This window comes from Mauremys mutica, chromosome 5 (assembly GCF_020497125.1).
Source record: "Mauremys mutica isolate MM-2020 ecotype Southern chromosome 5, ASM2049712v1, whole genome shotgun sequence".
Classification (NCBI taxonomy): Eukaryota; Metazoa; Chordata; order Testudines; family Geoemydidae; genus Mauremys; species Mauremys mutica.
This window is the reverse complement of record NC_059076.1, coordinates 100257433-100401611: the sequence shown is the minus strand read 5'-3', so window position 1 is coordinate 100401611 and position 144179 is coordinate 100257433. Positions and strand designations below refer to the sequence as shown.

The 144179-nt window shown below is 42.6% G+C and overlaps 2 protein-coding genes and 1 long non-coding RNA gene across 6 annotated transcripts in view; 1 reads left to right on the top strand and 2 right to left on the bottom strand.

Moving 5' to 3' along the window:
• SMIM14 (small integral membrane protein 14) overlaps window positions 1-51137 on the bottom strand; it is a 62271-nt gene extending 11134 nt beyond the window's left edge. The window contains exons 1-4 of one of the 3 annotated variants that reach the window (XM_045017938.1): window positions 50769-51137; window positions 28642-28752; window positions 13098-13146; window positions 6472-7046 (exon numbers count right to left, since the gene is read on the bottom strand). In XM_045017938.1, coding sequence (XP_044873873.1) covers window positions 6841-7046; window positions 13098-13146; window positions 28642-28716 — 330 coding nt within the window. In that variant the 5' untranslated portion in view covers window positions 28717-28752; window positions 50769-51137 and the 3' untranslated portion in view covers window positions 6472-6840. Of the gene's footprint in view, window positions 1-6471; window positions 7047-7792; window positions 8816-13097; window positions 13147-28641; window positions 28753-50768 lie in introns of those variants that run through there. The other 2 variants (XM_045017939.1, XM_045017937.1) reach the window with 2 other exon arrangements.
• A 16168-nt stretch (window positions 51138-67305) lies between these two features.
• On the bottom strand, window positions 67306-72561 carry LOC123370955. The gene is made up of 3 exons (XR_006579655.1): window positions 72288-72561; window positions 71532-71692; window positions 67306-68278 (listed from the first exon to the last, which is right to left on the bottom strand). It is a non-coding gene; the product is annotated as an uncharacterized LOC123370955 (long non-coding RNA).
• UBE2K (ubiquitin conjugating enzyme E2 K) lies at window positions 72299-143388 on the top strand. 2 transcript variants are annotated; one of them, XM_045017936.1, is made up of 10 exons: window positions 72299-72772; window positions 79501-79507; window positions 92425-92462; window positions 100835-100848; window positions 107277-107370; window positions 116990-117048; window positions 120121-120203; window positions 131579-131678; window positions 137628-137756; window positions 138179-143388. In XM_045017936.1, the coding sequence occupies exons 1-10, from the start codon at window positions 72586-72588 to the stop codon at window positions 138251-138253; spliced, it is 786 nt and encodes a 261-aa protein (XP_044873871.1). In that variant the 5' UTR covers window positions 72299-72585; the 3' UTR covers window positions 138254-143388. The 2 variants fall into 2 exon arrangements, with proteins under 2 accessions (XP_044873871.1, XP_044873870.1); XM_045017935.1 differs by lacking the exons at window positions 79501-79507; window positions 92425-92462; window positions 100835-100848 and having other exon boundaries at window positions 72321-72757.
• The last annotated feature ends 791 nt before the right edge of the window (window positions 143389-144179 follow it).

The window sequence follows — 144179 nt, the reverse complement described above, 5'->3', positions numbered from 1 at the left end:
GCTTTATTACTGTAGTCCAGATGGATGGTGATAAAAGGCATATATATATATATAATTGAGACAGGTCACCATCTGCCAAGATGGGACAGAAGCTTCTAGATAACTGGAGATGGTAGAAAGCATTCTTGCAGATGCTGCCATGTAAGAGCTTTGTGTCAGCAAGGAATTAATGAGCACTCCTAAACTACAGACGGAAATGACCAATTTATGGGTGTGCACCTTCAATTAAAGCAGCCTCCACCATGCCTGGAAAGTCTGAGTGCTTTCCTTTGCCCACAAACATCATCCTTCTCTTGCTCAGGTTCCGCTTCAACCAGGTGTTCTGCATCCATGAGCTGATCCTATACAAACAGCGGGTCATCTTGTCAGTAGTAGTATGATCCTATCTGGTGAAAGACAGGTAATGCTATGTGCCATCTGCATACTGCAGGCACTTGAGTCCATGTCATCTTACCTTTCACCTAACAGCTGCAACTGCAACTGTTCTGTCGCTTGATCTGTGAATTGAGGCAAAAAGCTATGATTCTTCCACTCTATGTAAAGTGTGGCTTCTCCCCTTCCACTTAAGTTAAGAGATTCCCTGAGTAACAGATTCTGAAGAATCCTACACCCTCTCTAACTAAGGCACACAGGTAAAGGAAGCAAGTTCAACCTTAATCTCAGTTGTGATTGACCTGGGCTCTGAGATGCCGTGGGAATGGGGCCAAATAGTGTTAGGATAACTGGTGAATAGCCTAAGTTTGGCTAGAACCTGATTCTAACACACTTGGACCCATCCAAACTGTATTACAACCTAGTTCAGCTAAAACTTAGCTTAAGCACATTTGTTAAACTCAGTTCCCTGGTCACTGTACAGGATCCTGAGAGCAAAGGAGAGATAGCTAGGAGAGAGGAATAGGGCTTCTAATGTTTGTGTAGCACCTTATACAGTATTTTCAAAGTGCTAATGTACAATTACTAACTACCCTGAGCAGCACTCCCTTATTGTATCATGTACTTCCTTGCCTAAGTTATAAATTAGAATCCTTGTTACCCTAAAAGGATATATAAAAGGCTTTAAGGTGACCTCTTTAGTTTGTAGTTACACAACTCCCCAAGAAATCTTTCAGTTAAAATCCTCCACTATCAGGGGCGGCTCCAGGCCCCAGCACGCGGCAGGTCCGCCGAAGCCGCGGGACCAGCAGACCCTCCGCAGGCAAACTGCCGGAGGCAGCCTGCCTGCAGTGCTTGGGGCGGCAAAATCGCTAAAGCCACCCCTGTCCACTATGAAGAACAGGTCCAGTTTGCAATACAAGCTGAACTCTAATGATACCTACCCCTAAGGGATATAGTAAAAATAAACATCAGCCACATTGCTCTGCAAGAAACTGCATACTACAAAATTCTGTAGGTAACAAACCTACTGATGCATATAGCCAACCTACTGCTCGTATGAGTATGAGCTGAGGATCCCATTTCCAAGAGAAGCAAGGAGCAGGAGTCATGATCGGTGGGTGGTACCACCAGTGGCACAGTTGAGACAGAGCAGTGATGCTAACAGATAGGGTTCACTCCCTGAAGTTCAGACTATGCAGGCAGAAAAGGCCCCCAAAAGTACCCTACAGTACTGTAAACATTCTTCATGCTGAGTGGCAGATGTCACTTAAAGAAAATTAGAAGTTTATTTTATTTGAAAACTAAAGTTAAGGCCAGATCCTCACCAGCAATGAGCCTCCATTCTGCTTCCCCAGCTCTTGGACTGCTGGCAGTTACGATGGCCCTCAAAATAACTTAGGCTGCTCTAAGGGCTGCTCCAAAAATTGCTCCAGGAATAGTGCCCTACAGTTCTCTGGTGCTCTTGTTCCTATCCCTCCCACCCCCTTTGTAAGGTGAGATGGGGAAGTAGAGCAACATAGGGGCAGCTATATGCCACCTCAGGATTCCCTCTGTGGCTCTGTTAGGCTGTTAGCCCCTATCACAATTCTGAGTTTCATCAGGGCTGAACTAACATTACATACACCTCCCATGGCCTCCCACAGCAGTATGGCTGTTCTAACAGGTGGGGATTGCTGGAGCACAGAGAGGGGGAAAAAAATCAGGTCTCCTTTTCTTCATCCACATGCCTATGCCAGGTTTTATAAGGGGAGTTGGCCACTACAGCATCATCTGGGAATCCTCTCTATGCAGGAGGAACCACCAGAGGGGCTGATCTGCTGGGTTTCCAGCAACATGTCCCTAGTCTCATGTGTTTTTACCATAGCTCATTATAAGACACAAAGCATCATTCAGAAATATTACGCGCTAAAAGTGAACTACTGCTGCTGGAACAGATTTTAGAGAAACCTCCACTATCCTAAAAGCAGCACTGGGCAGCCTAATATCTTCTAACAGACAGGACTGCAAACAAATACGCTTTTCCTCTACATTTTGAGGACCGTTGCAAGAGCATTTTACCTGGAGAATCTAAGGAATCTCTGATGGAATATTCAGCTATTTGCACATTCAATACTTGTAGCATTCTTCCTTCATGACACCCTTTAAAATTAATCCCTCAAGCTGAGACAGGTACCTTCCAGCAGCAGTGGATAAATGCTTGTGAACGGGAGAATCAGCAGTGAAATGGCTACCAGTGGCAGATTCTACATAGTAGATTATAAGATCTTTGGAGCATTGCCCATATCTTCCTCTATGAGGTTGTACAGAGCCCCAATCCAGACTGGGTCCTGTGAGTACTACAGCAATATAAATTCTACATAATAGTGCAACAACAAAATCAATAAGAGTTCACAGTTATTAGCATACGGAAATGAACAACAGAACTTCACACTTCTGTTAATGCTGCTATTCCAATTTGGCTGGATGCAAGCTCCAAAAACTCTTAAATTTGGGGTTAAAGGATACATTTCACAGAAAGAATCATAATCCACAGTGTTTAGGGAGTTTACATGGATTTCTGTGGTTGCCTCTTCTTAGTTGGTAGCAACAGAAAAACATGATACACCTATGACATCACTGAGCCACAGCCCTGTTGTTTCCCAAACCAAAACGCACATAAATCTCAGCAGTTACTTCTATGATCTGTAGCCAGAGGATTTGTCTATAACAATATGAACAGCTGGCTTTCCAGAAGGAAACATGAACCAGCAGAATGAACTGTCAGGGGAGAATTAAAGCAAGAATTTTGGGATCTGGGCCCAGCAGTGAAGAACTATGAATCAGTAAATGGCAGGAGGTGTAGTACCGAGCTGATTGCTGCTAGCCAGCTAGTCACTTGCTGCTGGTGCAGGACTTAGGAAAAAGGAGCGGGATTCTAGATCCATCACAACCTGATTTAAGGGGAAGGAACAGGGAGGCAATGAATGGGAGTCATGCCTCATGCCTGTCTGTCTGAGAGTGAGGGTGAGGGTGGATGTGACGGTCTCATGGAGCAGGGCCCAGAATAGTCATAACCCACTCAGAAAACAACAGTTCCAGCAGATTCTCCAGGCTCAATCTGTTTATTCTGTTATTTGATTCTTGAGAGTTTTACAACACTTGTTGTTTACCCAATAAAAAGAAGTCAGTCAAAATGTCATCCTAAGCCATTAATAGAAAGCAACCCCCCCACTGGAACTAAACTGTGCACATTATAAAATAATTGAATAGAACTTGGCTCTTCTATACAATACCTGTCAGCCCAAGGATCTCAAAGTGCTTCACAAACATTAATGAACTAAGCCTCATGCCCCTCCTCAGGAATGAGGAAGTATTACCATCCTATTTTATAGATGGGTTAACTCAGGCACAGAGAGGTTACTTGTCACAAAGCAAGTCTGTGGCAGAGAGAGGAACAGAACTCCCAACACAGGTGAATACTGAAACTGCTAGACCACGCTATCACCATCCCCTGATATACATGCCCCTTTCTCCTTCTCAGAAGTGACTGGATGCTTGCAACTCATGGTAAAATTCACAATGACCTTCCCTGACTAAGGGCGTGTCTACACTACAAACTTTTGCTGCTATAAGTTACATTGGCATAAAGCTGTCGCAGTTAGCATATTGCTTATGAACATGCATACTTGGCTCCCTTTGTTGGTGCTGCATGTACTCACCCAGAGTGTTTCAATGCATAGTGCCATGCACCATGGATAGATATCCCAGTGTGCAACTCACCACTGTCCAGCATGCTGTCTTTTGGTGGGGCAGAAACAAGTAGCATAAGGTTGAATGGCACTGCAGGGTCAAGTTCCCATGATGCAACTTTCTCTGCCCTATAACATCACCTCTATCCCATAATTTTCAAGTTTATTTTTAAAAACCTATGAACTCACAGAGGACTTGTTGCTAATGCCATCTCTGACAGAAGCATGGGGTCTGCACAGCTCTGCATTCCTGTTCTGAGCATTGCAAGCACAGGACACATGATCATGAGGTAACTGCGGAGCCAGAAGAAGAATCACAGGAAACAAGATGATTTTGTGAAGGGCAGATTGCTGTGGGACATAGCAAGAACCAATTAAAGGTTGTTGTTGGCGTTCACAGAGCAGCTGCAAACAATGGAGTGCAGCTTCTGGATCCAAGAAATAAGCACGGACTGCTGGGATCCCATCATAATGCAGGCTTGGGATGATGGGCAGTGGCTGAAAAACTTTCAGATGCACAAGACCACATTCCTGGATCTGTGTGCTGAGCCTGCCCCAACCCGCCATCATAGAGACACCAAAATGACAATGGCCCTGCCAGTAGAGAAGTGAGTGGTGATCACCGTGTGGAAAACTTGCCGTGCCATATTTTGCTACCAGTCAGTGGGAAATTATTTTGGAGTTGGAAAATCAATTGTGGGGGGCATTGTCAGGCAAGTGGGCAGGGCCATTAAACATCTCCTGCTACAGAGGACTGTGACTCTCAGCAACATGCAGGACATAATGGATGGATTTGCAACAATGGGAATCCTGAACTGTGATGAAGTGACAGATAGCATGGATACCTCTGTTTTGGCACCAGACCACCTTGCCACAGAGTACATCAGCAGAATGGGCTACTTTTCTATGGAAGCACTGGTGGATCACCAGGGACGCTTCATTGATATCAGTGTTGGCTGGTCAGGGAAGGTGCGCAACACTCACATCTTTAAGAACACGGGCTGTTCAGAAAGCTATAAGCAGGCACTTTCTTTCCCAACTGGCAGATTATCATTGGTGATGTTGAAATGCCATTACTTATCCTGGGAGACCCAGCCTAGCCCTTAGTCCCCCTAACTCACGAAGCCACACACTGGATACTTTGACAGCAACAAAGAAAGATTAAACTATTGGCTCAGCAGCTTGAAAGAGGCTTTGGTAGACTGAGGGGGCACTATCATTGTTTACTTCACAAGATTGGATCTCAGTAAGAAAAATATCCCACAGGTTATAGTTAAGGCTAAGATTTAGTCACGGGTATTTTTGGTAAAAGTCATGGACAGATCATGGGCAATAAATAAAAATTCACAGTCCGTGACCTGCCCATGACTTTTACCAAAAATACACTTGACTAAAACTCTACTTCTGGAGTTCTCGTGCTCAAGGGGACCCCTGCTGGAGGGGCTCTGCTCCAGTGCTGGGAGTTGACTGCCCCCTGGCCGCTGCTGCCAGGGACCACTCTCCGGACAGCTTCTGGGCACCCTGGGACTGCCGCTGCTCGGGTGCTCCCTGGAGCCAGCTACCCAGGGCTGCTCAAGCAGTGTCCATTGTGGCTGGTCCTGGGGCAGCCCCTGGGACTGCTGCTCAGACACTCTCCGGGGCTGCCCCCAGGACCACTGCTCAGGGAGTCTGCAGGACCAGCTGCACTGGCCCCTGTTCAGGCGGCTCCCGGAGCCAGCTGCCTGGGACCTCCCAAGCGGTGGCTAGTACGGCTGGCCCCAGGTTGCTCCAGCAGCGGCAGGGGTGGCTGCCACTGTGGAAGTCATGGAGATTACAGAAAGTCACGGAATCCATGACTTCTGCCACCTCAGTGAAAGAATCACAGCCTTAGTTATAGTTGCTTGCTGTGTCCTGCATCTGTGAAGCAAAGAGGGAAAAGTTGCTGCTGGGGTGAAGGACAGAGGTGGAGCAGCTGTCTGCTGAGTTTGAACAGTAAACACAAGGGCTATCAGACAGCTCAATGTGGAGCTATACAGCTCAGGGAGTGCTTTAACAACAAGCCACAGTAATGCGTTTTGGTGTATGGTGCTCTACCTGGTCCTTCAGTTTGGCAGCCAGTTAAGAATTGTGCAGTATTTGGTATACATATATGAATATAACACTGACAATGCACCATGATTGTTGCGGGGCTTGCTGTACGCTTATGATTATTACTGTGTGCTCGTCACTGATCCTATGACTTATGTCACAGTATACAACAACACGTAAGTGGCTGCTTTCAGTACTGCCAGGCATTCTGCAGCATAAGTTGGGGACTAATAAAAATGAATTATTTTCCAAACAGTAGAATTTTATTGAATAATGACAACAATTCAAAAAAAATTCTGTGAAAATTAAAAGCAAATACAGTAAAACCTTAATAAATATATGGAACAGGGCTTAAAGAAGGGGAAGGAACTTTCATGTCAATTTTAGGTACATATACAACAACTGTGGCACTCACAGGTCAGTGTATGTGAAGCTGTGGTTGTGTCCCGCGATGTAGAGAGGTAGGCATAGTGATGTGGCCCTGATGCCAAATGGAATGTTGAGGATGGGTGGAGGGAGGTGCTATAGTGGAGCTCTCCATGGATGCAACGGGAGGTGAGCCAGTGATTGTTACACCTGTAGATTCACAAGTGTCTGCAGCATCAGTTTGCTGCCAGAAAAGCCCCATTATATCCTGGTGCATTTCCCTCTCCTTTTCCTGCTGGGTCTCCTAGGCCTCTCTCCTGACCACTCTTTTCTTCTCCATATAGTCTGCAGTATTCATCCTCCAGGCCCTCTGTCCATGGTCTGATGCAGTACTAGCTTGCAGGAACTCGCTGAACATGGCATCCCGAGTCGTCTTCTTTCTCTTCCGATCTGGATCAGACATTCCGTGGGGAGTGGAGGGAGAAACCCTCAAGGCTGCAGTGGCAGCAGCTACAGACAAAACACACAGAGGTACCACTGTCAGTGTAGTCACAAAGGAAAGTGAAAGTTAAGTTTCAGAACTCCCCTCCCTTGCTCCCCTGAAGTTTAAACAAGCCATGCTCATGGACACGTCTGCTTCAGAGTGCTTGTGCATGGCGTCACTCACTGCTCCAGCCATGGTGAATATGGCCCTCCAGAGGTGAGGGAAACAAGGAGGGAACTGTTCAGTTACATGAAACTATGAGTATAAGGCAATGGCATTGAATACTGGCACCATTTTGCATGGGCAATGGTGATTTTAGCTGATCCCACTTCTGAGGGTAACAAAGGCAGAGATTGCACAGCTGCTGCTGGTGTCCTGAAGCCACCAAGGCTTTTATGCAGCTAGCCTGTTTACTGCAATGGTGCTGCCCCAAGTTATTGCCAACGGGCATGGGAAAGCGTCCTGCAGTGGAAGAAGTAAGTCTGCCATCTCTAGAAACCTTCCAGAGAGCAGAGTGCCTCCATGAAAGTTTCATTGAGATCTCTCAGGAGGATTCAAGGGACACCCTGTGTACATAAACAAAACTGCTCTGCATGCCCTCCCCTTACCCCACTTAACTCTACATGGGAATGAAATGCAGATAATTCCAACTCTTTGTTGTATTGCTGCAGCTGCTTCTTCTAGTACAAGTAAATTACTGAAAAGTCGATAGCTGTGTCCTGCTAAGTTGGGAGCAACATCAATGTAACAGGAAATACATTTACAAACTCACCCAAGGTTTCTTCCCCTGCGTCGGGCTCGCCTGTGCTTGACTGCTGGGACTGAGTGTACTGGGGTGGAGTCAAAACCAGGTCCTGACTCATGGCATAAGTGGACCCCCCAGTCACATGCCCCCCATATTTCTCCTCCTCTTCCTTATCCATCTTCTCCTCCTCACCGTTCATGGCAGGAGTCTGTGACTTGAGCTCCTCAGAGGCATCCACGGTGGTCTGTGGGGTGGTGATGGGGTCTCTGCCAAGTATGGCATGCAGCTCTTTGTAAAAGTGGCAGAACTGCAGCTCGGCACTGGACTGACTGTTGGCCTCCTTGGCCTTCTGATATGCCTGCTGCAGTTCCTTCATTTTCACGTGGTACTGCTGCTGGTCCCTGTTATATCTTTCTGCATCCCCTGTGCAATCTGCTCACAGATGTCCATGTCTCTACAGCTGTGCTTGAACAGTTTCTTCTCCCCACTGGCCCAGGAGATCCAGTATCTCCTGTCTACTCCAAGCCTGAGCACATCTGGAGCATGTACCAGCATGGTCAGCTGGACAACTGCACACAACAATAGAGAGCTGCCAAGATGGACAATCAGGAAAAGGCATTCCAAAATTCTGTGGGGTGTTAAAGTGTGTGTGTGGGGCTTTTGGTCTCTGTGAACCTGGGCAGTAGAGCACACAATTGTGATCAACGCGGTCAGCGTCAGGCATTGTGGGACAGCTGTTGGAGGACTGTTAGGGTCGACATAGGTAATTGAGTATCTACCTTCACACTGAGTCGACCACAGTACATTGACCATGGCTCACCACCACTTGGGCAGGTGGGGTTACTACGTTGGCATAATGCCAGGGTTACAAATTTAAGTATAGACACATGCACAACTCGATCGATGCAAGGTGGCTTATGTCAATCTAACTTTGTAGTGCAGACCAGGCCTGAAGATTACAGAATGTGTCTCTCTCTAAAACTCATCAGCTCCACTCTGGGATGGGATCCACAAGAGTGAAATACAACCTGCCCTCTCTCCTACTACTTAAAACAATGTTTTTTCATAAGCAGAAAGAACCAAATTGCAAAGTTGAAAGCACAAATCAAAATAAATTGTACAGAGTATAAAAAATAGTAATGAGACCCAGACAAAAATATGCACTTAGAATCAAAGTATTCTCTGTGATAGTGGTGGAAATAAGTGTATAATGGCCAGCCCTGACCGAACATAGTCTGAGATGTATGGATAACTTGATTCTACATAGTTATCCACATTTAATTTATTTGGCTGTCTATTGATGCAGGCTGGTTCTAAATTGTTGTACCTTCTTATATGAATAATGATCATTGAAGTACAAGCTGTGATTCTTTTGCCTTCTCTCATTCCTTTTAATGGCAACTGGGAAAAATCTAATGGCACATCTGCACTATAAGCATAACTGAGTCAGAGATCCTGGTTACAACATAGCTGTGTCCTGACCCATTACAACACTGCACTGCATAGTTGTATCTATCTATGCGGACAGGACTCAACTGTGTTTTATCTGAATCCTGTAACTAAGATAAAGCCTTGGACATAACAATAAGCTTTAACAGTAAACATGAATGGAGTTCTAAGTAGGACAACACATTTTGAGGTGTATTTTCAGCAAGCTTCTACTCAGACATTTGTCTCCGCACTTTGCAGGCGCAAACCCATAACAATTCTTTATTATATTCAGATATTTGTCCTTGCCAGAGTGCAGACACATATATAGGAGCCCAGGTGTGGTGAGGTATGCCTGCCCTAGAGCATCTCCTGCTGACCAATGCAGCGCTGAAAGCACTTCCTGCCTCAGTTTCCTTTTTCTCAGGACTCCTTCAGAACTCCACAAAGTCCAAACAGACGTAAGACAAAATTCCCTTGCTAGGGTTCTACTTATTAAATACAAATACACTTCAAATATAATCTCTCCCCTTGGGCTCAGGTCTTACACTGCCCTTCTCCTTGGGTCATAGAATCATACAATATCAGGGCTGAAAGGGACCTCAGGAGGTCATCTAGTCCAACCCCCTGCTCAAAGCAGGACCAATCCCCAACTAAATCATCCCAGCCAGGGCTTCATCAAGCCTGACCTTAAAAACCTCTAAGGAAGAAGATTCCACCACCTCCCTAGGTAACCTATTCCAGTGCTTCACCAAGTTTTTCCTAATATCCAACCTAAACCTCCGCCACTGCAACTTGAGACCATTACTCCTTGCTCTGTCATCCTGTACCACTGAAAACAGTCTAGAACCATCCTCTTTGGAACCCCCTTTCAGGTAGCTGAAAGCAGCTATCAAATCCCCCCTCATTCTTCTCTTCTGCAGACTAAACAATCCCAGTTCCCTCAGCCTCTCCTCGTAGGTCATGTGCTCCATCCCCCTAATCATTTTTGTTGCCCTCCACTGGACTCTTTCCAATTTTTCCACATCCTTCTTGTAGTGTGGGGCCCAAAACTGGACACAGTACTCCAGATGAGGCCTCACCAATGTCAAATAGAGGGGAATGATCACGTCCCTCGATCTGCTGGCAATACCCCTACTTATACAGCCTAAAATGCCGTCAGCCTTCTTGGCAACAAGGGCACACTGTTGACTCATATCCAGCTTCTCGTCCACTGTAACCCCTAGGTCCTTTTCTGCAGAACTGCTGCCTAGTCACTCGGTCCCTAGTCTGTACCAGTGCATGGGATTCTTCCGTCCTAAGTGCATTCTGCACTTGTCCTTGTTGAACCTCATCAGATTTCTTTTGGCCCAATCCTCTAATTTGTCTAGGTCCCTCTGTATCCTATCCCTACCCTCCAGCGTATCTACTACTCCTCCCAGTTTAGCGTCAACTGCAAACTTGCTGAGGGTGCAGTCCTGTGGTTCTCAGTCCTGGCCTCTCTGGTCTGTAGCCTTTCCCCTTGGCCTCAGGGATGGCATAGCTCTCATCCTTGGGGCCTGTGGTCTCTGGAAGCTCCTCTCTCTCTTAGGCTACGTCTACACTACAGAGCTTACAGCTGTGCACCACTGTAGCGCTGCTAGTGCAGATTCTCTAAGTTGATGGGAGAGAGCTCTTCTGTCAACTTAATTACTCCAGCCCCAATGAGCGGTGGTAGCTATGTGGGCAGGAGAATTGTCTACATCAGTGGTTCTCAACCAGGGGTCTGGGGCCCACTGGGGGGGCCGCAATCAGGTTTCAGGGGTTCGCCAATCAGGGCTGGCATTAGACTTGCTGGTCACAGGGCAGAAAGCCGAAGCCCCACCGCCTGAGGTGGAAGCCAAAGCCTGAGCAACTTAGCTTCACAGGGCCCCCGGCAGTTGTGCTGCTTACTATCCCCTAATGCTGGCCCTGACTTTTATATGCAGAAAAACAGTTGTTGTGGTACAGACGGGCCATGGAATTTTTATAGAATGTGGCGGGGGGGGTTAAGAAAGAAAAAGGTTGAGAACCCCGGTCTACACCAGTGCTTAGGTCGGTATAACTTATGTCACTCAAGGGGGTAGTTTATTCAAATCCTTGAGCAACGTAAGTTACACCAACATAAGATGTAGTGTATCCATGGTCTTAGAAGGACTTGTGTCTCTCCCAGCACCTTCCTCCAACTGAGCCGTGATGGTCTTTTAGCAGGCCCACTAGGTGCTCATTATTCAATTAATGAGGATAGGCTTGTTCCTATAGCACCAGGGCAGGTATGCATGTGGAAACAATTGGCTAAAAATCCATCCCTCAGAAACAGCTGCTCATTCCCCCTCCAAATGCATTCACAGACAATAATGTTTGTATTACCTGACTACAAACTGTAGCTACATAATGCTCAGTTCTACCAGGCGGTGATTACTCTGCCACTCAAAACCCTCAATGGAATCTCCACACAGATACACTTCCATGTCTCAGTTGATCTCATTTGGCTAACATGATGATGTCCAGTCAGTGTGCGCTTATTATTTACAGGAAATTTACAGCATATTTAAGTGAACATACACCTCAACACTGCTGTATTAGTGAAATGGCCACTGAGTCAGGGAGAAATGCCATCATGCTGTACTTTGGTGCAGCATTTCTCAAATGCGGTCACCAGGGGCTTTTCTTGTCACCACAGCCTCCTGGGGTGTGATGGGGTGGGAGGGAACCAGTGGCCCCTCCCCTCCCTGGTGCTCCTGGATGCACAGCCTTGGTGTTGGTTGCTGGGGCTTCCAGCAAGAGTTGGGCAGCTGATGGGGGCGGTGGGGCTCAGAATTTGGGCTTCAGCCCAGGGGTGGCAAGGAGGAAGGCTCTGGTAGTGAGGCTTTGGGCTCTAGCCCTGGGCTCCGGCTGTGGGGCTTCAGGCTCTGGCCCCCCGCTGCTTTCCCCGGCCAACCTGCCCTCCCCAATTGCCCCTGCTGCCTACCTCAATCTCCCATCCACGGCTTCATCTGCCCCCAGACTTCCCAGGGCTGAGTAAATCTGCTGTAAAAAGTGATACTTGTATGTTGTTAATATCACTTTTCACAGCAGGCTTACTAACGAGCAAAAAATAAATTACAATGATTTGGACGTGTGTATGTACATATTTGTTTGTTTTTCCTAAAGGTAATTAAATGTTTTAGGAAGAAGTGTGAGAGCTGCCACCAGCAAGGGTTGGTGGCTGCACCCTGAGGCCACCAAATAATTTGTCCTGTGAACCCCTGCCATGTATATGGTGCATAATGGATCAGATTCCCTCACAGGCAGATGCTGGCAGAGGCCCTTCTGTGAAGGAAGCTCTTCTTGGAATGCAGGGGGGTCACAGTGGTTCAAAGAGACTGCACAATCCTACATGCGAATGGCACTAGCCATGGAGGGGGCATGACCCAGGCATTCAGGGGATGTATTGATTCCGCACAGTCCCACTGCAGTCTTCGCTGGCAGGGCTCCCATACTGCTACATGTGGACATTAAAACCACCCTCCCGTGGCACAACCTCTGTGTATTGGAAAAACCATGATTATCCTGCCTGGGGTGAATCCCACTTGGTACCATGGTCCTTGCAGGTGCAAGGAAGGTCAAGTTTGAACCATGAAAATTACTAGGCTAAATTTCATTAGACTTGGGGACAAATTGAGAAAGGTGCTGCACTCCTGCAACTCACATTGACACCAGTGGGTTTCAGGATTGCTCAGCCCAGGATGTGGCCCATAACATACATTAATTTAAATCTGATAAAGATTAATTCAAACCACAACTCTGCAAGGAAAAAAAAATCCAGGCCATACAACATCTCATTTTAGTTAAATTACTGCTGCTTATTTTGACTTTCACGGGAGTCCTAATCTCATACACTTCCAGTTAGAACACGGTTACTCACATTCTTGAAGGCATTCCGTGTCTGTGCAGTATGACTGGGATTGCCTCAACTGAAATGAATAAAAAGAAAGACCTCATGGTTAGGAACGGGACCTGATCAGCTGTTCAAAAATAGCAAGACAGATCGGAATTACTGCATAGTTTAAATTTATTCAACATAATGGATCTATACAGAGTTTAAAAAATATTAGGGAATACTAGTTTGAATTTTTGAACTGAAACCATCAGAGATCTTTGATAAGAAAGATTGTAACTGCTACATTGCTGCCTCACACCAGGTTTTTGGTATGTGAAGAATCTTAGTTATTTATGAGGTTTCTAAATAACCATTTATACAATGTACTTTAAGGTGACTGACTAAAATACTGTTGCTTCCATTATCAACATTCCTGGTATGTTACACAAGGTTTAAGTCTGAATACATTTTTTTAAGTTCAAGTTTATAAACCTGTATATACTTTGAGGTTCATAATGGATGGGTGCTGTTCTAATCAGATTAAAAAGCTACAATAAAATACTACGTAGTCGTCTACTAATATGTGATCATACTAAAATAATGCATATGCACATTAATTCTGGCATTTCCCATTTTTTGCATTCTTGATTTTTCAACTTAATAACTTTCTTTAAATAAAGTTTATTTTGCAGACAGTTTCCTAGTTTGTTAGGTTTAGAAAAAAACTGCAGAAACATTTTCTGTTATGTACAATTATATCACCAGCCCCATTAGCAGAGGTTGAACCTGTCCTTTCAATTCTGCAGAAAGATGTGGCAGGTTTGTTTTGAGAAGCAGCCTGGTTAAGAAAATGGGATTTGTGTCCGGCCTATTAGGGAGTTGGGCTCTATTCCTGCTTGTGCAACCTCTCAGTGGAAAATGAGATATTGATTAATTATAAAAGGTGGGAAGGGAAATATTAACATTAATGATAAATGAGTCTTTAACTCATATCCTCCTGGTTCCCCATTATTATTGGTGTTTGTTTCTGTTCCGGGGTTCATGTCACATTTGCAGACTATGACCGCAGAGGCAGGGATTGATCACTGGGCGTCTATTCTGCTGCCACATTATCTCTCTTCCCAGGCGTTGCGAGGGGCAGTGAGGACCTGGTCTTAGAACGTTCAGGGATTCTGACATACTACCAAAATTATATTTCGCAAAACACAGGCTGGAGATAGGAAATGGTGATTTTCAAGAAGCAATTTTTACTCGGGCAAATCTGCATAAAAATTCCTGGGATGAACAAAAGATCTCTGGCTTCAAAACAATCACCATGTTGAATTTCAAAGACTTGCTTTAATAGCAGTATTGGAGCTTCTCTCTCTTCTTGTCACAATGCTCACTATGACTTTGGTGTATTAATCAATACAGGCACACACACACACAAACACTAAATAGTACAAGTGTAATTGTTCATGATTAAACAAATCTAAGTAGCTTGTGCAGAAGTCTCACACTTTCCCCCAAGTTTTACCTTACATTGGTGTAGCAGGTATAATCACTCATTTTGTTATAAGCACATAACGTATTATACAAAGCACAACACTTCACAAAGGCCAAGACAGCAAAAGCTGAGCAACTGAGAAAGGAAGAGATTTTTAGTCAGAACAGTTAAAACAGTTTATACCTATTTAACTTCAATGACTAATTAACATTTTGGAGAAAGGAAACTTTTACTAAAGATTCATCACAACATTTCCTTCAATGAAGGTGTTACGAGCTCATAATAAACATGCTATGAGACTGTCAGGAAGGCCTCCAGCAAAACCAGGGAAAACCAAAATTAACTTTCCTGATGTTTCTATGGTTAATAAACAAGCAGAAAAAAAATTGAATAAAAGATACCCTGGCCCCCAGAAACAACACAGCAAATCAAACCTATTTCCAGGCCTTCTTTACATATCAAAGACGGGCACAAGACAAATTTTTATTACAAACCTTTGCAGATCATCCTTATAAGAGGAGGAACTTGTCTTACCAAATGATATTGACTTAGAATATTTTGTGACTGAAATATTCTGGACTGTAAGGATTGGACATTGGTGTACCTACAGTTTAAAGAGGTGAATTATGTGGATAAATTCCACTCATAAAAGGGCTTGATTTAGGGAGGGGCTAAACATTTACAATCCCTACTGGAGGCCATGGGGTTTGCAGGTGGTCAGCACTCGTGAGTCAATTTGTCAATTAAATGGACAAAAGATATACAATTTTACCTTTGAGACATAATATAGACTCACTAGCATGTATCATACATTCTTTAATATACACAAAACCCTTCCTATATAAACAACAACAAACAATTTCTTCATGTACTTGTAATAAAGATCTTTTTTTGATGGTTACGCAAAAAGAAATAGGTGAAATTTTCAAAAGGGCCTAGGTCACTTTTGCTCTTAAATCCCATTTAAATTCAACAGGATTATGCTCCTAGAGGACTTAGGCGCTTCTGAAAATTTTACCCAATGGTTATAAACATGGACCTGTAGTACCAATTACTTGCCACAGGAAGACAATGGTGTAAGCAAAATTCACAATTTTGATACAGGGCGCTGAAGAACAGAACCGATGGAGCTATGTAACTTGTTTGTTTAAAACAATGAAGTGATTTGCAAAAATTGTTCTCTTATGATAGAACATAGCAGATTATTTGAAATTAATTGGTATAAAGAAAAACAGGTTTTGCTCAGTTCAAACTGGAGGATTGGCTCTAATTCCATATAACCCTATACAAGTCTGATCCCTTGTGGTCATTAAATTAGTCTAAATGAAAGAAAAAGAGACTCCACTATATCTTACAGGAGGCATATGTAAGTTAAATAGTGGGGAAAGCTAAAAAAACTTCTCACTGGAACTAGAATGCCTCTTCTCTTACCAACTCTGCCTATTTCCTGCTAACTGCTTCCATAGGGGACACAGTAACTATTAGAAATTCTGAATATTGTATATTTCAAGTATCGTAAGTGAAAGAGGAGCAATTCTCAGAGTCTGTGTGAACAGTTTTTGTACTTAAGTTTTTCGGTCTGAAGGGGTGGGGAGTTGTGGGTGAAGGTTTATGGGATAACAATATTTAAAAGTGAAACTAATTTTTCTATTTTAAAATACAGATTTCACCAATGAATTCCACTCTTGAGTCAGAAAAGGAAGATAAAGTAGCTCAGCTGCAGTTCAACTGAAAGACAATCTCAATGATATGGTGCTGGGAGAGGTGTGGTTTTGATTTGAGGACAGTCAGATGTTAATTCTAAAATAGGATAACATGTTATGCTCAAAGCTATAAAAATATTAATGAATATTAGTGTTGTTTTTATTTGTTTTCCAATGGAGAGACTTCCTTGTTCTCAAAAACATAAATTCAGTTCAGGATTAGCATCTTAATCATAGGGCCAGATAGACTCCCATGGACTTCAGTGGGCTGTGTTTCTATTGATTTCAGCGGGCTTTGGATCAAGCCCCTAAAAAGGACACACTGTCAGATAGTTTCGGGTTTAAGCAATTAGGCTGGGTTTAAAAAGGAAGGAGCTGGGAGAGGGAGAACTTACAAAACCAAATATTAATATAAGTGCTTTTATTATTTTCTTTCATGTCAGTGTTTTGTGTTTGGATTTAGAGGTTTCCTGTTTAGTGTCTGCCACCCCAATGTTGCAGCATTGTACTAGTACATAAGAACCAGAAACATTTTATTGTCCAAACTGAGTTAAAGGCAAAATGGAAACAACCGAAAGGGTGAAGTTAGAGTTTCAAATTTTCAGTTTCAATAATCTAAAGCCTTACTGGTAATACAGGTAAAAAAATATATATTTTAAACCCAATAATGTCCTTTTTATCTCCTTCCAAGTACATTTTTTAAAATGTCCCTTTCCAGGGCAAAATGAGCTAAAACACCATCAAAACATACAAGTAGAGTTTCTGTGTCAGTTTTGGGGTTTGTTTTATTTTAAGCAGATTTTGGAATGTGAAGATACCAAAGATTTAAAAATGACTCCCTACCCCGTTGTTGAATTACAAGAGGTCATGACCCACCTATTGGGCATGGGGAGTGGGAAGAAGGGGCAGGTATTTCCAGATCAGGTGGGAAGATCCCACCCCTTCCCTCTGATTCAAGTGAATATTTTTGGCTTTGTAAAACCAACAAGTTCAGAAGACAAGAACCCCTCCGATTAATGTTTCAAGCAATTCCTGACATTTTTCCAAATGCACCTTTCTTAGTCCCAGTCCATGCTGCTAATGCAGCAGTATTAAAATCCAGCTGCCCCATGACACAGTTAAAGCATGGTTTCAACTTGTAGTGTAGACAGGTCCTTACCATGTTTTAACTGTGTCCAAGAAGCATGCTGAAAACCTGGATGTGTCCCACTACTCCTATTACAAGAGGTATTAAGTTTTGCACCTGAACAAGAAGATCCCTTGTGGACCAGCTCAGGAATTTCCATACAAATGGTTCTGATAAAAAAAGCCCAGAAAAGGGTGCGAGTGAGATATCAAGATGAGAGAGCAGAAAAGGAAGAGGATGACAAGGAAAAAAAAAAGAGACAAGAATAAATAAGTAGGGAGACAAGGACAAATAGTTTGAACTGGATATGGTGATGCTTTATTCATCCCATTAATCAAGTCCTGTTAATACAGAACCACGGCTAGTATTGGGTGAACATTTTCTGCAAAAAAGCAAAATCTCTGCACTGTGGTGAAAATTTTCTGTTGTCCCAATCATAAACTTCATGTTTTTTCCAATTATGCTAGAATATGAGAACGGCATGGCATGCTCTTGATTGCAATCTGATGCTTCAGGATAATGAAGTCACTACTTTAGTTTAGTTGGGCAGCCGCATCTGTTTTGTCAAAAGGATATTAATGATTTAGTAAACAACATGATAAATAAATTGCTGCCAATCTGACAGGCCAGCACAGAGTACAAGCCAGGTTGCAAACTGAATCCTAGTACTATCTATCAAGTTCATATTTAAAGATGCAGAAACTGGGCAAGATAAATGGGAAAGAGAGGGAGGGTGTATTGATGGAATTAAATTGTCCCTTAAATAAAATTAGCTTCCTTGGGAGAAATAGGCAAAGAGAAACTAAAACACCCCACACTCCCACATACACTTTAAGCAAGTGGAAAGATGATGATAGAATAATAGTTGGAGGTATGAGGACAGAGTAAAAAAAAATGGAGTCCAATCCTCTCTGTGACGTTGCACTCTATATGATTTTATGAAAATATGCTAATGAGTGTGAATATAATGTAACTGGAATATGCTTCATGCAAAAGGTCTCTTGTAAGGTATCATTACAAAGTTTATAATCTACTGAGTATGTATCTGAAACTAGAAATATGACATAACTCTGAGGGCCTATTGTAATTATGCAAAGTGTGGGCCATTAATGGTGGTTTGGAATCTTGATGCCTCCCATTAACCAGGACAATTGACTGCAAATGGCTCTGTTTTACCTGTAAGTCTTCCAGTATATGTGTGTGCTGACAAGTGGGTAATGAAGTCTTACAGTGACATATGATCATGTCACCTGAATTGGAATTCATCTTTAACCTGGTGCTTTTCCATTTAGAAAGGGGGGCGGGGGAAAGACGCAGAGAGACAAAAGATTCCCACCTTGTACCAAAGCTATATAAGGGGGTGGAACAGAACAAAGGGGGCTGTAATCATGAGAAATTCCCTAGCTACCCCCTGAGCTAGAACAAGGGCTGTACCAGGGGAAAGGATTGTGCCCAGACTAGGAAGGTATCCAGTCTGTGATAGAAGCTTATTGAAACATCTCTGAGGGTGAGATTTTCTCTGTATTCGGTTTTCTTACTGGGTTAGGTATAGGCTTGCGTGTTTTATTTTGCTTGGTAATTCACTTTGTTCTGTCTGGTATTACTTGGAACCACTTAAAATCCTACTTTTTGTATTTAATAAAATCACTTTTTACTTATTAATTAACCCAGAATATGTATTAATATCTGGGGGAGGGGGGGAAAAACAGCTGTGCAGCTCTCTCTGTCAGTGTTATAAAAGGCGAACAATTTATGAGTTTACCCTGCATAAGCTTTATACAGAGTAAAAACGGATTTATTTGGGGTTTGGACCCCATTGGGAGTTGGGCATCTGAGTGTTAAAGACAGGAACACTTCTTAAGTTGCTTTCAGTTAAGTCTGCAGCTTTGGGGCACGTGGTTCAGACCTGGGTTTGGGTTTGCAGCAGACTAGCGGGTTTGGCTCAAACCAGGCAGGGCACTGAAGTCCCAAGCTGCCAGGGCAGGAAAGCAGGGGCAGAAGTAGTCTTGACACATCAGTTGGAAGCCCAAAGGGGGTTTCTGTGATCCAACCCATCACACTCTCCCACTGACAACGAGAGAGGGGTGTGTTTGGCACCTTTCCGGACAGAATACTTGGATATAAACCATACCTCAGAATCTAGAACCATCATCATACCATCCAGGCGGGGGAGAGGGGGAGGGAGAAATGGTGGTGATCAGAGGAGGAAACTGTGACACTATGCCCCATATTATTTATAGAAATATTGTTATAATACAATAATGGCATAACTAAGATGTATTTTATGCACGATGGGGCATGTGAGATATCATTGGAAAGGTTATGATTTACTGAATATGATCATCATATTTGTATGCATGTATCATTTTTGTATATGAAGTTAGGAATATTGTCTATGCACCTATTACAAATGTGTTTATACCTGGGGAATACCAACTAGACAGACAGCAATTGGTCTAGATTGCTGGCTGGAAAGGGCCATTGGGAAAAACAATAGGTCTTTGAAGATGCTAATCTCCCACCTTCCTGGAAAGCCTTCCTTGGACGCTGCAAATAGACTGAGTTATGGCTGTAAGGTTCATGTGATCAAGTCACCTGACACTAGACTCCATGATAAAATTAGTACTTTTCCACTGGCTGGGGGTGGGAATCACACTGGAAGACAAAGGATTCCCCCCATATGTAAAACCTATTTAAGGCAGGGGAGTGACATAATCGAGGTTCATTCTTCACTGAATCCCCACCCAGGATGACTGCTGGAAACATCTAAGAAACAAAGACTGAGGGGAGGAGAATTGCTGAGCCCAGGCTGGAAGGGTGTCTAGTCTGTGGATGAAATATCTGAAGTTTTAAGCTGTAAGCCAGTGCAGCTGGTTTTTAAGAATCTCTGCAATCTGCCTAAAACAACATTTAGGGTGAAAATTTGCTACTTAGTTTCCTTAGTACCTTAAGCTTAGTTTGAGTATTTGTTTTATTTGCTCAGTAATCTGCTTTGATCTGTTTGCTATCACTTAAAAAAAATCTATCTTTTGTAGTTAATTAACTTGTTTTTGTTTTGTCTAAAACCAGTGTTTGGGCAGAAAGCTGTTGTATATCTCTCTCCACATTGAGGGAGAGGGCAAATTTTATGAGCTTATGCTGTACAGTTCTCTGTGCAGCACAAGATGGTATAATTTTGGGTTTACCCTCCAGAGGGGATGTGCACTTGAGTTCCTTAGCTGAGCCTTCCCTGGATCTCAGCATGTGTGTGGGTAGCTGCAGCTGGGGGTGTCCCTATCTGTATGTGTGCTGGTAAAGTGTAGTCTGAAGCCTGGGGAAGGGCTTGACAGGCTGCATAGCAGTACAGTGTGAAGGGAACCCAGGCTGGTGGGTCAGGCAGGCTCAGTGGTACCCCAGTTCCAAGTGGCACCCCAGGGGAAACCTGTGACAGAAACATTATGCTCATTTCATTATTGAAAGGTCAGAAATAATATGGAGGGGAATGCAGAAGAGAAACAGTTCAACAGAGAGGAGATAGTTGTTGTGTAAAGGGTGCTCCACTCCAGGCAAGGAATTGCTCTTCCCTTTATCTCTCCCCTCAGTCATACTGGTCCCTCTTTTCTCCTCCCCCCTGACCTCAACTTCATAGCCTATATTGTTTCCTATATTGTGTTGCTTTGCTGGAGATTAGGATGTCACCAATACCCTGCTGTTAGTGACCACAGGAGTGAAGCAGCAGAGCAAGGTATCAATACAAAAGTCAGGGGAAAGAGACCTTCACACCTCCCATCATTCAAGCTGAACCTAGCAGGGAGTCCCACAATGCCTCTGGCTGCATGGAATAATAGACAACAAATCGGAGAGACCAGAAATGATCATAATAATCAGACTGCCTCGGATAACAAACAACAAAAGCAGATCTTGAGAGGGAACTACCAGACTTATGTCTAACATCCAAAAAACATGCATGTTCTTTGTTTATACCAAATAATGGAAGGGCTCTATTCTGCAAAGTGACCCACATGGGGTGACACCTACAGAGGCATTTCCAGGCAGATGGTTTTGAGGGATCAAAACCTTAATGACCCATAGTTTAACTGACTGAGTAGTCACTTGGTGGCACTAGAGATACAGTATGATTTCTTTTTATCAGTAAAAGGAAAAAAGAGGCAGATATAAAGGTTCAGATGATCAAAAACAGTCCAGCCACCACATAACATACAGATTATAACTACTCCTAGGAAATAGAGTTACTGAAATTTTCCATGTATAATCAATAGTCTCTCTACTACTTTTAATAAAAAGGTCAAACAATGTAAACACATTTAAACTCAAGGTAGTCATGAGTGATCACAGAAAAATTACTATTATTACTAGTTAATCAGCATAGTGGAAGACTCAGAATTGGGAGATGGAAAGAATGACAGCTGTCTTGAACGTTCAAATTAATTCTCTTATGGGAAAAGTGGTCTCCCAAAACAGACACAGCTATACTTAACTTTTACCTGCTTAGAAATCTGCCTCCACTTGGACTGTTTGATCTAGAACTGGACTTGTTCACATGTATTCTGCTTGTTTTAGATATCACTTAGCTACCACTGTTTTCATTATACATTTTATGGGCTCACTCCTGCAAGGTGACAGAACCCTTAATCCAATTGAACTCAAGAGCGCTGGAAGTCAATGCAAACAGAGAGCACTCAGGAGGCACTCACTACCTTGTGGGTTCAGGCCCTCTATTGTTCCCTTGTGGCTCACACTACTGTAGGAGGCTCTCCAGGGCCCAACCCCGTAGTCAAAAGATGGCTAATGACATCCCCTGTGAATTTTAGGCCTGGTCTATACCTAAAATTTAGGTTGACCTGGCTACATTGCTCATGGCTGTGGATAATTTCACTCCTTGCCTGACTCAGTTAGGTTAACCTAACCCCCACCGTAGACACAGCTAGGTTGATGGAAGAATTCTTCCACCTACCTAGCTATTGCCTCTTCAGGAGATGGATTTACAAAATCTATGAAAAAATTACTTGCGTCACTGTAGCAAGTGTCTTCACTACAGCGTTGCAGTGGCACAGCTACAGTTGTGCTGCTGCAGCACTTGAAGTGTAGACAGAGCCTGAGATCGCTCATTAGCACTTGTGTGGTTATTCTGAGCCACCTACGGCTTAGAGGAGGATGTAGGTCCCTAATGAGTCTAAGGCTCAGTGAGAGTCAGGGGTGACCCCATAAGGTCTCCTAAGGTTTGTGAGGTGGTCTGACAAGTTCCTAAGCGTCACTGGAGCTTGTTGCTTCCTGCAGGCCCACAGGAAGGGAAAGGAAAACGCTTCCTTAATTTTTCTTCAGCTTCCCCCAACCTCTGGTCTCCTTCTAAGGAGTATAAATAGAAATATATCCTTTTTCAGATCTTGGCCTCTGCTCTGTCCCCTTTGCACCAATGGAAAGCCAACTTAAAGAGCGCTTGGATATGGTAATCCCTGAGTAGCATGAAGTCCACACAGATAACCCTATATTACCTGCTCTTAGCTCCGTTGGCACAGGTGGTGTGTTGGGAGCAAACCAGCATACAAGGGCAATGTGCTCTATCAGTCCTGCCAGAACAGCCCCATAGGGACCATATAGGCCAGCACAAGGTAGAATAACTCTGAGAATGCTCTAAAACTTACGCTGAAAGCCAAACAAGACCCGGGCTGCCCCCAGAATTTGGAGTCAGTAGAGAAGGGGCAGAAAGCCACCTGCCTTTTCCCTCTTCAAGCATGCAAAACCAGGTAAATAGACACACCTGAAGTGGGAAAGTCACTCCCCTCTCTGTGCCTCACTTTACCAAAAATTGAGATAATGATACTGACCTCTTTTGTAAAGCACTTTGAGATCTAGTGATAGAAAGCAGAGTCTAAAAGCTAGATATTATTTGGCCTTAGAATCTTCTACAACATCAGAAGAATCTATTCCAATATATATGTTGAATTAAAAACATTATCTATTTTGTTCTTGTCTGTATTTTTGCAAGGTTGTGTGTGTGTGTGTATATATATATATATATATACACACACACACACACACACACATATATACATACACATATACACACACAACCTTGCAAAAATACAGACAAGAACAAAATAGATAATGTTTTTAATTCAACAAAGGGGGGGATGAAAATGTAATTGTAGCCCTGTGTGTATGATAACATCCAATAATTGTAAACCCTGGTATTAGCTGCTTGGTTGACTGGCTTGATATTTAATCGCTTGATTCAATTCACTCTGTCTTAGTTAGAATGTCTACTAAAAACATGGTTCATGGTAGTCAAAAAAGAGCTGAACACAGTAATTATCTTCATAAGTTGCTACTGACTAATAAATGTATTTAGGCCAATGGGATTTTGAAGATGTTATTTTCCGTTAATTTTGTAGGGTTGATATTTGCTATAAAACAAGAAACACATAATATGGTAAGAAGTATTAATCCTTAAAGTTTACTGTGGCTGTGCTCCAAGGTATCCTTAGGCCTGGGCTACACTAGCGGGGGGTTCTAACTAAGATACGCAACTTCAGCTATGCTATTTGCGTAGCTGAAGTCAAAGTATCTTAGTTCAACTTACCTGGCCGTCCTCATTGCGGCGAGGCGACTGCCGCGGCTCCCCCGTCGACTCCGCTTACTCCTCCTGCCGAGGTGGAGTACGGGCATCGATTTGCGGATTGATTTATCGTGTCCAGATGAGACGTGATAAATCGATCCCCAATACATCGAACACTATCCGCCGATCCGGCGGGTAGTATAGACATACCCTTAGTCAGCAATACAGGAAGCAGGTACATTAACTGGAGCAGCAATACCTATTGATATCTAAATTATGGAACTAGCATAGGACTCCGCACTTCCTAAGTCTTAAAGCATTTAGTTATGCTTTTGAACCGAATGTAGAGAGCAATAACTAAGCACAAAAGACTGTCTTAGGTGGCAAGAGTGGAACTTGTATGCACTGACACCTTACTCACCCTCGTTTTCCCTGGACTCAGAAGTGATGTGTGGAAACATATCCATATTCTGCTAACAACTCTTTATTGGTTTTTTAAAGGTTTCTCTTAAATCAATTTTCATGCAGTGCAAAGATGCTGAAGGCAATCCAGGATTCAAAGCCAAAGCACTGGCTGGGAGTCCTGTGCATCCACAGATTTTTACGTGGAGAAGAGAGTGGGTCCAGATTTGTAAATGCAAGGGAGAAGGATGTGAGCAGAAGCATGAGTCAGCACTGCTACTGTCCCACGAGGCTGGCTGAGAAGTGTTCCAGGCTAGCAGAAATGAGAGGTGCTATCACAGAATCCACAGTGCAAGAAGTTATAATGAAACTTGTACAAGTTTCTGCATCTTAAGAGACCATCTCCAGGTATCGCAAGTGTGATGAATACAATTCTGATCCACTTTTAATTACAGGTAAGTAAGCAGTCTTTGTTGGCTGCCTGAGTGGTTGTTTAAATCAGGTTTAAGTACTGTGACATCTTTAAAAAAAATTAAAAGTATTTGCAACAAGGAGTGTAGTTCTATTTTAATCATCTTTTTTTAAATTTTGTGCTGTTTGCACCAGGCCTGTCTGCCAAGACTCATAGGTATGTTGGATACTATTTCAGACTACACGAATGTATATAAGAAGATTCTAAAATGGTCTGGGTTAAGAGTAAAGGGCAAATCTGAATGGCTAGAGGTGTCTGAAACATTCATAACTGAATGGTTTGGGATTTCACCACACGTACTCCCAATCTTAATTCCACTTTAATGTAGTGTTTGTCTGGGAATCTTTGTAATATCTCTGTAAAGACACCTATGGACGCTAACAAGGTATATTGCACATTTTCAAGAATTAAGACAAATGCCGTACAGCCAGACATTTTGTGACTACAACACAGAAAAACCAACAATAACTCAGCGAATTTGGGTATCTTTCCACGATAAAAAGCTTTCATATTGAAGGTCCAATCCTACAAGATACTGAATGTCTCCTGTAAAATACTGAATACCCTCAGCTCCCACTGGCTTCAATTAGTTGAGGGAGCTAACAACTGCATTAAATTAGGCCCTGATTTTCAGAGGCATTAGGCACCCAGAACTCCAAAGAAGCTGGGAGTGCTCAGCACCTCTGAAAAATTAGTCCCTTGGGCCTGCTCCTGGTCATTTTGAAGCTATTGGCAAAATTTCTATTTATTTAAATTATGCAGGACTTGGCCATAGAAGAGTAACTCACAGGGCTGTCCTTAGGATTTATGGGGCCCTATGTAGTATTATTAAACTGGTACCCCTATGCCCGACAGCAGCCTGGGCTTGCATGTGTATTTTAGATAAGGGTGGTCTTTTGAAGGATTTATTTAAAAAAACTGTATGTCTGAAGATCCAAACATTTGAGGCTAAAAGTGAATACTCAGATTGTGCATCTAAAAATCTGTGCAAGGATTTTTTAGAGATGTGATTTTATAATCTTCAGCAACACACTAATGAAATATTTTTAAAGCAAATTTTAATCTAAGGTCCTGTAGACTAACAGGTTCTGAGTAAATATTACAGTAATGCACAACTGTTTCGGGGCTTGTTTACACTGCCAATTTACAGTGCTGCAACTTTCTTGCTCAGGGGTGTGAAAAAACACCCGCCCTCCCCCCAAGCACAGCAAGTTTCGGCGTCGTAAAGCACCAGTGTAGACAGTGCAACAGCGCTGGGAGATGTGCTCCCACCACTGGTAGCTGTGCACCCAGCACTGGTAGCTACACCTCTCAGGGAGGTGGGTTTTTTAGTGTTGCCAGCAGGGCCGGCTCTAGTGTTTTTCCTGCCCCAAGCACAAAAAAAAAAAAAAAAAAAGCGCCGCGATAGGCACCAGGTCCTTCACTCAAAGGGAGTGACGGCCCCGCCGCCGAATTGCCGTGGAACGGCCAGATGTGCTGCCCCTCTCTTCATTGGCCACCCCAGGCACCTGCTTGCTACGCTGGTGCCTGGGGCCGGCCCTGGTTGTCAGTGTAGACTAAACCTTTGTCAGTAAATTCAGAAACTGACAGTATATACCTGGGGGTTGGCAAATGCCTGTTAAATGGCTTCATTACTACTTGAATGGCCCTTTAACAGTTTCAATGTTGTGCTAATAGGTCTGGCAGGCGTTTTCACTTTTAAGTACTAAATCCCCTCTGGAGGAGAAGACTCACCAGGCTGCAACAGCCAGCTGTGGTTGGAGCCTGCAGGAAGGGACAGAACAGGGATAGAAAGAGGCGGGAAGGTGAACACTAAGGCGTTGTCTACACTGGAACTTTACAGCGCTGAAACTTGCAACACTCCGAGGGGTGTTTTTTCACACCCCTGAGTGAGAAAGTTGCAGTGCTATAAAGTGCCTGTGTAGACAGTGCACGAGCATGGCTCCGAGCTACTCCCCTCATGGACGTGGGTTTTTTTATAGACCTGGGAGACCTCTCTCCCAGCGCTGGTGCCGCAACTACACAGTCACATTAAAGTGCTGCCACGACAGCATTTTAACGTTGCTAGTGAAGACATACCCTAAAACCCAGGAGTGCCCCACATTTTCGGGTGCCCTACGCAGCCGCGTATGCTGCATATGCCTAAGAACCGCCTTGGTAACTCATAAAAAAGGCTCTTATTGAAGCGATATGCTGGATGGGATTCCTGGGGCTAGACTGAGCATCCTGCTTAAATTCTGTTCCTGATCAAGTGTAGGAGATTTCCTGGCCTCTGACTCGCTCTCTTTCTGGATATTGCTGAACTATCTGTGCCAAGCATGACCCTTACAAATATTTAAGAGCAAATGTTTTGCCTTTTAAAATGGACCAGATTGCACCAAACATGTATTTTACCATGTGAGGTTACCCCTTCCTCCTTACAAAGTCTTCATCCCAAACTCCACTCCCCCTTCGGAAGTTGATCACTGAGCAACACCACCAATAGACTCAGTATACTTTCAGGAACAAAGTCTAAGGTATGAATACTCCTTTCAAAATGCAGTTTAATATAAGCTTGTTGCCTCCTTTCTTGGCTGTGGGTAGGAGAAAGTGGTTTTGTTTAAATGGGAAAACAAATTAATAGATTCCTCATTCCTAGCCATACATACCCCTAGAACACGGAGTTAGTCACAAGCTAAGGGGCAAAATATTTGTTGTGGGCCCTTGTTAAAATATTGAGAGTACAGCCCTGGAAAAAGGATCTGATCTTGCAAGGTGTCAAGTGCCCTCCACTCCCATTGGGTTCAATAGCAGTTGAGGGTGCTGACTACCTCAAAGAAGCATTAATTCCAGCCCTAAGGCAGGAATCGAAATAAAATAAACCTGCAAAAGTAAAAAAGGGGAAGTAGTCTACTCTAAAGGAAGAGGTTGTATGTGTGCGTATAAGTCTAATCTTAAAATATTTAAAATAACCAAATTATATTTGCAGCAAAGAATCCTGTGGCACCTTATAGACTAACAGACGTTTTGCAGCATGAGCTTTCATGGGTGAATACAAAGAAGTGGGTATTCACCCACGAAAGCTCATGCTGCAAAACGTCTGTTAGTCTATAAGGTGCCACAGGATTCTTTGCTGCTTCTACAGAACCAGACTAACACGGCTACCCCTCTGATACTTGACACAAATTATATTTAAACTTGTAACCATATTTATTTCCCTAGCTGGACACGGTTCACACCTGTCAATATTTAGAACAAATGTTTATGAAATTGTTTTCTTCCACAGATCTTCAAGTACATTACAAATACGGGTGAAAGAGTAATTATTCCCATTTTACAGTTCAGAAATTAAGTCACTGACAGGTAAAACAACTTGCCCAAGGTTACTCTGCAAGTCAGTGGCAGAGCTAGGAAAAACACAATTTCTAGGTTCTGCCTCTCAACTACTTCATTTTTTATTTTTACAGTCTTGGTCTTCCAAATTTAGACCTTAATCCTGCAAATGTTGTGCATGTGAGAAACTTTACATGTGTGTCATCCTATGAAGTCTAAGTGTTTGCAGAATTGGGGCCTTAGGTTTTATACTGACTGACACAAGTCAATGGGTACAGAAGGTAGCTGTGCAGATATAGTATATGCTGTTTAACTGCAACCCTTGTAAATATCGTAAACAGAAAGGTATCATCTGCATCTGCCATTTGTAAATATTTAAATTAAAACCATGCTAAAAATCCAGAAGATGTCATTCTAAATGCACACACAATAGAACATGTGGAGGCAGCAGCCTATTTAACTGTGATTATAAAATTGCTGCAGTCAGCTCTGGAAAAAAAAAAAAAAAGCAGCATCCTCATGTTAGCCTCACCAGATTGATCAGCCTTCTCATTGCATGTTCATGCGAGCAAATGCATTCACAGGGATCAAATCCACCTTCTGCCATGATTATGCGGAGAAATCTAAATTTGGCTGTGAACACCTAGAAAGAACAATAATAAAAAGGACAATCAACTCTTTGACCTTATTTTACAGAGACTAATGCATCAAATTTCACTTCATTTAGTCCAAGGGGAAAAAACAAAACAAAACATAGTAATCCAATTATTCCTTTTGGCAGGATGAATAGAGAAAACTGGCACATTTGATTACTTAATAAATCAAAAAGTAGAGTAGTGGGTTGTTGTTTTTTTCGAAGTGGTGTCTGGTAAACTCTTACTCAGAGGTCCAAATAATTTTTACTAAGTTTTGTGTGCAATCTGCATTTCCCACAGGCCATTATGAAAGATCCCTTCACAGACAAAACGACAAAGGTAAAATTGCTCTCTGAGCTACACAGTGAGTTGGTTAACTGCAAAATTTCTATTTATTAAATGTTCCATACTCATTCCACTACATCAGTGGGAGTTCCCTGCAAGAAAAAAAATGGTTTAAATTTGAAATGTGCTGAGTTCCCACAACTCCTACTGAAGGAGACTGGGGCAGAAATATGGGACAAAAAGAATTATGCAGATGATTAAGACAAAAAAGTCTATTTCCACATATGAACTGAAAAGCAAGAACAGAATACTTTTAATCTCCATCCAGGTTCTTATCCCATCACTGTAGTAGTTAAGTAGTTAAGTATATTAAAGTATATTAAATATATAAGTATAGTAAAGTAAGGTAAAGAAGCTCTCTCTGTTAAATTCAGTAGTGTCAGAAGTCAATCATAACCAAGGATTTGTTTCAGAAGATTGTCAAGCAAAATACTGAATCCCAAAAATGTCATGCCACATGTAGGTGCTCCAGAAGGGATCATGCCATGCATAGGGGTTCCAAAATAGGTTTGAGAACAATATGGTTCAAGTTAGAACTGGACAACTTTCAGTACTGTCATACCACTGAAAGAATTCGCTAGAGGGAAGATTTTAAAAGCCATCTAAGCGGGACTCCTAAGCCCTTTATTAGACACTTATAAAATTCTCCCCTAGGTCAACATTCTAGTAGGTGCAAGGAGTAAAAATTAAAACCCTGTAACTTATTTACTATCGGGAGACACAATGACCCTTGCCATCTAATGGAAACAGGCAGAGGGAGGGTAGAAAAGGATGTAGTTGGAGCTATTTTAAGAAAGGCACCTCACACACTAAATTTAGATCAAAGAAGGTCATTCAGCTAGTGATACTGATTCAGAGTTCAAAGAAATTATAATAGGAAACAGTGGGGAATCCATTCTAGTTTATTCACTTGTTAAAACCAGTTCTCCATCATACACTCCAGTGGTTCTACCAGTGTATTTTTATCATCGTTTATCAATAGTCTTCTCAGTGGTTTAATTAATGGCAAAAATGGGTGACAGATTGCCCGTAGTTTCCATTCCTGCAGTCAAATCAGAATTGCTTTCTCTCTCTACTAACACAATGTAAGAATCTTCAGATCAGTTCTGCAGAATACTTGTAGTCAAAACATCATTGCTAACCTGGTATTATCATGGCTAGATTCAGCTTGGGTTTGTGCTGGCCACGCAGCACCCCTGAGGTGGAACAATCATCAGGTTTGGAGGTTATAGAAGCAGCAAGCAGCTGCAACCTTTCCTATGGCAGTAGGGCATCATCACAGCCTCATATGAGTAGTGTTAGTCCGCAAGTTGGAAGCCATGTAATAAGGTTTCAGAGTAGAAGCCGTGTTAGTCTGTATCCGCAAAAAGAACGGGAGTACTTGTGGCACCTTAGAGACTAACACATTTATTTCAGCATAAGCTTTCGTGGGCTACAGCTCACTTCTTCGGATGCATAGCACGTAATAAGGGTAACCAGAAGATGTACTGAATCAAGCACATCTGCTCAGCAGTCTTTACCAGCTAGACTCATGGAAGCTTATAATCCAATAGTATATCTTGGCTCCAGTGTGTGTTCTTTGGCCATACTTGGTATCAAAATCCTGTTACAGAATTGCACAATGTATTTTCCATTTACCTCACACTAACCAGAATTTGCTTTCTCTTATGTCAGTTCTTACCCATCCCTACACCCAGTTCTGTCATATATCCTTCTCCACTATGAGTCACAGCAACTCTGCCTTTTGTAAATACGGCAGATCATCTATAAAGACGCTAAGGAATGAGAGGGAGAAGGGTTGTGCCCTTTTTTGCTTCCTTATGGAGTATAAAGAAGGCTTGTATTTTTTTTCCTCTCCAAAAACGTTTTTCCATCTGCATGCTTCCCTCTCCCCCTCCTACCATTAGATATCCAGTTCGTTGTCTTTTTTGTTTTTCCTAGATGACTCTTTGCACAATTTAAAACCTAAAAGAATTATGACAGAGATATCAAGCAAATAGAAACTAGTTAAATGACAGGAGAGTTATTTTTATTCGGTTTAAAATTCTTTGTTTTTCCTTGTTATTGTTACCCACTATTTAACTCAAAACCCCAATAAGCAATCGGTATGTTTGTTAAAGATCTCACATCCCCCTGCACTTTAATGACAGTATACAAATTGTAGATTTACTACAAGAACTCCAGCAGAATCAGTGGAAAAAAAAATCACACACACTTGACTGATATTTCTAAGGTAAAAACAAGCATGTTTAAAGAAGACTGAACATTTGTTTGTTTTTTTTAGGTAATTTAACAGAAAAAGGGGCACAGAAACCAACCTTTTTTCTTTTGCAACCTACCATAAGGAACATCAAATACAGAGTTCAAATTGGATTAATAAGAACTATTTTAAGTACTGCTTGCTAGAAAGGTAATAACTCTGTTTCAAACCCCCGGATAGAGAGGACCTAGCAGTGCATAGAACATTTAACAGAACAATGTGATTGCACAGTTTAAAGGTCTTTCTACACAGCAAATGTTATTTCATAGCAGGGTCTTGTTGTAACATACTATCTCTCAGCCATCTTATAACATTTGATATACACAACTGCATGTGTAGATGGGATTAAACAGTGTTACATACCATGTAACACAATCCTTTAATACTACAGTTCTGCAGTTTAGGCAGGACATTAGAAACAATCATAAAATAATTACTACTGAAATTGAAATGGATTGCTGTCACACAGCTGAGGTTATTATAGTCCTCGGGGCAAAATGGAGGTGGATCTTCCATTATTTTAGCCAGATGTGAAAAACCACCATTATCTCCAGACTTAAGCAACTATCTGAAATTACAGGAAGAAATAATATATTGGAGCATTTCTAGTTTTTTTAGGATTTAACAATTAGCATTCTCAGCTATCACATTAATTGTAAATTGTTATTGGATGAGATAATGAAAGGGAAAACATCAGTCCTGCAGCTGTGTATTATACTTGATATATCTCACTATCAATAAAAGAATCTGTGTGAACACAAATTGATTGATTCTCTCTACCTATGAAGTCTTCTCTTCCTTAAATTACTTCCCAGCTTCAGCAATGACTATATGTTCTTTGCCAGCTCAGCAACACCTCTCCTGAGTAAACAGTTTGCAGCTGGTGAGCAGTGGGAGACAAAATATACTGTTTCCATTTCATAAAAATCATCTTGTTTGTTACATGAGTGAACTCCTTCCTGTGCCAAGCAAGCAGGAAGCTTTGTACATTCTCCATATGCTAGGCGCTCTCAGGTGTGGCTCCACGATTCCAGTGATTAGTACTAATGGTAAAAGGTCATTATGTACATATTTATAGAGCCCTGTGTGGATACAAAATTTCTATCCGCAACCGATTCGCAATCCGCAAAAATGGTCTGTGGATATCAGAGGATATAAAGCGGGTATCTGTGGATTTGCAGAGCTCTACATATTTACTTGGGAAGAAAATGCAATTAAAAAAAATCTTTTAAAATTCAGGTTTTCAAAGAAACACCCATTGTGGCTAGAATACACAGTGGTTGCATATGTGCCTATACAGACAGAACAGATATTATAATGGATCAAACTCTGCACCTCCAGCACCAAAAAACACAAATCTCGATTCCCTGAGGTACCAAAATAATTCCACTAACTTTGAGTAAGTAGGAGGCTCTTCTCTTTCCTAGGGCCTGCCACTACAGGGAGATATGATCCGACATCCTCTAGGCCAGTGTATAACACTGATTTCATATTTCCACCACAGGGAACCACTCCGTTGCCTGTCCATGTGTGTTGCAATTTTACTGCTCCTTTCCTGCTAGAAGCTCTTTGGGTGGATGTAGCTCTAGACACAGCGCACTGGTAATGGTTGGGGTTTAGGCAGCTGGACCTGTAGTGTCCATTGGGCTGGGGCTGAAGGGCAGGAGTCGAGATTAGTTACCAAGCAGAGTCAGGAGATGGGTACCTAGGTCAAGCTAGGCCGGAGTCAAGAGCCGGAGTCAAGAGCAAGACGGGGCAAGTGACGATGTCTATAGAGTAACAAGCCAGAGTCTGTGTTGTTGCTCAGATGGCTCTCTGGGGTAACTTCCTTGTTTAAATCGTTGGTGTGCATCAGGCGGCTGCAGAGTCCTGTAGCTCTGGCCTCTTCTGGCAATACTTCCTGTGGTGTCTACCCCTCTAGTAATTGTTGGGTGCTGCTACATCTAGTTCCTTAGTGGTGACATAGATTTTAGTTGCCCAGGACCCTGCAACCCTAGGCTCCAGACCCATGGACCCTCATTCCACTACACTCAGTGGAGGAATGCTTGAGTTTTTCCACAGTGCTTTAAACCTTTCCGGTTTATCCAAATTTGTTGTCATTAGTGTTAACCTTAGATCACTGAGTCTTGTCTTTACACACAGATGCTACTGTGGAATTTTATAAGAAGATTGAAGACTGTCCGCCTAATCCTCTCCTTGCTATTTGGTTTCAGATAGCAGCAATATCTAAAAGCACCTGTCAAAATGCTATAACAAATCATTTCATTAATTTTGCTTTTGAAATCAGCTTCTATAAAAACCACTGTACAAATGAAGTTATTTAAAGACAAAGGAAACAATTTGTTATAGATGTTTTGGCACTGTTGAAAAGTGCTAACGGGCTAAAAATTACAAGCCATTACAAGTCTGAAGCATCAACAATATTCAGAGAGTTTACTTCTGTCCTGGGGTGAGCTTATAATCCAGTCGAGTGCATCAGCCAAGTTCCCAACTCCTCTGTGATTGCCCAGAAAATCCTTCTCCCCATAAACAGGGCATGTCTTTCCCCCACCCCCAACCACCACCACCTGCACTCAACCTGTCTTCACATCTAGATCTTCCCTTTAGGCACACAAGCCTTCCTGCAAACATTCCCTTCCCAGCATCTTACAAGTCTTAAAATCTCCCTTACTTCAAGTAATCTGAGCCTTCACCCAAATGGCTTCCATATATTCCCTTCCTACTGTCTAAAGTAACATACTAAGCTTGTATTGTGGAAGTAGCACATGTGTTGGTCTATCCAGCAACTTGAGTTGTAATCTGGAGAAACTACCAGATAGAGGGACTGACTATGACCACAGTACGAATACCAAGACTGAACTATGAGAGTGAATTACTGGTTCCATTGAGGTCAATGGAAAAACTCCCATTAACTTCATTGGAGCCATTATTTCACCCTTGGGAAACGAAGTTACTTTAAGAAGTATACTCTTTACTGGACACAATCATTAAAAAATTCTGTGTGTGTCACATCATTTAAAACTTCTATTCCACTAACAGAAGGAAAAAAATTACATATGAAGTGCACACTTTCCAGAGTAAAAAAAGATTGAACCTCTCTCCTATGCACCCCATCAGGTACCTGTTAAGTGTCCAGTTCAGGAAATTTCTTAAATGTGTGCCTACCCCATAGAAATCAAAGGAATTTTAAATTGAGCACAAGCTTATGTGCTGTGCTGAATCGTGAACTATATTTCTATTCAATTAAGTCATTCTACTGAGGTTATGTCAGTGAAGTCATAATGCTGTTTTGGTAACGTCCTGGCTGTTTCCAAAGAAACTAAAGTGATAACATAAATTCAGCATTAAGACTTTACTGCAAGATTAGGGTCTTGGGCAAAGCCTGCCTCTGAATAGAAATATTTTCTAGAAAAAGCACATGACAAAACAAAGTTAGGAAACATCAGCAAAAAGAAGAATGGCTTCCTAAGTCTAATATATTTGGAAGTCTCCATCTTCTCCCCTCCTTTCTTACAACATCCCTCATAACTGTGCAGAAATGTACTACATGTTCATAAATTCATTAGAATTGAGGCCAGACAAGAACATGATGATCATCTAGTCTGTCCTCCTGCATAATCCAGGCCATAGAATTTCACCAAGTGTTTCCTGAACATAACTTCTGGTTGAGCTAGAGCATAGTTAATAGTCAGAAAAATTACAAATGAATTTATTTTAAGTGTCTCTCTTTCTATGTGGCACTTTTATTCTTTTAAACGTAGCCTAAACCAAGAAATCAGATGAGGGTGTTAAACCACCACAGGGTGACTTCACCTGCAACAACCTCAATGAGAATCCTGGCCTCTGAATCACTATTCTCTGGTGTATCAGAAAGCTTTTAAATTTCCTACCAACAGATTAATTGTAAAAGAGCAGAGCTGTACCAGAGAGACAACATACACATTTAAAAAAAAAAAAAAAAGGTTAGTAAAGAAAGGAGTGACTAAGTGAGAGGGTAAGGTAACAAAAGGACGATCTGAGGATAGAAGAGAGTAGGCGTGAAGCATCACAAAAAGAAGGTGGATATAAATAATGCAGAAAGAAAAGATAAATAGACAGTGTGCTGAGGGGGGAGGCAGCATAGCTGAATGGAGCTAGAGAATACACATCCCTAAGGCAGTAGAGGGGTTCAAAACTATAGATCACAAGAGACATCATAATCCCCAATACATTTTAGAAATATGATCCAGAACAGTGGTGGTCAACCTGAGGCCCACATGCGGCCCATCAGGGTAATCTGATTGCGGGATGCGAGACATTTTGCTGACATTGACCGTCCGCAGGCAGAGTCCCCTACAGCTCCCAGTGGCCGTAGGTTGCCCACCACTGATCCAGAAGGTAGGGGCAGAGTCATGTCATCTCACAGGAACCAAGGAGAGATGGCATGGCCCTCCTTATTCAGGAGCTGGCGGAGATGGTTCGAGCACCAGAACAGGCAAGACCAGCCCTGAAGTCTTTATAAGGGCCGAAGTCGTTTACAAAGGGACATTCTTGGATTAAATTTGGTCCAGATTTAGGTTTTGTAAAAAGAAGCTTTGAACCTAAAACCAATTAAAATGTTTCCATGATTTGTTCCCCTTTATATTCTAGGGCAAACTTTAAGCAAATATTCCTCTGCACCATATGAAGCTCAGATATTGCATTTTTTCCCCATGGTATTTTTTAACCCCCTTTCTATTGGAAAGCAATTCTCTCTCTCGGCATCTCTCCCCACTTGCAGCTTGATTTTGGTTCCACTGAAGCAAGTGATAGAACTCCCAATGACCTTCAATGAACCAGGACTTAGTGCCCTACAGAGAGCCATAGGTTTCCAGAGCACTGTTCATGGCCATTCCTCATATGGCCTATTACCTGTGCAGTTTCAGTCTTTATTTTGAAATTCAACCGGTGACATTAACAATCTCCTGGCTGAGTTTTTAGGGCAAAAGAAAAACTGGCTGACGGGGCTACAAAGGAAGAGCAGTAGCACTGTTCTCAAATGTGAAAGTGGATGCTGCCATCATGAGTGCTGCCAGGGCTCAAATGTGGCTCCTGCTAGGGCTTTCTCCTGTTGCTCCTCCCAGATTCAAATTAGCCACTTAACTTAGTTGCCTACTGAAAAAACAACAACCCAGAAAGGGTTTACGTGGCTTCTACAGGACCCAGCGGGTATTCTCAGCCATAGCAACACTTTTACAAGTTTAAAATAATTCTTCCCCGCTTCTTTCTTCATTATTCCAAGGAGAAAAAGCTGTTTCTGTACTTGAAAGCAGCTACACATGTCCCCTGGAACTCCTTCTGCAGTTTGATGAGTTGGTGAATTTATTTTTGCACTGAAATTTTACTCAGGATAATTAAGCAGATCCCAGTTGAACTTTTCAATGCAAATTAAACTGAGATGTTCATTTATTTATGGAGAGTCTACTTAAACACACACACACACCATAAACACTGATCAAAGAGGCCAAGGATACAATAGGCTTGGGGAGTGAACTACTCCGAACTATGTCAGGCTTGAGGCATGCTAGAGTGGGGTCACTGAAGAGGAAGCTTGCACTGTTGCTGTCTGTGAAGCCCTTTATCTGTAAGTAAATTAGGACTTCATTTTCCAGGATTGTACATCTAGCACCTCTCACAAGCACCAAATTCACTTTAGATAACCATTTAAGAAGAAGAAACAAGAATAAGAACAGAAAGAAATACAAAAAAAGGGCTGATACAGCCAATGAAGGAGTACTGGAGGTACCTCAGGGATATGCATTGGCTAAGGAAGGGGATCCAGAGCAAGGACAGGTTGAGGAGCGGGAATACTAAGTGGAGAAAGAAGTTCTGAGCACAGAAGCTGTAACTACACTGAGGATTTTCTGATGCTCTCCCATGGTTTCTCTAGCACCAGTGCATCTCCAGTTATTCTAGCAATGGTGAATCGTGTCAGGCCACTAGGATTTTTACCACCATGTCATTTACAGTTGCTCTGAACAGCACATGGAGGGAAACCAGTCTACAGCAGCACTGCACCAGTGCAATGGAGCTGCAAATGATGGAAGAATTTCAAAAAGTCCACTGTAGACAAGGTCAGAAGGAGAGGGAGAAGAGTCCCGAGCAGAAGGAGAGGAAAAAAATCAAGAAGACACAAAGAGTGTGAAACATAATACAGGGTGTAGTGAGGCGGCCTGGCTCCCAGGCACAGCTGAGAGGGATAAGCCAAACCAGCTGCCTCAGTGGGCGGAGCCACCGCCGCCTGTCCCCGCCCCCCGGAAGTCAAGGGGCGGGACAGGAAGTACAAAAGCCCGGGCCCAGCGCTCAGTTGGAGCCTGACCACGGGAGGAGACAGACGCTGGTGCCTGAGCTCCTGCCGAACCAAGCCTGCCCCGAGGACGCCTGGTCGAGCCTACCCCAAGCCCGGTACCCAGAGGAGGACAGGCCGAGCCTGCCCCAAGCTCGGTACCCCGAGGAGGAGTCGAGCCCACCGGTACTCCCATCTCAGAAGGAGCCTATGCTGGTAGACCCCCCCCTGCTGAAGCCGTAACGACACAGGTACCAGTGAAGGGGGAGAGTGGAAGTGGCCCGGGGATAGCCGACCCCAGTCTGGCTGCCGCTGACCCTGAGCCTATGTCAGTGTGTTGCGGCCAGGATCCCCACTGACTACAGCGGATCCACGCCGCTGTTAGGGCCCCGGGCTGGGACACAGTGGAGTGGGTGGGCCTGTGTCCCCCCCTGCCACCCCACTCACGGGTGGCAGTCTCCCCCTCACCCCAGCGCTCAGGCTTAGGCTTACCTGAACTGCTGCTCAGCCCTGCCTAAGGGTCTGAGCCCTCTGTTTGTTGCTGCCCCGCCCTGAGCTAGGGCCTGGGCTTATAAACTGAACTACTGCTCAGCCCTGTCTAAGGGTCTGAGCCCTCTGTTTGTTGCTGCCCCGCCCTGAGCTAGGGCCTGGGCTTATAAACTGAACTACTGCTCAGCCCCACCTAAGGGTCTGAGCCCTCTGTTTGTTGCTGCCCCGCCCTGAGCTAGGGCCTGGGCTTATAAACTGAACTACTGCTCAGCCCCGCCTAAGGGTCTGAGCCCTCTGTTTGTTGCTGCCCTGCCCTGAGCTAGGGCCTGGGTTTATAAACTGAACTACTGCTCAGCCCCGCCTAAGGGTCTGAGCCCTCTGTTTGTTGCTGCCCCGCCCTGAGCTAGGGCCTGGGCTTATAAACTGAACTACTGCTCAGCCCCGCCTAAGGGTCTGAGCCCTCTGTTTGTTGCTGCCCCGCCCTGAGCTAGGGCTTGGGCTTTATAGGCTGCACTTCTACTCAAGCCTCCGGTAGTGAGGCGGCCTGGATCCCAGGCGCCCGAAGGCGAAGAGCGACCCCTCACCGGAAAAGGGGACCCGCAACCGGACCCTTACACAGGGTTACAAAATAGACTTTAAAATAAGGGGTGGTACAAGATTGCCTCAGAAAATTAATGAGATGGAATCTTCCACTTCTATGGTGGATCAGCTCATGTCCAGGTCACAATCTTCCTCCCATTCCAGTATCTGCAAAATTCACATTGATTTCAGTGTGGTCCCAAGATTGTAGTAATTGAAAGCTCTTCAATTTGTTGGCTGTCTGGCATCTTATACAAGATGTGGGACAGTCTTAAAGCTTATCTACCTGCCAAGTTGCATCTGTTTAACTCAAGGTGTTATTTAAGTGCAGTGTCAAAAGACTCTGTGGACACCTATTTTGGTTTGAGCAGGGCTAATTTCAGTTTAGAGTAAGTTGGTAGGAACAGATTTAAAATAAACTCAAACAAGCCGCTCATACTGAAAAAAAAGAGCGTCCCCACAGGAGTTTTTATCAGTATATCTAAATGGTACAAGTTTGTATGTAGACCAGATCTTAGTTCAGTCCCTAGAGCAGGGGTGGGCAAACTACAGCCCATGGGCTGGATCTGGCCTGTCAGGGCTTTGGATCTGGCCCGTGGGATTGCCACCCCCATGGCGCTGCAGACCCCGCACAACTGCTAGAAGTGGCAGGGAGGCAGAGGGCTAAGTGTGCTGCCCTCGCCTCCAGCCACAGCCCCCTGCAGCTCCCATTGGCTGGGAATGGGGAACCGCGGCCAATGGGAGCTTTGGGAGAGGTACCCGCAGAGGAGTGCAGAGCACAGAGCCCTCTGCCCCCTTCCCCCAGGGGCCGCAGGGACATTGTGCTGGCAGCTTCCAGGAGCGGCGTGGGGCTAGGGCAGGCAGGGAGCCTGCCCTGGCCCCAGTGTGCACCACTGCCACCCCGGAGCTGCTCCAGGTAAGCGGCGCCAGGCTTACCCCGAACCCCTCCTGAACCCTGCACCAACTCCCTGTCCTGATCCCCCTCCTGCACCCTGAACCCCTGCCCTAAGCTCCCTGCCGCACCCCACACCCCTCCTGCACCCAACCCCCTGCCCTGAGCCCCCTTGTACACCTGCACCCCTCCTGCACCCCAGCCCCCTGCCCTGAGTCCCCTCACACACTCTGCACCCCATCCTGCACCCCTCCCTCCCGCACCCCAACCCCCTGCCCCAGCCCTACATTCATGGGCCTGCATGCAATTTCCCAACCCAGATGTGGCCCTCAGGCCACAAAGTTTGCCCACCCCTGCCCTATAGGACAAGTGTCTGTATCAAACCATTGTTCCAGTTATCACTAATTGGTATACTTATTGGCAGTCCCCATTTTGTGGAGAGAGAATATTTCAGTTTCCAAGGCGAACAGTTTAGCATCTTTCATTAGCACTGAATTCACAGAGGAAACTAAGTCAGAACCACTTCTATATTTAAAATTTATTTACTTATTCACATGTAGGTGGCTTATTTCTTGTGGTCAAAATAGTTGAAAAGGAGCAAATTAGCCAGATCCAGTCATGATTCAGAAAGAAATCTAAACATTTTAAAGCCCATTTGATATAGAGTAATTTGCAAAAATCCAACTGTCAGCAGCTGGTCACCCTTCTGTTAAAAAGATGAATTCTTCTGTAAGAAATATCTCTTGATATAAAAGCTAATTAATGAAAGATGTCAATTGACTAGAACATTGTGCAAGGATAATATCCTCCTGCTGTTAGATAAATGTTTCAGCTTCACTTCAACAATTATTTCTAAAGTAGGAGACTGTGACAGAGTTCTAAGGACACTGATTTTATTTCTATTATATCAAATTACTAAAACAGATTTAATCATTTTGCCTGACGGATGTAAAAGCAGTACAGGGAGCTGTTCACTGTAAAGTTATTGACCTATTCTGTTCTGATTGGCTTAGAGAACAAATGTGGGGCCAAATTTCGCAGTTGTCATTTAGACGAGAACTCCCACGGAATTTAATGCCTAAGACAGTAAATTCAACACTAGCAATGTTGAAGCACTGCCGCGGCAGCGCTTTAATGTGGCTGTGTAGTCTGCTCTGGTCACAATTATTTGCTCCACTGCCTGGTGTCAGGCAGACCAGAAGCCCTGCCTTTAGAACTCCTGCAAATTTGGGAAATTCCTGGTTATCCAATTTGGTGAGCACACCTCTATCTGCTCTCTGCTGTTTTGTGCAACTGCAAAGCTGGTCGTGTTGGCTACATGTGTCAAACGCACTCCTGCCTTGAGCAGACTGGAGATATTGGATCTCCTGGACCTGTGGGAATAAGAGGCTGTGTAGGCAAAGCTCCAAACCAGCTGTAGAAACTTCAACATCTATAAGCAGATCCCAGGCCACTTAAATCGCCGACGGGGCCCCAGCGGCTCCTGGCTGCCGCCACTACCTCGGGGCTCAGGGCTCCAGCAGAGATTTAAAGGGCCCAGGGCTCTGCTATGGTAGCAGTGGCTGGGAGCCCCGGGCCCTTTAAATCATCGCCAGAGCCCCGTTGCCGCTACCCCAGGGCTCTGGCACCAGGGCTCAGGCGGCAATTTAAAGGGCCTGGGGCTCCCCGCAGTGGAATTTTTAAAATTTATTTCAGTTTTTTTTTGGAGTTGCTAAGTGAATAAAATGCTTTTGTTTTAAAAGTAATTCGTCTTTACTAGTTTACACAACAAGATGTAGAATGACTGCTGGCAGTGAAAGTAGTACTTTTGTACACTCAACCCTCAGATCAGTGCCAAACACTGTAGTCGTCAAAAATGTACAGCAATCCTCCCACAGTAACAGGTGCACTGTCACTGATAGATGTACAGATGTGCAAGCACCACACAATTCCTAAAGATCCCCAGACAGCCACCCCAGGTTGAGCAGAGTACACCACAGCACATTACTGTGGCTTGCTGTTAAAGTGCTTGTTCAAGCCTCTTTAAGACACACAGATCCTCACTGAGCTTGTCTGATTTAACGGTTAGACACAAGGGCTAACTCATTGAATAGCTGCTCCACCTCCGCTCTCCACCCTGTTACAAGTTTTCCCCCTTTGCTTCACAAATTCTATGCAGGACACAACAGACAGCTATAACCATTGGGATATTTTTTGCACTGAGGTCCAATCTGCTGAGTAAATAACACTGGTGCCCTTTCAATCTACCAAAAGCACATTCAACTGTCATTCTGCACTTACTGAGCCTGTAGTTGAATCTTTCCTTGCTGCTATTGATGTGGCCAGTGTATGGCTTCATGAGCCAGGGAAGTAAGGGGTTGGTTGGGTCCCCCAAGACCACTATTGGCATTTCAACATGCCCAATGGTAATCCAGCAGTTAGGAAAGAAGATCCCTGCTTGTAGCTTTCTGAAGAGTCCTGTGTTCTTAAAGATGTGAGCATCATGCACTTTCCCTGACCAGCCAACATTGACATCAGTGAAGCGTCCCCAATGATACACCAGCGCTTGCATAACCGTGGAAAAGTAGCCCTTTCTATTGATATAGTCTGTGTGGGAAGGTGGTCTGGGGCCAAAATGAGGATGTGTGCGCTGTCTCTCTCTCAACTGCATTTTGGTAACCTTATAGTTGCAAAGCCATTGATGATGTCCTGCACATTACCAAGAGTCACAGTCCTGCGTAGCAACAGACGATTAATGGCCCTGCACGCTTCCATGACAGTCCCCACGTGGATTTTCCCACTCCAAACTTCCCACTGATAGGTAACAATCCAATGTTGCAAATTCCACATGTGATCACTACTCACTCCTCCAATGTCAGTACAGCTCTCAGTTTGGTGTCCCTGTGTTGAATGGCTGGGATGAGCTTGGCACACAGATCCAGGAAAGTGGCCTTGTGCATGTGAAAGTTCTTCATCCTCTGCCTGTCACCCCAAACCTGCATTATGATTTGATCCAGTCAGTGCTTGTTTGTCAGGCCCAGAAGTGGTGCCCCACCTTCTGCAGCAAATCCGTGAATGATACCAACAACCCTGAATTGGTTTTTGCTATGTTCCACAACAAACTGACCATCAGGAAGAGAAGTGGGTTTTTTACCCATGAAAGCTTATGCCTGAATAAATCTGTTAGTCTTTAAGGTGCCACCAGAGTCCTCGTTGTTTTTTGTGGATACAGACTAACACGGCTACCCCGCTGATATTTGTGACTATCAGGAAATTGTCATCATGTTCCCTGTGTTTCTTCTTGAGGCTCTGCAAATACCGGAGGAAGGTGTGTCCTCTGCTTGCAATGGTCATGACAATAGTGCAGAGCTGTGCAGGCTCCATGCTTCTGTCATAGATGCACACAATGACAAGTCCTGGGCAGGTTCATGGGAAAGTCAAAATAGTGTGAAAATTATGGGATAGAGATGACATTATGGGATGGAGAACACTGTCTTATGGGAAGTTGACCCCTTGCTCCCAGTCATCACTGTGTGAGTTGTTTCTGCCTCACCATGTGTTGCCAAAACTACCCAAAAGACATTGCACTGAACAGTAGCGGGCTGCACCTGGGATACTTACCCATGGTGCACTTCACTGTGCATTGACACAAGCACTCCTTGTGAATACAAGTTGTGCTGAAGCCAGGAGCCAAAGTAGCCATGTGCACAAGTGATATACTAACTGTGGTGGCAGTAGGCCAACCTAACTTTTGTCTGCAAAACTTTGTAGTGCAGACATAGAATCTCAGGGTTGGAAGGGACCTCAGGAGGTCATCTAGTCCAACCCCCTGCTCAAAGCAGGACCAAACCCAACTAAATCATCCCAGCCAGGGCTTTGTCAAGCCTGACCTTAAAAACCTCTAAGGAAGGAGATTCCACCACCTCCCTAGGTAACCCATTCCAGTTCTTCACCACCCTACTAGTGAAAAAGTTTTTCCTAATATCCAACCTAAACCTCCCCCTCTGCAACTTGAGACCATTACTCCTTGTTCTGTCATCTTCTACCACTAAGAACAGTCTAGATCCATCCTCTTTGGAACCCCCTTTCAGGTAGTTGAAAGCAGCTATCAAATCCTCCCTCATTCTTCTCTTCTGCAGGTTAAACAATCCCAGTTCCCTCAGCCTCTCCTTATAAGTCATGTGTTCCAGCCCCCTAATCATTTTTGTTGCCCTCCGCTGGACTCTCTCCAATTTATCCACATCCTTCTTGTAGTGTGGGGCCCAAAACTGGACATAGTACTCCAGATGAGGCCTCACCAGTGCTGAATAGAGGGGAATGATCACATCCCTCGATCTGCTGGAAATGCCCCTACTTATACAACCCAAAATGCCATTAGCCTTCTTGGCAACAAGGGCACACTGACTCATATTCAGCTTTTCGTCCACCGTAACTCCTAGGTCCTTTACATGGCCTATGGGTAAAATTTTCAAAAATGCCTATATGATTTAGGAGCCTCAGTTCTATTTTCAAAGGAGATTTAGGCACTAAGGAGCTTAAGTGTCATTTTGAAATTTTTTCCTTATATCTAGTTTGCTCAAAGAACCAAGTGAAAAATACAGAAAAACCATACAAATGCCATTATTTACTCCTCCACTGAATAAATAGTTTTGAAATAAATAAAGTAAAGTTTTTCTTTTGTCTTGAATCAGCAACTCCAGATTCTGTAGTTCTAATGCCCTAAACAATATGCTATATAGCCTGCTAATAGAAAGAGATTTGTTCAATACTTGAACAATTATCTAGGTTAATAAAATACATAATAAATCCTCTAAACTGTGCAAACACACACTGACTCCTTAGCCCCACTCCAGCCCGTACAAGCACACAAGTATGCTGAAATTCTCTGGAATATTTTGATCTGGTTTTTTTCCTCCAGAGAAATAAGGATGTCAAGGAAGAGGAGGTAGTAAAACAAAAGTGTAAGATGTGACTTAAAGATAAAAGGATGAATGTGAATTAATGTGTGTGATGCAAATAAATAATTAGCAAATCAAAGGTGCCAGCCTAAGAGTTATAACTGTGATCTCCCATGGCCAAAGAATGCGTAGCACGGAGATAACCGGGTGACCCTGCAGGTCACCCAAGTGCCCCCCCCACCCCCCCCAAGACTCCGAAGAACAAGATAACACTCAGCTGTCAGGGATGTGCCACCTGCTGATAGATAATCACTTCAAACAAACATCAGCATGATGAAGCAATTCCCATAGACTTGTACAAAGACAAAATCCTATAAGAGCAGAACCAAAACCTCAGGGACTTCGAGTCTGGTTATGCAACCACCCTCCAGGAGCATCGGATGCTCGTCTGAGAAGGACTCAGCTCCACCCTTGTGTGCAGGCTACCTGGCCAATACTCTGCCACGAGCAACCTCTAGGCTGGTAACTATAACAACTCTGCAGAACTTCTATGAATGAGTGTGTGAATGAATAAGGAATGGTAGTGAAATAATATTGAATTGCATATCCTGATTTCTCGCTCTCTCTCTGTATTTAAAATAAACCTGGCATTTTGCCTCATCCCTCTTATAAGATCCTGTTGGTATTATTTTATTAGTGTAACAGGTGCCTAATTTCATATTTAGGCATCTAAATAAGTTGCCTGACTATTAAGGGTGCTGAGCGAACGCCAACAATTATAATGGGCTTCCATTGGGTAAGTAAGGCCTATTCATGTGAGCAAGGTTTGGCAGGTACAAGGATGCATGTTTTATTTAGTTTTTACTATTTAAACAGCTAACTGCTGTCTTTAGAGATATCACATCTTCATATGACTGGACTGTTCTTTTTCTAACTAGGCTTTCTAATATGAAATGCAGAGATCAAATATTTCAAGTTTTCTAAAAATACTGTCCTACTAAAAATAAAGCTTTTATGACAGACCAATAAGAAAGATGCAAATTGACTTGATGGATTATACCAAAAAGACTGTGTTTGTGCCAGAGAGGTCACCAGATGTTTGAGAGTAGTCAGTGGAAATTAATGGAGTTAAACCCGCTTATATCAAGACAGAAATTGGCCCTATATCTTTAAACGGATGCTTTATTCTTTTCTAGCATGGATTTTTCTCTTTTAAGATGTTAAATGCTTTGGATCAGACAATTGTGTCAGCTGTAGTAAGAATTAAACTGCATTTACTCTGATGCAAGACAGTCAGTTTTAATGAGTGTACATCTGTTGCAGCCCCAGAATCAAGACTGGACTCAGTACCAAGTTCATCCCTGGTGTAACTCCATTTACTTCAACCGAGTTATATGAATGTGTCTCATTACCTTTAAAATATAAGGTAGCTATTTTAACTGAAGTCTGTGCAGCATCCATGCAAATTTATAACACCCTAATCGTCTTGCTCAGGAACAACATTTGGAGGGGAAGCTGTGTGAGGATCTCTTAACTTACATGAAAGGCAAGATCATTAACCTCCAGAGCACCACTCTCTTTTGTCCCAGGTGGCCCCTCTGTACTGCTAAGGATCCTGAATGAATGGGTATGGTATAGACAGGGGGTTCAAACAACAGATTTTTGGTGGCCTCAAAGTGCTGCCACCAACTCTTGCTGGTGGCCAGTATGACAATTTTTCCAAAAAAAACTTAATTAACTTTAGGAAAAACAAAAATATGCACATATACCTGTCCAAATCATTGTAATTTATTGATGTAGAGGTTTTTTTGTGCAGACTCAATAATAACAACAATGTACAGTTGCCTCTATTCTTTACTGGACCTAAACAGATTAGAAACATAAATAAGGTGTTTTGCATGTTCTTGTCTTTTTTGTTGTTGTTCCTTTTGCTTTTTGGTTTCTGTTTGTTTTTTAATAGATTTGCTAGCTAGTAAGTCTGCTTCCCTGAAAAGTGATATTTGTATGTTAATATCACTTTTCCCAGCAGCAGACTTGTTAGCTAGCTGGGAGGAAGTGAAAAGTAATATTAACAAACATATAAATATCACTTTTCACAGCAGACTTACTCAGCCCTGGCAAGCTGGGGAACAAATTACGCCTTGGATTGGGAGGTGGGTAGGGAGGCATTGGGGGCCAGGGGTGATGGGGTAGATGGGTCATGGGCCGGGGGAGGCAGCAGGGGCCAGAGGCGATGGGCGGGGGGTGAGCCTGAAGCTGGGGAGGGTGAGCCTGCCACCACATGGCCAAAGCTTGCTGCCTGCCACCCCAGGGCTGAAGCCAGAAGCCTGAGCCCCACTGCCCATGGGAAGGTGGAGAACTGACACCAGCTGTCTGCTCCTCTGGTGTTTGTGGCTCCAGACGGGGCAGGTCCCAACCTGTACTTGCAGACTAATCACCACCCAGGTGGCTGTGGCTACAAGAAAAGCCTCTGGTGGCTGCATGTGACCATGGTGGCCTCATTTGAGAAATGTTAGTATAGAAGGACCAAGGCACAAAACATAAACCTGCCCTCTACCTCTATCAAATCCCATGGGGAATTCACTAAGGAGTTAATACAAGCTGAGGCTGTATAAGCTCCTGAGCGTGGATCCCTTACAGCAGGGGTAGCCAATAGGCGGCCCACGGGGCAAATCCAGACCACCAGTTACTTTTGAACGGACTCAGAAATTTTTATTTACTTGTTGTTATTGCCATTATTTTCTCTGGAGTCTGGAGCTTGACCAAGAAATTTGGACCTTAGCAAAACTAATTGATTACCCCTGCCTTACATTATGAGGAATCCCTTCCAGGGAAATTTCATGAGGCAGCTGCCAATGAAGGGAACCTAGACACTAGAGGTTGAAGGGAACCATGCTGCTGAAGTTAATCCAATTCTTACTTGAAAAGGGACTGGAGGAATTGACTCTACGAGCCAGATCCTGCAAGGTACTGAGTACCCTCAACTACTATTTGACCTGGGATTTGAGAGCACTCAGGACCTCCCAGGAGGCATACAGCACCTTACAAAATTGGGTTCTATATTAACAACTAGAATGCAAGAACTGTCCATGAAAGCAAAAAAAGCTTTATAAAGAAAATATTAAGAAATGGAATATGCAGACTACAAAGTTTGAATGAAATGCATTCTTTGGTTTATCTGAGAGTTAAGTGTATGCAAATCATGTTCAGTTTGCTCTGATTTGCTCTAGAATGTGGGTTGAAGATATATTTGGGATATACATTTCTCCATGTATAGTCTGTTAAAATATTTTTTGCATTTACTGTTAAGAATGATTAGATCAATGTAAAAAACACAGAAATAAGATTGTGATATTTTGTATTGCCAAACAAATATCAGTGTCCTCCATCAAATTCAGTCACATTCAGAGATATGGTCATGCCACTTTTTCTATTCTGGTTTGAGGCTCTACTGAGACTCTCAATGTACAAAATTAGCGATCAATTCTGCTGCCATGGACTTCAGCAGGAGCAAGACTGGACATTTAAGAAGGTAGTTTAGTACCTAAAATATCAGCTACAATATACTCTGACGCATGACTATCAGGTTTTTTTTTGACAAGTCAGTTATGCAAATAAATCCCACACATCAGTACTTCTCAAGTCTAAATATATGAAAGGAGGAAATGAGAAACCGCCAAACAAGAAGTGAAAAGATAACTTTCTCCAAACTCAGAACTCCACCTTATAAAGACATACCTTACCTCTCCAGTTATAAAATGATGAATAAATCCTAAACTGCACTGCATAATGCCATTTATGCTGACAACATCTTTAATAACAATGTATGCCATCAGTAATTCTTATCATGATGATTTTTGTTCAGATTCAGGATCTAATACCGGTCTCAGCACATATAGCAAATTACTGGGCTGTGTGCTGGGAACTCAGAGGAGATAAAGATGGGACAGGTGTTCTAAAACCATGGTGATGAGTGCAGTATAAGAAACTAGATAGAATCATGTTCATTATATTTATTTCTATGTGAATCAGGAATAGGAGAAATGAGCCACTTAGGCCACAGAAAAACACTACAGCCACTCAGTGGCTACTACTACTCTCAAATTTGTGGTAGGGTTTTGTCGTTCATGCTCCAAGAGAGGGCCAAAGAATGACCAGTGGATCTGTGAAGTGCACTAGCAATTAAGCAAAGCTGATCTGATCTGTAAGGAGACCAATAACAATTCTAGTATTTACTACTTTGCAATTCTGTAGCACCTTTCATACAAGGATCTTCAATCTCCTCAGAAATATCAATTGATCCACACACCACCACTTTGAAGTGGGCAAAGAATTGTTATTCCCATATATTGCCTAAGGAGAAAATAAAAACCAAAGCCTTTAACTGACTTTCCCAAGTCAGCAGTGGCATGGGAAGGAATGGCAATCAGGATTTAACTCATTGCTCTAACCATTAAAATGTATACACTCTCTCTGTTGTCATTTGCTTTCACTATTCAGAACACATTCTTAAGATTGTCATGAATATACAAGGTCAAACTTTAAATTGATGGTCAGTAATAATAATTAGGCAGATTTCTTGAACCTGAACAGGTCAGAAGAATATGGAGAATTCAGTGGGATTATCTAGGATTTATTTCCTGTAACTGTATGTAACAAGGAATCAAAATTAGTTTTGTTTTTTTATTTTGAGGTCTTTCAAATGAGATCTGCTTTTGGGAAGCACTGTTTATAGAAAAGATCAAGGTCAGTAAGGCCCCATTCTGGCAGAGAGCTCTTAGAAGGGGGCAACCCACCAGTGCTTGTTCCTCCTTGCAAGACTGGGACCTTCATCAGTGATCACAACATGCATTAAAGACAATATTTAAAAAAAAATGGCTGCCAATGTTCAGTAACTCAAATTAAATATCCAAAATCTGAGGCACTTAAAATCTGAGGCACAGAATCAAATCTAGACAGGGGTGCCCGAGGGAGGGGGGGCAAGTGGGGGCAATTTGCCCCAGGCCCTGGGCCCCACAAGCCCTGGCCCGGCAGCGGTTCGAGTCTTTGGCAGCATTTCAGCTGTGGGGGGCCCTTCAGTGCTGCCAAAAACACGGAGCGACTGAAGGGCCCCCCGCCGCCAAAATGCCGCCAAAGACCAGGACCGCCGCCAGGTGAGTACAAGCGCTGCAGCTCCCCCGCTTTGCCCCAGGCCCTCTGAATCTTCTGGGCGGCCCTGAATCTAGAGAGGTGCTGAGCACCTACTAAGCCCTCAGAACTCCTACTGAAGTCACTGGGCGAGTTTCAGGTCAGCACCTCGCTAAGAATTTGACCTCATAATGGTTATGAATATACAAATAATCATATATGGTACCCATGCATTCTGAAATAGGTTCCTACTTTAGTATAATATTCTATAAACACATGCCACTATAGCACTGTGAATAAGCACTGAGCAGAATCAAATATTCCAAACACCTATACAAACTGATTGACAATATAAACACTATATCTTTTTGCCAATATGGCTCGCAAAATATAGTCTAATTTCTCCCACTTAGTAGTGTGTGCTCTTTCAGAAAGTATAATAGCTCATACCTACATCTGTCCACCAATAACATATTTTTAAAAAAAAAAATCACCCAAAATTTCACTAGTTACATTGCCAAAGAGTGAATACAAAACTGATTTAGCTAACAAAACATTATTTGAACCCAGACTGTGTCATGCACTGCCTGAGAGATATTAACAACTTTGCATGTCAAAAAAATAATTAAATTACATTCCCAAATATAATGTGTAGACATGTTTCACTAGGTTTTTCTCCCCACAAAAAACAAGATCTCCCAGACAGTTAGCAGTGCATCTTTTCTTGACACCTATACATGTCTGTGTAAGAGAAGTCAAGAGATTTTTTGTACTTCAACAGGCTTTAAATCACAGATCAAATTTAAAGGAGAGCTCACAAAGCCTCACCGGATCCAACTAACCCATGGCCTTGGGGTCAGTGCAACGTTGCTATTGTAAGTGCAGTGTTGTTATTGTCCAGTCTAGTTTTCAGACTAGTTTTTACCCTTTCCCCCGAAAGGCTTTTCCAGTCTCTCAGATCTCAGAGTAAATAAGGGTTGAAGGGAGGGGTTCCTCTGAAACTTTTTTGATAGAATCTGGCTCTGCACAGCAACCCAGCTGGAAGGGGCAGTGTCCCTGCGCCCCTCTCCCCTCGTCCCCCCCAAACCCTACCGTGAATGTGGAAACAGATCAAACCTGCAGACACGGTGCAGGGGGAGGCAAACACTCACCTAGCCCTGGAGTCTGGTGCCGTGTCTGCTGCCGTCTTCTCGCTCCGGCTGCTCGACCAGCAGAAGCAGCCGCGGCTCAGCCCCAGGAACCTTTCCCCTTCTGTTTTGATTCGATTGACCACGTCAGTCTAGACCACGAGACCCGGATCTGCCGGCTCAGAGCTGGGAAGAGCTTTCCCGGCCTCCCTCTCTTTGCTCTCACGTCTCACTGGGCGGTGCGAAGCGCCTGGCACTGCCCACTGCTTGCGGACGGGGGGTGTCCCCAGCATGCAGGCAAAGCCAGGATGCAGCGGCGCCAGATACAGCATCCTTCACTGGTGTGGGGCTCGTGTCTCAGGCCATCGTGAGACCAGGGAGATTTCCACACGCACAAACAGACGGCTGGTGAGTGGGGCTATGAAGGTTTTATTTAAAACACACAGCTGGATCTCCTGAGAGGCACTAAACGACACTGGGGTAAGAAATCCCCCCACCCCAATCGTTTAATTCACCACAACGTGACACACAGCATCTAATTGTATTTACATTGCCAAAAACTGCCTACACCAATAATCTGAAATCATGGATTGTGAATGTTACCTGCCCAGTGTCAGGCATACCATGTAACATTTTTATATATGACCTATCAAAGGGCCATATATATATATATATAAATATATATATATATATATAATCCCCATTTAAATTTAACTGACCAATTAAACTGGGTTTATGCCTCATAGAATCATAGAACTGGAAGGGACCTCAAGAGATCATATAGTCCAGTCCCCTGCACTCAAGGCAGGACTAAGTATTATTTAGACCATCCCTGACAGGTGTTTGTCCAACTTGCTCTTAAAAATCCCCAATGATGGAGATTCCACAACCACCCTAGGCAATTTATTCCAGTGCTTAATTACTCTGACAGGAAGTTTTTCCTAATATCCAACCTAAACCGCCCTTGCTGGAATTGAAGCCCATTGCTTCTTGTCCTATCCTCAGAGATTAAGAAGAACAATTTTTCTCCCTCCTCCTTGTAACAACCTTTTATGTACTTGAAAACTGTTATGTCCCCTCTCAGTCTTCTCTTCTCCAGACTAAACAAACCCAATTTCTTCAATCTTCCCTCATATGTCATGTTTTCTACACCTTTAATCATTTTTGTTGCTCTTCTATGGACTTTCTCCAATTTGTCCACATCTTTCCTGAAATGTGGCATCCAGAACTGGTGATAGTACTCCAGTTGAGGCCTAATCAGTGCGGAGTAGAGCGGAAGAATTACTTCTCGTGTCTTGCTTACAATACTCCTGCTAATACATCCCAGAATGATGTTTGCTTTTTTTGCAACAGTGTTACACTGTTGACTCAGATTTAGCTTGTGATCCACTATGACCCCCAGATTCCTTTCCGCAGTACTCCTTCCTAGGCAGTCAATTCCCATTTTGTATGTGTGCAAATGATTGTTCCTTCCTACGTGGAGTACTTTGCATTTGTCCTTATTGAATTTCATCCTATTTTCTTCAGACCATTTCTCCAGTTTGTCCAGATCATTTTGAATTTTAATCCTATCTTCCAAAGCACTCGCAACCTCTCCCAGCTTGGTATCATCTGCAAACTTTATAAGTGTACTGTCTATGCCAGTATCTAAATTCTTTGCATCACTGGAGCTGCTTTGCATCACAGTGCATACTAGTGAATCTGGCTCAAAATATTTACATATCCCAGGGGTGCAAAGTGATATAATTTTCAAGCAGAGCACTGCCCTTAAATCCCCTGTATGTGTACAGTTAGAGATACACAGAAGGAAAGCATCTACTTTAGGGCCTCTCAATTTTCAGGATCTAGCATAGGCTAAGCAATTCATGGCTTGATGCCCCTTTTCATAAATGGAACCAGAGGAAGAGGCATACAGTAATTGATTACACAGAGCGACTCCCACACACACACTGAGAACTAGTGGAGAATTCATATTTCCATCCCAGCAACCTGTGTCTTCACTCTTGCTTGGGGTCTTATTAATCACAAAGCTTGTGCTGCATATAAAAGTGTATCTCCCCCCCAAATGTGTGAGTTTAGCAACACTGAAGTGAAAGAGGGTGGAGAAGCCACAGATGACCCACTCCTTTCAGCCCTCTGGAGACAATAGACTGCTGCCTGACAGACAGCCCAATCATTAACTAGTACTGCTGGGGGGATTACTGCACCAAAAATTAAAAATTCTGCAACAAAAATTAAAAATTCTGCACACAATATTTTAAAATTCTGCAAAATTCTGCATATTTTATTTGTCAAAATAACACAATATAATCACACCAGTTTCAATTATTGTTGGTAATTTATTTCAAAATACCTATCAACAAATATGTCTGGAAGAATACAGACAACAAAAAAGATTCGGAAAATGTTTTTTGACAAATAGATTCCTTAGTAGGCATGTTAATACAGCTCTCTGAGTAATAATTAATTTAAACTACAATACAGAAATGTATTTCCTGCACCCCCAGAAGCAGTGCAAAGGCTAGGGGGAGTTATGGGTAACGGAGGAGCTGAGGGAGAGGGAAATAATTGCTGGGAAGAAGCCTGAGTGTGAATTTGGAGGGTTGTTGGGTATGGGTGGGAAAAGTATGGAACAGGTTTTTTTGGGGGGGTGAGGAGGGACTGTTTGGGAGCTTCCCCCATGCAGACCCTGGCTGACCCCTAGCCTCTCCCATTCAGTCAGGCACAAGTATCCCTCCACCCCCACTCAGACACCCACTCCCCCTTCCTCTTGTGGCCCTGCACCCCCTCCCATCCCCATGTGTTTCTGTATCCCCACTCATCCACCCTGTCCATATGTGGCCCTACAACCCCTCTCCCATCACAATGTGGCCCTGCCCATCCACTCCTATTCAGTCCCTTCCCCAGTCTGTCCTCCCCCACTAGCCCTTATGAGCCCATCTTACCCCCCCCATCCCCAGCACCCCACACTGTCTGTCTCCTCATAGTCCTTGTCTCCTGACCTGGCCTGACAGTCACTGTGGAGAAGGCTTTTTCTCTTCCCTAGCTGGCTGGGAGCAGCTACTGTGTTCTATTGCCACAGCACCCTCTGGTGGGCACAAGGAAGAACTACAGAAGAGATTTTCTGCTGGGAGCTGCTGCTGTGGAACTCCTTACCTGAGGAGGTTGTGAAGGCTAGGACTATAACAGCGTTTAAAAGAGAACTGGATAAATTCATGGAGGTTAAGTCCATAAATGGCTATTAGCCAGGATGGGTAAGGAATGGTGTCCCTAGCCTCTGTTTGTCAGAGGATGGAGATGGATGGCAGGAGAGAGATCACTTGATCACTGCCTGTTAGGTTCACTCCCTCTGGGGCACCTGGCATTGCCCACTGTCGGTAGACAGGATACTGGGCTGGATGGACCTTTGGTCTGACTCCCTAGGCCGTTCTTATGTTGTGTTCTAGTGACACATCGCCCTCTGGTGGGCAAAAGACAGCACTGCAGCAACTTTTCAGCAGAAGCTTTTTCTGCACAAAAAATTAAAAGTATGCACAGCTCATTAATTATGCACACACACAGTGGCGCAAAATTCCCCCAGGAGTAACTAACATTGTGTACTGAATACGACAGACCTTTCCTCCCCACCACAGTGACACTGATACCAAGCTGAAGTAAATAAACTCAAAAATATGAGCTATCCAGTAAGTATAACAGGCCTGTTGCAACAATTGGGCCTACAAATTTACCATAATTTATAAGTTCCGTAAAAAGCTATGATTTAGTCTTGGGTATTTTTAGTAAAAGTCATGGACAGGTCACAGGCAATAAACAGAGACACTGCCTGTAACCTGTCCATGACTTTTACTAAAACCACCGTAACTAAATCGGGGGGTGGGGGAAACTGTGGAGCCTCTCCACTGCTGGGGGGATGCTCTGGGGCCCTGCCAATCCTGCTGCTGGGGGGTGGGCAGCCTGGGGTCCCGTTGCTGCTGCTCTTGCTCCAGACTGGGGCCCTGCAGCCGCTGCTGTTCTGGGCAGAGGGCAGCACCCCACCACCACTGCTGCTCCGGGTCGGGGGGAACGGCCTGGGACCCTGCCGCCACTGCTCCTCTGAGCAGGGGTGGCACCCCACCGCTGCTCCAGGCAGGGGGCAGCCTGGGGCCCCACCATTTCCGCTCCTTGGCTGTTGCTCCAGGGCGGCACCTGGGACCAGCTGCCTGGGGCTGTCCGAGCTCCGGTGGCCCTGGGGTCAGCCGCACCAGCTGCTGCAGAAGTCACAGAGGTCCCGGAATCCATGACCTCTGTGAAAGACTCACAGCCTTATTCATAAGATGTCACAATAACCTATAACAACAAATGTTGATGGAAAAAGGTACGAAAGGGAGACACAAAAACTGAATTAGTCCAAACAAAACGGCCTACTGATAAAACTCAAAGACTGTGTTAAGCTCATGCTTGGTAAACAAGAAAAATGTGGAACCAGAAATTACCAAACCAAAATTGGTGTCAGAAGCTAGGCCTAATTGGCAGACAAAATAATGAGGGGATGGACTATTCCAACCACCATTCCCTTCATGGGTCTGTGATGGGGTGACTACCCCACACTCACCCTGCAGGTTTGAATGCAGGCCAGATGAGCTAATTAACCCATTAGGTAGCTGATTAAGGAGGCTCAGCTAGACAGGAATAGGTGGGGCCTATAAAGCCCAGGAGTTGAAAGAGAAGAGGCTGCTGGGAAAAGGCAGACACTCCCAGGAGACAGGGGAGTGAGCAGAAATTGAAGTCACTTCCTGGGAAGAGGGTAGGGTTGCCAGCTTTCTAATAGAAGAAAATGGAACAATTTACTCTGCCCCACCCGTTCCCTGAGGTCCTGCCCTTCTCTGAGGCCCCACCCCCTAGCCTGCTCACTCCCTCCTTCCATTGCTTGCTCTCCCCCACCCTTGCTCATTTTCACTGGGCTGGAGCAGGGGGTTGGGGTATGAGGGTGGTGAGGGCTCCGGCTAGGGGTGTGGGCTTTGGGGTGGGGCTGGGGATTAGGAGTTTAGGGAGCAGGAGGGGTCTCTGGGCTGTGGCTGAGGGGTTTGGAATATAGGAGGGACACTCAGGGATAGGGCAGGGCGTTGGGGTGTGGGCTCTGGGAGGTAGTTTGGGTGTGGAAGGGGGTTCCAAGCTGGGGCATGAGCTTTGGAGTGTGGGAGGCAGTACGGGGCAGGGGGTTGGGATGTGGGGGGGCAGGGTGAAGGTTCGAGCTGGAAGGATGGACTTTGGGATGGGGCTGGGGATTAGGAGTTTGGGGAGCAGGAGGGGTCTCCGAGTTGAGGCCAAGGGGTTTGGAGTGTGGGAGGGAGCACCGGGCTAGGGTAGGGGGTGGGATGCAGAGGGGGTGAGGGCTCTGGCTGGGGGGGGGGGTGCAGGCTTTGGGATAGGGCCGGGGACGAGAGGTCTGGAGTTCAGGAGGGGTCTCCGGGCTGCGGCTGAGGGGTTTGGCGAAGGGGAGGGGGCCCAGGGCTGGGGTTTGGGGTGCGGGCTCTGGGAGGAAGTTTGGGTGCGAGAGAGGGTTCTGAGCTAGGTCAGGGGTTGGGGTTTAGGAGGGGGTTTGGGGTGCAGGCTCCGGGTGGCGCTGATCTCAGGAGGCCCTGGCATTTCTCGGGGATGGGGAAGGCCACACAGCTCTCAGGAAGTGGTGACATGTCCCTGTGGCTCATAGGCAGAGGGGCAGCTCCCATTGGCCATGGTTCCTGGCCAATAGGAGCTGCTGAATCGGTACTTGGAGCGGTGCCTGCAGGCAGGGGCAGCGCGCAGAACTGCCCTGGCTGCCCCTAAACCTAGCAACCAGAGGGACATGCCAGCTGCTTCCCGGGAGCCACACAGAGCTGGGCACAGAACCTGCTAGCTCTGCACTAGCTGGACTTTTAGTGGCCCGGTCAGCTGTGTTGTGCATTCCAGTTGAAAACTGGACACCTGGCAACCCTAAAAGAGAGAGGAGGCTTTGGAGAATTGGTAGGCCCAGGAAGAAAAAGGGACCTAGCAGTAGGAAGAAGCTCAGGCAGTGAGGCCAGAGAAAGAAGTCCCAGACTGCTGAGCTGAGGGTCTCTGGGCTAGAACCATGAGAATAGGGCAGGCCTGGGTTTCCCTACCAGGCAAGAGGCACTGAAGTAGTGAGCAAGAGGACTGCCTAGGACTATTGAGTAGCTAAACTCCTCACGAAGAGGGGAACACAGATAGTGACATGGCTGGAGGGCTGAGTCACGAAGAGGATGCTGTGATTTCTGAGGCTTCAGGAGAACAATGGAGACAGAGTGACAGTGTGAAAACTGTGGATTGGAAGGGAGGGGGTATCGGCCTTGAGCTAATCCTCAGAGTACCAGGAGGAGGCACCAATCCAGTGGTGGATGTTGAGCCCTGTAACAGGGTCATTAAAGAAAAAGACTTTGAGGAGAAAAATTGGCTATTGGACCAAACTTCACCATCATGGCTGTGGCTGCCACCCCACTGTCCCCTGAGAACCAGGGCCTTCATCATCCTGAGAGATGTCTGAGAGACTGGGCCTGAGAGGGACCCAGATGACTTCACCACCTGTACAGGTGCTCCAGCTGAATCCCAAACACCATCTGGGATTAAACAGGGTTGGACTTTAACAGCAGCAGCAGCTCTAGCCCATATCAAAGAACGTCCTTTCTTTCACCCAAAAGGACAGTTACTCCCTTTAGTGCCATCTAAAAGACTGTCAAAAAAAATTTTTTTTCTTAAAAAGCTCTCTTCAGCTAAAGGAAAAGAGAATGTGTTAACATGAAAGCCTTAATATTTTAGATTATAAATGCTTTAACTCTTTCCTTTTCTGTACAGACGCTCCCTGGGTTACGCAAACCCGACTTACACAAATCCGCACTTACGGAAAAAGTTCAGGAAGCTTTTTTTTTTTTTTTGCACGTAATTGTCGGGTATACCTTCCCGACTTATGCAAATTTTGACTTACACAAGGCATTCTGGAACGGGAGAGTCTGTATTTTTTAATAAATGTTAAATGGATTTTTAATGGTGTTTGCACCATGGTACTGAGCAGGCTGAGGTCTCTGTATAACAAACTCAGGATCTTATTTAACACTGTTTAATGTTGGACAGTGATGGGTTGTGTTAACACTATTGGCACATATTACATCTAAATGAATACAACAGGCATTATGCATATATAAATAACTGAGTAAACAAAACATCAGAAGTTAAGTTATTGTTGGCTTTGCAGTATGATCATAGGAAAATTCTTACTGAGCAAAAACAAATACTATTTCAACAGAAAATATTGAATGTTAGAAAAGAGTATTGTAATTATACAGCCAACTATAACTGAAATCTTAAATCATTTATTTGCATGACAATTATAAGAAACTTGAAAATTTAAAAAATTTCAGACTTTTTCAGTCTTGATCAGGAGCTCAGCTATCACAGCACTATAGATAGATCTAATATTTATTTGTAAGGGGACTGTTGGTCCCTTATTAAAACTTAGTGGGGGTTTTTGGTTGGCTAGCTCCCAGTGATTGACACGGCAGGCAGGCTAATGAGGAAGTCAGAACTCCAGGGGTCCCATTCTCCATGTGAGTTGGAACTGCCTGGGCCAGAACAGGGCCAAGCTAAGGAGAGATCAGGAGCCTGAGCTGGGCTGGGGAGCAGAGCTGCGCTGGCCAGAGGAGCAGCCAGGGGCTGGAACCGGAGCAGTGAGCAGCTGGGAAGAGTGAGGGGAACCCTGGGCAGAGGGCCCAATGCAGGGAGATGCTTCCAGCCAAAAGGCCTGGCAGGCCAGACTTGGGGGGCAGGGATCATAACCCCAACAGGGGGGCTGACACTGGGAAGGGTCCTGCCACCTAGAGCCTGAGAGGGTGTGCCCAGAGCCTGAGCAAGTGTCTGATCTGTGGCATTCCTGCAGCACAGCCAGGGCCCAAAAAGGAGGCCTAGGCCATGTGAGGGACAGACTATGAACTTCCCTTATAGTCCAGAAACTGCTGTTTGTGATATCCCCATGCCACAGAGAACATAAGAAAGGCCGTACCGGGTCAGACCAAAGGTCCATCTAGCCCAGTATCTGTCTACCGACAGTGGCCAATGCCAGGTGCCCCAGAGGGAGTGAACCTAACAGGCAATGATCAAGTGATCTCTCTCCTGCCATCCATTTCCATCCTCTGACGAACAGAGGCTAGGGACACCATTCTTATCCATCCTAGCTAATAGCCATTTATGGACTTAGCCACCATGAATTTATCCAGTCCCCTTTTAAACAATGTTATAGTCCTAGCCTTCACAACCTCCTCAGGTAAGGAGTTCCACAAGTTGACTGTGCGCTGCGTGAAGAAGAACTTCCTTTTATTTGTTTTAAACCTGCTGCCTATTAATTTCATTTGGTGACCCCTAGTTCTTGTATTATGGGAATAAGTAAATAACTTTTCCTTATCCACTTTCTCAACATCACTCATGATTTTATATACCTCTATCATATCCCCCCTTAGTCTTCTCTTTTCCAAGCTGAAGAGTCCTAGCCTCTTTAATCTTTCCTCGTATGGGACCCTCTCCAAACTCCTAATCATTTTAGTTGCCCTTTTCTGAACCTTTTCTAGTGCTAGAATATCTTTTTTGAGGTGAGGAGACCATATCTGTACACAGTATTCGAGAAGTGGGCGTACCATGGATTTATATAAGGGCAATAATATATTCTCAGTCTTATTCTCTATCCCCTTTTTAATGATTCCTAACATCGTTTGCTTTTTTGACCGCCTCTGCACACTGCGTGGACATCTTCAGAGAAGTATCCACAATGACTCCAAGATCTTTTTCCTGACTCGTTGTAGCTAAATTAGCCCCCATCATGTTGTATGTATAGTTGGGGTTATTTTTTCCAATGTGCATTACTTTACATTTATCCACATTACATTTCATTTGCCATTTTGTTGCCCAATCACTTAGTTTTGTGAGATCTTTTTGAAGTTCTTCACAATCTGCTTTGGTCTTAACTATCTTGAGTAGTTTAGTATCATCTGCAAACTTTGCCACCTCACTGTTTACCCCTTTCTCCAGATCATTTATGAATAAATTGAATAGGATTGGTCCTAGGACTGACCCTTGGGGAACACCACTAGTTACCTCTCTCCATTCTGAGAATTTACCATTAATTCCTAGCCTTTGTAGAGCAGGGTTATGTATTTTCCTTTAACCTTTCCCATTTTTTTCCTTATTTTTCAAATGGATTGCTGTTTAATAAATTGTATTTGCTTGAACCATATGCAATGATCAGTGTGCAGGGCCGGCTCCAGACCCCAGCATGGCAAGCACGCGCATGGGGCGGCCCTTTCCCGGGGGGGCGGCAGGCTGGGCCGGCGGACTTGCCGCAGTCATGCCTGCGGGAGGTCCACCGGAGCCCCGGGATGATCGGACCTGCCGCAGGCATGACTGCGGACGGTTCGCTGGTCCCGCGGCTCGGCTGGACCTCCCGCAGGCATGACTGCGGCAGCTCCAGCGGAGCCGCCGGACCTGCGAACCGTCCGCAGCTGTGGGAGGTCCAGCCGAGCCGCGCGACCAGCGGACCCTCTGCAGTCATGCCCGCGGGAGGTCCGCTGCTCCCGCGGCTCCGGGGTGCCTCCTGCGCATGACTGCTTGGGGCGGCCAAAAAGGTAGAACTGCCCCTGTCAGTGTGTCAGTGAAGCTTCCAGAGCAGAGAGAGTACTTGGAGTGGGGGGACATGCTAGCCCCTGTCCTAAGTGACCACAAGAGAGTGGAAGGTAACTCCTCGAGGTCAGGCAGGCATCTTCGTAAAGGGAGTGGGAGCAAGGACTCAGATCCTTTCATGAGCCAGTTTCACCAGGGTAATGTATAAGCCAGGAAAGTTCCCCTGAATAGTGGGACCATTCCCCCGCTTACATAATGTACTCCTAGGGGAATTTTGCATCACTGTTCGTGTGCAGAATTCATGGTGGCCACAAATTTCTTTGCTTACCCGCAGAAAAATGACAGCAGCAGGCAGACAGGTCGGTTTGGGCACCCAGAGAAACCAGCAGAGATGTAAATCACTGCCTGGAAGGAGGGGTTGGTAGTCGTGTGTGTGAGAGAGACACTGTCCCTCTTGCTCACTATTGCAGCACGCTTAGCGTGGAAGGACAGGGCTTTGGGGTATTTCTGAAGATGTAGGTGTAGGGCACAGGGCCGCCCAGAGGGGGGGGGCAAGTGGGGCAATTTACCCCAGGCCCCAGGCCCAGCAGGGGCCCCCACGAGAGTTTTTCGGGCCCCTGGAGCGGGGTCCTTCACTCGCTCCGGGGGCCCCGGAAAACTCCCGCGGGGCCCGGGCCCCCGGAGCGTCTTCGCTCCCGGTCTTCGCTGGCCAGGGGTCCTTCCTCTCCGGGACAGAAGGACCCCCCCGCCGCCGAATTACCGCCGAAGCGGGACCCGCTGCCAGAGTGCAGCCGGGTCTTCGGCGGTAATTCGGCGGCGGGGGGGTCCTTCCATTCCGGGACCCGCCGCCTAAGTGCCCCAAAGACCCACGGTGGGGGCTGCACTTAGGCGGTGGGTCCCGCTTCGGTGGTAATTCGGCGGAGGGGGGTCCCCGCCGTGGGTCTTTGGGGCACTTTGGCGGCGGGTCCCGGAATGGAAGGACCCCCCGCCGCCGACTTACTGCCGAAGCGGGGCCCCCCGCCGCCGAAGACCCTGGGCCCCCGCAATCCTCTGGGCGGCCCTGGTAGGGCAGGCTCTGTTCCCTCTGACAGAGGAGAATATAGCAGCTTGCCTGTTTAGTGAATTGTTGCCATTGTTCTTTGTGAATTCCCCCAGGAGTATAAAAAAGGTATAAACATTTTAAGGCTCCTTTACATTACCAGAGTAGTGGAAAGGGGCCTTACTGTCCTGTACAATAAGGCTTTATAAATGCTTATGGTGCTTTAATGATTAGAACTGGTCTAAATTTTTGTACTGAAAAAATTTCCTAACATAATGTGCTCCATGAACTGTTTACTACTGACCTTTTGGGAGATGGTCAGTAGCCAATATAAATTGTGAGTTTGAGTCCCCAGCCATCACTTGTTTTTCAGTTTCCTATGATATAACACTGAGCATACAGCTGCATATTATTTGTTGACTAATAATTAGAAGTAAAGGGTCAATACTAGCTACATTACTATTAGACAGGGGGGGGGGTTGATTTCCTCCAATGCTCCCCACTCCCATTCTCCATCCATTGTACTCTAGTTTAAGTAAATTACCAAAATAATTGAAACTAGCTGGATTATATTGCATTATTGACCAAAAAAATGCAAAATTTTAAAATGTGTGCAGAATTTTTAAGTTTTTTTGGCACAGAATTCCCCCAGGAGTAATAATGATAGGACTTGATCTTAACACCAGACTTGTAATATTGTTTTAAACAGAAATATATAAATCCTATTTGCGATCTCATCCCTAATAATGCCTACAATTTGGCCTGCCACTGATGAGACAGTTAGTTGTTCCTCCCTATTCTCTCTCCTCAAAGATTAGGATTATGTTTTCTTTTGCTTATCTCCAATTCTTTCCTGGTACCTCCCCTCTCTTCAAGTAACTGTTAAAAACTTGTTATTGGATTAGGATGATAACCTATGCAACAATGCTATAAGAACAAGGATTGTTCTAACTGGAGAAAAGATGTTTAAGAGGGGATATATTAGAAGTCTTCAGGATGTACAAGGGATACCATGAGAACATGTGGATAAGATATTTGAACTGAATCAGTGATAAACCAAAGGACTCAGGAAGAAAGCGGTCAGAGACATGGGCTAAAAATAAGTAAACTATATTTGAAAAGAGCTTTGTTTTGTTTGAAATAGACAGTTTTAATGCAGAGGGGTTGTAAATTTTACCTTCAAAGGTCAGAGAAGTTGAAACAACTCATAGTCTAGTTCCTCTTTCAACACTAATACTTGAAAGAAAATATCTGGCCACAAGATGGTTGACATTTTAATCAATGCTTTTGTCACATCAAGAACTAACTATTGTAATTTTTGTCTGTAGGTTTTCCCAGTTAATTCTCTTCTATTTGTACCAGGTTAAAAAGTCATATTGCCTATATGGACTAAGTCTGCCTATCCTATTGTGATAAAGTTCTTCCTCTACCTTGGTGGGTCCTGTGCTTATTGGCAGATTTTGCTAGCCTCAGAGATCTTCCTGTGTTGGATCAGTTGTTGTGAGGTTTTGAGGGGAACCAGGGCCCGCCCTCTACCCTGGGTTCCAGCCCTGTGGACTGCAGCTGTCTAGAGTGCCTTCTGGAACAGTTACACAACAGCTACAATTCCTTGGGCTACTTCACCATGGCCTCCTCCCAACACCTTCTTTGTCCTCACCACAGGACCTTCCTCCTGATGTCTGTTAATGCTTGTACTCCTCAGTCCTCCAGCAGCATATCCTCTCACTCCCAGCTCCTTACACACACTACTAACTGGAGTGAGAGCCTTTTTATACCAGGTGTCCCGATTAGCCTTAGTTAATTCTAGTAACTTCCCAATTGGCTACGTGTCCTAATTAGCCTGCCTGCCTTAATTAGTTCTAGAAAGTTCTTGAGTGTTCTGGAATAGTCCCTGTTATCTTAACCAGGGAAAAGGGACCTGCTTAACCTGGAACTAATGTATCTACCTTCGACCGCTCTCTTGTAGCCATCTGGCCTGACCCTGTCACACTATCTTTATGCTGAAAGAGTTTCTTCTGTATTTAGTAATGGGTTCATTTTAACATTTTTGTACTTGCTGTGTAAGGCTTATTTGGCATAACTCCCACTTTGTATAAGATGTTCTGCTTTCTTACTCACCAGGACAGTCCCTGTTTTTCAGCTTGCAAAAGGATTTCTGGATTGTATGTTTTTTGGCTCTTAGTTATAGAACTCAATTCCACTAAAATTCAGGCTCTGAAGGGTGAATTCTGACTGCAGATACAAAATAATAGTTGTTTTATGTTGCCCCAGTGCCAAGCACCATTCAAAATTTTTAAACAAAATACACAGCAAGATATCACTATTTCTTCTGTAAAGCCATTTACTGTGTTTGCATCCACAAGTAGCAGCCACTAGAACAAGGGTGGGCAAACTATGGGCGGGCTGGATCCACCTCCTCAGGGCTTTGGATCTGTCCCATGGGATTGCCACCCCTATGCCACCGCGGGCCCTACACTGCTCCCAGAAGCGTCTGGCACCACATCTGTGTGGCCCCTGGGGGAGGGGAAGCAGAGGGCTCCGTGCGCTGCCCTTGCCTGTGGGTACCTCCCCCAAAGCTCCCATTGGCCGCACGCTGCCCTCTCTCCCCCAGGAGCCTCATTTGCCATTTGCTTCCTGGAGCGGCGCAGGGCTGGGGCTGGGGCTGGGGCTGGGGCCAGGGCAGACAGGTAGGCAAGGAGCCTGCCCTGGTCCTGATGCACGCCACTGCCACCCTGTAGCCGCTCCAGGTAAGCAGTGCCAGGCTGGAGCCTGCACCTCAAACTCCTGCACTCCGCACCCCAACTCCCTGCCCTGAGCTCCCTGTCTGCACCCCAACCCCCTGCTTCACTGTGCACCCCTCCTACACTCCAACCCCCAGCCCTGAGCCTCCTCCCGCACTCCACACCCCTCTCTGAACCACTGCCCTGAGCCCCGTCGCGCCCTGTGCACCCCCTCCTGCACCCCAACCCCGTTCCCTGAACCCCCTCGTACACTCCACACCCCTCCTCTACCCCAACCCCTTGCCCTGAGCTCCTTCCTACACACCGCACCCCCTCCCACACCCCCTCCCTCCCACAGCCCAATTGCCTGCCCCAGCCCTGCATTCATGGCTTTGCATGCAATTTCCCCACCCAGATGTGGCCCACAGGCCAAAAAGTTTGCCCACCCCTGCACTAGAAGATGTATGTGACAGAGACATATGCACACAGTTCTAAATGTATTCTTAATATAGTGTTAGAACAAAACCCAGAACAAAAAACAATAACCCTGTAGTCAAATTCTGAATTCTTGGGTCAGTTTTTAGTTTGTTTTGAGACAAAACTCCCATTAATTTCAACAAGAGTTTTGCCTGAGAGAGAATTCATGATTTGGCCCTATATTACTACTCAGTTTTAGCCAACACAATAAGATCAATGGAGAGTTTTCATACAGGACTGTCCCATTTTCCAAAATACAGATGTTCTAGGCTACTAACATACAAAAATGTAATCAATGTTCCCAACAACTTTTTTTAGATTCCTCCATGTCACTTTCGGGATGAGCCAACAAGCAACAAGAATAAAAACTTTATTAATTTATTAAAAAAAATACAATTTTCCATGTTTTTGTAAATTTAAATTGCAGACCTAAAAGATTGATCATTGATCTTACAAAAGATTTACACCAGATGAAGATTGATTCCTACCATCACAGATTATACTGCCTTTTTAGCAAAATGGCTGCCACTAGAAACAGGCTTAGAAATGCCAGCTGTAATTTAAAATTAAATTAGAGTGGGAGTGCTTCTGAAATTTAAAACAGATTAAAAGATTAGGAGACTGAACAAAATGAGTACACTTCTAGATTTTTTAACGTATTTTTTAAGGAAAATTCTAAGTTAGGACTGTGGCAACATCTTTAATTCAGATCTTTGTGTATTACAGGATATAGAATCCCATAGAGGGTTCCACAACACTAGATGATGTTCAATCCCCTGTAATACACCGGCTTGTCTTTCAATTCACTTGAGAATCCCACATATTCTGTGAAGTCTATCTGCACAATCACATCCATATACCATGTTGTTCATTACTATTTGTATTGTACTTATTTATGTCTTTAAATTATAAACTCTTCGCTAGGGGAAGTTCTTTGCTGCTGCATACACAGTGTCTGACATCTGTTAATATATACCTATGGCTCTCCTTTAAGTTTAAGGAATAGAAATCTGTTTTAGCTGCTGATGGACCAGGGATCTAGTTCCAGTGTTGTATGAATGTGACTATGTTGTGATTGCATCTATTGTCTGAAAACAGATTCTTTTCTCTGGATTCCCAGGAAGATCTACCAATGCTCTTCAATTCTGAACTATAGCATCATTTGCTATTCCAATCCCACGTCCACATTCTTACTCTACAGCACTCTGTAATGCACCCTAACTTCAACCCCAACCAGTTAATCCAAAATACTGCTGCCAAACCATCTGTCTTTTCCACTGTGTCACTCTCCTCAGTGAGAGACCTCATGGGCTACCCACTACACTGCACATTAAATTCTAACTTCTAGTCTTCAAGGATGATATGGCACAACCTCTACCTACCTTTATGATTTGTGGGTCCTTTGCACATCACTCCCACACTAATTTTTCTTACAAAGGTCCTTGTGTCTTCTTTCAGGTTGTCCCTTATACCCAAATACTGCCCTCCAAACCTGTTGGTTAAGTCACCTCCCTCTAGGGTGACCAGATAGCAAGTGTGAAAAATCAGGGTAGGGGGCAATTGGTGACTATATAAGAAAAAGCCCCAAATATCAGGACTGTCCCTATAAAATCGGGACATCTGATCACCCTACCTCCCTCTTTTCATTTCAATCCCTCCTAAAAAATCACTTCTGCCATTTTGCCTATGATGGATGAGGGGAGGAAAGGTAAACAAAAACCAACAACAGAACCATTAAGATGTGTATTTGCCTGATTTCTTCTTTTTAGCGGATGTGCAACGTGCCTCAGGTGGCATGTGACCAGGATTCATCACCGAATCTGGTCCGCTATTTGGATCATTAGCATCCCCAGCTTGGGCCAGGTACTGATGGGGAGTGCAATGTGAACACTGATCCATGACCCCTCTGCTTGACTGAATAGCCATATCATCTTATAATTCTCATCCTTGTCCTTCCCTCCCCTCTTCTCTTATTACCCTAACTAATTGTGTCCTGTTGACCAGGGACCATGTCTTTACTTGCTTTGTAAGGCAGACAGCACACTTCAGGGCACTTGGAAAATACAAAAAGTTATTTTTAAACAGAGAAGTAAGGTGATGTAATGGAACAATCATAAAGCAAAGAGCCAGATATTCCTTATTTCTAACCCTGGCTCTGCTGCTGACTTTTAGTGTGTGACATTTGGCAAATCATTTGAGGCCTAATCATGTGAGGTATTGAGCATCTTCAATTCCATGCCTTGCAAAACTAGGCTCTTAACTTCTCTCAGCTAGCTTTTCTGGTGTGCAGAAGCAGTAACAGCAGGGGAAGAGGACATATGCAACGTCATTGACAACAGGGCAAGATGGCAAAACAGAGCACCCCTAAGAACTTATTGTGAGAGGAAGAGATGTCTCAAGAGACATATTTTGTGACTTCCCATGCTTTAGTAGAAGGAGCAGGGATTCTCAGAGTACAGTGCTTTCAAGTCACACCCCCAGTGCATCCTACTGGACTCTACTAAAGGATGCTAGGAGAGGATAAAATGAGAACCACCTATGTATCTCATATGGAGATTGTAACATTAACTTATTAAAGATCGCAAGGCGTTGAAAATGTAACACGCTATATAGGTTTTTAAAATTATTAGATGGTAATACTAGCAATGCAGAAAATACTTATACCAGTACAAATACTTGTCCACAGTGTTGAATAATGTTTCCAAATGGTGTGTAACACAGCACCAATGGATTATAGTGAATTTATGTTTTGTGATAATGGCCAAATCCTCACTTCTCTCCCATCATTACTTCAGTATCTATACAACTTTTAGTTCTTTCAGGTCCTGAAATATATCATTAATATTTTAAGTTTGCTTTGACTTCTTAAAGGATCCCTAAGAAGGCAACTGTCTTTTTTTGGTCATATTGTTGGTAGAAAGAAGTCAGTATCCGTAATTTCTGTTACAATGGTAGGAGTCACTTTCGAATGACAAGAAAATAAACCTTTAAGAAAACAATAATGCTGCTTGATATTGTTGGTTTTCATATGTGACAGATTGATTTAGAAGCTAAAGTCAGGGAGGTAGCCAAATGATGAAAGATCTAGATGAGTGGCATTTTCTAATAAAAACTTGCAGTTATGCTCAACATGTAAATAGTAGCAGTGTGCTACTATTATTCATCCTAGTAAATGAGTTATAAATAATCCTTATGCAAATAATTTTACTATAATTTGCTGTTTAAATTGCAGGTTGTTGTTTGGTGTAAACTCAGTGGCTAAATTAATCTCTTGTGTAACTAGACTCAGTCAGTTGAGTTCACCAGGTGAATTTGGCTCATCAAATCAATTATATACTAACCATATTTGTATGAATATATAATCAAGCTAGTAAGGACAGGAAATAGATACTAGTTAGAATAAGTGTAGCTGGTAGTTCTGTATGGTACACCTCCATATGGTGAAAATCAAATAATCCTTTTTCTTTTGATTTTTCTCTGACTGCAAGACTCCTGTAGTTCTCTCTGAATTGTCTCACAAGACAGACTGGATGGCTTAGTAGTAGCAGTGCTACTTTAGCTCAGTCAATAGAAGGATCTGTTTTACATAAGCAGGCACATCTGACATATTCCATCCAGTAGAGGGCAGTGTTACACTTGTACACAAACCAGGACATTGCAACCTATGGGAGGAACAACAGGAAAGTTCAGATGACAGCTTAAACTAGGTAGATTTGTAGAACCAGTTATTTCTGTGATAAAGCTAATACTCTATTGACTCTAGATCTTTGAATCACTTGATGCCAACCTGATTAAGTTGCCAACCTGATTAAGATTTATCTGAAACAGAAGCTGCCATAGGAGGAACTCTATTTGACAGACTTGACTACATGGTTATTGTAAATTACTATTTTTACAGTACCCAAAAATGTGCTAGATGTTTTACACACAAATAAGAAGGTAGCCTCTGCCCTGAAGAGCTTAATATATATAAAAAAAGAGAAGATGAGGGATAAAGATTATAAAGAAGAGCTTGAGGATTCTGCACCCATCTTGGATTTTGTATTTTATCATTTGTTTTTAATAAAGATTTTAAATAACTTTTTATATAAAATGAATATACCATGCTGTATAAAAGCCCTACTGTGGCCAGTAATACTATTCCATTTCTGGATGGTTCACGAGGGACTAACAATACAAAAATCAAAACCATGGCTAGGTCTGCATTCGGAGTGCCCGATACATACATCGACAATGTACTTAGTGTACTGCCAAGCTGTGCTTTTGCCAGTATAGTTTATTTCAGCTTCCCCAACAACTGAAATAAGCTATACTGTCAAAAACACAGTTTTACAGGTATAACTGTTTACATTGCAAGCATAGCCATGTCAGTCACAAGTCACATCTCATTACACCCCTGAACAACATATCTATGCTGGCAAAAATCTGTAGCCTAAACCAGTTCTATGTCTTCGTTACAGAGTCAACACTTCTTCCTTCTACTAAAGTGTGTGAAGTCCCTGCATCTCCTGAGGCATCCTTCCCTCTTACAAGAAGTCTGCCAGCAAAACCAGGGAAGATTGGATTTGACATTCCTGATATTTACAAGCTAAAAAGCAAGAAGGGAGGAGGGGAGGGGGGAATGTCAGGCCTCATTATATATCATAAAGAAGCAAAAGAGGGCAAACAGAATTTTTAAAATAAATCCTTTGAAGGTCGCCTTTACTTATCACTTAATCCCCAAAGTGTCAGAAGGAAGAGAAGAAATTTTAAGCTGTTTTCAACAACTTTATATTAGTGAGACTAGAAAAGTTGAAATAACATTTTAAGGGCTAAGCTTGCAAAGGAATACACATAGATGGCCCTTAAACGTACTGACTTGTGAGTGGACATCCATGCAGACTCTACTGGAAAACTGAGTCCTTAATAACCCAATTCTGCAAACATTTATTCATGCGTTTAACTTTATTTCCAATGAGACTACTCATGTATTTGAAATTAAGCATGTGCACAAGCATTTGTAGGATCAGGGCCTAAAGTTACATACTGGAAAGTTGTCATAAAAATGCATTTTTTCATGTTCTGAACCCAAGGAACAATTTGAATAATTCTAAATTAACCCCAAGAAGTCTTGTTAGCAAAATTCCCATTAATCTGACTAGAATAAAATGGGAAAATTGAGGGGACAAGGCATTAAAAACAGGTAGTCAGAAAAGCCATAATTTAATCCTACAAATTCCCCTCTTGCAATAACCTTAGCACAACCAAACCTTCAGAATGCCACTAAATTCAGCATCTTTATTCTTTCCTATTTCCCTTTTAGGAGAACTGAGAGAGGGAACAGGAAAAGCATATGGTGAGTCTGGAGTAGAGATGAGAAGGAGAATGAGTAAAGGATGCGGGGAAGATGAGGACAATAGGGATAAGGAGTGCAGCAAATTAAATGGAGGGTGTTATAAAAAGGTGCTAGAGTAATCTGAATTAATTTGATCAGTTTGTTTACACTATGGGAATTGTACATGATCAGATGGAAATGAGAATTCCATACATAAAACAGACAAAATCCACTGCCATTTACATTATTATGGATATTACTGGATTTCCAGCGCCCAGAAAGTACTAGCAATCTCATGGGAAAAACAGAAAGACTTCAGATAACTTGTGGAGTTAATGTTTTCTCTACTCCCTATAGAGCAAAGTCTGAAAATTAAAAATGCATCTTCTTACTACTGTGGATTGGTGGGAAAAGGCAGATGCATTTAAAACCAGGATGCTAATTTAGTTTATTTATAGGCTTTTCTATTGCACTCATCTAGGTAGTACCCTAGCACTTCAAAAACATTCATTAATTTATCTTCACAAGACACTAGTGAGGTAGAGAAGCATTATTATCCTCATTTTATAGATGGGGAACTGAGTCATGAAGATACTTGCCCAAGGTCACACAAGAAGTCAGAGACAGAAAGGAATCAAGCCAGATTTCCTATCAGGATAGTGTCTTAACTGCAAGATCATCCTCCTGCAAAGTAAAAACTAAAAGCTTGTTTTGTAAAATACCATTCACCTATTGTGTCAAAAGCAAGGTATTTGATCTTAAGAAAGAGCTGACTCTACAAACAGATGCATCTTAGGCCTGGTCTACACTAGGGGGCGGGTTCGAACTAAGGTAAGCTATTCGCGTAGCTGAACTCGAAGTACCTTAGTTTGAAGTACTTACCCATCCTCACGGCGCGGGATCGAAGTCCGCGGCTCCCCCGTCGACTTACGGCGGTGGAGTTCCGGAGTCGACGGGAGCACGTTCGGAGTTTGATATATCGCGTCTAGATGAGACGCGATATATCGAACTCCGAGAAGTCGATCGCTACCCGCCGACCCGGGCGGGTAGTATGGACGTACCCTAAGAATGCACTTGGTGCAATACTGCTCGAAGAAAACAGACCATTACGCTATGCATCAGTAACGCACATCACAGAGGAAGAGGGCACACAAAAAGAAACCATATTTAACAAGTATTTTGCTGCCCACACTTTCATCAACAGGGACTGTGCCTTCTTTAGTTTTTGTACAGTACTGAACACATTGTGTGTGCTGCTGGAAACAATAAAATAACATGGTCATCATCTGTGTGTGCTTTTATGAGTGAGTTTGGAGTCAGTTCTAAAGAAACCATTCCTTGTAGCATCACTGAGACTACAGAATCATTCTCTAATTGTCAGGGTACAACATTCACATTGTGCATCATCCAGGAAGTGACATATCTGTCCTTGGCTTCCTATACTACTAAAAGAGTTGCTGTCCAACTTATTCTGTGAAACTCATTCATTTCTTTGGAAGACTTCATTACCCATGTGAACAACACTCCTAAGAGTGAGATCACATCTTAGGTGGGCTGTTCTCCAGACCTACCCATATTTTGTTGTTATAATGGTGGCCTACCTTTCTATCATCAGGTGTAGCCACTGTGTCAGCTCCTGCTCCATCCCCTTTGCCAGCATATTAATTTAGTCCTCTGGCAAAAACACAGTCCACCCCTTCTGAGGTATTATGTCCACCAGACTGGACTGGCATGTTCATCCCTTACTCTGTCTTCCTGGAGTCTTGTAGCAAAACCAACAGAAGGAAACAAAATACAGGTTTCTCTGGGGTTACCAGCTCTGCTCAAAATCATGAGCTGAGTCCCCAAAGCCCCTCTTTCATAGGGTTGTTTAGGCAAGCCAGGCAGGTTTTCAGGGCATGGTTATTTTTGTAGAGGGACCTACTGGCCTCCCGCTCCCTGGAAAGGACCATAAACCATTCCTACTTCTTCCAGAGAGCCTCCACCACAGGTCAGGCATCTCCCCTGAGCTCGCACTGGAAGGCGCCCAGGAACAGGTGGCCCCTGGGGGGGGGGTCACAATCTCTGTTCGGAGGGCAGGGCGCTAAATGGCCCTTCCCCAGCATTCCTCGCTGTAGCCTCCCGACTCCTTCTGCAGCGCTGCAGCCACAAGGGGCGGCGAGCTCAGAGCCCGCTCAGCCCCGCGCCTACCTCGCCCCGTCCACGCCAGGCTGAGGGGAAGCTAGGAGCATGTTAGCCCAGCCCTTTCCCAGGCGGGCTCTAAAGGCCCCGAAGCGGCTAAGGGGTGTGTGTATAACACCTAAGTGGGGATGACACAGCTGCTTCATCACAACACAGCGACCCGAGCTCTGACCCACCCGTGGCTTGTGAGGGGGTGTCACGGCAGGGACGTCGCGCTTTAGCTGAGCCCCGAGCTCTGCACTGAAAGCGGCTCCTCGCGTGATAGGGCGGGGATCAGGCAGCAGAGGGAGCGGGGAGACTGGTGTCTCCTCAGGACCGGCGGGGGAGGGGGCAGCCTCTCGAAGTCCCTTCCCCCTACCAGCGCGCCCCCGCCCGCTAGCTCGCTCTGGGGCCGCTCCGCTCTGCTCCCGGCATCTCCGCCGCACACGCTGCCGTGGCCCCGCCTGAGCGGCGGCGCCGGGGGCCGCAGCGCGCATGCTCGGCGCGGGCGCCATTTTGGTGGGGCCGGGAATTATCCAGCGGGAGCGGCGGAGCTCGCTGGGCCCGGCTCGGAGGCAGCGGCGAGCGGGTGCCGGCTGCGGAGATGGCCAACATCGCGGTGCAGAGGATCAAGCGGGAGTTCAAGGAGGTGTTGAAGAGCGAGGAGGTCAGAGCTCCCCCCGTCCCGGTGGTGTGCCCGCCGCCCGTCCTCTTCCCGCGGCTGGGGGAGGGTCTGTCCCGGCCTCTCGGCAGAGGGGGAGGGTAACGGCGACTCCCGGGGATGAGGGACTCAGCAGCGCGGGGACACGGGAGTCCTCGCCCGCCCCGGGCAGCAGGAGTCTGGTGGGGCGGGGGCCGGGGAGAAGGACCCAGAGGCCCGGCCTGGAAGGGGTAGGAAGTGTGGCTGGGCAGCGAGCGAGCTGCCTGGGCAAGGCCGGGAAACCCCCGGGTGAAGCGCCCCTCCCCCACCCGCCTGAGGTTGGTCTGGCCCAAAAGGGAGGCTCGGGATCCTAATACCCAGGCGGGCCGCGCGCGGGTGGGGGGCGGCGGCTCCCCACTGACACAGCTGGTGATCCTTGTATTTCGCGGCAGGGGCACTGGGGAGAGGCTTTCCCGTGGGATCTGAAAGGCGATGGGGCAGAAACAGGAGGGGCGAGTAATGACTCGGGTGCATTTCATTCAGCTCCCTGGTCGGCGTGTGACTGATATTGCAGCGAGTGATACTACTTTTTTTTAATGAATGCAATTAAAAACCTATTTTGTTAGATTTCCTTAATCCAGGGGCTTCCTTTTATACCAGGTTGTGTCACCCGGGTGTGCAGGGCTTTATCCCTTCCACCCCCTGATATCCCAGTTATCTGATGCCCTGTTTATCATCCCTGAAACAGGGACGTCCTGTAATTGGGAAAAGAAGCTGACTTTTTTAGGGAAGTGATAAAGAACTTTCAGTTTATTTCCAGGGACTGTGTAATAGCATTGATAGTGATTGTATCAGAGCTGTTTTCACTGTGTCTGTAGATCTGTATTGGTGACTGTCAGCCAGATAGGTTTTGATGGCTGTGTCGTCACTATCATACTCATAAGGATGATGAGGCATGTTGTATGCCTGTGAAATATTAATGTGCAGTTTGACTCTGAAAACTGATGGTTTTAGACTCTGTACAGATCAGGATAATTCATAGTTGGAAAACCAAGATGCTAGTAACTTCCTGAGGATTTGTGTTCCTTACATAAAACATGTTTAGTATTGCTGTAGTTGATGTGCTGTGCTAACAATGTTGTTATTATACAGCTCAAAATAAACTATTCTCCAGAAAATCTTAAAGCCTAATTTCTAGAGCTGTTGTGCAATGTGATACTCAAATTGATTTCAATGTGAGTTCTAGTGCACAATGATTACAGAACACAAATACTAAATTACAAGATATCCTGAGTGGTCAGCTGTGTATTCGTATGGTGAAATTAGAATAGCCCATAGTGTTTACTTTCTCTGATCAATACAGCTTAAAGTTGATTGCATATGCCTTTGTATTAGAAAGCACTTACTGATCACACCAAATTTTGTGCTTTCATTATTTAGAAAAGAGAAACATTAATGTATGCAACAGTGATATAAACATAGTCAGATCTTTGACTATTCTTATAAAAAAGCTTGGGACCATGGAGCAATTTTGTTTTCAATTCCTGGTTAATTAATATATGTGCAGGAGATATTTAGTGCATTGAAGATTAAAAAAATTACAATATATACTCCCCCAGTTGACTGAATTTTGATACAACCATTATTTTTGCAGGATTCCTTCATCTTTTAAATTAAACATGTAAGAGCATTACCTCTTTTCCAGTATTCAGCTATTACTAGTAGTTAAACTATCCATACATATATAATCATTGTTTACATTACACACTTTCTGCTGGTATTCTGAATACATAGTTCATTTATGTAATCGTGGATGTTTAATATAATGGCAAACTGATTCTGGATACTTGTATTGGGAATACCTTGGCTTGATTTTTCAAAGTCTGAGTAAACTTTTTTTTCAGCTGTAGTGTGAAAACATTCAATATGAGGAGGAGAATGGAGGGATGACTAGATTTTACTGGTCCAGGGAGGAAACTGCTGAGGCTAGGTAACTTTTTTTTTTTTTAAAGTGAGTTGTGCATTGACAATCTGAATCTCAGACTTCAAAAAAAAATTGGTTGTCACAAATCATATAGCTAAAATGTGTTACTTTTAAAATAAAATTGTCTTGCATCAAGGAGAAGTTGCCAATCTTATCTGCACTTAAGCATTCTTAGAGTGGTGTGCCGAGCTTTAGCTGAACATGAAAACTGACACTCAATCTGTTTCCCTATAAATGCCACCAAATGGCATTTGCTCCCATATTGCATTTTGGAGAGAGAACATACAGAGTTTTCAATTTATGTTCTTCCCAGAGTGCATTCTGGGCCTAGCTAAGTGGGAGCCAGCCAGAGGCAGTTTTAGAAGAGGATGGGGCAAATACTTAATTTCTTCTGCAGTTCAGAGATCTTTACAATAAGATAGAGGCCAATTTTCAATCTTAGGTGAATGGAAGATTTATAAAATGTATATTTCCTAGCCATACTTTTCCTATCTAATGCCCTGTTTCTTTGTCTAGAAATGCTAATTTGGGTGTATCTTTAAGATAATCCCCCTCGCCCCCTCCCGACCTGCTTTCACTTCCTGGCTTAAAGTTGATGAGCCAACGATTTTTTTAAATTGATTTTGTGCTTTCTTTTGCTTATTTTGTGTGAGGACCTGAAATGCTTTTTAAAAAAATGTTTTGTTCTTGCCTATTAGTTTATTTTGAGTTCTCACACCTGAACTAAAGTAGTGGGATGTTGAATTTTTAGCAGACATCCTTTTAACCTAGTGTATTTGAATTAAACAGGTATGATCAAAAATGAGTTTTAAACAATGGAAGACTTGTCCTCTCATTGCCTTTATTTAGACTAGGATTTAGAGTATTATGTTAGCACGTTGGCTTATGTGCTAACAAATGTGATTAAAAATTCTAGTATAGACAAGGCACAAGCTGTATTTAACGTGTATTAAACTGGTCAAGTTAAAAACCTCATTGCGCCTGCTTTCACAGCTTTTAACTTGAACAGTTTAATAGTTGTTAAAGGCAATATAAGCAGCAAAGACAATGGGAATTGCGAGAAGTGGCACGGACTGGCCGCTGCTTCCCGCTGGTCCAATTTTCAGAGAACAGCGAACCACAGCCACTGGAAGCTGCGGACTGTTGTGCCTACGGACGGTAAATGTAAACAAACTGTCTCACGGCCCGCCAGCAGATTACCCGGTTGGGCCGCAGATTGCCCACCACTGATCTAATATATTTATGTAGTGTTATAGACGTATATGCTTTACAGAAATAAGACACAGTCCCAGCATTGACGAGTTTGCAATCTAAATTAGACAAACACAAGAAATGAGAACTGATGAAAATGGAGAGGAGGGTGAAAAACTACGGACTGTTCTAGAGAAACGGCACCTTTACTCAGTGCAGGAGCTACTAGCACTATCAAGAGCTGGCATATTGTTTTAATGACAAGATTTACTTTTGTTCTTGGTTCTTTTTCTCTGGACAAGTGATGGAGGCTGGCCGAGAGGCCAGAAAAGGGAGAGTTCTTTCGATGGAGGAATAAGCTAGTGTCTCCTAGTGCCAGTAGTGGTAGTACAGTGGATGAAAGATGTCTCTAGCTCTTGAAAAGAAGGACTAGCTTTAGTATGTCTGCACCAAACACAGTCTTGATTTTTTTTTTCAAGCAGTCTCTGGGCCTGTGTCTCCCTGCTCTCACATCAGCCACAGAGACTACTTCACTTAGTTTATTCCTTATATATCTAAAAAATAAACAGTATTTCTTGTCTACAATAGACAAGAAGTGCTGCTTCTAGCAAATCCAATTGAGGCTTTTCATGATTACATGAAAACTCACAATGGTAATATAGTTTCTGTATCTAATTTTAACCATTTACTAGTTACCTATAAGTCAGGCTGATAGAAAAGGTGGATGGGACTTCCAGTAAGGTTCAGGAGCTGGTGAGAAGCTCAGCTCCCTCCTAGCAACTGGGAAGTTGCTGGGTTTTCTACCTGCTTCCAATGTTTCGTGTCAGCCTCTAGTTAGTAGGGGTTTGGCTGCACCAGGAAACTAACTGGACTAGCTCCCCAGTTATTCTGGAATAAATGTTCACATGGGTAGCTATTTCAGAAAATCTATTGTGCTTTAAATTCACAATCTACCTTAATCTGCAATATCTTTCAAGTGTAGACAGTCCATAGGTTGCTGAAAGGTAGAGAGCTTTTTTTGCCCAACTCCTTCTTGGAGTCTTCTGATTGTTTTGGTGGGGGAATATAGAGGAAAGGGGAAAGTAACTGCTGTAAGGAATGTGAGGTCTCTAGTACTTCATACCTCCCTTATGCTTTTACGGTTCTGTTGCCCAGTGAACAGCTTCAGTGTTTGCTTCTGCTCATAGTGTCCTGATGAATCTTGCCGGTGTCACTCCAGCCCACCAGTTTCTAAATAGCAATTGTGAAACTGACCGGAGTTAACTTAACTGGGGAAGCTATGAGCAGCTGCCAAAGCACTGACGCATATTGTCTTCAGGCTCAGAAAGACAGCACTGCATTACTTATATATTTGTTCGTATTTGGACTACCATAACATTTTCAATCATAACTGATAGAAATGTTATATTGATATGTAAGTCCGGAAGGACGTAGAGAGGTCATCTGGTCCAGCCCTCTGGGCTGATGCAAGACCAGGTTACCTAGACCACCCCTGACAGGTGTTTGTCTAACCTGTTCTTTAAAACCTCCCGTGATGGGGATTCTAAAACATCCCTTGGAAGCCTGTCCCAGTACTTAACTATCCTTATAGTTACGTTTTTCCTAATATCTAACCTAAATCTTCCTTGCCGCTGATTAAGCCCATTACTTCTTGTCCTACCTTCAGTGAACATAGAGAACAATTTTGATCACTGTTCTCTTTATAACAGCCTTTAACACATTTGAAGAATGTTATCAGGTGCCCCCCAGTCATCTTTTCTGAAAACTAAATTTGCTCATTTTTTTTAACAGTTCCTCATGGGTCATGTTTTCTAAACTTTTATTAATTGCTCTTCTCTGGACTCCAGCGTGGCCACATCTTTCTTAAAGTGTCATGCCCAGAACTGGACACAGTACTCCAGCTGAGGCCTCACCAGCACTGAGTAGAGTCGGACAATTATCTCTTGTGTCTTGCAAATGACACCCCTTTTAATACAACCCAGAATATTACTCTTTTGCAACTGTATCACATTGTTGACTCATATTTAATTTGTGATCCACTGTAACCCTCCGATCCTTTTCAGTAGTCCTCCTTCCTAGCCAATTATTCTCCATTTTGCAGTTTTGCATTTAATTTTTTCTTCCCAGTTCTTGTGGTTCTTTTCAGTTGTCTTTATTGAATTTCATCTTGTTAATTTCAGACCCCAGTTTGAGAACATACCATTGATAATGACCCTTTAAGTATGGTTTTTCAACTAGTTGTTTACCCTCCATATATTATTTTCATCTAGACCACACTTCCCTTAGTTGGCTTATGAGAACATCATGGAGACTGTCAAAAGTCTTACTGAAATCAAGATATATCTCATCTACAGCTTCCCCTTATCTGCTAGGCCAGCAACCCTGTTTAGTAAGGAAATTAGGTTGGTTTTGCATGATTTCTTCTTGTCAAATTCATGTTGGCTATTGCTTATTACCCTGTTATCCTTTAGGTGTTTCCAAATTGATTGTTTAATAATTAGTTCAGTATCTTTCCAGGTATTGAAGTTAGGCTGACTGGTCTATAATTCCCCTGGTCCTCTTTGTTCCCCTCTTTAAAGATAGGTAGTAGACTTGCCCTTATCTAGTCCTCTGGGACCTCACTCGGTCCTCCCTGAATTAACAAAGATAATTGCTAACAGTTCAGAGATTGTTTCAGCTCATTCCTTAAGCACCCTAGGATGAATATCATCTGGTCCTGCCTCCTTAAGTACATCTAACTCAGCTAAATATTCTTTAACATGTTCTTTCCATATTTTGGCTTGAATTCTTTCCCTTTTGTTGCTCATACTAATTGTGTTGAGTATCTAGTCACCATTAACCTTTTTAGTGAAGACCGAAGCCAAATAGGCATCATATACCTCATCCTTCTTGCTGTCTGTTGTTAGCTCTTCTTTCTGCTAAATAGAGGGCCTACACTTTACTTAGTTTTTCTCTTGCTCCTAATGTATTTACAGAACCTCTTCTTTTTGTCCTTTATGTCTCTGGGCAGTTGTAACTCATTTTGTTTTTGTCCCTACATGCTTGTGATTTTCTTTTATATTCAACTGTAATAATTTGTCTGTTTCTTCTTTTTGTAGGATTCCTTTTTGATTTTCAGATCCTGATGCAACCATATTCGCTTCTTACTATTTTTCCTATCTTCCCTTCGCATCAGGATAGTTTGCTGTTGCACTTTTAATATTGTCACTTTCAGGAACTGCCAGCTCTACTGAACTTTTTTCCCTTAGGTTTTCTTCCCATGGGACTTACCTACCAGTTCCCTGAGTTTGTTATAGTCTGCTTTTTTGAAGTCTATTATCCTTGCTCTGCTGCTCTCACTCATTGTTTATTCTTATGGCTAGTCTATACTAGAAGCGCTACATTGGTACAGCTGCGCTGCTGTAGCATGCCTGGTGAAGATGCTCTATGCTGACGGGATAGCTCTCTCCTATCAGCATAATAGCTTCCGCCTCTCACAGAGATGAGGTAATGTCAATGGGAGACGCTCTCCTCCCAACATAATGCCAGTATGGACAGTGCTTAGGTTGCTGTAATTTGCATTACTCAGGGGGGTGACTTTTTATATCTACTTAAGCGGTAATGTAGACCTGCCCTTAGAATCGTGAAATTTATCGTTTCATGATCATTTTAATCCAAATTGCCTTCAGCCTTCATTTTTGTAATCATTTCCTCCCTGTTAGTTGGAATCAAGTCTAAACGGCCTCCCCCTCCCCCCCTCCCGGTTACTTCTGAAAGAAGAAGTTTTCCCCAATATATTCCTATGACTTATTGAACATCTTGTGTTTTGACATATTACTTTTCCAACAGATGTCTGGGTAAAGTTCCCCATTACTACTATGACTTGTGTTTTGGATATTTCTGTTGTTTGTTCTAGAAATGCCTCATACACTTCCTCCACCTGATTTGGTGGTCTGCAGTAGACCCCTGCCAGGACATTGCCTCTTCACCCAGAGACTTTCAACTGGTCTGCCTCTTACCTTCTTCTGGATCTCATAACAAATGTCTATATTCTTGGTGTATAACGCAACACCACCTCCTTTTCCCCCCCTGCCTGTTCTTTCTGAACACAGAATAATTCTCTATGCCAGGGGTGGCCAGCCTGAGAAGGAGCCAGAATTTACCAATGTACTGTGTTAAGAGCCACAGTAATATGTCAGCAGCCCGCCATCAGCTCTCCCTCCACCCTGCTCCCAGTGCCTCCCACCCACTGGCAGCCCCACTGATCAGCACCTGCCCCTCCCTCTCCACACCTCCCAATCAGCTGTTTTGTGGCGTGCAGGAGGCTCTGGGGGGAGGAGCGAGGGTACATCAGGCTGAGGGGAGGGGGTAGGAAGGAACGGAGCGTGGGCAGGGCCTATGGCAGAGCCAGGGGTTGAGCTGCGAGCACCCCCTGGCACATTGGAGTGTTGGTGCCGGTAGCTCCAGCCCCAGAGTAGGTGCCTATACAAGAAGCCGCATATTAACTTCTGAAGAGCCGCATGTGGCTCTGGAGCTACAGGTTGACCATCCCTGCTCTATCCCAATATTCTAGTCATGAGATTTATCCTACCCAGTCTTTAACTAGCATCATAAGTAATAATTTGGCTTATGTACTAATACTTCCAGTTCTTCTTGTTTATTTCCCTTACTCCTTGCATTTCTGTATAGACATTCAAGATGTTGAACAGATTTCCTCACTGTTTCCCTCTTGTTGGTCCTGTGACACATAAAAACGGCCGTACCGGGTCAGACCAAAGGTCCATCTAGCCCAGTATCTGACTACCGACAGTGACCAATGCCAGGTGCCCCAGAGGGAGTGAACCTAACAGGCAATGATCAAGTGATCTCTCTCCTGCCATCCATCTCCATCCTCGGACGAACAGAGGCTAGGGACACCATTTTTACCCATCCTAGCTAATAGCCATTTATGGACTTAGCCACCATGAATTTATCCAGTTCCCTTTTAAACATTGTTATAGTCCTAGCCTTCACAACCTCCTCAGGTAAGGAGTTCCACAAGTTGACTGTGCGCTGCGTGAAGAACTTCCTTTTATTTGTTTTAAACCTGCTGCCTATTAATTTCATTTGGTGACCCCTAGTTCTTGTATTATGGGAATAAGTAAATAACTTTTCCTTATCCACTTTCTCAACATCACTCATGATTTTAAATACCTCTATCATATCCCCCCCCTTAGTCTTCTCTTTTCCAAGCTGAAGAGTCCTAGCCTCTTTAATCTTTCCTCGTATGGGACCCTCTCCAAACTCCTAATCATTTCAGTTGCCCTTTTCTGAACCTTTTCTAGTGCTAGAATATCTTTTTTGAGGTGAGGAGACCACGTCTGTACACAGTATTCGAGATGTGGGCATACCATGGATTTATATAAGGGCAATAATATATTCTCGGTCTTATTCTCTATCCCCTTTTTAATGATTCCTAACATCCTGTTTGCTTTTTTGACCGCCTCTGCACGCTGCGTGGACATCTTCAGAGAACTATCCACGATGACTCCAAGATCTTTTTCCTGATTCGTTGTAGCTAAATTAGCTCCCATCATATTGTATGTATAGTTGGGGTTATTTTTTCCAATATGCATTATTTTACATTTATCCACATTACATTTCATTTGCCATTTTGTTGCCCAATCACTTAGTTTTGTGAGATCTTTTTGAAGTTCTTCACAATCTGCTTTGGTCTTAACTATCTTGAGTAGTTTAGTATCATCTGCAAACTTTGCCACCTCACTGTTTACCCCTTTCTCCAGATCATTTATGAATAAATTGAATAGGATTGGTCCTAGGACTGACCCTTGGGGAACACCACTATTTACCCCTCTCCATTCTGAGAATTTACCATTAATTCCTACCCTGTGTTCCCTGTCCTTTAACCAGTTCTCAATCCATGAAAGGACCTTCCCTTTTATCCCATGACAGCTTAATTTACGTAAAAGCCTTTGGTGAGGGACCTTGTCAAAGGCTTTCTGGAAATCTAAGTACACTATGTCCACCGGATCCCCCTTGTCCACATGTTTGTTGACCCCTTCAAAGAACTCTAATAGATTAGTAAGACACGATTTCCCTTTACAGAAACCATGTTGACTATTGCTCAACAGTTTGTTTTTCTGTGTGTCTGACAATTTTATTCTTAACTATTGTTTCGACTAATTTGCCCGGTACCGACGTTAGACTTACCAGTCTGTAATTGCCGGGATCACCCCTAGAGCCCTTTTTAAATATTGGCGTTACATTAGCTAACTTCCAGTCATTGGGTACCGAAGCCGATTTAAAGGACAGGTTACAAACCTTAGTTAATAGTTCCGCAACTTCACATTTGAGTTCTTTCAGAACTCTTGGGTGAATGCCATCTGGTCCCGGTGACTTGTTAATGTTGAGTTTATCAATTAATTCCAAAACCTCCTATAGTGACACTTCAATCTGTGACAGTTCCTCAGATTTGTCACCTACAAAAGCTAGCTCAGGTTTGGGAATCTCCCTAACATCCTCAGCCGTGAAGACTGAAGCAAAGAATCCATTTAGTTTCTCCGCAATGACTTTATCGTCTTTAAGCGCTCCTTTTGTATTTTGATCGTCAAGGGGCCCCACTGGTTGTTTAGCAGGCTTCCTGCTTCTGATGTACTTAAAAAACATTTTGTTATTACCTTTGGAGTTTTTGGCTAGCCGTTCTTCAAACTCCTCTTTGGCTTTTCTTATTATACTCTTGCACTTAAGTTGGCAGTGTTTGTGCTCCTTTCTATTTGCTTCACTAGGATTTGACTTCCACTTTTTAAAGGAAGTCTTTTTATCTCTCACTGCTTCTTTTACATGGTTGTTAAGCCACGATGGCTCTTTTTTAGTTCTTTTACTGTTTTTCTTAATTTGGGGTATACATTGAAGTTGGGCCTCTATTATGGTGTCTTTAAAAAGGGTCCATGCAACTTGCAGGGATTTCACTTTAGTCACTGTACCTTTTAACTTTTGTTTAACTAACCCCCTCAGTTTTGTATAGTTCCCCCTTTTGAAATTAAATGCCACAGTGTTGGGCTGTTGAGGTGTTCTTCCCACCACAGGGATGTTGAAAGCTATTGTATTATGGTCACTATTTCCAAGTGGTCCTGCTATAGTTACCTCTTGGACCACCTCCTGCGCTCCACTCAGGATTAAATCTAGAGTTGCCTCTCCCCTTGTGGGTTCCCGTACCAGCTGCTCCATGAAGCAGTCATTTAAAGTATCGAGAAATTTTATCTCTGCATTTCGTCCTGAAGTGAAATGTTCCCAGTCAATATGGGGATAATTGAAATCCCCCACTATTATTCTGTTAAGGTAACCATTTTTATACCTGCCTATGGGCTTTTATCACCTGACCCCTTTGAACCTGATTTAAAGCCCTCCTCACTAAATTGGCGAGTTGGTGTACCTGCCTGGGGTCTAACTCAGAATGGGAAGGATGGTCAAGAACATCACCCTTGCTCCCAGAGCCGTGCAGTCACTGTGCAGGGGCCTACCTGACAATATCATTAGTGCCCAGGTGGATGAGCAGGACATCCCGGGACATCCTGTCAGGTTGGCAGATAGAAGCTTAAAATTCAGTTCTACTCTGGAAAAGTGACTAAAAATAGCACATTGCTGCTTTTTGCTCCTGTTAGCACTGCAGGACCAATATAGCTATGAAAGAGTGAGGTAGCTTCTACTGTGACTTGTGCATCAGCAACAGAATTGTTAATGAACAGAACCAATAATGTTCCTGCCAACACATGCACTTAACTTGATTCATATGAGTAGTCCTATTGAAATCAGTGTGCAGTTGGTGAGCACAAGGGAACTACTTGTATGAATAAAGTTAGGCCGTGTCTACATGCTAACACTTTTTGGCTATAACCTGAGGTGTGAATTTTAAACTGATACGTTATAAAGCCCTGGTATAAAGTAGATGCTCTTATTCCAGTATGGGAGTGCCTTTTTATGGTTGATTTGGCATTTGTGAAAGGGTGTATGCTAACCAAAAAACCCACACATGTTCCAGAACAAGTGTCCTCACTTGGTTGGTATAACTATGTTGGTATAACTGATAAAGCTTTTTCATATAGACATACTTTGAATTTGCCGGATTAGGATATCTGCTCCGATTTCAGAATTTTCCATTGCTATGAGCCAGAAGGAACCATGCTTAATTTTCAGATCCCAGGCTGAGTTCTTATCGTTAGCAGTTGGAAGAAAATATCTTTGCTTTTACATTGAGCTGTCTTTTGGACTAGAATCATGTCTATCCTTGACTGTCACTTGTCATAGTAAAGACAATCATTAAATTTTACAGAAATTACTGGTTGGAGTGCTTCTTTGCCTCACCCCCCACATCTGAAGGGAATTTTCTACTCTTTAATCATAAGTGGATTTTTCAAGCTCTTCCCATGTTGATTACGTAAACAAACAATTTGTCATAAACAAAGTTAATAGCATGTTATCAGTCTTTAGTGTACAATACCCAAACATGAGTTAAATGGCATTCAGGAAGCAAAGGCTGTATGTCCCGCAGGTGGTACTGGATGAGACTGCAGGATGATTTTGCATATCAGCTGGCTTTTAAAGGGACTGCACTACAGTTAGCTGGTGTTCAATAGTGTGCTCAAAGCAGAGGAACTTACTAGCAGGGTTTCAGAATATTGTGCTCCAGAACTGAGAGTACAATTTTAAAAACCTGCTGGTTAACTCACATTTTCATCCTAAACATGTTCATCTGAATTTTATGGCTGCTCCTCAAGACCTTTGAATCAAGTGTGCTGTATTCACTATTAAAATCAATATTTTTCTCATGCAAATGCTAATAGAATAACTGGATAGTGTGTTAATGTTCCTATTAATAGTATTTACACTAATGTAGTATTTCATTATGACCTGTAAGTATTCAAAACACTTCTATGTGACATATCATTAAACATAGATTCTTAGATTCTAGGACTGGAAGGGACCTTGAGAGATCATCGAGTCCAGTCCCCTGCCCTCATGGCAGGAACAAATACTGTCTAGACCATCCCAGATAGACATTTATCTAACCTACTCTTAAATATCTCCATAGATGGACATTCCACAACCTCCCTAGGCAATTTATTCCAGTGTTTAACCACCCTGATAGCTAGGAACTTTTTCCTAATGTCCAACCTAAATCTCCCTTGCTGCAGTTTAAGCCCATTGCTTCTTGTTCTATCCTTAGAGGCTAAGGTGAACAAGTTTTCTCCCTCCTCCTTATGACACCCTTTTAGATACATGCGCATGACCATTTCACTAGACCTGTGGGTTGACCAAGGAATCAGGATAATAGGACAAATGAAGTGAGGTCCACCACTCAACTTGGTGGCATTTCTGCCTGTATGTATGTAATAACTTTTGAAAACTGCAGCTAATCAATTGCAAACATTCAGGGAAATGTTTTGGTATCAATGGGCAGAACCCTATTGATTTTGGGGAAAATTGGAAGAGCCACTAAAATCAGGCTCACTAAATTCAGGCAGGGCCGCCCGGGGGGGGGAAGTGGGGCAATTTGCCCCGGGCTCCGCAGGGGCTCCCACCAGAACAGCCGAGGCTCCCAGCCCGACCCCGTCTCCGCCCCTCTCCCGGAGCCTCAGCGCATTCAGCAGCGTCCTTGGATAGCGGCGCACCATGGCTCTGGCGGGGCCCCTGAGCTCCGCCCTGCTCAGAGCCGCGTGGTCAGGGGGTGGGGCTGCGAGCTCCAGCAGGGCCTGAGCTCCCTCCGCTCGGCCCGGAGCTCTCAGCCCCGCCCCCTGACCACACGGCTCTGAGCGGGGAGGGGCTCGGGCCCCGCCGGAGCCACGCTGCTTCTGTCGAGGGACACTGCTGGATGCGCTGAGGCTCCGGGTGAGGGGGGAGCCGGGGGCCGGGGGGGTTGGCTAAGGGGCAGGGAGTCCCGGGGACAGTCATGGCACAGGGAGGGGGTAGAGGTTGGGGGGGCGGTCAGGGGACAGGGAACGGGGGAGGGTTGGATTGTGGGTGTTCCGGGGGTCTGTCATGACTCAGCTGGGGGGTGGGTGGATAGGGGACAGGGAGTGGGGGGCGGGGTCCCGGGGTGGGGTCTCTGGGGGACGGTCAGGGGACAAGGAGCAGGATGGGTCAGGGATTCTGGGGGGGGGCAGTCGGGGAGCAGGAAGTGGGTGGGGGTTGGATAGGGGGCAGGGCCAGGCTGTTTGGGAGGAACAGCCTTCCCTACCTTAAAGCTCATTCAGCAGTTTGAGGCTTGCAGAAGAGCCAAGCTGTTAGCTTTTCCATTAGGGCTACCATCCCTTTCACTTCTCAAATGCCAAATTATAGTCTATATTTAATTTCAGTGCCATAGGGAGATTCATGTCAGGGGAGGGTAGCTTCATTTAAAATTAGCCACTGGGGGAGGGATCACATGAGAAGAGCAATATCCTTCCCAATCCTACCAAGGGAGACACCCCTCCTCCCCCTGGTCCCCTGCATTCCCTGAGGCTCAAGAGGGGTTAATTCAGTGGTTCTCAAACTTTTATACTGGTGACTCCTTTCACATAGCAAACCTCTGAGTGCAACCCCCCCCCCTTATAAATTAAAAATACTTTTTTATATATTTAACACTATTATAAATGCTGGAGGCAAAGCCAGGTTTGAGGTGGAGGCTGACAGCTCACGATCTCCAGTAATAACCTCATGACCCCCTGAAGGGGTCCTGACCCCCAGTTTGAGAACCCCTGGGTTAATTTTATTTTAGCACCCTGTGTCCATTCACATGCATGTGCTATTTTGAGCATTTCAGTTTTCACAACATAGGCTCATCCCAGATTCTGGAACAAGCTCAAATGCTCAGTTCATGGAGTATGTACATAAGCTATACTAAAGACAAACCCACAGTAACCGTCTCCAGTTTGTGAGGGACCCCATGGAGCTAGTCTCTAGGAAACAGATAAATGCATGGAGGTTAAGTCCATGTGTAAGGAATGGTGTCCCTAGCTTCTGTGTGTCAGAGGGTGGAGATGGATGGCAGGAGAGAGATCACTTGATCATTACCTGTTAGTTTTACTCCCTCTGGGGCACTTGGCATTGGCCACTGTCGGTAGACAGGATACTGGGCTGAGTGGACCTTTGGTTTGACCCAGTGTGGCTGTTCTTATGCTCTAACCTAAATGAACCCAAAGTTATGGAGACAGATATGAGTCAAGGAAGCCAGCAGAGTATCAGAAACCTGGAAAAATCTCTGACTGGATGGGCTCAGGCGTTGGATCACAAGCTGAGGTGGTTCAAAAGTTTTGGATTTTTTTTAAGCAGAATTTTTGTTGTTGTTTCTTTAAACAATCAAACACAGCAAGGGGCAAATATTTGGCCACACACTTCTGAAACCCCAAACCATATTCAGGTTTTGGCAGACTAATTTCAGCTTTTCAATTAAAAAAACCACAACAAATTTTGAAGGAAAGCAGACATTGTCCGTGATTTTTTTCTGCTTTTAAAAACCCCCTAGTTTTCGATCCAGAAAAAGTTTTGACAGAAAATATTTGTCCAACCCTTTTAATGAGCTTTAGTGCCTTTTAGCACTAGTTGATGCTGAGAACCAGTGATACCTTCTAAAGAAGTTTTCTCAAAACTGGGTTTGTGCTGAGATGTAGAAGGTTTATTTTTCCCAGGGCCATCCGGGGGGTGGGAGCAAGTGGGGCAATTTGCGCCGGGCCCCGCAGGGGCCCCCACGAGAATATAGTATTGTATAGTATTGCAAGTTTTTTTATGGAAGGGGCCCCCGAAATTGCTTTGCCCCAGGCCCCCTGAATCCTCTGGGCGGCCCTGAATTCAGGATACAGCAATGACACACCGACCTCATAGAGAGCAGTGGGGAAGAAAGTAAAGTCTCTATGGAGATGAGCACGAGGTTGGGATTTCACGGTTAGGGATGAGGGTGGTGTTAGGCTACTAGAGAACTTCCTTTGCCTAGAGCACCAAAAGGAGACACTGGGCCTGATTTTAGTGGAAATCGGGATGCTTGGAAGCCTTTCATCCCCTGATCTGACCAGCACACCCCCTTGCCATGACTCTCACCCCTGTATCCTGAGTGACCAAATGGCAACTCAGGGGTGAGGGGCCTAGTCATAGTGGAGGCGAAGGACCCTGGTAGATGTACAGTTCCACCTACATAAGCAATGAAGTGTATGACCCTCTAGTTTAATCTGACTTAACCTAGCAGCCTGAAATTTCCAAAAGAGTAACCCTTTTCATTACATTGAACTGAAATGTATTTGAAAATAGATATATTACAGTTAGCATTTCTGATACTGCTGCTGATGGGAATTTTGCTTTAAAAAAAACCAAAAAAACAAATAAAGTGATGTCATCTGCAGTGGTTGGGACCCTAATGTCAAACTGTGCTAACAAGTTTTTAAATTACTTTGCCTTCTGATTGTTAAAAATTACATAGTAGAGTAATACTAATTTAAGTGTTATAGTCAAGAGTTAACCAGTTTCTAGCCCGTTTTCATAATCTTTAAGGACTTGTTACACTGTCTATGTAACTTTTTTATTTTTTTAGAATAATAGTCACCAACAATAGTAGCCTAAGAAAATATGAGTATACTTGAAAATGCATTTAATTATATTTCATAGTTAATGTGCCGAGGGTCTTACTTTTTGACAGAGTTCTGAACAAAACTTCACTCCTTTTTATGGAGAGAAGTAAACAATTTTGCTCCAGGTTATGTAATAAAGTTCATTAATTTTGATAATATTGTACAGTGCTCTCTGGGTTCCCAATCTATTTTTTGCACTTGTAACTGACTGACTAAATTTATTCTGTAATCTCTGATTTAGGAATATTTTGAGTTTGGGGAGTAAAATCTATTTTATGGACTAAAATATAGTTAATATGGTTGATAAGTGAGTCTGCATACTAAAAAAAAAATAATAAAAAAATCAAAATCATGTATGGCCAAATTGTAAAATAGCATTTATAATGGTTTACAAATATCCCAAATCAATAATTCCTTTATTTTACTTAAGCAGATAGTATAGATCTTTCCATGTTAGAAGTTTATAGTTAATTTTCTTTTTATTTAAAAGTGAAGTTAAAGGTGTCTTGTCTTAGACCAGGGGTCTCAAACTCAAATGACCCCGAGGGCCGCATGAGGACTAGTGCATTGGCCCGAGGGCCGCATCACTGACACGCCCCCTTGCTGCCCCTGGCCCCACCCCCAATCCACCCCTTCCATGAGGCCCCGCCCCTGCCCTGTCTCTTCTCCACCTCCTCCCCTAAGCGCGCGCAGTTTTAATAAATATATACACTCAGTAATGCACCTCACTCAAAGGACAAAACACGCACTTAGATTTACTGCCTAAGGCTCTGGGAGGGAGTTTGGGTGGGGGAGGGGGTCTGGATGCAGGCTCTGTGCTCGATGCAGGCTCCAGGCTGCGGCAGGGGGTGGGGGTGCAGGCTTTGGGACGGAGTTTGGGGATAGGAGGGAGTGCAGGGGTGAGGGCTGTGGGGCTGAGGGCGAGGGGTACATGATGCAGGAGGGGGCTCAGGGCTAGGGAAGAGGGTTGGGCTGTGGGGTGAGGGCTGTGGATGAGGGGTTCATGATGCGAGGGGGCTCAGGGCTAGGGAAGAGGGTTGGGCTGTGGGGTGAGGGCTGTGGATGAGGGGTTCATGATGCGAGGGGGCTCAGGGCTAGGGAAGAGGTTTGGAGTGTGGGGTGAGGGCTGTGGATGAGGGGTTCATGATGTGGGGGCGCTCAGGGCTGGGGCAGAGGATTAGGGTGCGGGGGGATGAGGGGTTCATGATGTGTGGGCGCTCAGGGCTGGGGCAGAGGATTAGGGTGTGGGGGGATGAGGGCTCTGGCTGGGGCTGAGGATTAGGGTGCAGGGGGATGAGGGGTTCATGATGTGTGCTCAGGGCTGGGGCTGAGGATTAGGGTGCGGGGGGAATGAGGGCTCTGGCTGGGGCTGAGGGTTTGGGGTTGGAGAGGCTCAGGGTAAGGGAAGCCTGCCTTGCCAGTACTGGCGGAGGGCAGGCACTAGGACCCTGCACCCTAATCCTCAACCCCAGCCAGAGCCCTCATCCCCCCACACCCTAATCCTCTGCCCCAGCCCTGAGCGCCCCCACATCATGAACCCCTCATCCCCCCGCACCCTAATCCTCTGCCCCAGCCCTGAGCGCTTCCCTTCCCCCCCCCCCCCCAGCCCGGCCCCGGCGGGTCCCGCTTTCCCCCCCCCCTTACCCGAGCGCGTCTCCGGCGGTCCCGCTCAGAGCCGCGTGGTGAGGGGGCGGGGCTGGGAGCTCCACGCCAAGCGCAGCGCTCAGCCCAGAGCTCCCAGCCCCGCCCCCTCCCCACGCGGCTCGGATCGGGGCGGGGCTCAGGCGCTCGGACGGAGACTCGGCGCTCTATGCGCCGAGGCTCCAGGAGAGGGGCGGAGGCGGGAGCCTCCGCTTTTCTCTTGGGGGCCCCTGCGGAGCTCCCCTGGGGAGCTCCGCGGGCCGCAGGGAAGAGCTCCGCGGGCCGCATGCGGCCCGCGGGCCGCATGTTTGAGACCCCTGTCTTAGACTGTGTGGGCGAGAAGGAAGGAGTATAATCTTTTGAAACAAGGGTAATCCTGCAATCTCTTCACATGTAGAACTACTAGAGACCAAAAGTGGGAATTGACTTGTGGAATTGACTGCTGGATCAGGTCTGAAGTAACCAATAATCTTATGGATTTTCACATATAGTGGTTAATTAACATTTCTCATTAAAACACAGTTTGTCTGTGAAGCTTTTCAGTTTTATAACATCAAAGAGAAAAGTGTGTATAAAAACAAAACAAAAATACAATCTTACGGCACTGTGAAGTTGCTCCTTCATCTGGGCTTTGTGTGTCTGTTTTCTGTATGATTTATGTTGTGAACTCCTCAGTGCAGGGAACCCTTGCACTGTGTCCTGTAGAGTATTTAGCATGCTTTTGTCACTCAAATGGTGTTCAGGTTCTCCATGTTTAGTGATGCCTACCAAAACATGATTGCAAGGGCTTATCTATGCTAGGAAGTTGTAACAGTTTAACTATGGCAGTATAGTTAAAGCAATATTAAACCCCCTTCCCTCCCCCCTCCAATGCAGTGTGGACATAATTATGTTGCTATAAAGGTGCTTTATACCTGTACAGTTGTTCCTCTACTGGAAGGGGGATAACTATACTGATATAAATGCTTTTACTTGTAATTATTTTGGTCAAAAAGTCAGACCCTTAGCCAAAATAATTATACCAGTAAATCTTTTCAGCATAGACCAGGCATAAGATTCCAAGGTAGGAAGAAGTATGTGCTTCTTAGCTCTCTTTTCTGAAATTTCATTAAACTAATTAGCTCTGAGTAATCGGAGCAACAAATTTTGTAATAGTAATATCTCAACACTCAACACATTGAGGCCATCCTGTTCTAAACACCTATTTTTACTTCTTCATAATGGTTTCAACAACTTCCCTTTTGGACTAAAACCTCTCTTTAGTAGCCCAAATCTAACTTTTTTTTTTAATATGGAATTTTTTTATATGGAATGAAATTTAAATTTGAGCTTTTTAAATTGTGTGTGGGGGTGGGTGGAGGGGTGGGGGGGGGGAATCTTGTTTAAACAAAAATTAAGGTGGTTTTTGTTGCAGATACCTGAAAGTACATTGATTATTAAAATTAAAGTTGCTCTGGACTGAGTTTTCTATAAGGACACTTGCCTAGAAAATAAATAGAACTTTAGTTCATAATTAAAATTATAAGAAATTTTAAAATAATGGTCTGGTCATGCAAGTACTCAATTTTTGTTAATGTTTTTGAGCACTCTTGTTTGCATCTTAATTCTGTGCATTCAAATATTTTGTTAGTATCATATATATTAGTAAAAATGACATTCCATTTACTGACTGAGCTGTTTTTTGTTGTTAAAGTGTGAGAAAAGAATCTCTCTTATTTTTTTCCAAGAAAGGCATGCTTTCATAACTGTAAAATTTTAATCTGACTTTTTGAAGCTGCTTATAAAAATTCTCCTTTGGGCTGAGATTAATTATGTGAAAAATGAGAAAACCATAAGAAAGAAAAATAGTGATTAGATTGAAAAAACTCTTTAGTCTTTTATAGCAGTGGTGTCCTTCATACAGGTCCTTTCTTCACTAGGAAGACAAGGGGTATGTTTAGCAGCTACATTAACTAACACACGTTAAAAACTTAGCGTCAGTAAATTAAGTTATAGTTTGAAATGTGTTAACTGGTAAAGGTAAGCCTTAGGTTCACCCTATGCTTTAACTTATCAGTTCAACACGTGTTTGTTAATTAGCATGTGTTAATTAACATAACATAAAAATGGCCATACTGGGTCAGACCAAAGGTCCATCTAGCCCAGTATCCTGTCTTCCGACAGTGGCCAATGCCAGATGCCCCAGAGGGAATGAACAGAATGGGTTTAGACCCCATATATTATATGTATAATTGGAATTATGCTTTCCAATGTGCATTATTTTGCATTTATCAACATTGAATTTCATCTGCCATTTTGTTGCCCAGTCACCCGGTTTTGAGAGATCCCTTTGTAGCTCTTCTCTGTCTGCTATGGACTTAACTATGTTGAGCAATTTTGTATCATCTGCAAATTTTGCCACCTCATTCTTTACCCATTTTTCCAGATCATTTATGAATATATTGAATAGGACTGGTCCCAATACAGACCCCTGGGGTACACCACTATTTGCCTCTCTTAATTCTGAAAACTGACCATTTACTCCTATCCTTTGTTTCCTATCTTTTAACCAGTTACCAATCCATCAGAGGACTTTCCCTCTTATCCCATGACAGCTGACTTTGCTATAAAAGCCTTTGGTGAGGGACCTTTCAAAGGCTTTCTGAAAATCTGTATCCACTGGAACCCCCTTGTCCACACGCTTATTGACCCACTCAAAGATTTGTAGTAGATTGGTGAGGCATGATTTCTCTTTACAAAACCTATGTTGACTCTTCTCCAACAAATTATATTCATCTATGGGTACGTCTACACTACGGGACTATTCCGAATTTGCATAAACCGGTTTTGTAAAACAGATTTTATAAAATCGATTGCGCGCGGCCACACTAAGCACATTAATTCGGTGGTGTGCGTCCGCGGTCCGAGGCTAGCGTCGGCTTCTGGAGCGTTGCACTGTGGGTAGCTATTCCCTAGCTATCCCATAGTTCCCGCAGCCTCCCCCGCCCCTTGGAACTTCTGGGTTGAGATCCCAGTGCCTGATGGGGCAAAAATCATTGTCGCGGGTGGTTCTGGGTAAATGTCGTTAGTCACTCCTTCCTCTGGGAAAGCAACGGCAGACAAGCATTTCGCGCCTTTTTCCCCTGGATTGCCCTGGCAGATGCCATAGCATGGCAATCATGGAGCTTGTTTTGCCTTTTGTGACTCTCACCGTATGTGTACTAGATGCCGCTCACAGAGGCGATTCAGCAGCGCTACACAGCAGCATGCTTTTGCTTTTGCATGACAGCAGAGATGGTTACCAGTCATACTGCACCATCCAAACCCTTCCATAAATTGGAACTGGTGAGGATGATTATGGCTACCAGTCCTTTTGTACCATTTGCTGCTGTCATAAGTGCCCCTGGCTGCTCTTAGCCAGGGGCGCAAAAGCCAAAATTGGGAATGACTCCCTGAGTCAATCCCTCCTTTTTGGTATCTAAAAATAGAATCAGTCCTGCCTAGAATATAGGTAAGTGTACTAGATAACCACTGTATCATAGAACCAGAGAGCACAGCTGCTCTGTGTCAGATCCTGCAGAAACTTGATATGTATGCTATTCACAGGGGGTGCTCCTGTAACAACCCCACCTGTTGATTCCGTTCTTCCCCCAGCCTTTCTGGGCTACCGTAGCATTGTCCCCCCACTTGTGTGATGAAGTAATAAAGAATGCAGGAATAAAAAGACATGGTGACTTGTTAGTGAGAAATGAGTGGAAGGCAGCCTCCAGCTGCTATGATAGTCCAGACAGGACAGTAAGCAGTGTGGAGAGAAGCTCAGCATCCCTCTGCTAGTCCAGGGGCAAATGAATCTGTTCTTTACACATGAAGGGTGGGGGCTGATGGAGCTCAGCCCCCTGTTGCTATGATGACGATGGTTACCAGCCATACTGCACCATCCACCATCCACCAGAAAAAATTAGAGCCAGGAGCCCTTGATCGACCTGACGGATGCTAGTCAGCATGGTTACTGCCCCATGTGCCAATAGGCTGATGACGAGGACGGTTACCAGTCCTTTTGTACCATCAGCCACCCATGGCGGGGGGGAGTGAGGATGTTGGTGTTGACGGCTGCAGCATCGTGTCTATCTGCAGCATTCAGTAAAGATAGGGTGACATGTAAAAGAGTCAGAGGATTGTTTTCCCTTTCGCTTCTGGGGGTGGGTGGGGGGGTGAGTAGATTGCCAAGCTATGCCCTGACCCACCGCGGACACTGTGTTTGACCCTAGAAGCATTTGGAGCTCAGCCAAGAATGCAAATACTTTTCGGAGGCTGCAGGAACTGTGGGATAGCTTCAGTCCTCCAGTCCATGAGCGTCCATTTGATTCTTTGGCTTTCCGTTACGCTTGTCACGCTGCAGTGCGCTGAGTCCCTGCTATGGCGTCTGTCTGGAGATTTTTAAAAAAGGATTCTGAATTTCATCTTCTGTAACGGAGCGCTGATAGAACGGATTTGCCTGCCCTTACAGCGATCACATCCGCATGGTCCGTGCTGGAGCTCTTTCTTTATTTTGATTTCGGACTGCATCGCCACCCGTGCTGATCGGAGCTCCACGCTGGGCAAACAGGAAATATTCAAAAGTTCGCGGGGCTTTTCCTGTCTACCTGAGCACTGCATCCGAGTTCAGATTGCGGTCCAGAGTGGTCACTGCTGCACTGTGGGATAGCTCCCGGAGGCCAATACCGTCGATCAGCGTCCACACTAACCCTAATCCGATATGTTAATACCGATACTAGCGTTACTCCTCTCGTTAGGGAGGAGTACAGAAACCGGTTTAAAGAGCCATTAAAATCGATATATGGTGCCTCCTAGTGTGGACGTTCCTAAAACCGGTTTAAACGCCTAGTGTAGACCAGGCTTATGTGTCTGACAATTTTGTTGTTTACTATAGTTTCAACCAGTTTGCCCAATACTGAAGTCAGGCTTACTGGCCTGTAATTGCCGGGATCACCTCTGGAGTCCTTTTTAAAAATTGGCTTCACATTAGCTATTCTCCAGTCATTTGGTACAGAAGTGGATTTAAACCACAAACCACAGTTAGTAGTTCTGCAGTTTCACATTTGAGTTCCTTCAGAAACTCTTGGGTGAATATCATCTGGTCCTGGTGACTTATTACTGTTTAGTTTATCAATTTGTTCCAAAACCTCCTTTAATGACACCTCAATCTGGGACAGTTCCTCAGATCTGTCACCTGAAAAGAATGGCTCAGGTTTGGGAATCTCCCTCACATCATCAGCCATGAAGACTGATGCAGAGAATTCATTTAGTTTCTCTGCAATGGCCTTATCATCCTTGAGTGCTCCTTTAGCACTTCAATCATCCAGTGGCCCCACTGGTCGTTTAGCTGGCTTCCTGCTTCTGATGTACTTTAAAAAAAAATTGCTATTACTTTTTGAGTCTTTGGCTAGCTGTTCAGATTCTTTTTTGGCCTTCCTAATTATATTTTTAACGTTTCATTTGCCAGAGTTTATGCTCCTTTCTATTTCCCTCACTAGGATTTAACTCCCTCTTTTGAAAGGATGCTTTTTTGCCTCTCACTGCTTCTTTTACTTTGTTATTTAGCCATGCTGGCACTTTTTTGGTTCTCTTACTGTGTTTTTTAATCTGGGGTATACATTTAAGTTGAGCCTCTATTATGGTGTCTTTAAAAAGTTTCTATGCAGCTTGGAGGAATTTCACTTTTGGCTCTGTACCTTTTAATTTCTGTTTAACTAACTTCCTCATTTTTGTGTAGTCCCCCTTTCTGAAATTAAATGCTACAGTGTTGGGCTGCTGTGGTGATTTCCCTGCCATAGGTATGTTAAATTTAATTATATTACGGTCACTCTTACCAAGCGGTCCAGCTATATTCACCTCCTGGACCAGATCCTGTGGTCCACTTAGGACTAAATTAAGAATTGCCTCTCCTTTTGTGGGTTCCAGGACTAGTTGCTCCAAAAAGCAGTCATTTAAGGTGTCAAGAAACTTTATCTCTGCATCCCGTCATGAGGTGACATGTACCATTTGAATTCTTGGCTGAGCTCCCAAAGCCTGAAGGGTCAAAAACATTGTCGCGGGTGGTTCAGGGTATATGTCGTCAGCCCCCTCCTCCCTCCCTCTGTGAAAGCAAAGGGAAAAAAATCATTTCTCGCCTTTTTTCAGTGTCACCGTATGCCTACTGGATGCTGCTGGCAGATGCGGTGCTGGAGCGCTACACAGCAGCATCCCCTTTCCTTGCCTTGCGGATGTCAGACATTACAGTATGACTGGTATCTGTCATCGTCATCCCGTGGGTGCTCCTGGCTGGCCTCGGTGAGGTTGGCTGGGGGTGCCTGGGCAAAAATGGGAATGACTCCAGGTCATTCTCTTCTTTAAGTTTTGTCTAATGGAGATTCACTCCTGCCTGGAATATCATGGCAGCTGGAAGCTTCTGCCTCAGGCTGCTCTCCCCAGTCAGCAGCACCGTGCGGTCGTGCCTACCCCTTGCTACCAAGGATCACAATCAGATACTTAGACCTTTACATTTTGCTGCGAATAAAAAAATGTAAGCTGCCGTTTAGAACTGTCCCCCAACATTCATATCCTGGGACTTTTTGTATTTTACCAGTGTCAACCAAAGGCCTACACACAAATGGAGATTCAGTCCTGCCTGTGCTTCTATCCTAGTGCTTGTCACAGATTCCCATTTTCAGCTATAGGCTGAGTAAGTGCAGAATGGTGGTTCACTCTACTTTGCTGTAAGCCAACCGCCCTCTCCTCCCCCCTTTGATCTCTGCTTGCAGAGGCAATAGTCAGTGTTGTTTCTTCTTCATGCATTCTTTATTACTTCATCACACAAATGGGGGGATAACTGCCACGGTAGCCCAAGAGGGGTGGGGGGGGAGGAGGGAAGCAAGGGGTGGGGTTGTTGCAGGGGCACCCCCGAGAGTGGCATGCTGCTCATCATTTCTGCGGGATGTCTGGGGCTCTGTCCCGGAGCGGCCGTTTGCCTCTCTGGTTCTTTAATAGGCTTGCCTGATATTCTAGGCAGGACTGACTCTCCATTAGACAAAACTTAAAGAAGAGAATGACCTGGGGAGTCATTCCCATTTTTGTCCATGTGCCCCCGGCCGACCTCGCCGAGGCCAGCCAGGAGCACCCATGACAGCAGCAGACGGTACAGTATGACTGGTAACCGTCTTTGTCAACTTGCAAAGCAGCAGACGGTACAGTAGGGCTGGTAACCGTCTTTGCTAACTTGCAAAGGCAAGGGGATGCTGCTGTGTAGCGCTGCAGTACCGTGTCTGTCAGCAGCATCCAGTAGACATATGGTGACAGTGAAAAAAGGCTGAACGGGCTCCATGGTTGCCATGCTGTGGCGTCTGCCCGGGCAATTCAGAGAAAAGGGTAAAAAAATGATTCTCTGCCGTTGCTTTCACGGAGGGAGGATTGGCTGATGACATTTACCCATAACCACCCGTGACAAATTTTTGGCCTCATCAAGCATTGGGATCTCAACCCAGAATTCCAATGGGCGGGGAGACTGCGGGAACTATGGGATAGCTACCCACAGTGCAACGCTCTGGAAGTCGACGCTAGCCTCGGTACATGGACGCACACTGCCGAATTAATGTGCTTAGTGTGGCCACGTGCCCTTGACTTTATACAGTCTGTTTCCAAAAATCAGTTCTTCTTCAAGTGATTGCTCATATCCATTCCGGTTAGGTGTGCACGTGCCGCGTGCAAGGTCGTCAGAAGACTTTTACCCTAGCAACACTCGGTGGGTAGGCTAGGTGCCCCCTGGAGTGGCGCCACTATGGCACCGGATATATACCCCAGCTGACCCATCCACCCCTCAGTTCCTTCTTACCGCTCGTGTCGGTCGTTGGAACAGTGGAGCGTGGCTTAGCTGACCTCCCCTTCCCTAGTTTACTCGTAGTTTCTCGTTCGTTATTGTGTACATAGTTATAATTCTTTATAGTCATATTTACTTGTTTAATAGTATAGTTAGTGTAGTAATAGTTAGAGGGGTTCGGGGATTAGCCCCTTCCCCGCACCCGGTGCCGGAGCACATGCCCGGGTCACCGGGTTTCAAGCCGTGCTCGGCCTGCCACAGGCCGATGCCGACAGGAGGTCCGCACAACTCCTGTTTGAAGTGCCTCGGTGAATCGCACTTAACAGCTAAGTGCCCCATTTGCAGAGCTTTCAAGCCATGGACTAAAAAGGAGCGGGACATAAGGCTTAAACAGCTCCTCAGGGAGGCGGCACTCACCCCTCCATCTTTGGCACCGAGCGCTAAACAGGCTTATGATTCCGCCATTTGAGCCATTGGCAACTTGCTCACTGCTATACCTGTCCTGGAAGACAGTTTTCCTAGTAGCCATTACATCGGCCAGGTGGGTCTCCGAACTTCGAGCGCTTACGGTGGACCCACCGTATACTGTCTTTCACAAGGACAAGGTACAGTTGCGACCACATCCGGCTTTCCTCCCTAAGGTGGTATCAGCCTTCCATACCAATCAGGACATCTTCCTTCCGGTCTTCTTCCCGAAGCCTCATTCATCCGCACGGGCGCAGCAGCTACACTCCTTAGAATTCCGTAGGGCGCTCGCTTTTTATATTGATCGGACAAAGCCCTTCCGAAAATCCCCCCATCTCTTCGTTGCAGTGGCTGACCGGGTGAAAGGCCTGCCCATCTCCTCACAGAGGATCTCCTTTTGGGTAACGGCGTGCATATGCACGTGCTATGCTTTGGCTCATGTTCCCTCGGGCCATCTCACCGCCCATTCTACCAGAGCTCAGGCTTCATCAGCCGCCTTCCTGGCCCATGTACCAATCCAGGAAATTTGTCACGCAGCTACCTGGTCATCGGTCCACACCTTTGCTTTGCACTATGCTCTGGTCCAACAATCTAGAGATGATGCAGCCTTTGGCTCGGCGGTTCTGCACTCCGCCACATCTCACTCCGACCCCACCGCCTAGGTAAGGCTTGGGAATCACCTAACTGGAATGGATATGAGCAATCACTCGAAGAAGAAAAGACGGTTACTCACCTTTGTAACCGTTGTTCTTCGAGATGTGTTGCTCATATCCATTCCAAACCCACCTTCCTTCCCCACTGTCAGAGTAGCCGGCAAGAAGGAACTGAGGGGTGGATCGGTCGGCTGGGGTATATATCCGGTGCCATAGTGGCGCCACTCCAGGGGGCGACCCAGCCGACCCACCGAGTGTTGCTAGGGTAAAATTCTTCCGACGAACGTGCACGCAGCGCGCACACCTAACTGGAATGGATATGAGCAACACATCTCGAAGAACAACAGTTACAAAGGTGAGTGTCTTTTTTAGTCCAAATTAACAGAGAAAAGAAAAATACAATACAGTAGAACCCCGTTTATCCAAGCCTCCATTATCTGGCTCTCTGTACTAACTGGCTGGGGCTTTCAGCCCTGGGTAGTGGGACTCGGGCTGTCAACCCCGGGTGACGGGGCTCAGGGCTGTAGCTCTTTGCCTATTCTTCGGATTATCTGAATTTTTATCTAATCTGGCACTGGTCCCAATTAGATTGGATAAAGGGGGTTGCATGGTAGTAATTTTACTGTTGCATCATGTACATCTCGCTACTATGGCTATGTACAGAGGTCTCAAACTAAAGAGAAGCATCTTCTACTTAGAATTTGACTTGAATGTTATCCTTCTTCTGGCTGTAAAAGAAAATATAAGAAGGGAGAGCATCCTTATAGGAAACTGTTTTTAATAATTATCACTTTATGAAAGGTTCTTTGAATCTGAGACTTCAAGGCCATAAGCAGGGTGCCATGTTGTTGGATGTTCACAGAAACTAAACTTCCTTCTCTAAGACTTGGCAGTTTTTAGTATAATCAAATTTTAGATCTTTCTTGAAACAGCTTACCTGATAAAAGTACAGTAACTCCCCACTTAACATCCTCTCGCTTAACGTTGTTTCGATGTTACATTCCTGCCCCATTACAGAACATGCTTGTTTACAGTTGTGCAATGCTCCACTATAACGTCATTTGGCCGCCTGCTTTGTCCACAGCTGGCAGCCCATCAGTTCCCCTATGCCTCTCCCCCAGTGCCTCCTGCCTGCAGCAATCAGCTGATTTGCAGTGTTCAGGAGGGAGGGGGGAGGCTGCGCACCGCGTTCTCGCTCCTCCCCCCAGCCTCCTGAATGCTGCAAGACAGCTGATTGCCGCGGGCAGGAGATGGGAGCAGGGGGAAGGCGCAGATCCGCGGGATCTGCCAGCGGGTGGGAGGCGCTGGGTGGGAGGTGCGGGGGCATAGGGGAGCTGATGGGAGAGGGGGATGTCAGCCTGTTTAATATCTGTATTAAATTGCTTGTTTAAAATGTATATAATGCCTTTTGTCTGGCAAAAAATTTTTTTTCCCTGGAACCTAACCCCCCATTTACATTAATTCTTATGGGGAAATTGGATTCGCCTAACATAGTTTCGTTTAAAGTCACATTTTTCAGGAACATAACTACAGTGTTAAGTGAGGTGTTACTGTACTACTTATGATCTAGCAAACTTTCTCTTTTGGAAGATAGAAAAAAGAGAAGATATATTTTTCATAGAAATTACTGGGTCATTACATTCAACCTGCAGTTTTCTTATTATAAGTGAAGAACAGCATATTTAGCAATGCTGTATATATCTTAGCATGCTTTATTCCTGTTATTCTTGTTAAACTTGTATCTTATGTATGTTGCAAAAGGCAAAGGCTCTGGTGCATCTGTTGCTTTCCTCGGAAGGAAGGGGAAGGAGCAGGTGTGTCCAAATGGAGATGAAGAGATGAGTGTCCAGTGGCTTCCTGTGCACCCAGGAATGTGGTGTGCTGCATAAGGAGTGTCCTTTAAAGTGGTAGAAGAGTGGTGCGGACCTGAGGTTCCTCTCTTGGTGAGGAGCAAACAAAAACTAATCTAAAGTAAATTAGATGTGCCTTTTTTGGTGGGCTGAGAGTGGAGCAATGATGAGAGTGAGGAACTGGTATTTTTCATCCTTGGGTGAGTAGATAATATTGGGGAAACTTTTCAGACCATATTCACTACGTTCTGCTGAAATGTTAGCATGTACCCTCTAAACACGTTTGCCACTTACCTTTTTTTAAAAAAAATTTCCCAAAAAATGTTCAAATTTTAAAGCCCAGCTGATTTTATTGTGGCCATACATGTTTATATAGATAACTCGTATATAGTTTATGTTCATATGTATGTGTGCCTAAAGATTTTTCTAGTAGGCACTTGCTGAAAAGCAAAAAAAATAAAATAAAAAAAAAGTAAATATGAAGAAAAAAGTGTCATTTCTAGTGAAAGATACCTCTGTTTAAAAAGATATGGAGAAAAAATGTTTTGCACTAAACCTGGAAATAGTGTAGCAGCTCTTAAATAGCAAATAGCACAGTTTTGTTGAAATGAAACACTCTAGTTCTGTAGAGCTAGGGGCATTTCTATAGATGGAGTTTTTCAGGAAAAGTTTTTCAGATTCATACCCTACCTTCATCTGAATTAACTTTCAAGTGTAGACAAGCACTTAGTTACTTTGTGTGCTCCATTGCTCCATATATGCACACAGATGTTTGGCGTGAATGTTGAAAGTAGCATGCAAAGATTTAGGTGAGTTACAGAACTTGTTTTGACCTCAATGGAAGACATAGTTAAATCTGTACACTATCTTGAAAATTTGTCATTATTTACTATTGAGTAGATGTTCTTTATTATCAGATCAAAGCATTTTGGGCTATTTTAGACAATTTGGACAATTAGGGCAGAATTTTGACCTTTGTGTGAATTTTGAATGAGTTTGTTGCCCTGGGATCAAGAGTGGCATAATGTTGAACTTTTATATCACTCTTGGCTAACAGTAGTTATTTAAAAATAAATGGAAGATCAGTTCTAGCTAAACCCACACCGTTCTACTTATCTGCGTGCTGTCATCATCCAGTAATAAACTTGTAATATGTAGGGGCATGGCTGATGTGCAGGTTTTTTCCAGTCAGCTTTAACATCCAAAATAGGTATGTATTAATGCAAATTCTCATTGTAATTAAAAATCTTATAAACTTTGTCATACAAATTTTTGTAAATGCAGTACAACCCAGGTATAATGTCACCACTGGTTCTGCTGGTGGGCTTTTACATGGTGGAATTGCTCCGTTATACTTCATGAGCTAAACATTTGTGTGTTCTTGCTAATGCTGATTACCAGGCATACCACACTGGGCTTGCTCTGACATTTAACACTAGATATTTCTGATATCATTATAGAGCTTGGAAAATGTACTGTTAAAAATTACTTTTATAGCCCACTTTACAAACAAAATAGAAACACTACAAGTGTCTCAAAGTTGCTGATCGATTAGTTTTCCCTATGTTTTAATAGCTATTTGTAATTATTAAGTTTGTCAGCACTTCCATGGTAAATCTATGCTTTTAGTCTTTGGGATGTAGGTTTGGTCTGAAGGAAACTTGCTAGCAAAATTTCTTGAAGTATGGGCTTTAAGTGTGTGAATATATAGTTTTCATTCAGCACTTAAAAAGAATGGGGTGTGTGTGTGTCTAGGGAGGGAGGGAGGAAAGAGAAATGTTTCGGGGAACAATATATTATTGAACATAATCTCATTGTATTAGTATGTTCTTGTGTTAGTGGCAAGTGTTGCAGAACTTGCATTTCGTGGCTTTTTCCCCTTTCATCTTCTGTCAGTAATTTGGCATAAGGTTAATGCATCTTTTTAAAGACACTGACTTTGTTTCTGCTTTGGAGTTGACCCAAAATGTTTTATTTTTGTTGGGCTTTTTGTTTGTTTTGATCAACTCTAGCTGCAACAAGGACTGATTGTTTAAATTGTGTTAAGTTTAGGTTTTGTTTACTTCAAATTAGTGCCATAGAATAGCTGCAGAAGTAGTTTTAGGGAATTACAGTATTGTAGGGACACAAGTATTGTAAGAATTGTTACAGTGCTTATGCTGAACTCTTAAGAGTTTTCTCAATACTACAGCAGATCAAGAATTTAAGTCTGGAAAAAGTGTACTGTATTCTGAGTGTCTCAAATATAGTTTGATATAATTGTACATGTCCTTCTAATCAAGATGTATCCATAATTTATTGTATGTCAAAACACAAATGTCTTTTTATTTTTTGTAAAATTACATTTCTGTTAGATTCACACCCTACTAACAAATTATGGTTGTAAAGCAGGGATGATATAAGATCTTGCTGTATCTGTGGGCAGTTCAGATCATGTCTGGATCCTATTAATGAATTCTGATCAGTTAACACAGCCTGGATCTGATTCTTATGTAAATGTGGGATATTTAGCATCGCTTTTTTTTAAGAGGTTACAAATTTTTAGTGTGGACTATTTTTACTCTCCATTGAATATAGTATTACTTTGGAAGGTGGAAAAGGAAATATTCTTCCATAGCATTTTGTCTGTTCCCATTTGAGAAGCATTGAGATTTCCTATTTTGATTAGAGCTGAAGCTAGTGTGCTAATGTGACTAACTCTTCATAGAGTTTTTTGCAAAACATGTTTGTGTAGCAGCATCAAAGATTAATGTGAGCATAGCTGTGGGATGAAATCTGCAGTAATTAATTAACTACGCAAGGGCCCTGAAAAAATTGTGTGAAGATGGTCTCTAACAAATAGAAGAATTAAATTTGTTTGACACTTTTTATAGGGATCCTTTTAAAGTGCTTGTTTAGAATGGTTGTATGTGGAAGTGGTCCTCAGAATTCCATTGTATTGGTTAAATGTTGGTGGTAAACTAGCAGTTGGAGCACAAAAACATTGTTACAGTGATCATAACACACTGACTGATTAAGGATGGCTCTTTTCAAGTATCTAATTAGAATCCCAGGGTTTCCTACCAAAGATTTTAGCGGTGATTGGGGCATAGAAAGTCATCAAATGGTCTCTGAGCTTCAAAATGTGGACTTTTAAAATAGTACATTCTGAAACAGTTCATTTCCTTTTGTTTCACAATCTTAACCATAGTGTTCAATATGATTATACAAATTGTCTTTGTCAAAGATAAATGAACAGGAAAATATTAAATACAAATTGTCAGCCAAAGAAACAGATGAATATTAATGTAGAACTAAGCAGTTTTTGTCTGGATATAACAATCCTTAGGGAAGATGGTGCCCATTAGGTTGTCAAGAGACAGAGAAGCAGGTAAATAGAGGCAGTAGTCATCCTTGCTAAGGGCAGTCTGTGTCTTCATTGAGAACAAATGAGAGTTGGCAGGTATTTTGAGAAGGCCAACTTTACTAAGGGCAGCTTGAGTCAAATCTTTTCAGAATCATAGGAGGTGGCAGCAATTTTAAGAGGGTGATTGAAGTTTCTTTGAAGGAAACCACTATTCTTCAATCTCTGCTGAAGGAGAAACTTTCATTTATGAAGATTAATGGAAAATATTATCCTTAGTTTATTAAAAGAAAGTGTAAGGAATTTATCAGATCTGTTCAACAGTTACCTCATTGCCATTTCTGTGTAAATAATTCCTGATTTGAGATGATTTTGGATGATGAAAGATCTGACACAGAGTGCTAAATTTTTATAGCATGTGTTTAAAATTAATTGTAACATAAATAATTAACAGATTTACTTGTAAAGTCTTAAAATTCATTAAATACTTAAATACACAGAGTAGTTATTTTGGGAAAGATGTGTTGTATTCTTCCATACAGAAGTGATTGAATTCCTTCTTTTGAAGTGAAAACTCAGCCTCTGCTATGGCGCTGCAGCTGGTGTCACCATCATATCTGTTTTAAGTTCTAAATAGGAATATTTGTAAATAGAAGAGAGGCATAAAATCTGTTGCATTTCTTAGTTTGGAAACTACATGTTGGCTCAAAAAAATTATATCTTAATATCAATTATCCTAATGTTTGTCTATTGTGATAACTTTTGAATTCCACATCTGATCAACTCCAAAAATCAGGAAATGTTCTAGACATCAGTGGACAGAATAGTGTTAATTTTGGTGAGATTTGGAAAATTGGAAGGGGGAAATGGTCACATGGAGTCCCTTGCATCTGGTTAGCAGACCCAGCAGCTTCCACCAGCTCTGTAATTATCTATAGATCAAAGAACCGGTAGCTATTAATGCTTTACAGCATAACTTTGCCCATCCTCCCAATATAGTTTAAAATGTTAACATCTTAAATGACTTGTCTTCCAGACAAAAAGAAGAAATAAGAATAGTGAAAAGAGAAGGGTGTTCACAGAGATCCTGAAATGGGAAAAAAGAGGGGTGGAGGTTTGCAGGAGTCTCTGAAATAGACAGGAATGGGGGAGTGGCACACAGACAGTTTATGGGGGGAAATGGAGGGATGCAGAGAGCCCAGGGTGTTATGCAGAGAGCTCAGCTGATAGAAACAACAAAGTGTGCGGCCCTTTAGTATTTCACCTGTAAATAATGTAGGTGTATATCTTTCCATAGGTGGTGGTTTTGTTTTAAAAAAAAAAATTTTTTTTGAAACACAAGTATACATTTTATTCCTGCTCCTTTCTGGGATGAAAGACAAATTTGAATGGAATGTGTAATTTTGGTTAAACTCTTTTAATAAATGATTCTGTGAAACATACATCGTACAGTATCTAAGTATGCCATTATGAGAAATTGGAAATTAACCTACATAGCTCCAAGAAAATTTGTCTTGGGAAGTGTGAAGTTGGGAAGGAGGTGACAAATAGCCAGTAGCTCCTGCACCTAAATGTTGTCTGAGAGCAGGGGTTCCTGCAACAAAGTTTTTGGTGGCCTCAAAAGTACGGCCACCAACTCTTGCTGGTGGTTGGTATGACAGTTTTTCCAAAAAACGTATCTTGCTTTAGAAAAAACAAATAAATATGCACATTGTCCTGTCCAAATCATTGTAATTTATTTATGTACAGGTTTTTTGCAGTCTCAGTAACAACAACAATGTACAGTTGTCTCTATTCTTTACTAATGTATTTACTACTCTAAACAGAATATAAACAGTAATAAGGTGTTTTTCATATTCTTGTCTTTTTGTTGTTCCTTTTTGCTTTTTTGTTTTCTGTTTGTTTTTTAATAGAATTGCTACTTAGTAAGTCTGTTTCTGTGAAAAGTGATATATGTATGTTAATATCACTTTTCCCAGCAGCAGACTTGTTAGCTAGCTGGGAGGAGTGAAAAGTGGTATTAACAAACATACAAATATCCCTTTTCACAGCAGACTTACTCAGCCCTGGCAAGCCGGGGGACAAATTAAGCCTTGGATGGGGAGGCGGGTAGGGAGGCATTGGGGGCCAGGATGATGGGGTGGATGGGTCATGGGGTGGGGGAGGCAGCAGGGGCCAGAGGCAATGAGGGAGATGGTGAGCCTGAAGCCCAGTGGCTGGAGCCTGCCACCACATGGCCAAAGCTTGCTGCCTGCCACCCCAGGGCCGAAGCCAGAAGCCTGAGCCCCATTGCCCATGAGAAGGTGGAGAACGGACACCAGCTGTCTTCTCCCCCAGCATTTGTGGCTCCGGGGGGGGGGGGGGGGGTGTTTTTTTCCAACCTGTACTTGCAGACCCAGAGAAAGGGCAAATGCTTGGCCTCCCAATCAGCGCCCAGTTGGCTGTGGCTGCAAGAAAAGCCTCTGGTGGTCACATTTGAGAAACACTGAAGTCTGTGGAAAAAATGCTTTTTAACAAGACTTCCTTAAATGTTAATAATGAGGATATTTATTTTTTTTAAAGAAGGTCAATAAGCTATTTTTGAGAGGTCTTGCTGTATTCCAGTGAAGGTGGTGATTGCTTTAAACAGAACAATACACTTTCAAGTGATATATTAAGCATAATCAAGTTAAAATTTCTGAGTTTTTTTCTTCTCTTGTTTAAGGTATTCAGACTAAATAGCTATTTAGAGAGTCACTGTCAACTTTAAATCTAGTAAATTAAAAAAATTAAAAGTAATTTCAGATACTCTGCATACTCCTGAATACCGTTGTCTATGTTAGTGGCTTTATAAATACTACTCTTGGGAACTGTAATGCTGCATAAAGTTATATTTTAAATTAAATAAAACTAATTGCAACATAGCTATCTGAAATGGATTGTTTTTAGAAATCTGTTCTAAAAATTGAATATTTTTTGGGAAGGTGTGTGTCAAACATAACTTACTCATAACTGTTTTTCTCTGTTTATTTTTAAGACGAGCAAAAATCAAATTAAAGTAGATCTTGTAGATGAGAATTTTACAGAATTAAGAGGAGAAATAGCAGGACCTCCGGACACACCATATGAAGGCAAGTAATATTTTTGTATATGAAATCATTGTGCACTTAAAATAATGTGTCTTGGGTTGCTTTGTTTATAAAGTTAATTTACAAAATAAAAAGGAATAAAGAGCTACATATTTTGAAATGATTTAATTTACGTGGTTTTAAATAAAATATTTAAATTTAAACTTTGAAAAAGTATCAGTTATTTTTTCATGTGATTATATATAAATTTATTTAGTCTGTAGCATAACAGACTTTACCATGCAACTTGCAAGGACTAAGTTGCAGTTTGGACTGTGCAACAGAATTGTAAAAGGTATAGTAAGAAGGATGTTTAGTTCCATGATGCAAGATACAGTTATCATGCTTGGTAGGGATATGTAAGTTTGTAACTGTCTCTGGGATCTGGAAGCAAATATGTATTCTAGGCCTGGAGAAACCTAGAGTACAGAATAGAGTAATTGTCCAACATGGGTTACGAAGAGCTGTTGTAGAGACTATATGTGGTTTTTTTAAAGGTATTTTACATTTTTTTCAACTTCTCAGGAGAGGCACCTCTCCATTAGAAGAAATTTGGAGGTCTACCTGTTTCCATAGATCCCTCTATTTAATTTTCCATTGGGGGATCTTCAGTACTAGACTGGGTGTTTACAATTATCCTGAAAATCATATAGCCTATTCTCTATTTTCTCTGTGGTATGAATCACAACCAAGTATATAGTTTATCAGACCTTAAAAAAAAAAAGAGATTTTGTTCCAGATATAACTGACAGTGCATTTCACCTAGGAATCCCAAATTGCTCAATTATCTTTACATTTGTAACGTGTGTGTATTATTCAGGTGGAGCTGGCAGTCACTCTTAAAGTTAGGGTTTGCTTGACATTTGTCAAAAGACCCTGTTTTCAGTAGCTTTGCTGAACTTTAACTGTATGTGCCAAAATTTTCTATGCCGATTGTCTGTCTCAGGCTAAACTCTGGAAAAGTTTCAGCAAAAGCAGTTCAGCTGTTTCCAAAAAAGCAAGGTTATGGGAAAGTAAGCCCTTTTGCCAATGTTAAAAACTTCTTACAAACCTTCATTGAGAAGCTCTGGTACCACCAAGATTTGAAGCGGGGACTTGAAATTTGATAGGGTTGTCATTCTGGAGTCAGACATATGCTTTTTATCGTCTCTGTGAAAATCTTCCCAAATTTATAAGTTTCTGAAAATTGCTGTTCATACATGCTCAGTAGAGATTTGTTAGAGGCTTGCAGCAAAAGTCTCAGAATAATCTCTCTCTGAGCATGCTTTAATCCAGTATTTAGGAGGCTTTCCCTGTTCTTGCTTCTCCTTGTTGGTGGGTGCTGCTTTGGCACCAGACTGTAACTGGAAGCAGGAGTAACCTAAGTCCCAAGATTCCTCTGCTCCCAAGCAAATAGCTGTGAAACCCACTAGTGAAATGTCTCACCCCCCCTGCAGTGGTTGGTCCACAGAGGATAATAGCCTGTTTTTGCTACCAGTTACGCTGTTAGCTGAAGTTGTACAAGTGTCTGTGCTATGGATCTAAAGGTTCTAGCGCTGTCAGTGACTCACATGCGGGTCAATATCATTTCACTTAATAGAATTTTTTTTCCCCAAAACTTAAGATTTTTGTTATGTTAAAAGAATGTTAAGTTAGGAAAGGGCAGAATGAAGGTTGCTTGTACAGCACATAATTCATCCTCCTTGTGTGTATGCACGGTGAGTGTTTAATAACATAATATACTTTTTTTCCCCTACAAGACCCTACCATATCAGTATACAGAATGGATGGTGCTCAGTAAATCCATCAGGGTTGTTTTGTGATTGAGGCTGTGGCCTATAGGACCCATTTGTTCTAGAATTTAGAAGTTTTGTAGCGACTGAGGCAAAGGACTGCAGGAAGAGAGGGGATATCTCATAGTTAAAACAGCTGAATACCAACCTGGAGAATTGGATTCTTTGCCACAGAGTTCCTATGTGATGCTGGGCAAGCCACTTAAACCAAACTTTTCACAGTTGACTACTATTTGTGTATCCCTCACTTTCTGGATGCCCAAATTGATACTTTGGGCGTGATTTGTAGGCAGGCAAAGCACTTGCAGCTGAAACCAAAGTCAGCAGTATAAAAATGTTGTAAAAATGCTGAGTACACCTCTACCCTGATATAACGCGACCCGATATAACACGAATTCTGATATAACGTGGTAAGGCAGTGCTCCGGGGGGGTAGGGGTGTGCACCCCGGTAGATCAAAGCAAGTTCGATATAATGCGGTTTCACCTATTACGCGGTAAGATTTTTTGGCTCCTGAGAACAGCGTTATATCGGGGTAGAGGTGTACTCTGAAAAATCATGCCGTTGGTGTCTGAAACTGGGCATCCAAAATTACAGGGCCCATATGATGATTTTGGGCGTAATCTCTGTGTCTCTGTTCCCAGTCTGTAAAATGGTGATAATGCTCCCCTATCTCATCTGGATATTGTGACGACAAACTTATTAGTGCTTGTGAAGCACGTGGATACCAGGATGAGGGCACTATAGAAACACCAGGAGGAAATCAGTAATTCTGTATTTAGTGCAAGATTTGGATGATGTGAGGTATATAAGGCATGGACACATTGAGTTTAAAAAATATTGAATAGCTACTTTATTCAGTGAGCACCATCCTTTTCTGGTCACTGAATGAGGCAGGAATTATGTCAATTGAAAAAATAGCACGATCATGTAGCTGGATTGTATTATAGTGTGTACTTATAAGGCGGTCATATTAAGATTACATGAGCAACCTTAATTCTGGCATTTCCTAACTTTTCAATGCTTGAGTTTTTCAAACTGAATGTTCTTTTAACATAGTTTTATGCATTTATTAAGATTATGTATATAGATATATAGGTCTGTAGATGGATATAGACAAAACAGTAACACTGCACAACTGTTCAGGGTAAACTGACGAATATCCAGTTGAAGCTGCAGGGGAATATCAGGGTTAACCTTAAGGAGAAGTGCTATATTACTTTTTTTTTTAAATAACCACAAATGGTAAGGACCTTGGTTTTATGTTTCTGAAAATGGTAAATTCCTATAGAAAAGTGCTCCATAGGCGATATTGGTGTATTAGTTTAATACTGGATCCAAAGGAAGCTTGCCATCTAATGAATTGCCAACACACTTACTTCATCATCTTCTTTTTTTTTTAAGGTTTCCCACCCAAATATTGACCAGTTTCAACTGTACTTAGCTTGCATAATGTTTAAAAGATCACAGCCTGAATTGGTACAGCTTCCAGTCACTTTACAAAAAAGTAGATAGCAAGAATTCTGGAAATCCAGATTAATGGCTGGTGTGTTCTGCTTTTCCGTAGATGACACTCTAAAAATGTTCTAAAGTGGTAGTCTGAAAGCAGGTGTATTAATGTTTTGTTTATTTTTTTTTAAACTTCTTTAATGACAGACTGGTGAACCACAATAATAGTAATTTCATTTCTTAGTGTATGTATTTGGTTCATATCAGGTGAGTACAGTAAATCTAGTAACATTAGACTTGAGGTTTGGTCTGTACGTTAAGTGTAGGACTTCCTCATATTTGTGTACGGTAACTCCTCACTTAAAGTCGTCCCAGTTAACGTTGTTTCGTTGCTGATCAATTAGGGAACATGCTCGTTTAAAGTTGCGCAATGCTCCCTTATAATGTTGTTTGGCAGCTGCCTGCTTTGTCCACTGCTTGCAGAAAGAGCAGCCTGTGGGGGCTTGGAACCAGGGTGGACTAGCAGCTCTCCTATCAGCTCCCTGCTCTCCTAAGTTCCCTGTGCTGCAGCTGCCCAGCAGGCTATCAGTTACCAGCAGTTCAGCTGTCCCTCCCCCCAATGCCATGTGCTGCTCCTGCCCCCTTGCCTTGGAGCTGCTTCCTGGAGCCTCCTGCTTGCTGTGCATTGCGGGGGGGGAAGAAAGAGGGGGCTAATGTCAGGGTGTCCCCCTGCTCCTTCCCCCTGCTTACCCCATTCCTATAGAGCGGGGTGGGGTGGGGGCACACGACAGGGCTCAGTACAAAGGGAACTTGCTGGCAGCAGCTGCTGTCTCAACTTGTTTTGCTTAAAGTCTCATTTTTCAGGAACATAACTACAACGTTAATCGAGGAGTTACTGTAATAGAAAAAGCAAAGCTTTTGAATATTGCTTTAAGAACGTATCAAACACTTTCAGCAGAAATATTGAGGTACATACAGAAGTTACATTTATATTACAATCTACTGCATTCCAAGACAGATGTAACAATAATAATTAGTGAGCAATTAAAGTTAACCTTTTATCTAGATAAATTTGTATAAAAGTCAATTTAGTTTGTAAGCGCTTTGGAGCAGGGATCTGTAATTTATTTTTGTCTGTAAATGCCATGCATGTCCAAGGTGATATATGAATAGTAATTAGTTTATTGTCCCCTAATGGCTTAGGTATTGGGGTTATAAACTTCAGGTGGATCCTTTATTTGTATGGCAGACTAGAACGTGTTACCCAAAATTGTGATAGTCCCTGTCCTTGAAGGGAATGAAATCTTGCCTTTAAATTACGTTTGCAACGTCTGCTGTAATATCTGTATATTGATTTGAAATCCAGACAAAATGGTATGGAGCAGCAAAAATCTTAAGAGCATTTTTGGATGTTGAAATCCAGCAGCAGTCTTCTTAACAGTCCTACAGAGGGAACTTTGCACTACCTTCTCAGATTGCTTTGCTTGAAAATCAGCCCCTATTTTTTTTTTGGTCTTGCCTGTGTCTGCCTACTCCCTTCATTTGTATTTTGAGTTCATGTTGTGAGACGCAAATCAAACTTACTGTGCTGGAATCATTGGCCGACTTTGCCTCGCAGCCTGTGGTCAACAGGTACAGAGACACAAGAGTAATTTGGCAAGCATTTCCACCCTCCACCTCGACTTATTTTAGTATTTTAGCCAATGTGGCTTTGGTTTGTACTTTATCTTATTGCTCTTTATATAGTGTGTGACCTGTTGCCTTTCCAGTCTGCCTTACAAACATAGTGTATGTACTATTTTGAGTTCAAACTCACCAGTTTCTGAAGTTTTTTTTAAAAAATTCACAAAAAATAAAGAAAAATATGCCGTAAGTTCATTTTAAACCTCTCCACTTTAAACCTCTACGCCTATTCCTTAGATCCTCTTTCCAAAGAGCCACTCCTACTCCCTTATATTCATGCGGATAATGACTCAGCAGAACCCTTAGTCTTTGCCAGCAAGATCTACACCCACTAACAGATTGGGGTGTTTCAGACAAACTTCCGTCCAGCACCATTGTGCTAGGTGCTTTACCAAAACATAAAGCATTTATCCTTTCTCCAAAGAGTTAACAGTCAACACTTTCTTATTGTTGTTTTCAGTTTTTAAATACTTTGTTTCCTTGTCATAGCCTAATTTGCCAACTCGTTTCTTTTGCTCTTTAGTTTGTAACAATCAATTAATTTTTGTCTGCCAGTTTGTAAGCCCTTTCCCGGTGTTTATGTGTTTCACGCCCTTTCCCATTTTCAACATTTGTCTCACTTTCTGTATTTTTAAAAATAAGTACTAATTATGCCAGTAAAGTGTTAGGAATAGTGTGGTACCATCTCTGTTCTGTAGGAGGAAGGCATTGCAGAGTTATGCCTAAAATCCCGACTACGTTGTCTTCCATTTTTGTTTGAATTATAGCTGGTGACTTAAATATAGGGTTTTTTATTGAATTCAGATCGGTGAAAAAAAATTTAGTTGAAATCTTACAGTCCTCTTCTGCAGGTGTGAGTAAAAAATATACATGTAAATTTCTTAATGATGACAATACTAGAAATATGGGCTTTTATTCCAATTTTCTATTACATATAAAGTAATTCCAGTTAGTGAACTTAATATGTTTGCTTCAGTGCGTTTCTATAGTTGGAAAGGCACTGTGCAGAAAGTGCCAAAAAATCGACAGTAACTTCTTTGAGAATGGAGAATTTTACACTTAATAATATAAGAAACAGGCAGATGGACTCTGTAGTTTCTCCTTATTAGTAATGTAGTTTTCCCACAGGAAAAAAGACAGTGCATAGAATAATTGATTTAGACTCTGATCCTGCAATTTACTCCGTCCAAGCAAACCCCTGTCCCTATATAGAAGCAAGTCTCTGCTTGTGCAGATAATTTTCAGGATCAGGGCCACATAGACTACTTCTGAACTCTCATTGGGAAGGAATTATAGCTAGAATATATAAAATCTTACAAAGTAAACTGGTAAGGATAAATGGGAGGAAAAGCTTTTGACTTCCAAATAGAAGAACAAGAATGGAATGAGAGAATAATGTATACAAGGAACAGTGCTGTGGCCTGCAACTTGATTGAAACTCTATATAAATTGTTATATAGATTCTGTTGATCTCTTGCAGTGCTGTGGTCCATGAAATTACTTCCAGGCAAGCAGTGCTGGAGAAATAGCAAATAGAAAGAGAATGTAGATAAGTTGGTATTGTCTGAAAATACAGAAATATTGCAGAGGATTATAAATATTACTAACTATCTTTAGAATAAGAAATGCTTAACTCCCCCAAAGGAGGTATTATTAGGAATAGGTAGTATAATACTGAAATAGTGAATGCTTGTAGAAATGTTTCTAGCAGGGTACCATATTATAGCAAAAGCTTGGCTGTCTAAGGCCTGGTCTACACTACAAAGTTAGGTCTGCCTTGCATTGACCTAGTTATGCATGTGTCTATAGTGAAATGTGTCTCCCACTGATATAAGTGCCCCATTATGCCAACATACTAACACCACCTCTCCGAGTAGTGTACAACCATGGTTGACATATGGAGGTCAATGTAGTGCGAGTGTCAGCCGTAACAGTTTTTCAGCAGCTGTTTCTCAATAACAGACACTGACCTCTAGTCATAATTGTGAGTTTCACTGCTCAGGCATCACGTAGACCAGTCGCCCCCTCCTTTAAAACATCTGCAGATTTTTGAAATGCCTTTTCCTGAATGCCCAGCTGAGCTACCATACTTAACAGCAATCCATTGTTGCGTGCAAATGTCCAGCTGTGTGGCTACATGAATCAAATGTGCTCCTGCCTGGAGTAGACAGGAGAAATTGGATCTCTTGGGCCTGTGGGGAGAAGATGCTGTGCAACTCTTAACCAGCTGTGGAAATATTTATAGAATCATAGAATATAATGGTTGGAAGAGACCTCAGGAGGTCATCTAGTCCAGCCCCCTGCTCAAAGCAGGACCAATCCCCAACTAAACCATCAAGCCTGACCTTAAAAACACCTAAGGAAGGAGATTCCACCACCTCCCTAGGTAACCCATTCTAGTGCTTCACCACCCTCCTAGTGAAAAAGTTTTTCCTAATATCCAACCTAAACCTCCCCCACTGCAACTTGAGACCTTTACTCCTTGTTCTGTCATCTGGTACCACTGAGAACAGTCTAGATCCATCCTCTTTGGAACCCCCTTTCAGGTAGTTGAAAGCAGCTATCAAAACCCCCCTCATTCTTCTCTTCTGCAGACTAAACAATCCCAGTTTCCCTCAGCCTCTCTTCATAAGACGTGCTCCAGCCTCCTAATAATTTTTGTTGCCCTTCGCTGGACTCTTTCCAATTTTTCCAGATCCTTCTTGTAGTGTGGGACCCAAAACTGGACACACTACTCCAGATGAGGCCTCACCAATGCCGAATAGAGGGGAATGATCACGTTCCTCGATCTGCTGGCAATGCCCCTACTTATACAGCCCAAAATGCTGTTAGCTTTTTTTTGGCAACAAGGGCACACTGTTGACTCATATCCAGCTTCTTGTTCACTGTAACCCATAGGTCCTTTTCTGCAGAATTGCTGTCTAGCCACTTGGTCGCTAGTCTGTAGCAGTGCATGGGATTCTTCCATTCTAAGAATCCCACTCTGCACTTGTCCATGCTGCCTATTGCTCCACTGCAGTTTGGGAACCCCAGAGCTTCAAATCCATACACTACGTCCTGCACATTGCCAGCAGTCACAGTCCTGTGTAGCAGGAGACAATTAATGGCCCTGCACATTTCCATGACAACAGTCTCCACTGTGGCTTTTCCAACTCCAGAATGACTTCCCATTGACTGGTAGCAATCAGGTATGGCAGGTTTCCAAAATGTGACCGCCATTCGCTTCTCCACTGTCAGTGCAGCTCTATTTGGTGTCCCTGTGCTTGATGTCTGGGGCAAGCTTGGCACACAGATCCAGCCACTGCTCATCATCCACAGCCTGCATTACATTGTGACCCCCAAGTCATTATTAGTTTCTTGGGGACCAGAAGGGGCACTCCACCATCTGCAGCTGCTCCATGAATGCCACCAACAACCTTGAATTGGTTCTCGCTATGTCCCACAGCAAACTGACCGCCTGGAAACCGTCATGTTCTCTATAGGTGGTTCTTGCGGCTCTGCAAATGCTGGAGGATCGTGCATCCTATGGTTGCCATGCTCATGATAATAGTGCAGAGCTGTGTAGGCTCATATGCTGCTGTCAGAGATGGCAGATAGGGACAGGGAAATTAGGCACAAAAATTATGGCACAGAGATATTATGGGATGGAGAACATTGACTTGTGGGAAGTTGAGCCGTTGTTCCAAGTCGTCACTGCGATATTTGTTCTTGCCCCACCATGCATTGCACAACTACCCAAAAGACAGTGTGCTGAACAATGCAGGTTGCACACTGGGATACCTACCCAGGGTGCACTACACTGCATCGACACAAGCATTCCTGGTAAGCATGTGCTGCATCGATGCAAGGTGATAAGTCTGCAAGCGCACAAGCGATATTCTAACTGTGGCGGCTGTATGTCAATGTAACTTGTCTACTTGTAGTGTAAACGTGGCCTTTGACTCCCCTTATTATGTGTCCCAATCATGCAAACACATGCTAGTAGCCCTGTTGAGTTCATTGGGATTACTCATGCATAAGTATTTGCAGAATCGGAGCCATAGTAAATGGTTAAGTAGTATATAGCACGTGATGAATTGAAGTGTTGGAAGTTCTTCAGTATGCTTTGAAAAGAATAACTTGAAAGCTTTGTGGACTCCTTTCTTAAGTTACACAGTAGAACATCCTCAAGCTTTAAATAATTTAAACTTAAATTGAACTAATTTTGATTTAGTATTTTGAAGAGAGAGAACTGAGGGTGTTAAGTGTCAGAGTGAAATGGATAATTCTTTAGTGTGTGTTTCATATTAATACTGGACACCATAACATCGGATACAATTTATTTTTATTTTAGTATCTGCTTTCTTAGGTATTCTGATTTTTTAAAGTGAAGGTCTATTTGACTAATATGAAACAGGTGTTCCAACAAGGAAAAAAATGGAAATTGAAGATTAAGAACAAATTGAATATCTTGGAAATAAGTATTAGGTTTGTATAAAACATGGGAATATGACATTAATAAGCTGAATTTATGTATGTGCATAAGTGTGTGTATGTGTATTTGAAAGTTGGAAGATATTTCTCACTAGATTAGCTTCTTTTGGATATGATTAAATTACTTGACAGCATCCATGTAAGGGTAAATTTAGAATCACATTTGTTTCACTTTCTTTTGAGATCATAGTACATTAACAGTCTTGAAATCAGTATAGTCTTTCACTTGTGTGTTGGTTTTTGCAGGAGGGAGATATCAACTAGAGATAAAAATCCCAGAAACATATCCCTTCAATCCTCCTAAGGTACTGTAAACATGTTTGTGGATGTCTTTCTTAATGTCATGTCATCTGTTGTATTTCTGTATAGTGGACTTCCTCTTCAGTATTTCTTTATTTTTTCAGAGTCCTTGTTTTCTATTTTCTAATACTTTCTGGATAGAAGCAGAAGTGGAGCAAACATGCAGCTCCTTAATCACTTCCTGTCAAGAATCTCTGATAAACCAGCTTGAAGATTGCTCTTATTTGATTTGAAGAGGATTGTTCATATTCAAAATGAAGGGTTGAATCTTCTTTTTAAGAAGAGCTATAATAGGCCCATATTATATGCTCCTAGTAAAGAAGTAACTCGTTCCTTCAACTCCGTATGTTGTATTTGGCTTGAACATTCCAGGTCTATAGTAATAACTAAACTATAGATGGCTGTTTTGGTTCTGCTGTGACTTGAGTGAACATCGCATGCAGGGCAGTCTTATTACAGCTATTACAATGGAATGAACAGGAATCAGTTCACTTTCATTCTGTTGCCTTTTTGGAAAATGATGATCATCAGACTTTGGTTTGGAGCTGTTTTCAAGGGAGGAACCTGAAGGGGGGGGGAGGAAAGAATAACAGAAGCCATACTGACAATAGTTAAGAGATTCTGGGGTGAAGGATGGAAGTACAAATACCAGCATATTGAGAGTGCACTCCTATCTTCCAGCTGCCAGAGGATATATGGGCTTCAAATTTATTGGACACCAAATAGCTGGAAGCGGATTCAAAGCCCCCAAACAGGGCCCTTAGACAATATCCTATAGCAATGGTAGCTCTTTTCCTCTTACATGTTACTGGGGCTTTGAGTCTGGTCTTCTCAACATGTTGTTGCCATTGAACTGTAGCGGTGTGGGCTCTCTCTGCACCCCCTTGTGGCCTGGGGAAGCTGTGTGGCACCACGGCTCAGTTTCCCCTTTTAAATCTGCAGCTGACTACACTTTCCCCTTGCAGTAGGGCTGATCATCGTGCCCACGTTCTCCACCATATGAAACATTAGCTTCTTCACCACCCACCCCAAATTAGTCTTTAATAGTAGTCCAAATGACCACAAACTCAAAAGAGAAAACAAAACTTTCTGCCCAGCTATGATGCACATGGCTTACCACCTAGAGACTTTGTTCCTCAGGGACTGCTGCAAGGTGATTGTCTGTATCTGCAGCTCCCACTCAGTGTAGCCACTTGCTAGCTTTTATAATCATTTACTCTTTCCTAGCTGGGTTGATAATTGACCAGGGCTGGCTCACCCTAAGCCTCTGGCCCTTCCTAAGCCTCTGGCCCTTAAAGGCACAGGGCACCATCTTATATTCATCTTGCTGGCAGGTTGTTGTGGTAGAACTCTAAAGTTTTTCCATCCTTGAGAAGAAATGTCTCAAGGTTCATCCTTGTAGGACAGACTGTAATAGTGTGACCAGTTCTCAGTGGACTGATCATATTGTGGATCCACCTCTCTTTCAAATCACACTCCAATTGGTGATTGCCTGACATCCGCCTGGAAATTACACTCATTCCTTGCATGGGGAGAATTACTTGTATGACATGGGGAATATTGTGTGTGTGTGTATGAGAGAAAGGCCACATACAATTCATTGTCTTCCAGCAAATTTATTGCACTCCCCAATTCTGTCTTATCTCCCTTTACATACACACAATTCATTGTCTCCATTTAAATTTCCTGCATCCCTCCTGCCCAGACCTACTGTCTAGGCCCTGATTTCTTCCTCCCTCCCTACCTTTACATACCTTAAAAACCCTGCTCCTTGGTGCTTTCCGAAGGTCTCATGCTTCTGCCAGCTCCTCCCACCTCTGTACTCCTGCCTTCTAGCCAGGTCTGTGGAATCAGTGACTCCTGACCCAGCCGTCTGATTCCTTAAAACCCGCCCCCTCCCCAAATGTAGCTCCTTATTTGGCTCCCTCTCTCAGTCCCTAAAGCACCTCTTTGAACTGGATCTTGGATCGCTTCACTCTGGCACATATATGGAGGGTTTGATGGCTTTCTTGTGCAGGTGGCTTCTAGCGCTGGTACTGTGGATTGCTTTTTTTGGGTCAGAAGTGAGACTAGATGGAGGAGGAAGGGTCTTTTTAGAAAATGGAAACTTCCACTGTTAGTGGCTCCTTCCTTCCACATGTGTTTTGGCTGGAGTTGAAACAAGGACTGGATGCATCAGCCCCAGGAGTTTGTTGACCACAGCTTAGTAACTGTTGCTCTGGGGCTTGGTAGCCTCTATTTCCAACATTTGTAGAAGAGCTGCTTGGATCTCTTGGTGCACAGGTGCTCAACCTTATTGTTAATCCTAGGAATATGGTTTTGCAGTTCCTTATTAGATAAATATGTGCTCATGGTCCTTTTCTGCAGAGTTTGAAGGCAGGCTGGTCTGAGTGGGGCTCCGTGTATAATCTACAGTTGCTAGTTCATAGTCCTTTATGCTAGTGTTCACAACTCACTCTCCTCTGAAGCTTTGATATCCTATCCAGAATGTACTTTGTCAGCCATTAATTTCCCATAGTAAATGAAGAATAATACTTAGCACTTACATAGCTCTTTATATCTTCAAAGTGATTTACAGACATGAGCTGTTAATAAATGGCTCCATTCTCAAACTCTATCCATATTTTCTGTTCTCTGCTCTTGTCTAAAGTTTGTACACTGACACACTGAGAGTGTTGTAGAGAAGGCCTTAAAGCAGAGTTGCTTTGTGGGGGTGAGGAGAGAATGAGCTCTTTGTATCTAAGGGAAGTTGGGAAACGGCCTCTGTGTAAAATTGGAAAGAGGGCCTTGCGTCCTACCCTTGGGATCCTGTTCTCTATGGATGGAGCAAAATTCCCGACAAAAGATTCCCCACAAAAATGTACTATAGTGAAGCCTGGTGGTATATGCTATTTCATGTGTATCTTCTGTTCTACTGTGCCCCAGGGCTATCTTAAATCAGTACATTTTCTTTCCAAGATTAATTCAAATAACTGACTGTATGTGATAGTTCCAACTTTTTAAAAGGTATTTTGAATGTCTTGCCTTTTGTAGAATATTTAATAGCTATATTAAAAAAATCTTATTTTATATTCTAGGTGCGGTTTATTACCAAAATATGGCATCCTAACATTAGCTCGGTCACTGGGGCCATTTGTTTGGATATCCTGAAAGATCAATGGTAAGATACTCCATACAGTTCACAGATTTGAACACTAAGCCCTGGTCAACACGGGGAGGGGAAGGGGATTGAGTTAAGTTACTCAACTTCAGGTACGTGAATAATGTAGCTGAAGTTGACGTACTTGGATCGACTTACTGTGGTGTCTTCAGCGCGGTGAATCGACTGCTGCCACGCCCCATCGACTCTGCCTGCGCCTCTCGTGGCGCTGGAGTACAGGAGTCAATGGGAGAGTGCTCGGGGGTCGATTTATTGTGTCTAGACTAGTCTAGACACAATAAATCAATCCTCGCTGGATCGATTGCTGCCCACCGATCTGGCAGGTAGTGTAGACATATCCTTAAACTAAAGTGAAGACCTGTCCTGGAGAACAGGCAAAATCACATACCGCTCTTCACTTGACATCTATAGTTTCTATAGTATGGCCCCAAAGTTTCAAGCATATTCTTAACACCTATAAATACTTTCATATAGCATTTTGAGTTGCAGATAGTATCCTCATGAAGTAGGGTTTTTTTGGAAGGTACTCCTTCCAAAAAAGAGAAAAAAGGAGAAAAGCTCAGGTATTTTAAGGCACATAGGTAGAACATGAATGTCTAATTTCATGCATAAATACTTGCTATTTTGTGCTGTTTGTAATCCCTTTATGCACAAGTTCCCCACCAACCCCTTCAGTAACAAATATTACAAATCCTTCACTGGGGAGTTCTCTTGTTGCTCTTCCTCCTCACCTGATGGCCAGTGTAGGTGCAAGCAGCACAGCAAATTAAAATACTTACCTGCATTCTGCTACTTTGCTAGCACTTGGTTTAGAGCAGAGAGAGGTACTATAGGGTGGATGGCGATATTTGGAGTGGAAACTTTAGATTAGCAGCAGTAGGGCATGAAGTGGAAACTTCAGAAATTGAAAAGTAGTGGGAAGCAATAAGAAAGCAGGAAGCAAAAGAAATGGACAGAAAAGAGAGTTATATCCTAATATTGTGTATTGCATTAACACTGTTGATTATTCACTAGCCAACGCTTACTTGTAAGGCATTTGGAGAAATGTAAAAGTGGAATAGGACACTTGCTCTTTACTTCCTGGTCCGCTCCTGACATTTTATTCATCAGTATACTTTTGAAAAAATTCTAATTGCCAAACCATGTGGAATGTATCTGCGAGTAATCCATGGTATAACTACTGAACTCTTCTAGGTTTTTTAAAAAGGTGCGTTTGTTACATTTTAACTTCTAAATTATTTTTTACTATTATCACGTCATCCTGTATTCAAGTTAATGTGCAATATTATACCTGTACATATTGATTTATGAATAGCACATGTAACCCACTGGTGAGTGTGTTATGCATATCATCATCACCCCCCCACCCCCCGATTCGCAGATAATGAGTTTGTCAATGTCATGTTTTCAGTCCCCACTTACATTGTGGCTGCCATCTTGGCCAGGGATCAAACCATGGACCTCCATAGCTGAAAGTTTGAGCTAAAGAGCCTGGCCCTGTACTTGGGGGATGTAACGTTCCATTCTTTGTGGATCAGGTGCAGAGAGGGACACACAATACACATCAAGTGGGTTACCATAACATTTAACAAGTTGTGGGGCAGTGTACTGTGGTATCATTTGGTGTTTTACAGCTGTATTTTGATCTGCTGACATTAACAGACTTTTGTATTTTTTGGGGCCATTTTTTCCTAATTCTGACAAAGTGATCTTTCACCCTGTACGTAAGAACTTAAGAGCTGTCATACTGGTCAGACCATGGCCCATCTTGCCCAATATCCTATCTCTGACTGTAGCCTGTACTGGAGGTTCTGGGGGAATGTTCAGAACAAGGCAATTATGAAGTGATCCACCCATCTTCCTCTCCTGGCTTTTGGTAGTCAGCGGTTTAGGGTTGCCTCGAGCATGGGGTTGTGTCGCTGACTATTGTGGCTAATAGTCATTGATGGACCTATCCTCCATGAACTTAACCAGTTCTTTTTTGAACCCAATTATACTTTTGGTCATCACAATATCCATAGCAATGAGTTCAACATTTTAGATGTACACTGTGTGAAAAAGTACATCCTTTTGTTGGTATTAAACCTGCTGCCTATTAATTTCACCAGGTGACCCCTGGTACTGAGAGAGGTTAAATAGCACTTCTTTATTCACTTTTTCTACACCATTCATAGTTATAGATTTGTATCATACCTGTTTCAGTCATAAACTGAAGAGCCCTAATCTTTTTTGTCTCTCCTCATGTGGAAGGCATTCCATACATCATTTTTGTTGCCCTTTTCTGAACCTTTTCTAATTCCACTATATCCTTTTTGAGATGTTGCAACCAGAACTGGATATGGTATTCAGGGTCTGGGCGCACAATGGATCTATATAGTGGCATTATGATATTCTGTCCTATTTTCTATCCCTTTCCTAATAGTTCTTAAGATACAGTTGGCCTTTTTGACTGCTATTGCACATCGAGTGGAAGTTTTCAGGGGACTATACCTAGTGACACAAAGATCTCTTTCTTGGTGGTCAAAATGAATTACTAATTACAGTAGTTTCAGTAGTCTCATGGGGAAGAGACATTGTCAGACATTTTTGAAAGTCCAGATAGATTGTCTTCTGGTTCTCCTTTATCCACTATTTTGCTGACATGCTCAAAATATCAAAGCCAGTATTTTAAAAAATAAGCATCCTAAATGTTAGCCTGTGACTATGTTTAAGCACTTAAATGTGTCACAGTTTTGCAGAAGTGCTGAACAGCCAACATCTCCCACTGAAAACTGAGATGCAGGAATTTTCCTTAACAGAAGTTGTGCTTATTTTTCCTATCATGAAATAAATCTTGGTGTTTTCACATTTGTCTTTGACTGTGCCTCATCTTCATTTCTTGAAAGGTGTAGGCTTTTATAGGTATCTCCCCATACTTGGTATATATTCTTAATTAGGAAAAGGTTTGCCTTTATGACTAATGCACTGACATTGAACCCAGGCCTCCAGACTCCAATTTCCATTTCTGCCACACATCCTCTGTGACCTAATCACTGTTGCCAGTTCTTGAAATTTTACTACAACTCTTGCAATATTTGGTGGTTTTCTTTTCTTGGTCCCAGCTTCAGGAGTCAAATGATTCACCTGAGAATTTTACCTTTAATTTAAAAGTAAGATAAGTTTCTATCCCTAATTGCTGCAGTTAAAAGCTGAAAAATGTGAAACATAAAGGGTCAGAAACAGAAGGCAGATAAAGAACCAAACATTTATTATTTTTAAAACTTCATGATTTTTTTGAGGCCTGACTTGTGATAGTTGAACACTTGACATTGGCAATACTGGATGTTGGGCAAGTGACTTAATCTCCGTGCCTCAGATCCCCATCTGTAAAATATTTTTTTCTTCTGTTCTTTGTATGATGTTTCTATTTACATTGAAAGTCATTTAGGGTCTGGACAGCCTCTCACTATATGATTGTATGGTGCCCACCACAGTAGGGCACGAATTTCTGTTGGGGCATGTAGGTGCTACTGTAATTATATTGCTCTTAATAGTGATCTGTTGTTGTTTGGATTGGAACAGTTGTGGAAGAATCTTCCAGAAAGTCTTTTCCTTATTTTTATTTCCATTTTCCATTACTGCTGTTCAAAGATTTATGTTGTTGTGGTTACATAAGACTGAATGTAGCTTCTTACTGAGTCCACTCATAGTATTTCAAGTAAGAGGCAGTTGCTTGAGAGTGGTGGGAATGGTTTTTTTTTTTAAGTGATTCTAGCTCCTTGCTGGCTGGAGGGAAAAGATAGGCTTATAGGTTACCTATGTAGTATAGGTAGGCTCTGTTGGCGGGTGAACTCTACCCAATCCTTTCTTTTTTTAAACAGCCTGGTGTAAGGTTAAAAGAGTTCTGTGGTTACATAGGAATACAATCTACCTCATGAAAGTGGTTGCTGGACCAGTGTGAATAGTGACACTCTTATGTTTAAAAAAAAATTGTTAACTGTACTACAGAATTTAGCTTTACAGTGATATTTGCTGATTTAATTATACTTAGGCTGAGAAATACCACAATACATTTACTTATGTGAGTGGGATGAAAGACTGCATTTAAAAAAGTGACACAAAAAATTCTTGATAAATGGATTGCACTCAGTATTAAAGGTAGAATGGACAGCTACCAGACTTGAATGTTTTATGCATTTGGTTCTGGGAGATGTAGTTCATAAGTTTTTCTTGTCAGATATTTGAAAAGAATTACAAGATCTGATTTTGAAGCATAACTTTAACTTGTAATGGTCGTACTAAATATTCCTATTGTTGCCACTATGATTAAAACTGGGATCAAACTCTGACGCACATCTGTGACATTGAGGCTTATAGGAGTTACAACTGTGTAAATGAAGGCCGAATTTGTCTAAATGACTTGATATTTTTTTTTCTTTGTTTTTTTTAGGGGTGTGTGTGCGGGGGGTGGGGGTAAACTGGATGTGACAAACTGGTAATATCCTGTAATTCTTTGAACAAATCTTATGGAATTAAGAAACTTTATTGAATTAACTTAAGCCTTACTGACTTAAGGTTAATACTTTTGGAGGACACTGTGTTAAAAATGGAATTGTTTGTGTTGTGGCCTTGTAGGTACTTTCCCTGGTAGGAAGGCAGATTGTTAATGTACATCCTCCATTATCAATCCTTTGAAGCCACCTCCCTGAAAAAGTTTGTATATACTAATTCAGACTGGATTCACCAGGGACCAACAGACACAAGCTATTTATCCAGAAACCATGGTTTTAAACTGGCTCTTGGCCGCCATCCTGATCCAGCAACTGGACAGGATGCCTAGTCGAAGGAGGGCCCCAGTCCTTAGGGTAGGGTTGGAAGAGCTGGGCATGCTGAGTTCCATAAGATTGAGGGCTGGTTCTGAGCTGAGGCTGTAATGAACTTGTGACCACAAAGGAAACACTGGGTGTGAGGGGTTGAAGAAATGCTCCTGCCAAAGCCCATGTTAGAGTTGGGGTAATGTGTGATAAGCTTATTAGCTAGGGTTGCCAGCTTTCTAATCGCACAAAACTGAACACCCTTGCCCTGCCCCTTCCCTGAGCCCCAGTCCCTGCCCTGTGCTCACTCCATCCCCCCTCCCTCCATCACTTGCTCTCCCCCCACCCTCACTTGCTCATTTTCACGGGGCTGGGGCAGGGTTAGGGGGTGGGGGCTCCAGCTGGGGGTGCTGGCTCTGGGATGGGGCTGAGGGGTTTGGAGTGTGGGAGGGAACTCCAGGATGTGGGAGGGAGTATGGGTTCTGGGGCCAGAAATGAGGGTTTCAGGATGCGGGAGGGAGCTCCAGGCTGGGGCAGGGGGTTGGGGAGGAGTGAGGGTGTGGGGGTGGGGATGAGGACTTGGGGTGCAGGAGGGGGCTCCGGGCTGGGGGAGGTGGTTGGAGTGTGGGCTACAGGCAGCACTTACCTCAGGCAGCTCCCAGGAAGTGGTTGACATGTGCCTCTGGCTCCTAGGCTGAGGCATGGGCAGGTGACTCTGCATACTGCTCCTACCCACAGGTGCTGCCTCTGCAGTTCCCGACCAATGGCTGCTGTGGAGCCAGTACTCGGGGTGGGGGCAGCACGCAGAGCCCCCTTGGCTGCCCCTTTGCCTAGGAGCCGGAGTGACATGCCAGGAGCTTCCTGGGAGCCACACGGAGCCAGATAGGGAGCCTGCCAGCCCTGCACCAACTGGACTTTTAATGGCCCCGTCAACTGTGTTGACCAGAGCTGCCAGAGTCCCTTTTCGACCAGGTGTTCCAGTCGAAAACCAGACACCTGGCAACGCTATTATTAGCATGTGTGTAGGTTCTTTTATTGTTGTAGTGTTTTTTCTGTAATACTTTTTATCTTAAGAATAAAGTAGGCTTGCATAGGAAGTGCTATTGTGCCATATAATTGTAGCAGTTATACCTATTAACCATCTCTGAAGAGAAGGCAAACAGGTGTCCTTGGGCATCTTGTCTGTGCTAGGAATGACACAGTGAAGGCAGGGAACTGTGTAGCCTGGAAATACCCTGGTCAGAAGGGGGAGAGATGTGGGTCTCCACCCAGAAAGGCAATGTCTGGGGAGCTGGAAACTTGAGAGTCATTGAGGATAAATACAAATGTAGTTTCCCTGAACTGTAACACTGAGTTCATTTTCATTAGCTGTATTTGTGGCTGGTACAACTTCAAATAGTTGAATATATTTGTATAGTTGTGGTGTTTTTCTGGGATAATAGCTTTCATATTCTAATGAACATGATTAACAGTGTTGTGTTATTAACTTCAATACTAAATTTCCTGTTGGCAGGAGATTTTTGCAGCTTTTAAAGTAGTTTCTTTGAATGATCTTGTAGTAAGTCTAATAAATTTCTCTCAGTGGTAAGTTTTTGAAGCTGAAATTCTCTGCAGCCGTGAATGCTCGTGCTCTTTGTGAATTTGTAAATACTCCTTTTACCTCAGCTTTGAATGCAAGCTTGTTAAATAAGCTCTTGCAGGTAGAGGTACTTTAAGGTGGTCTATTCAAGAGATCTTTCAAGCAGTTTCACCATACAACATGTTGACATTTCAGGCTAATATTCTGTTTTACTACTATGAGAAACTTAAATTAATTTTTCTTTAAATCTAATCTGATATTGCTCCTTAATTGGCACTAAAGACAACTTTATATGAATATCTGGAACATCTGTTAGGGCTGCAGATATTTATGATGGTTATTTCACAGCAGGAATATTCTAGCGGGAATATAAAAGTATGCAGTAAGTCTTTGTGGTAAGCTTTCTTGGGCAGTCTAATGTTGTTGAGTTGTTTGATGTGGACTTTCTATCTACCATGAGCCTTTATAAATAAGATACTGAGCATCCTAATGTTGGTTAGGTTGGAAGAGCTTTTCGGTGGGCTATCTGGTCTGTCCCTTAGCATCATGGCAGAAGCAACTATATTATTCTCAAATAATTCCTAATAGGTGTCCAGCCTTAAATATCTCCCATGATGATGACTTCACAATCAAGTTTTGCGGCTCACTTCATTATCTCAGCATTCTTCTTAAAGTTGTTTCTAACCACCAACTTAAGCTTTCCCTTTTATAAATTATACCCATAACTACTTGTTCTGCTCTTCTTTGCTAATGAGAGCAGCTGATCCTGACTCTTTCTAATATCCATCAATATATTAGTGAGCAGGCATCTCTTTTCCCTCTTTCCTTTAGATGGCTAAGAGGACAAAAAAGTGCCCTATAATTAAGGGAATTAGGAAGCAAGAATTCTATTTTAAGCTGTCTCTCAAACTTCTTGTTTAGAGGTTATTTAGCTTTATTTCACAGATATGGAAACTAATAATAATAATTGGAGATATACCAATCTCCTAGAACTGGAAGGGACCTTGAAAGGTCATTGAGTTGAGTCCAGCCCCCTGCCTTCACTAGCAGGACCAATTTTTGCCCCAGATCCCTAAGTGGCCCCCTTAAGAATTGAACTCACAACCCTGGGTTTAGTGGCCCAATGCTCAAACCACTGAGCTATCCCTTCCCCCCAACTAAAGCATAGAGATGAAAATTTTTTCTTACAGGTGTTGAGGCTATATCAGTCTTCGTAAAGCATGTTAATATCCTGAGAGTGGAAGTTTTTATGTCAGTGGAAAGTGTTTGTATTGAATATCACCAGTTTTGTAACCATTCCTCATCTTATTTTCCAATGTTTTTATTGTGGAGAGGCGCGGCTGAGAGATGAAACTTTGAAAATAGCTGAAATCATATTTTAAACTAGTTAATTTTTTTGAATATGTACCTGAGTCAGTTTGCCTATAAACGTCAGATTTGTAAAATTCAAGAGTCCTTTGAGAGCTAGCGCCTAGGACTATATTTGATTGGATGAGATGTTTATTTGTGGCATTGCTCACCTTAGAAATTGGAATGTCAAAAGTCCATCAAGTCCCAACACACTTGATGAGAAGTTCATCCAATATCTGACAGACTTGACCGAGTGCTCCATGGGTCTGACAGTCTCTTAACATCTCAGACAGCATGGTGTAGTGTGTTTAGCAGAGGCTGCAGTTAGGAGTTTCTGAACTCTACTTCAGCTCATACACCATACTATATATAAACCACCTTTTGTCCAAGGATCTCTTTCTGCTTTACAAACCAAATTATGCCTCCCAATACTCTTGTGAGGTGTATATGTATCATCTTTATTCCTGTGAGATGGAAGTTAAGAATTTGAGGCTCAGATAAATGAAGAGATTTATCAGTGGCATAGCTGTGCTGAAAACCCAGGTCTCCTGACTTGAATTCCCAGTTTAAATATTTGCAGTGACACACCATTAATTTCCTTCTCCATTAGTTTGAGACGACTTCCATAAAGGGCAGTGCAGCATAACTTTTATTTAGTTCAGGCAACGTAATCATGAAACCAATTACTGGTGGTAGAACTTCTTGTAAAGTCCCTCTTGCATAAATAAAATTATAGTAAATGGAAATAATGTAGTAAAAATGCAGTTTGACTGAGAAATAGAGCTTTAGTTAGATTTTAGTTAGATGCAAGATTCCTTGCATAAATCTGTTTAAGTGCAAAAACTGATGATATTCATTCAAGTACACAAAGATAAAAAGGATTAGAGTTCAGTGACATCTAAGTGTTTTACAAATTGAAAAACTTTTTTTTCTATTTAGAGCTGCAGGCAAACGTTCAGCATGTTCATCAAATATTCATTTAATAGAGAAAGCATTATAGTAAATAGAAACTTATACTGTAGTGATTTTTACATTTGTCATCAGTCCATACTCTAGATCAATTCAATCCAAAACCTACTCTTAATAGGATTAACAGTTACATTATGATTTTATAGACTTTTTCTGCAAAATGTGCATATGCTGTTTTCCCCTCACAACACACTGAAGTATAAAAGTGTTTTCATGTATACTTTAATGCCTAGGTACTCAGTTTTGTGCCATCATAGTTTGAAGAAAAAATTTCAGATGCTTTGTATTATGATTTAATTAAACTTTCTGTATAGTTAAGATGTCATAGCAAGGTTAAAGAGCTGCTTTAGTAACTAAATATTCGTTATAAGCTTGTTTGTTTTTTAATCTTGCCAGTCAATCTCAACTTACTTTAGAATAGTGAATAAGAAAATTCTACCTGTAACATCAAATATGGCATTTTGCTGGAAGTGAAACAGTCTGAAATTTTTGGAAAAATCTGCCTAAATATTTGAGAAAAGTGGGAGTTTGAAAAATGAGAATTTTCACTTTTGTGGAAGCAGCAAGGCTGCATGACTACCTTTGTAGGAGTTTAAAGACTGTAGTTAATCTTTCAAAGCTTAGAGCCTCTGTAGAGTTAATAAAGTCTGCAAAGTCAGCTTGAGGGACTTTGAGAAGGCAGCAGATGTAGCTGTGAAAAACTAGGGTGTAATACTACCAAGCAGGAGACAAGATATGCTAATTTAAACATCTGTCACTTGGGATATAATCATTTGCATTTTGATGGAGAAAAAAATACCATAGTTCCTCACGGAAGTGGAGGGAGGATTATCAGTTTTCTATAATAAAGAAATTCCCAGGCAAAATCTTTGAGGAAGTTACAAATACATGGAAATACATAGTTAAGGTTCCACAAACAACCTTAACTCTGACATTGTATTGGCACCTATATTTTGTCTGTCTACCAACAGTCTCTGCATTCAGCCACATTGTCATGCCACAATACTTGGTTTGTTTTTCCATTATGGACAACACATTGTGAACTTTTCTACTGGAAATACAGATCTGTAAACTGCTTCCAACTTATCACATCTGTGCCATCAACCCAAACTCTTCTCCACCCACACTTTGACAACTGGAATTGCAGCATTTCCTTTCATTCTCTGTATGCACTCCAGGAAGAACTTTACCAGATCCACTGTTAACTAAAAGTTGGACTGTCTGTTCCAACCGCAAAGAATAATGTGCCTCTCATATTTCACAATACATTCCTCCTTCATAACCACACATGCCTCAAACACTGTTGTAAGAGACTCATTTCTGTGTACCATCTCTGAAAGTACCTAAATGTAAAATAGTTGTATGTGTAATGTACTGGGCATTGTGTGCCATGTCCACCTCTCTCCCTAGCCGGATCCACAGTGAGAGTCTACTACAGCCCCCAGCAATACAGCCTGACTTTTCAGCTGAAGCTGTAGAAACTCATGCTTTTAGCTCTTTGGGTACCTGGTTTAATATCCAGTATGTTGACCAAGATGACAGCTGTTACATATACATCTTGTATACCTGAATCTCTAGGTAAATCGAGGGATGGGTATTGGGTCAGAGTAAAGCTTAACTGTGAAATCTTAAATATAAATTTCCAGATTTTTCAAACTTACATTTTTTATAAAAAATTTCAAATGAGATTTGAGTTATTTGACTATGGTTATTTATAATTTTAACTCAGCGTTTTGTCTGGGATTCAACATAAATTCCTGAAGCCTCTGACTCTAAATGCACATAGAATTTGAGTTGAATAAGGCCTTCATCTCACAGTGAGATTTCTGTGGTCAAATATCTGCACTTCTTGAGCACCATTGACTTCTGTAGGGCTCTTTGCATCTGCAAGTCTCTTGGCCAGGATCTTATTGCAGGATCAAGGCCCAAATCTGCCAGGTGACTTGAGGTGTTTTTTTCTATCCTAATGTTTTACATTTTTGTTAAAATTGTGGCAGTGCCCTCAGCCTGACATGAAGAAAAGTTATGCTAGTGCTCTTCAGTTAATATGAACTTTAGAGCTACTTTTAAAATACATTTACAACATTAATTGCTTAAAATTGGGGAAAATATTCTTTATAAACGGCCACTAAAATTTGGACTGTGTTAACACTGTTATGTGATGGAAAAAGTTAGTTTGTGAATATAAAATTCATCCATTTGTAACTAAAAAGTTAAAAACAAATAAGCCTCTACTTTTGTAAGTTTGTACATCATTTGGCCATTTTGCTACAGAGACCGAAAGCCAGCAGAGGGAGCAGACATTGAGTAACCAATCTAATTCCCAGAGCGATGCTGACGGCAAGGAAGAAACGGAGGCAGACTTTAGTTGGCTTTTATTTAATCAGAAGCAAACGTAATCTTCTGCAAAATTAAAAAAGGACAAACTATTAAACCGGGAAATGTTAGTTCCAGGTTTCTAAGAAGGTATTATTAAGAAGGGAGAGTGTTAAAATACATACTAAGAACTCTTAAGAAAAAAAATATGAATGGTATCCCATTGTAAATTGCTGCACTTCCAAGTTACTCATGCTTATGGTTCCCAGTATTTTTGTTCCCTTTGTATGGTATTAGTAGAACACATCAAACATAAGTAAAAAAAAGACCCAGATTTCAGTAAAGCCATTTTCAAACTTCAATTTTAGGGCAGCAGCAATGACTCTAAGGACAGTGTTGTTATCATTGCAAGCACTGTTGGCAGCTGCAGAACCAGACGATCCACAAGATGCAGTAGTGGCAAATCAGGTAAGATGTTCAGTGAACTACGTCAAACAAAAACCTTTTATTAATTATCTTCCTCTGAAAGGGACATTGTCTATTAATATTTCATTCCAAATTTAGGTTTTGGAGAAAATAGCTTTTATAGATTTTTTTTAAGGCCAAATGACAAACTGTTTTTTAAAAAAACAAACCCTTCTCCTTTGCTATTTTTGCAACCCCGACAGTCAGCATTGAGAACCTGGAAGTGATACTGGTTATAATAAAATGAAGTTTCATTTTTGTTTGTTTTTCCTTATTTAGTCTGAGAAATGCAAAGACTAAACAGCATAATGAAAAGTTAAATTGAATTAAAAAAAATCATCTTAAATAATCTAAAGAGTTATGAAGGAAGCATCCTATGTATTTGATGTTTGTAGACTCTCAAATTAACTGTTTTAGTTAATAACTTCATTGATATTAATAAAATTGTAGTTGGCTTGTAAAACTGGCTGGTCCAGTATACAGAGACAGAAAGCAGCATTAGCTTGAAAATAGTCTTAGTGTAATGTATTTTACTAGAGCTCATGTGTGGCCATTTAAAAATTTGTTGAAAACTAGATACAATCAATCCACAGATGAACATTTTGTTAACTTTTGTTGAATAAAGCCCCAAACATTGCTTCTGTAAGTCAGAGGGTAAAAGGTGAAGGCCCCTGTGTACTTCATAGTGGCAAAGGCAAAAAGCGGAGTGCTTCCAGTATCTAGTAAGCTTGTACATCTGACTTGCATGTGAACATCCTATAGAGCAGGGGTTCTCAAACTGTGGGTTGGGACCCAAAGTGGGTCGTGACCCTGTTTTAATAGGGTCACCAAGGCTTGCTGGGGTCCGATGCCAAAGCCTGAGGGCTGAAGGGCTCAGGTTACAGGCCCTCTGCCTGGGGCTGAAGCCCTTGAGCTTCAGCTTTGGCCCCTTGCCGGGGCGGTGGGGCTCAGGCTTTGCCCCCCTCCTCCCCTTTCCTGGGGTTGTGTAGTAATTTTTGTTGTCAGAAGGCGGTTGCAGTACAATGAGGTTTGAGAACCCCTGCTCTAGAGTATGGTTAAAAGGGTGGAGTCATACCTTTGAAATTCTGGACAAGAAGTATACGGGTGCCAGGACGACAGCTGAGCAAATAAGGATCTTTTTGGTTCATTGGCAATTCCAAAAAATCAAAGAAATTGTTGCGGATTGAACAAAAGATTTTATTTAGTTTGAGCATTTCTTTTACTTTTAAAATACAATTTACAAAATATGAAGCAAACAATTGAAAATATCAAAACTGAACATTTTCAGATAACTTTTTTTACCAAGACACTTTTGGCAAAACATTGTGATGCCACTAAATTTTGCCCAGCTCTAGTCAGGTCCCCCTATCTCAGTGGTTCTCAAACTTTTGTACTGGCGACCCCTTTCACATAGCAAGCCTCTGAGTGTGACCCTCTTATAAATTAAAAACACATTTTTATATATTTAACACCGTTAAAAATGCTGGAGGCAAAGTGGGGTTTGGGGTGGAGGCTGACAGCTCGCGACGCCCCATGTAATAACCTTGTGACCCCTGAGGGGTCCTGACCCCCAGTTTAAGAACCCCTGCCTTATCTGACTTGTCATTCTAAGCTAGCAGGTTTTTGAAAGATTTACAGTAGCTCCCTACTATGCCAAACTGACTTTCAGAAAAAAGCAGACAGACCAAATTGAGATCAGTGCTTCACTACCTGGGAGAAGCTGTTTCAGAAACTACACCAAAGTTCTTGCTCTCAGTAGCAGGTGCAGATGTCCTAGAAAGCACTGATATAACCATGTTGTAATGCTTGCTGTGTGAATGAATGCACCCAAGCAGTTCTCTCAGAGCCCGAGTTGCTGAGTGCATGCCTGAATTGTTGCAAAGGCAAGCAAGGCTACCAGATATTTTGTATAAAGCATGTCTGCACTAGTTTCCTTGCTAAGTGTACATTCATCCTTGCTCTCACGTTGTTGTTTTTTTCTGTTTAAAATAAAAACTGTATTGCTCCAGCAATGACAACTGAAATATTATTTCCCTCCCTACATACTGACAGTGGGATTTACAAGGCAGTCTAACAATTTTCTAGCAATATTGAGGGTGAAGAGGTATTTCTCTTCAGAAATGAAAAAAACTTTGTACTTTTTGCCAAAAGTTCTTTTGGGTTAAACCACTGAGTGCTGAGGAACAATGCCCTGTGCCACTTCACACCAGGGTTTTATGGTGGGCTGGTGGGGGCATGCCCAGTGATTCTGTGGCTCTGCTGTCGTAGGGAGGATTCCGATGCCCCCATCCCCTGCAAAGATCTACAGGTTTTGCAAAGGTATACAGATTTAGCTCTTAATTACAACAGTTGGTGTTTTTACATGCAACTGTCACTAATGTGTTAGTGTAAAGCAGGGGTAAGAAACCTATGGCATGTGTGCCAAAGGTGGCACATGAGCTGATTTTCAATGGCACTCTCACTGCCTGGGTCCTGGCGACCGGTCCGGGGGGCTCTGCATTTTAATTTAATTTTAAATGAAGCTTCTTAAACATTTTAAAAACCTTATTTACTTTACATACAACAATAGTTTAGTTATATATTCTAGACTTAGAGAAAGAGACCTTCTTAAAACATTAAAATGTATTACTGGCATGTGAAACCTTAAATTAGAGTGAATAAGTGAAGACTTGGCACACCACTTCTGAAAGGTTGCCAACCCCTGGTGTAAAGAATAAAAGTTAGCAAAGAAACTAATTTAAATATAATTTTTTATACAATATATAAAATAGATTTTATATATTTTCTGATTAAACATTCACAAGGATAACCCCCCCACACTTGTTGGAATGTCATTTTCACAGAGACAAGGTGGGTTAGGTAATATCTTTTATGGGACCAACTTCTGTTGGTGAAAGACGCAAGCTTTGGAGCCACACAGAGCTCTTCTTCTGGTCTGGGAAAGGTACTTCCAGTGTCACAGCTAAATACAAGGTGGAAGAGATTGTTTAGCATAAGTAGTTAGCACACATTCTAAGGGACCATTCAAGGTGAAGTAGCTTGTTAACATCTCTGCTGTCATAGGACAAAACGAGGGAGTTAGTGAGTTACAGCTTGTTGTAATAAGCCATAAATCCAGTGTCTCTGTTCAGTCCATGATTTCTTGTCTCTAGCAGAGTTATGAATTTAAGCTCTCAGGCTCGTCTTTTGCAAGTGTTGTGCAGGTTTCCGTTGAGGAGGAGGACTGTATCAGGTGTTAATGGGTCACTCTATCTTGAATGGTCCCTGAGAATGTGCTTTAACTATGCAGGCTAAACAATCTGTTCCATCTTGCAGTAATCTGTACATTGGGAGTACCTGAAGGAAAGCTCTGTGTGACTTGAATGCTTGTCTCTCTCACCAATAGAATTTAGTCCAGTAAAAGATATTGCCTCACCCATCTTGTCTCTCTAATATCCTGGGACTGACATGGCTACAACTATACTGCATGTATTTTCATAAACATTTTAAATTCATGAATTTATTTGCACGTGTTGAAGTACCATGTTTCCATGTAATAGACATAGGGTTCCAGCTACAGCTCCTGCAGATGATGGGATTTAAAGCCAAGAAATGTCCACAACCAAGTCTAGTTTTAGAACTTTGCAGCTCATTTAAGTGCAGTACAGCAATCTAAAGATCTAGATGCAGAAGTGTATGCAAATTTTCCCTGCTAAATTTCTCGGTCATTCAATCAGTTACCAGATATTTACCAGTAACTACAGACACTTGTGAATGTTCCTGAAGGACTAAAACCTAGACTTGAATAAGATTGTTATGCAAAAATTCTCCATTAAACAATTTTAAACTTTTCCTCTTCTCACAATGAAGCCTAGAGAGCAAACAAATGAACTAACAGTGTTCTGAAATATGTATTTAAATATAGCTGAAAAGAAAAGATTTATTTTTGGATCTCAGGGAAGGAACAGGCAAAAACTTTAGGATGCTATTAATAGTTAAGTATTTATTTTTTAAAAGAACAAACTTTTTTTGTGAACATTTGGTTTGTTTAAACTTTCCTTCAGTTGTAATGACAACACAGTGCTATTTATTGGCCACTCCATGAAATGGATTTGCTTCCAGTTTAAGGGACTTTCCCCAACCTTAATGTAGTCCTCTTCATCTGTTCCCATTGCATTTTTTAAGGAGCATTGCTTTGTAAATTATTGTAATGTATAATTCATTTTGAGATTATACGAGTGACAGATTGTAACCTCTTTGGGGCAGGAACACACACACTTTTTTGGGGCGGGGGAGGTGGTGTACAGTGCCTAGCACAATGGGGATCTGGTCCATGACTGATCTCGGCCAGTGGTGTACACACTCTTGGGGGTACTCAGAGGTCTTCCAGAGGGTACATCAACTCCTTTAGATACTTGCCTTGTTTTACAACAGGCTACGTAAAAAGCACTAGCGAATCAGTACATGCTAAAATTTTGTAAATGATTTGTTTATGCTGCTTTATATACTATACACTGAAAGGTAAATACAATATTTATATTCCAATTGATTTATTTTATAATTACACGATAAAAATGAGAGAGTAAGCAATTTTTCAGTAATGTGCTGAGACACTTTTTTGTATCTTTGTCTGATTTTGTAAGCAAGTAGTTTGCAAGTGAGGTGAAACTTGGGAGTATGCAAGACAAATCAGATTCCTGCAGGGGGTACAGTAATCTGGAAAGATTGAGAGCCACTATCCTAGGTGGTACCACAGTACATATAACTTACTGTAATATAAATACAAAAAAAAGTAGTACTAATTTAATGACAATGTTATACATATTTAAAATGTCTGATGTTTCCTTGTATAAAAGAAGACGTTCAAAACAATACTCAACCATACATTTCAGTGTCCTTCATGATATGCCCCAGATCTGTACCTCTCTGTCTTTAAACCATACATGGATGACGTTTTCCAAGCACTGTCACACTGGTCAGTACTCACTGATCACATAATTCAGGACCCTAAAAAAATGCACACCTGTAAGAAGGAGGAATTGAAGAGAGATTTTTATTTCAAAACAATGTGATTTAAACTTGCTGTGAAAGTATGTAAATCTCCAATTTTAAAAAACGTATTAAATATAAGGATTACTAAAACAGGAAGCTCCTGTCTTGCTGATCTGAAAATGTAATTTGTGACAAATGAAGCGTACCTCAGCTTTTGAATGCCTGACACATGCTGGAAACTTTCACTGTTGTTTTAAGGTAAAGTTCTATTACTTATTAGAAATTTTTTTTTGACAGTATTAGTGTAAAATACTACCGACATCTTCCACACAATTTTTCTAGTATGTAAACCTTCCTTCAAAACAGTGGCAGGTCTTCAGCCATTGCCATGTGACCATCTGTTTCTCAGCTCTCTTTCTCCACACACACACACAAATGATATCAGTATATATACTTCCCAGGAGGAAGTCGAGTAGTAAAATGGCAACCCTCATTGAGACACTGCAGACCCTTTCTCAGTAATGAAGGTTCTAAAAAAAAAGAGTTAAAAAGAAACAAACACCTTAATTGGGGGAAACACTTTAAGAAATATAGTGTGTGCGCAATTCAGTGAACATTAGAACACAGTTTCTGCTCTCAGCTACACTGGTTATGCATATTGTGTATCTGGACAAATATCAGTGTAGTTACTCTGGCTTTATGTCAGTAACTGAGCAGAATTGGATGTACATGTAAAATATATCAAAATATAAATGCAAACTCATTGTTACCTGATACTTGTGAGTAATGTTTGTGTAGGTTTGAATCCTCAGCAACTAACCCAAAACTCCAAATTTCATTTTGGAACTACTACTTATTACAAGATTTGAAGATACTATATATAGAAGGAATTATAGAATGGAATTTGCCAAAGTCAACGAGCCTTTTAATTGGACTTTGCTGAACAGTTATATGGATTCACTTTTTTCTCTTTTTGTATAGTACAAACAAAACCCAGAAATGTTCAAACAGACAGCTCGACTTTGGGCACATGTGTATGCTGGAGCACCAGTGTCTAGTCCAGAATACACCAAAAAGATAGAAAACCTTTGTGCTATGGGCTTTGATAGGGTAAGTATGTGTGTATATATGTGTACTTTTTTTTCAAGTTAGGAGCAGGGCAGCCATATATGTAATATGAGCTATACTTCAAATTATTGTAAAAGGTTTGCTACTTTCATAGCCATCAGTAACTCTGATCACTTTATTTTGCTGACAGTTTTTCTTCTTGGTGATGATTGGATGTTTAACATACTTTATTAGTACATAAGACATTGTCATTTAGTAATTTTCATTTTATAATTAAATGCATAGATTTTTCTAAGCTTTTAATGGTAAAAATTCTCAGTTGAAACTGAAACGACTGGTAATTTAGCAAATATAGACCTTGATAAATGTGTAAAGTCTTCAGTCTTTCAGTGCTACAGCTGGGTTTATGTGAAGAGCAACTTCACACCCTGAAAAATCTCACTTTCTTTATTTTGTCTTCACAGAATGCAGTAATAGTGGCCTTGTCTTCAAAATCATGGGATGTAGAGACTGCAACAGAATTACTTCTGAGTAACTGAGCCATTCAAAGAGCTGCTTCTGTAGTCCAGCTTGCCCTTTCTGAGGAGCGTCACCATCTGTTATTTTTAGGATTCTATATAGATTCTCTTTTAAAACTGGCACTCTTGCCTGACGATGCTATCTAAGCACTATTGGAGACTGAAAAACCGCTCTGTAAATAAAGCTAATTAAACGTCTGTGTAAATTTAAAAGGGGAAATACTTTAATTTTTTCTTACTAAATATTGTAAAAATTCTTTGAGCTCAGCTAAAACAATGTGGGGGAAACATGCCTACTTTAGTGTTTAGCAGTGTGACCAAGCCTAGCAGGAATTTGCTTCGGGATTTTGATTTAATTATTCAGATAACATTTTTGAGTGTCAGTCATCAAAATTGTTGGTGTCACTCATCACAGCTATCTTACTGTTTTTAACATGGATCCTATGTGCCTGTGGATTGACCTATATTTGCATGCTTGTACTTTACTAGACATTTTAGATAGGGTAGCTGAAGAGAGCACCATTTAAGTACTTGAATGTTCTTGTTAACTTTTTTCCTGAAAGCTGTTTCAAGATTTACCCAAAGTTCAAAATGGTGACCTGTTCAGAACCTCTTTCTTAGTCAGGTGACTGGGAAATCTGCTTATCTGCCCTCCCCAACAACACAAACCTAAAATACCATTCTGGATTCCTTTCCATAATCTGTGGGCCTGGGTGCCATTAAAAGTAGCTTAGTTACCACTTTAAATGGTATATTTTGAATAACCAGTAAATGTGTTTAACCATCATACTTGCTACACAATCATATATAAAGGTTTGGTATGTTTGGACATAGCACAACAAAGTGGCGCTGCTTTTTTGGGGGGGGTATATAGAAGTCAGAACTCCTTCAATAAATTAGGATAATATGAATTCACTGGATTTGGGGGAAGAACAACTGATTCTCTGGTATACTGAGAATTTAAATAAATAAATAAAACTTCTTTGAGTACTTGCTATGATGCAATCAGCTGTTTTTTTGCAACAGCTTTCTAGCTTTATTTTGAGCTTCAGTATAAGGATTGCTTACCAGGTACTTTAAAAAATCACTTGTTTGCATTTTTCCCTAGTTGATACATGGAGGCTGTGTTGGTATTTTTACTGTACATACTTCAAAAGCACATAGAAGTAGAAGTGTGTTCTCAGTTTAACTTTCTTTTGGATTGATGTTTCTGATAAACGAAAACTGAAATTACCTTCGCTTGTACATACTCAGTCTTTCTATTCGTATTAAAATTACATTTCATCCTGAGTTTAAAAGCTTGAAAATTATTAGTTTGCAACGTCAAACACTAGTACATCCATCTAAAGAAAGTTGTAATGTCTTTATGGATACAGTTGGATACTTCTGAAAATGCATCAGACATGAAACTTTCAGCTAAAATAGAGAGAAAAGAAACTGAGTAGAGACTGGGGATTGTGGATGATAGTGTACCATAAGGCTTCTTTTCCTTGACTGTCTTCTCTTAAGCAATAGTCTAATAAGTGTACATTCATTTTGCTTGAACTATAAAATGAGCTGCAAGTGTCATACTTCATAGAAGATCAGGTTTGTAAATGATACTGGAAGCAACAGGGAATATTATTAAACTGTTAAATATCTGGAGCAAAGTAGATGGGGGAACAGAACTAGAAAATAGAGATGGAAAAGACCTAACTAATGCAGGATTACTTCCTGCAGTATTCTATCTAATGTGTTCATACTTTAAAAATATTTGCAGGACACAGACAGTAAATTTTTAACTCATATCAGTGCAGTACTAAACCCAGTTGCTATAGTCTTTCTGTACTGCTTTCTAAGGTTTTATTCATTGATCATATTTCTTGAATTTTCTTGCAGTAGTGTAAGTCATTTTCAGAGATGCCAAAGGAAACAAGATTTTTTTGTCTTTCCTTGATATTTATTTATTTTTGTTAACAATTAAAAAGCAACTGCTCAACTGGTTTATTAGGTAATAGCTAGAAACAGTAGAAAACTATGGCAGTTTTGCTATTTGTGTTAAAATCTCAAGTTACTGTCTTTTTCTGTTATGTAGTTTGATAAGAACATTTTGATCATTTCATTTACATGTGTTTACCCTGGTGGTAATTGTAAATGGCTGACTACTTCTTTCCCTTGTTCTTTGCTGCTATTTATTTATCAAAGGGAGGAACTTGGAAATCATTAGGGGACATAAAACTTAATAATTATAGCTTCTGGACCTGTCATTTTGATGATAGGATTAGTCTCTTAGAGACAACTGTGAGCACATCTCAAATGATAACCAGAGCAAAGTTTTCCAAGCATATAAGGGGATGGGATGGAATGGGGAGGAGGGGGTGGCGAGAGAAGAAAAAAAGGGGGGAATTGCTTTACTTCATCACTGAAACAATTCCTCATCCTGGATTTTCTCCTGCTATTTCCTTCACCCAGTACCTCATTTTCTTTGTGATATTGCAAAATTGTCCTCCCAATACAGTTCTGTTCAGATGCCAGTGTGTCCTTTCTTTCCACTCTCCCCTGCCATGCAATTAGTAACTAAGGTACTTGACTCAGTGCCAGTTTAGATGCTGGTAGCAAGGAAATGTCTTGATCTGGATGAGGAAGGAGAAGTGACCCAATATTAAGCAGACATTCATAACTTGAGGTCCCTATGAATTTGAATCCTTTGTAAGGAACATTTTTCTATCCTTGGGTAACTATCAGAGTTGAATATAAGGTTATGTTGTACCAGATTAGTGTAACTGCAGCCAGGGCTGAACCCTAGGAATGTTTGGGTGTTTAACATAGTGACTTTGTAAAGACTAAACTGTAGTTAAGTTTTTTATGACTGAACATCTCTATATTCAGGGCCCTGTGCATTCATGACTCTGGCATTGCTATACAATCTACTCCTGCTGCAGATGTGTGCAGCACATTTACACTTAGTTTAAAAACATATAGGCATTATGGCTACAAATAGCTTCCAAATGTAAATTGATGCCTTGTCATCTTCCTTAGTCTGCAAGCAGACAGCTTAAAACAATAACTATGAAGTCTGAACTGTCCCATTTATCTCAATAGGTGTTAATGCTATAACTTAGTGACTAACTAAAAGTCAGCTAAATTTCACTGAACAACATTTTAGCAGCAACATCTAGTTAATGTGGTTTATCAATTGTTCTTGGATATTGTTGTTGAACAAGAAATTCTAGTTTCTTCTTGCCCCTCACAAATTTTAAAATAGCCTCTGACCTTATTCGGAGGCAAAGAAAAGTTTCCTTTCCTATTGCCAATAGTTTCAACTCCCTCCTGGGTGCCAAAAGTTCCATTTATATCCCATCTAGTTGCCAAAAACCCCACAACTTCTAAGTTCTCAATACGACAGACTGATATATATTGGGGAAATTAAAACTTATGGATAATATAAAATTGATTTAATATAAAAGGGACACTATTTCTAAGTAAAAGGCTCCATTTTCTGATTTACCTGAATTTGCTACAAATTTCCAGTCCCAGAGTACCGCCCAAACTAGGGGCCTTGTACCAGAATTTAGGTCCAGCTTGCCACAGAGTGCATGGGGCCTTGACTATAATCAGTCAGGCAGTATTTATTTATGGAATTAGGTACACAACTTTTTTCTTTCAAGTAAATTAGGATTGGGAGCCAAAAAGAGACTTAACTTGAAACAACAGATCTGCATTATGTGATGTAGATAATGGAAACACTTAAACTATGCAAAATTAACCTTCATAAATCAGCTGGAAGTCAGGCCTGGCATGCGAGAGAGTACAGATCACTTCTTTAATGGAAAACAAATATGATTTCAAGTAAAAGCACTTGTTTACTGTGATGGTTGTATACCATTAATGTGAAGAGGTCAGCTTTCAGAGCAAGGGGAGGCTTAACTGTGTGCATGCCCATTGCTTGCTATGGAAGCAACAAACAGAGCCTGGCTAATTGTTGGAGACAGGCCCAGGAGGGGCCAATGTTAAATACTTTTACTGCTAAAATATTTTAAGTTTTAACACCTGTTCAAGGGGGACAAATGGGAGCGGAAGTACTCTTGCTATATTTTGAATAGCTAAGTGGTTGTGATGTTACAGTGGAAGGGCTTCTCTACACAAACATTTAGTTCTCAGCAAGCTGGGGTATGAAGCTATCCTGTACTAACAGTTGCTTACTGTGCTTTGAGTTACTTCAGTTTCAAAGCAGCATAGCTCCAAGTACCATAAGGACGTGTTAGTACAGGATAGCTTTATACCCCAGCTTGCTAAGAACTAAATGTTTGGCTTTCTCTACACAGACTCTTAATGGATGTGATCATGGATGGTTTTGCAGAAAATGTGAGCAATTGGCTAAGCAGAGGATAGTTAAGAATTTTCATTTTTCCTTGCTTTTTACTGCAGCACAATAGTAAAACATGAAGTAAAGCTTTTCTGGGAAGAGCATATAGATGTTTTCACTGTTGTTAAACCCTTTTCTGTTGGAAAATTAGGCTATCATTTGTCAGTCTTCAATTAGATTGCTGATCCATATTAAACATTTCAGTAAAAACATACTATGATCTTTTTACTGTTACAGCTTCATCAGCTGATATATCATTAGACGTGCAAGGTATGTGTTGCTTCTCATTTGGTTATTTCAACTATAATGCTCTGTAGGCAACCTCAGCAACTTTACTTTTCAGATTTGTTACCAATGGACCAATTGTTGCAACTCATTTGCACTGTACTGTGATGTTCCCTCTTCTTACTCTTACCTGCTGGTAGGCAGCATGAAAAATAGCCAGCCAATTGCTTATGAGGCTGAACCATTCACTGAAAATGTAAGTTGAAATACCTAATTCTCAGATGAGGAAATGTACTATGAAAGTGCTGTATTATCCCTCTAATTTGCAACAACTGCTGGTGCTGAAGGAGGCTGTTGTCATAGGAATGCTGATTTCAACTGTTGAAAAATCCCACTTGTCAGATACCTTTTTTTTAAGTTAACAATAAAGAATACTGGAGGAGGTTTGTTACTGAGCATTTAACTTCCTGTAAAGGCTGAGTGGGAGTGGGCTGGAATGAAGCATCAGTGTTTTTTGTCTTGAGAATAAAAACTACACAACACTTTTGTACACAAATGATTTTTTAAATAAATACACATTTTAAAATATGTTGATTTTCACTGGGAATGCTTAACAATAAATACATGTTTCCCTGAAAACAGTTTTCATCTGATTTCTGGTAACACTTCTTCCTCAATCTGAGATGGACTGGGAGGCAGTGCACCACTTAAAGAGGGAGAATGAAATTCAAGGCAACTTTGATGTTGAACAGGAAATGTGTAAGAAAGATAAGTCAGTGTAATGAGGTGAAACCAAGATCGGGAAAAATGTGTGTACAGTGCAACTAGGACCTGATGAAGTCTAGAATATTATAGCTGTGGTAATTAAGTTTTTTACTTTCCTGCAACCATTCCATTAAAAACAGTGATGGCACATTGTTCTAGAGGAACGATATAGCTAACTTGTCAAACTTTTCTGGGCTTTTTTCAACAGACTAATACTAATCCGTGATTTAGTTGTACATCATCTTATAGGTGGGTTGTTCAGTTTGGGTAAGCTGTATTCAGTTCTTTACATGGAAAAATGTGACAGGCCCTCTACTAGCTAAAACCATCCTCTACCTGTGGATGTTAGAGATGAAGGGCTGGCTGCTTCATCTTTCAGGTGTACGAAAGATCTGATGTACTTTTTTTTTTTACTGGAAAAGTAAAAATCTAATAAAACTATTACCAGTTACATAAGTTAATTCACAATGATATCAAGGAGTAAAACAGACAGCCAATCACAAAAATAAAATAGAGCTCTTCCCCTCCAACCAGGTCAGTTCTGCATCACTGGTATACAAAGGCTAACCTAGTACTAATGAACTCATGTATCTTGATTGTTCACATAGGTTC

Excerpts from the sequence above, each read along its gene's own strand:
- UBE2K (XM_045017936.1), top strand. The coding sequence starts at position 72,586 with ATGCTCGGCGCGGGCGCCATTTTGGTGGGGCCGGGAATTATCCAGCGG. Across the intron at positions 117,049-120,120 it reads ATCCCTTCAATCCTCCTAAG|GTGCGGTTTATTACCAAAAT; the intron begins GTACTGTAAACA and ends TTTATATTCTAG. Across the intron at positions 120,204-131,578 it reads GATATCCTGAAAGATCAATG|GGCAGCAGCAATGACTCTAA; the intron begins GTAAGATACTCC and ends CTTCAATTTTAG.